The 142,714-nt window shown below is 39.1% G+C and overlaps 11 protein-coding genes across 17 annotated transcripts in view; 6 read left to right on the plus strand and 5 right to left on the minus strand.

The window, feature by feature from the left end:
• Positions 1–4,573: 4,573 nt before the first annotated feature.
• Positions 4,574–8,493, minus strand: gpat3 (glycerol-3-phosphate acyltransferase 3). Its single transcript, XM_033990297.2, has 13 exons — positions 8,400–8,493; positions 8,039–8,232; positions 7,906–7,972; positions 6,714–7,002; positions 6,548–6,622; positions 6,375–6,464; positions 6,191–6,284; positions 5,999–6,114; positions 5,812–5,867; positions 5,652–5,737; positions 5,448–5,576; positions 5,239–5,318; positions 4,574–5,164 (listed from the first exon to the last, which is right to left on the minus strand). The coding sequence occupies exons 2-13, from the start codon at positions 8,180–8,182 to the stop codon at positions 5,044–5,046; spliced, it is 1,347 nt and encodes a 448-aa protein (XP_033846188.1). The 5' UTR covers positions 8,183–8,232; positions 8,400–8,493; the 3' UTR covers positions 4,574–5,043.
• Positions 8,494–8,496: 3 nt separating this feature from the next.
• abraxas1 (abraxas 1, BRCA1 A complex subunit) lies at positions 8,497–10,617 on the plus strand. Of its 2 annotated transcripts, XM_033990300.2 has the most exons (9): positions 8,497–8,631; positions 8,829–8,919; positions 8,993–9,029; positions 9,118–9,184; positions 9,263–9,459; positions 9,529–9,648; positions 9,929–10,013; positions 10,082–10,193; positions 10,306–10,617. In XM_033990300.2, exons 1-9 carry the CDS (start codon positions 8,539–8,541, stop codon positions 10,599–10,601), a joined length of 1,098 nt encoding a protein of 365 aa, XP_033846191.1. In that variant the 5' UTR covers positions 8,497–8,538; the 3' UTR covers positions 10,602–10,617. The 2 variants fall into 2 exon arrangements, with proteins under 2 accessions (XP_033846191.1, XP_033846190.1); XM_033990299.2 differs by having other exon boundaries at positions 8,499–8,631; positions 9,118–9,459.
• A 37-nt stretch (positions 10,618–10,654) lies between these two features.
• On the minus strand, positions 10,655–11,567 carry mrps18c (mitochondrial ribosomal protein S18C). Its single transcript, XM_033990302.2, has 6 exons — positions 11,467–11,567; positions 11,296–11,345; positions 11,137–11,220; positions 11,001–11,058; positions 10,859–10,918; positions 10,655–10,787 (listed from the first exon to the last, which is right to left on the minus strand). Exons 1-6 carry the CDS (start codon positions 11,525–11,527, stop codon positions 10,711–10,713), a joined length of 390 nt encoding a protein of 129 aa, XP_033846193.1. The 5' UTR covers positions 11,528–11,567; the 3' UTR covers positions 10,655–10,710.
• Positions 11,568–12,114: 547 nt separating this feature from the next.
• helq (helicase, POLQ like) lies at positions 12,115–17,305 on the plus strand. 2 transcript variants are annotated; one of them, XM_033990013.2, is made up of 18 exons: positions 12,115–12,545; positions 12,624–13,299; positions 13,371–13,549; positions 13,623–13,823; positions 13,903–13,975; positions 14,048–14,145; positions 14,211–14,309; positions 14,626–14,771; positions 14,841–15,080; positions 15,327–15,468; positions 15,552–15,656; positions 15,734–15,941; positions 16,013–16,170; positions 16,253–16,351; positions 16,433–16,606; positions 16,683–16,796; positions 16,866–17,000; positions 17,108–17,305. In XM_033990013.2, exons 1-18 carry the CDS (start codon positions 12,399–12,401, stop codon positions 17,195–17,197), a joined length of 3,084 nt encoding a protein of 1,027 aa, XP_033845904.1. In that variant the 5' UTR covers positions 12,115–12,398; the 3' UTR covers positions 17,198–17,305. The 2 variants fall into 2 exon arrangements, with proteins under 2 accessions (XP_033845904.1, XP_055087900.1); XM_055231925.1 differs by having other exon boundaries at positions 12,128–12,545; positions 17,086–17,282.
• A 375-nt stretch (positions 17,306–17,680) lies between these two features.
• Positions 17,681–22,082, plus strand: hpse (heparanase). Its single transcript, XM_033990296.2, has 12 exons — positions 17,681–17,967; positions 18,442–18,563; positions 18,897–19,028; positions 19,113–19,286; positions 19,389–19,560; positions 20,045–20,092; positions 20,188–20,281; positions 20,345–20,451; positions 20,679–20,793; positions 20,870–20,997; positions 21,066–21,212; positions 21,330–22,082. Exons 1-12 carry the CDS (start codon positions 17,756–17,758, stop codon positions 21,493–21,495), a joined length of 1,617 nt encoding a protein of 538 aa, XP_033846187.1. The 5' UTR covers positions 17,681–17,755; the 3' UTR covers positions 21,496–22,082.
• A 660-nt stretch (positions 22,083–22,742) lies between these two features.
• Positions 22,743–24,994, minus strand: LOC117392259 (myosin light chain 5-like). 2 transcript variants are annotated; one of them, XM_055231926.1, is made up of 8 exons: positions 24,908–24,994; positions 23,862–23,908; positions 23,680–23,787; positions 23,541–23,616; positions 23,378–23,482; positions 23,087–23,165; positions 22,967–23,015; positions 22,753–22,901 (listed from the first exon to the last, which is right to left on the minus strand). In XM_055231926.1, exons 2-8 carry the CDS (start codon positions 23,862–23,864, stop codon positions 22,800–22,802), a joined length of 522 nt encoding a protein of 173 aa, XP_055087901.1. In that variant the 5' UTR covers positions 23,865–23,908; positions 24,908–24,994; the 3' UTR covers positions 22,753–22,799. The 2 variants fall into 2 exon arrangements, with proteins under 2 accessions (XP_033846192.1, XP_055087901.1); XM_033990301.2 differs by lacking the exon at positions 24,908–24,994 and having other exon boundaries at positions 22,743–22,901; positions 23,862–23,985.
• A 174-nt stretch (positions 24,995–25,168) lies between these two features.
• Positions 25,169–37,717, plus strand: ppp3ccb (protein phosphatase 3, catalytic subunit, gamma isozyme, b). Its single transcript, XM_033989108.2, has 14 exons — positions 25,169–25,736; positions 29,309–29,506; positions 29,728–29,852; positions 30,962–31,073; positions 31,145–31,290; positions 31,705–31,844; positions 32,361–32,438; positions 32,521–32,615; positions 32,734–32,859; positions 32,973–33,050; positions 33,379–33,463; positions 33,813–33,910; positions 34,476–34,502; positions 35,909–37,717. The coding sequence occupies exons 1-14, from the start codon at positions 25,685–25,687 to the stop codon at positions 36,091–36,093; spliced, it is 1,545 nt and encodes a 514-aa protein (XP_033844999.1). The 5' UTR covers positions 25,169–25,684; the 3' UTR covers positions 36,094–37,717.
• A 1,808-nt stretch (positions 37,718–39,525) lies between these two features.
• Positions 39,526–43,761, minus strand: dmtn (dematin actin binding protein). Its single transcript, XM_033989110.2, is given in 14 exon segments — positions 39,526–39,936; positions 40,169–40,249; positions 40,322–40,384; positions 41,004–41,011; positions 41,091–41,133; positions 41,398–41,453; positions 41,521–41,626; positions 41,708–41,799; positions 41,880–42,014; positions 42,080–42,124; positions 42,215–42,317; positions 43,306–43,350; positions 43,449–43,592; positions 43,672–43,761. Coding segments are annotated over 14 exon segments (1,125 nt in total). The 3' UTR covers positions 39,526–39,822.
• A 2,706-nt stretch (positions 43,762–46,467) lies between these two features.
• Positions 46,468–48,998, plus strand: pbdc1 (polysaccharide biosynthesis domain containing 1). The gene is made up of 6 exons (XM_033989778.2): positions 46,468–46,514; positions 46,833–46,898; positions 47,595–47,654; positions 48,380–48,520; positions 48,613–48,724; positions 48,798–48,998. The coding sequence occupies exons 1-6, from the start codon at positions 46,485–46,487 to the stop codon at positions 48,884–48,886; spliced, it is 498 nt and encodes a 165-aa protein (XP_033845669.1). The 5' UTR covers positions 46,468–46,484; the 3' UTR covers positions 48,887–48,998.
• Positions 48,999–49,272: 274 nt separating this feature from the next.
• xpo7 (exportin 7) lies at positions 49,273–64,186 on the minus strand. Of its 4 annotated transcripts, none has more exons than XM_033988991.2 (28): positions 64,107–64,186; positions 62,440–62,586; positions 61,827–61,920; positions 61,585–61,751; positions 61,441–61,506; positions 61,261–61,365; positions 60,973–61,138; positions 60,816–60,889; positions 60,615–60,734; positions 60,051–60,197; positions 59,692–59,864; positions 59,417–59,610; positions 59,220–59,325; positions 55,197–55,332; positions 53,514–53,587; positions 53,352–53,432; positions 53,183–53,246; positions 53,005–53,113; positions 52,822–52,928; positions 52,655–52,743; positions 52,452–52,559; positions 52,292–52,374; positions 51,990–52,204; positions 51,764–51,902; positions 51,531–51,688; positions 51,321–51,419; positions 51,114–51,241; positions 49,273–51,034 (listed from the first exon to the last, which is right to left on the minus strand). In XM_033988991.2, exons 1-28 carry the CDS (start codon positions 64,137–64,139, stop codon positions 50,941–50,943), a joined length of 3,276 nt encoding a protein of 1,091 aa, XP_033844882.1. In that variant the 5' UTR covers positions 64,140–64,186; the 3' UTR covers positions 49,273–50,940. The 4 variants fall into 4 exon arrangements, with proteins under 4 accessions (XP_033844882.1, XP_055087903.1, XP_055087905.1 ...); XM_055231928.1 differs by having other exon boundaries at positions 52,822–52,935; positions 53,003–53,113; XM_055231930.1 differs by having other exon boundaries at positions 52,822–52,935; positions 53,003–53,113; positions 53,183–53,242; positions 53,348–53,432.
• A 37,619-nt stretch (positions 64,187–101,805) lies between these two features.
• Positions 101,806–142,714, plus strand: part of gfra2b (GDNF family receptor alpha 2b) — a 45,520-nt gene continuing 4,611 nt past the window's right edge. The window contains exons 1-8 of the mRNA XM_055231943.1: positions 101,806–101,845; positions 102,915–103,214; positions 116,360–116,437; positions 126,537–126,736; positions 127,018–127,205; positions 140,129–140,238; positions 141,025–141,165; positions 141,916–142,100. Coding sequence (XP_055087918.1) covers positions 101,806–101,845; positions 102,915–103,214; positions 116,360–116,437; positions 126,537–126,736; positions 127,018–127,205; positions 140,129–140,238; positions 141,025–141,165; positions 141,916–142,100 — 1,242 coding nt within the window. The remainder of the gene's footprint in view (positions 101,846–102,914; positions 103,215–116,359; positions 116,438–126,536; positions 126,737–127,017; positions 127,206–140,128; positions 140,239–141,024; positions 141,166–141,915; positions 142,101–142,714) is intronic.

Here is a 142,714-nt window from a genome sequence, read left to right on the forward strand (position 1 = left end):
GCACAGAAATTAAAAGTATTCATTTTGCCTACAAGTTGTAAAGCTGTGCTGCTCCAATGAACTGGGTTTTTTCCACTGCATAGCTGCTGAGAATGAGATTGGAGCACTTTGCTGTAGCTTTCGCTGTGGTTGGGAGAAGAGGAGAGATGAACCTCTTTCTCTGGAGGTGCTGATCAAAAAAACACCATGATGGATGACATTCTGCATAGAGTTGCCAAAAATGAACTTGGAATAAAATCAATCAATGAAATTTGATTTGGAAGTCACTGTAATAAGGCTGAAGCATTTGGAAGAACAAAATACAAAATGTGACAGATCTGCAACAACAGCACAGCTATTCATGTCAGACAAACAATGTTTAATTTTATTTATTTTTTTCAAATACAAGGAAAACAATTTAAGGAAGAAAACAAAACAATAAAAGTCAAATAAATGTGCTCGTTCTGTGTAAAATATGGAATAATAATTTCATAATAAACAATGTAATTTCAAAGATTTTCTACTGTCCTTGTACATATACTTCTGTGCTCTTATGTGAGAGTCATAGTTAACCAAACTGCGTCAGTGTTTAGATAAAGTGTCATAATTGTTGGTATTAATGTTGTGAGTGGAGATCGACAGCCGTCTGCTTTGGTCTCACAGATGGCTGCATTATTTAGAATAGACACATGGAGCCAGGCCAGATGCAATCTTAATAGGATTTTAATAGTCTGTAACTTTGGCTATAGAGTATTAAAGAAAAGAAAGTATTTAGAAGACTGTGTTTTAGACGCCACTTCAACAAAAGGAAGACAGAAAGTTTATTAAATAAAGAGGTTATGTTCAGATGCTCTATAATTATTTTAAGTGTAGCTTTTTCTTAAATAAATCTTTCTTTGACGCAGGAGGTCAGGGGTTTGATTCCCCTTGGGAATCCACAGCAACAGTGTGCTTGCCCAAGGGAAGATAATGACTTAGGAAATGCATATGTTAAATTCAACCTTATGTATCTATGCTGGTGAATGAAGAGGCCACCCCTCGAACCCACTGCTACTGCCACTTTTATCTTCTTATTTAGCTGTAACAAATCACACCTAAACATTGATATATCCAACTAACTCTGATTGTACAAAAAGAAAACAATTAAATTAACAATTCATACATGTTATTATTATTATTATTATTATTATTATTATTTATTACTGTTTATAAGTACTAGAAAATAAGTCAGGGAGAGGACACGCACGTCTATTCTAAAACAAGTGTGCGGGATTCAAGCAGGAAATACAACATCTGAAAAAAGAAATAGGTCAGAAACATTACATCCTGGTGAAAGAAAGAAATAGTTTGCAACATATGTGAGTTTCGCTGACACATTTTATTTTCCAAATTAAACACTAGAAAATATTTACATTTTTAAGCATTTCAAGTCATTACAAAACAGTTTCAGTTATTTTATAATCTGCTATTAGATAAAGACTTTTTTAATGTCATATAGAACCAAACATATGTATTTGACAAAGTGCTATCAGAACAATTCAGGTCAGAGTCAACATTACGGCTGTGTGCTGCGATGATAAACCTGCACATGTATTGTTGGACGTGACATGCTCAATTTGTCATTAGTTGTGAGGGGAGAACGGATGAGTACACTTTCAATTTAGTTCCGCCGCTTCCTCCATTCATCATGGCTCTCTCATCATCGATCATTTCCCCAGCTCAGATTCAAACAAAACACACTCTCATAAGTTTAATGCAATTAATCTTCCAGGCGGGATAATTTTATATTAATGAACCGAGACATTGATTTGATTATTCCTTTGATGAACTTGTATTGGGGGCTGCCTCTCTATTGGTGATGACAGCATGTGTGTTGCCTACTAAGCATGACTGTGAGTAGATCTGAATTTGTGTTTCTTTCTTTTTCAAACATTTCCAGGCTTCATACAACAAGCCCCAGAGAAATTGAAAAAGTTGCTGCCATAGATAGGAGGTGACCTGGAAACAAAAGCAATCAAGGCTGGAGGAAGATTCGTACCACCACGACGGCATCAAGGTGAAAGCCAGCTACTGTGTCAATAAAGCAAGAAATATCATTTGAGGCACACAGCTCGGAGCCAAAGGTAGTCTGCAATTTCACACCTTCATGTACCCCATCCAAGGACATTTTTCATCTCACTCCACTATTACAATGCATTCTTTGGGCATTTGGACTTATTGTAGTGGACAGCACAAATTATTTCCTCATATAGAAAAGCCACGTGATTGGACAAGGAGGTCAGCACTGCTCCTCTGTTCTTCCAATTATAACACAACTTCATAATTATTTTCTAAACTAAATAAACTGGAATTTAACCACAAATCAATCAGTGCTCCACTTGAGGAACTTCAGACTCAATTGTAGCTCAATCAAAGCCGTGAAAAAAATCAATTGCGTCCAATTATAGCCTGTTTCATTAGAGTATGCAAATGAGCGGGATGCTGCAGAAGGCCCGGTCTCACATTTCCCCCTTCTGGCCACAGGCTCTTGGTGGAGAACACACACACCAAAGCATTACTTCAGAAAAATACAACATTGCAAGATGAAGTTATCTTCCTGGAACAAATCCCACTAATTTTTTCATTGCCTTTTTGTAAATAAGAAATATTTACATAGTTAAAATGATTTTCCCTTTTTTTCCTTACTTTTCTCATTCTGCATTTGTGAGATTGTTGTTTCAAAAGCAATACATTACACATGATAGTATTGTCTCAGAAATGTAATCCGCTATTCAACAAATGGCATAAATATATGATTTAGGTTCATGTATTTTATTAGTAATAATTAAATGTTGTTATAATTTGACTTACACACACATGAATTCAAACTGACAAAATAATGCCAGTTATTATTTTGGCACACAAACAATAATACATTTAATAATTTAATTTTCAAAACACAACAAAAATTATATATATTGTAGAGCCACATTCCACACATTAAACCTGACAACTTTAGATCTAAGAATAACATAAATGCTCAAATGAATGTCTGTGACAGAGTATAGACAGTGGGATTCAGACTGTGCCACAGCTCTCTCTGTGAGTATTGATTTTCTGTTGGAGCTGCATTGTATCTCCTCAGCATCACATGCATTACAGCAGTGGTCCAAATAGATGTCTGAACAATGTATTTTAGAGACATTACCCTCCAACTAATGGCAAGTCTGCGAAAAAGCCCCAGTCATTTACCCTTGTGAGTGGTCAAACCTCTCAGTTCCCAGCAGAGCCACCATTTCTAATGATGTCCTCTGTATAAGACTACGTTCTCCTCAAACAATGATTTAATTTGGAAGCATATTCATATTAACTTTGCCTTTACCTGCATTGCATTTGTATAGATCACTCTGTGGTAAAAGTAAAGTGAGCAAATCAAATCAACATATTAAGATATAGTGCGGGGAGTTGTAGTGAGTGTACAAGCATCCAGACCAGGCCGGGGTCACTCCAATGCCTTTTATGATGTTCCTTTGAAATCTATCTGAATCACATTAAATTGGATATAAAGATGTGCAGACACATACATCACAGTAAATGGTGTGGCCCAGCATCTCTCGCCAAGAATCCCACCTCAACAATTGAGTTATAAAATCGGCTTTAGATCCTATTAATAATTGACAATCTTGTTAGGGGAGAACAAACATTTCTGTTCAAGCAATTTAAGTTGGAGGATTGTTATAATGGCGGGTTGCCTGAAGCCGTGTGCAAGATGGTTTCATCGTGAGAGACAGAAAGCCTGTGAAATGTAAGCCTGTTGTGTGTGGACGAATAACTCAATGCTATTTCACACTGTCTGCTTTCTTTATTATGGACCGTCACAGTAAACATGTTGCAGCCCCATACTCCAGTGTGCACGGCTTTAAGTGAGGACCCTGTTTTATCCACATGTGCTTTCTCACTGCCTCCTATTAAAAAGGACAAGCAAAGGATTTTTGTATACAAGGACAAAAAGTGCCCTTCAGTAACTACTATTATGTGGGATTACACCATGTTTTTACAAAAAATAATTATTAAATAAATAAGACTGATCAGAGAACATTTTTATAATAAGGGCCATAACAGAAAAACAAATAAACAAACAAAAGAACTGAACATTAATGTCTTGGCTGTACATAAATGTAATTAAGTTACAAACTACGATTTTTAGGATCACAGTACATATAATATATTCATCAGAGGATAGACAAATGAGTTATGTTTGGTAAAATGTCAATTACATTCACATTATGATCACTAATTTTCTAATTTGAGTTTTACAGTAATAATAGTACTGTATTGTAGATCTTCTATACAATATGCCTTGAAGGTTTGTACAAATAAATGAAATAATTGGGAAATAATGGCGACACAGTATTTCAAATATTTAGTGAATGGAAGAAGGATTGAAGGATTCAGAACAGCAGCGCCAAGAGATGATCTATTCAAATGTGTGAAAATATTGCCCCCCAGTGGTATATCTTAAGTCCTACAATTTTATTTATTTATTTATTTTTTTTGGTATTGCTTTACTATCCATAGTATTTACATTCATCATACAAATGTAAAACAAGAGAAATAAATACTTAGATGTAATTTATTTCCTTATAAATGGTCAGATAATGCTCAAAGATAATATACAATGAATCCATAACAGAAAGGGTTTGGATTTGTATTTGCTATACAGGATTGAGAAGCTTCTCAAAGTGCAGCAGTAGGCCAAAATTATTTATTGATTCCCCACACCTGGCACCAGAGGTCTATGTAACGACCATCAACCATTCATTTACGCAATGGGGATAAAGTGTTCTGCTCAAGGACACAGCAGGGTGAGCTGGTAGGAGCTGCATTCATACCTAGAACTGCCCAAAAGTCACCCAGTAATTACACTGATTTATACAGAATTTGATATGTTGTTGTGAAGTATCCACCACAGTTAAAATTAAATTGTCAACAGAGCATTTGATGATGTTCACGTAAAGGCACTCCAGGTGATTCATTTGGTAGTCCATAAAAAACATATAAAAAACAGCATAACACATTTGATCTTTATGAATGGATATCATCGCATGAGCTTATGTCGTTTTGTCCTACGATAATACTGCTGTACATCTTCTGCTGCTCCTCTTTAAAAGAGTCCTTCACCTTCCCTCTTTTCAGACCTCCATCCCTGTCAGAGGAATATGTTCATGTTTACTTATAGTTAAAGCAAGTTTTTGTTGGAAATTCATTTCAGTTCCTCACCAGGCAAGGTCAAGCAGTCCTCCTTGACTGGCTATGGCAGATTTCACTCTGTTAGCAAAGCTTGCAGCATCTTCCCCATCCTGGTCAAAACACAACACAATCTGAGTGAATTATGATGTATAAGGTGTAGAAATACTAATTAAAACACAAAGAACCTGTGTCTATGTGCTTCTTTCTAATTTCATGACAGTTCTCCATTATATTTTTACCTCTATGGTCATTGGAGGGAGATACCACACATTGACCACTATTGCCCAACTTGTCATAGTCCGGAGAAGATAGCTGAGCATGTTGTACTTGCTACTGTTCCAGAAAGCGTCACCAAAACGAGGATCATACTATGACAAAAAGCAAAGTTCATTATAGAGTTATAATATAAATGGCTAAAATAATTTACCTTTTCAGCTTTTTACCTTGATTGCAACTGGATTTATTGTTCCTCCAATTTCAAAGCTTCCTTTTTTAAACATCATAACTGAAGTATTATTGATGCATGTTCCTTTAAAGCCAAAATTACAATGATAACCATAACATTGTCAACACATTTAACGAGCTGAACAATTTCAAACCAACCTTCAGGAAATATTAGAATGGGAAGTTTAGTCTTTGCTGCAACGTGTGCTCTTAACCTGTGAATTCATTTATAAAATAAGAGACATCTTAAATTGTTATGTGTAAAATGTAAAATTACCCATCTTTTTTCACAAGGAACTGATTATATATTTGGTTTAGTTGTTTTGAATTGACAGCATTGCCTCACCTACTGGTCACTGCATGGCGGTCCTTCATCTCAGACCTCTCAAACCAGACGTGGGGGCAAGACCTCACCATGGCCCTCTGTATGATCCCCATCAACCCGCCGTGAATCTGGCCCACCTGCACATGAGCCAAAAACAGCATTGTCACACCTTTACTGCAGGTGCTTTGATGGGATATTTCTGATCTAACTCACCATAGCATAGCAACCATCATTGGCCAGAATGACAATGTCAATGGGTGTAGTGTGATTTGCCACACATATGCCTCCTCTTTGTGGCTTGTTCTCTCTATTAAAATATATATAAAGCATAGAACTAAATAGAGCACTTCCTTGTGGAGAGGAAGTGCTCTATTTAGTGGATGTGGATGAAACTGACTTGTTGTGATAATGGATAGTAGCTGACAATGCCCTGGCACAAATCCTGTAACATGTCAGATGGACCAGTTCACTTAGCCAACCTCTCAGGCTGCAAAAGACCATTAAATGGTTAAAATAAAGGTAATACAATATTATATAGTTTTAAAAGAGCTGATTTATGATGTTGAATACCTGGAATCTGGTAGCAATCCGATTATAGTTAAACCAACAACAAGCCACGACAGACCGATGAGTGCCAGAGTTAGTCTAAAAAAAAAAGCAAGTGGGTAAGGTAAACTTGCGCAAATGACTCCCAACTTCTCTATGATTCACAGAAGCATATTAAAGTGAGACGGACCTGAGCGGAAACAGTATGCAGTAGCGTACAAAGACGCCCAGCCCCCAGATGATGGTGAGGCGCAGGCTGATGTATTGGAAGTTCAGGTTGGTGCGTGTGAGCAGGTTCCAGGATGCCAGCTCCTCTGAGGAGAATCTCTGGGTCACTTCGTCATCTGCAATGCTCTCTAGTCCTTTCTTAAAGAAGTAAAGGGCATCACTCAAGGCAAATTCACCTCCCTCTATGGCACGAGAGCGGCGCAGCTCACATAACTCCTGCTCCATAGAGCCACCTTCTCGTTTAATGATACCTGAAATACAAAAATAGGCAATTATGAGGTGTTTAGTATCTGACAGTGCACCCAATGCAACTGTACTGGGGCTACAGGTTTGTGATGATCCTTGTCCTATCGATATACTGTTTGAAGATAACTATATTATCACAAAATAATAAAACACCATGATATCCAACATGGAGGCGTGGGCATGTCCTTTAGAATGGAGGGGATCCCCTGAGGTCCCCAGAGGTCTGCAACAATGTTACTTCAAAATTATAATTCCTCCCACTAAAATAGAAAAGGGATATGTCAACACAAATCTACTGCAACAGCAGTTTATCTTTCTAAAATGAAATAAATATTGCAAGTAATTTTGTTCCAGTAATGTGTATGTGAGGACCAAGGCTTTCAGCAAAGAGGAGGGCCACGGCTTGTCTTAAGTCCAAAAACAGTATTGAGAAATTATTTTGAAACCTGTGGTTGTTGAGGTCTGATCATAAGGACCCTGATCTCATGAGTTGGAGAGTTTGGAGAGCATGTGTTATACACACTACACTTTGGGCTGACCACACATGCTGTCTGTTTGGTCAATATTATGCAACATTCAGTTACATCATCATTCTGAGACAGGCAGTGTTTTGGGAGTGCTCCATGGCATCTCAGCACTGAAACCCAGCCAATAGAAAAGCCCCACACTCCTATGCTGTCACATGATCCTATACAGAGCTAAGACAAATCCTCTATACAGCAGAACACAATGTTCAGATACCAAAACACAGATCTGCTCCTGGCTCTTTCCTGAGCCCCATGTTAGTCACACTCAGTCACCAGTCTAATTACCAAAGAATAAATGAGGATTCTCAGAAAAATGTTCAGGTTTTTCTACAGATTCAATGTTATTGTGTACTAACTGTGTATAGTGCATTTACTACTTACCATTGGGCATAGGGATAGGCACGTTGGGCTGCTCTAGACGTCCTCTTTGTATACGAATTGTAGCCCACTGCATACAAACAGACATGAGTATGCTTTGTAACTCAGAGTTTAGTAAATAAGTACTTTTGTTTACCTCTAAGATTTTAACTAAAATCTGTATGTAGACCCCAGTTACCCCCAAGGACAGTCCAAACATGGCAGGAAGCATGATAAAGAACACCACCACAAACATCCACAGCTGTAGAAGTCCTACAGCCACACTCCACAGGTCCTCCATCACTGCGGCTCGGATTCCTCTGTATGTAACTGGATCAGGTCATCCCTTGTCTTAATGAAAGAGGAAAACCGCAAGAATAGTCAGTCTGCCTTTGTCATACCTGGGAACAGACATTAGCTATTGGCTGATACCGTTAGTTGAGGGGGACTACCTCAGATAGAAACAAGATCAACGCAAAACACTTGGGTAAAATGTTGTATTTTCTAATAAAGAGTACCTGACAGGGCTGATACTATCCACAGAAAAAAAAAAGATTCTTGTTTTGGTTCCAAGTCATAAGCTAAAATCCTTGGTAAACTCCACGCTCATGGGCTGCGCAGGACTGACGCGACTCGCATCTGAACCAATAAACAAACATGGCGGCGACGGGAGCAGAATCAACTGTCCGTCTGCCCGGGATAGTTCTGTCTTCACTGATGTTTGAGCATCTCAACACCGATTCCGATGTGGTAACGCATATTGTTGACTGATAAACCTTACTGTGTCGTTTTATTTAATATACGGCTCAAAGAAAGGAAATCGTGAAGTGAATGCTAATAGCTAGCATCAAGTTTGTTTGTAACGTTAGCAAATAAGTAACTACATTTACACATTTATCTTTAACAAGCCACTAAAGTTTATTCTACTGCTCTTTATGTCACTGAAGGAAGGTCTCATTCTTGGGGAAAGCCTTTTTGAGGAGCAGGTCACCATAAATGACAGTCAGGCTGATCAAATTCACATAGAGGAAATATACAGTGAGTTTCAAGTAACTTTTTGTGGTCAAATTTTATGATAATTCTTGAACACCATTGGATATGTATTTTGCAGATATCCAGAAGCATATACCATGTAAAAAGCTCCAAAGGTAAGGTCACTATAAGCTTATAATAGTTTTGCAATACTTAATATGAAAGGCTTACAGCAACGTTACTCATTTTCAATATATCTGCAAGTTTCTACACCAATACAGGAGAAGTTGATCTTGATGCTCTGAAAAAACATTTGGGGGATTGTAAACCTGTAAGACAAGATGTTTTATCTAATAACGTGTTATTACTAACATCAGCAATGAATTTACCTTTCTCTCCATTTTTAAAGGAAAGTGTGATTGGATGGTACAAGCAGAGGAGGAACACGGACCAACAAATGACACTGAGAGAAAAGACCATTCACAAGAACCTTAAGAATACTTTGTCCAATCCTCATATGATATTTCTGCTGCTAACACCAAGTTACTTTCCCCTGTCAGGATCTACTCACAAAACAGAATATGCTGCATACATCTTGCGTTGCAGGTATCATTCTCTCCAAGATAAAGTTAATGCTAGTGCTGTCTTTATATTCATGTTTATACTTTATTTCAGGCAGGTGATTAATGTTCCAGTGCTGGTAAATAACTTGGGCTTGCTTGAGCCAGGATCATATTCCAAGGTACCTGCTCTGTGCTCTGCAGTGGGTTACCATCGAACCATGAAAAAACACAGGTATGTTGCTATGGACTATTTTGAATTCACATTTAAGCGTTACTGGCTATGTTTACAAGCACAAATAAATCCGATTATTATCTGATTAGAGAACCTTAAAGATTATTTAAATGACATGCAAATTGCAAAATCTGGTGCAAGTAATCAGAGGGACCAGGAAAGAAATCAAATGATTTTGCTCTTTACATATTATTTTAATAGTCTTACAACTCAAAAAATCTGATTATAACCAGATTTAGAGTGTGCATGCAACCACAGCCAGTGTTTTGCTTTATTCCAGGTCGAAGTTCTTTTCATCCAATGGACTTTTAAATGAAGTGGAGGAGATTAACAGTATGAATGATTCTCTACAGTCAGAGTTATATGTAAGCTTAAAATCACAGTTTACTTGTTGTGTCGCTTTTGTAGTTTACGTATGTTAATTTCTGGACAGAACATATGCAAAGATGTCGAGAGCACTGAGAAGCAGCTTGAAGTGCTACGGGCAGAGGTTTCAGCTCTTCGAAGAAAAGTTATTGAAGAAAAACAAAACAGGCTACAAAATGGTATGGTTTTTCTGCTAATTTTTAACCAGTTACCTTCAGGATATCCAAATACCCTATGCTGTTTGTACAAAGATAGATCAGAATGCTTATGTGTGTTCATTATTTTTATCAGAACCCAATGATCCTCCTGAGCCAAAGAAGAACGTGTTGCTCCACAGCGCTGTCCAAGCTCTGTTTGCCTGCTCCCCTTTATTTCAGTCACAAACTTTAACCACCTCAGGTTTCCCAATACTTGACTTCTGCTGTAGTCTTCAAAATGACGAGGAAACTCTTGGAGATCAATCAGACAGGCCATCGGAAGAAAATATGGTTTCAGAGGTGCTTCAAAGAAAATTGGTTTCCCGTAAACGACCCACAGAATTATCACTGCAGGACAATGACCATAAACATAAAAGACCTAAATACTAAATAAAATAAAAATAAGTAAAACATGACACAGTCTGAAGACAATTATTTTATAGTATACAACAAAACAATAGATATACACAGCGTACTTAATACATTAATTCATAATTAACTATCCCAAGTGTTTGGTGCTGCAGATGTTAGGGTCTCGCATAAACTGTGGATGCTTGTGTGTCACTGGCATGAAACCTGTGAAAAAAGAGATCATTACAATAAAAGTAATTTTTATAAAGAAATTCAAATATCAATAAATTACACACCCATAGACTGGGCTTTCTTAATGGCTTTTGACACTTCTTTTTGTTTCTTTCCACATAAACCTGTTAAACATGGATGAAGATAAAGATTTTGATGAAACAGCACAACATAAGCATCTCTAAATATCTACTGATTGCTGCTTACCTGTTAAGTGTCGGCCATAAATTCTCCCTGTGTGCGGTGAAATAAACTGGGAAAGAAGCTGAAAAACAATAATTGTGTGTATATTACTACATATTTAATCCATACAATATATGTAACAGAAACTCCCTCTGCTCACCTGTATGTTTTTGTAGTCAACATTTACACTGCAAAGGATGCATCCCTTCTGTGGCTCTTTATAGGGGTTCTCCATTTGCACAAGCTTGGAATATAGATACAACATGAGTTAAGAAACAATTGTACATTTGAGCGAAGGGTCTACAATTTGAAAGCTCACCATATCCTTTTGCTGAATAACACTAGAGGATGTAGATATACATTTCAAACCTGTAACGCATAAGAGTGACATTTTATAGGTGCTATAAAATATCAACAAACGTTGTGAACAATATTTCACACTACCATCACATCGTATGACCGTTGCTATTTATTTATTTTTTTTACTTACTTGAATTCTGAAGTATTTTATAAAGAGGATTTAGCCTCCAGAAACCTTTCACAGCGAGCATGATGACCGGACAGAGGACAGGAAGTAGTCCTTTGTTTTTTCCGGTCCGACCTGAGATTTGTGTTGTCTTAATGTAATTAATTGTGTTTTGTAGGTAGTACTTCATAGAGTTGCACATTATATTCTGCATGTATAATTATAAAAAAAACATACCTATGTGTTTAGATATAAGAAATAATTCCCATCGATGTGTTTCTCCGGGACGGAACTGTGTACGGACCTCCACCAAAGAGTTTAAATGCATGTCAAGAGAACTAAATCCCTATCGAGCAAAGAGACTTTAGTTTAAAGACGTTTTGTATATGTGATACATTCAAAGTGTTTTCATGCATTGTTTTCCTTTTTCCTTTCTTAGACAAATATGAAAAATTATCCTAGAGCAATGCTCAAAGCAAACAAAATAATCATCAATATTAATATCGTACAATTACCAATTTAAACTTCAAGTTGTGTGCAAATTAAATATACTAGGAGGAATTAATACTCTTCTCTGTATATTGCGTTGTTTTGTGGCATTCAACTACAGACTTATTTTTACATTAAGTTAAACGATTAAACAAAACCGGAAATAGTAAATTCATCTCTCTTGATAACCAACGATCTACTTTTCAAATTGGAATGTCGTGAGATTTGGTTTGTTGCATGACCCTTCAAACCTGAACGTTTGGAGAATTTGGTTGTTTTGACAAATATTGAAGATGTGTTTCTGTAACCTTACATATTTTGCTCCTTAACTGCATTTTATTCTTTTTTGTGTCTTAAAAGAAAAGCGAAAAAGCAATTGTAACGAGCTGGATTAGCTTGTTCAGATCATATATTGCCCAAAAGCTGTTTACAAGAAGGCGTTTCAGTAGAGCTACAGGCATGCAACAATGGATGTCAATCAGAATATTAGCATAAAAAGGGTGTCTACAGGGAAGAGATCCAGAGAAAGACTTAAAACGTTTTTGACCCCTGCCAAAAAGAGGGGGAGTAATTCTACAGACAGTACACCCATGGCGGATGTTCAACATGCAGAGGTAGGCTATATTTTCTTCTTTTGTTACCACTGTAATTATAAAAAATGTTAAACGTGTCGTATTAATTTCTTCTAACAGTACTGCAGTGATAATGAGGACTTATTTGGGGGATATGATAGCATTCTGGAGGACAGCTCTATCTTGGCAAAGTTGGACTCCCTAGAAACACAAAAGGTGCAACATGATGACTACAGCTCTTCTGACAACAAACCTGAAGATCACCAAAGTGCTGGCTTCACTTCTGTTAGATCCCCAAGGACCACAACTGGAAACCAAGTGCGCAAAGATTGTTTCACAGACTCTACTTTAAATGGTCTAGAAGAGGAACATTTTGCAGACTTGCCAGCCTCGCAGCTTGCATTTCAAGAAATATTTAAAAACACGAAAGAACAAAATGTAAATGCAACTGTTGATAAAACTTCTACTCCTCTTAAGGACTTTCCCAAAAGGATGGAAAGTGAAATTAAACAAGATGGGACCGTGAATAAAGACAACAGACAAGCACATAAACCCAAAGTGAGGAAAAGTATTAGTGACCATCTGAAAAGGACTATGCTCTTAAATGCTGTAGCTCCTATCACTGTTTCACGCAGTGTGGAACAGAAAGAAGCAGTAGTTTCTGAGGAGATAAATGTTGCTCTACAGACTATGCAGACAGTATCCTCACAGACCACTGATCTAGGACCTTTCTTTGGGCTACCCACTAAAGTCAAAGATATTTTACTCAAACTTAAAGGAATTAAGAGCCTTTATGGTAGTGTTTTGTTTCAGAGTTCATTTATTTACATTGATTTTGTGAGAAACATTAACTTTTTGTTTCATCAGATTGGCAGGAGACATGTCTAAACCTGGATTGTGTTCAGCGAAGAAAGAATCTTATATATTCCTTGCCTACCAGTGGTGGAAAAACACTAGTTGCAGAAATCTTGATTCTCAAAGAACTGCTCTGTCGAAAGAAAGACTGCCTGTTCATATTGCCATATGTCTCACTAGTGCAAGAGAAGGTATGGCATTTAGAAGTGACAGAAAATGTAATGCTTTTGTATGTCCATTGAACTGTTTTTGCACTTGCTGTAGGTGCGTGGACTCGCCAGCTTGGGCCTAGAACTAAACTTCATGGTAGAGGAGTATGCTGGCAGCAAGGGCAAGTTTCCACCAGTGAAGAGAAGAACAAGCAAATCTTTATTCATAGCCACTATTGAAAAGGCTCATAGCCTGGTCAACTCTTTGATAGAGACTAATAGACTAGACAACCTTGGGCTGGTGGTTGTAGATGAGGTAATTATTAGACATTCCATTTCGAATGAAAACATTAACCAAATTTTCCGGTCTTTTAATTGTCATTCTTTAAATGCAGCTTCATATGTTAGGTGATGGCGCTAGAGGAGCAATTATTGAAATGACACTAGCCAAGCTTCTCTACATGAGTAGTAAGTTGTGACCTGCCAGTATAATGCCTCTGTGGCAGCTTTTTCTTATTGTAAGTATTCTTTAATTTTCAGAAGCAACTCATATTATCGGAATGAGTGCCACTCTGGGAAATATTAAAGACATCCAAACATTTCTAAATGCAGAAAATTATACCAATGACTTCAGACCTGTATGTGAGTGATTATTACAATTTTCATGTTGTATTTTTGTATTTTAACCAACATGTGTGTTTAGGTTCAACTTAAGGAGTATGTCAAACTCAAGGACACAATTTATGACGTGGACCCAAAAGAAGAAGAATGTTTCAAGCTCTCTCGTCCTCTAAATTATAAGGTAAAACATTTTGGTGTATTTTTATAATACTACTACTACTACTAATAATAATACATTTTATTTATAATGCACTTTACATTTGACACCAAATCCCAAAGTGCTACAGTGCAAAAACACTTTAAAAACAGAAGACAATTAAAAAAATCAATATAAAAACAATAAGACAATAGCCAGTATTTAGCTGTAGGCCAGGGTAAAAAGTTGAGTCTTTAGTCCTCTTTTGAAAGCATCCACCGTTTGTGGAGCCCTTATGATATAAATTACAGTAGTAATATGAGCAATAATTAAATATGTATGCATTTTTTTTCTTTCACAGTACTCCAGTGGGATGCAGAAAATTGACCCAGATCATATAATCGCCTTGGTTACGGAGGTCATTCCTACACATTCCTGTCTCATTTTTTGTCCCACCAAAAAGAACTGTGAAAATGTAGCGTCAATGATTTGCAGATATCTGAAAGAGTAAGTCAAATAAATGGCCGGTATTTGTATTTTTTTGGGTTTGTCTGTTAATGATTTAGTATTGTTCAGGGATTTTCTAAGACATAGAGAGGCAGAGAAATCAATACTCCTAAAAGAGCTGCGAGACAGCGGGAATGGGAATATGTGTCCTGTGCTCAGAAGGACTGTTCCTTTTGGGATTGCTTACCATCACAGTGGCCTTACAACTGAAGAAAGAAAACTGGTCGAGGAGGCCTATTCCAGTGGTGTCCTCTGCCTCCTAACTTGCACCTCCACACTGGCCGCTGGGGTTAACCTTCCAGCTCGCAGGTGAGTGGTCAAGAAAATTTAAGAGAATTTCCCAATAATCACGTTAACCTCCTTGACCACTCCTTTGGTCGGTTTTACTCATATTATGGATTACCGTGTGAAGTGGTTTTCACGTCTACTCATGCATTGTGATGATTAATGTAAGCTTTTTCATTTTGTTTTGACTGCTCCTGTTTATCACTCTTTGGATCATTTGCTGTATCCTTCCATTAGCTTTAAAATAATTCCTTTTTTGTGTTCCCATAGAGTTATTCTGCGCTCACCATTTGTTGCCACTGAGTTTCTAAAGAGAAGCCAGTACAAACAGATGGTGGGTAGAGCTGGTCGAGCGGGGATTGACACAGAGGGAGAGAGCATTCTTATTCTGCAGGAAAAAGAGAAAATGATGGTACTTTTACATGCTATGACATCATTATAATTATAATCTGCTGTTAGAATGAAGGTTGATTTTATTTTGTTTTTTTTTTTCAGGCTAAGTCACTTGTCTGTGCCCCAGTTGAGAACTGTTACAGCAACTTGATGTATGATGATGGAAAAGGAATTCTGAGTCTCATCCTGTCACTTATTGGATTAAATGTACCTTGTGTATTTAAATTAATAAATGGGTTGGGCACATGTTGCCTCTGTCTTATCATCTCATTATATTGCTATAGATCACCACATCGTTGGAGCAGTTGAAGGACTTTCTCTCTGGCACACTTCTTTCTGTTCAAGAGAAGCAGCTGTGTGTAAAGAAGTCTCTGTGGGACTCTGCCCTGGAGTGTGTTGAAGTACTCAAAGAGAAAGGACTCATCACTGTCAAAGGTGATGCTCAAGACGTAACACTGCAAGTCACTCGGCTGGGAAAAGCCACGTACAAAGGTACATTTAGAATTCCAGTTAATAATTTTGATGTTTTTATACCAAATATAATGTGTTACCCAATCACTCAGGTTCAGTGGATCTGACTTACAGTGGCATGCTGTACAGTGACCTCTCTAGAGGTCTGGAGGGGCTGCTGCTCAACAGTTACCTCCACTTGGTATATCTGGTCACACCTTATGATTTGATCTCCCATTGTAAGCCTCAGTGGATGGTTTATCTCAGACAGGTAGAGTGTCATCATTGCAATGGAATCTGCTTTAATATGGTATTACTGTGTTATTGATACTTATTGTGGTGTTGTGTTGTAGTTTACCTTGTTGTCAGCATCAGAGCAGAAAATGTCTGCAGCAGTTGGTGTCACAGAGAGTTTTGTTGCCCGAAAAGCTGCAGGTCAAACCGTCAAACAGGTAACAGAAACTTTGTAGCATAAATATTAATAAACAGATACTTTGATCATGGAACATGAACACCCCTGTCTTTTACTTTAGAAGATTGATATGCTGGTAGTGAACCGCATGTACCTTGCCATGGTGCTTTTCTCCTTACTCAAGGAAACAAATCTGTGGAGTGTGGCTGAAAAGTTTCAACTAAGTAGAGGTTTTATCCAAACAGTGCTGAGTTCAGCTTCTGCTTTTTGTTCCTGCGTTCTGCATTTTACAGAGGTATTCACAATGAAATAATGAAAGGGACACTGCTTGAGTTTCTGTAATTTGTTTTACAAAACTGCTTGTTTTCTAGGAACTTGAGGAGTTTTGGCCATATAAAGCTCTATTGTCAGAGTTGACACGTCGACTGACCTATTGTGTCCAAGCTGAGCTCATCCCTCTGATGGAAGTGGCTGGTGTCATGGAGGTCTGTTAGAAGTTGTACAACATTCAGTTACTCAACAATCATAGCACTTACATTTTTATTCTAATTTAGTCCAGAGCAAAGCAGCTTTATAATGCTGGCTATAAGACACTGGCTCACCTTGCCAATGCGGACCCCAGTGTTTTGTCAAAGGCAATTGAAAACCTTTATAAGAAGCAGGCCAGTCAGATAGTGGCCTCTGCCAAAGTGAGTGCATTCACCTCTACTCAAATGGTCACTTTTACTAGACATTTATATTAACAATATTATTGTTTGTGCTTTTGTCTATTAGATGACACATCTTTGTTTTTCAGATGCTTCTTAATGAAAAAGCATCAGCCCTGCAGGAAGCAGTAGATGACTTGCTTATGATGCCTTCAAGTACCACAGTGGAGTTAACTTGAGAAACCAGTAATTTCTATATTTTTTTGTAAATGCAAAATACCTTATTTAACCTTTTTAATAAATTATTATACATTTGTATCCTATTAAAAATAATGCCTGTCCCCTGTTTTATAATAGTTGTCTGGAATTTGTCTAAATGACATGTTTTCTGTGTGTGCATATTGAAATACAGTGTGGTGCAGTAAGTTATAGTATAACAAGTGATGTGATCCATGTCTTTGATTGTCACAAACTGTCTCACAGGGCCAGCCCCTTGTCAGATTTTTTCTCTTCCCTGCACTGACAACACAACAGACATCAAAATAAAACCTTCATACAGTCAAATAAATAAATAAATAAATAAATTAACCCTTCACCCTCTGACCAGAGGCTGCCTGGTTCAAACCACTTCACCCTTCGGCCTAACCGGGTTCCTATAGCGATCCCTGGCGGTGTAGTTTTATGTTGTGAAAAGAGTTGAATGCAACAGGAGCAATGATCATTCAGGAAGTGCGCTCTTTTATGTCACGTTTGTAGCGCGCAGGCACCATGTACTTGTACTGGACTCAAGTGAAATCATGAAGGCTGTCATTGCGATCGTTTTTGCGCTTGTTTTGTGCCCGTCTGAAGAACTGGACTTTATCAAACAAACACACTTTTTAACCAATTCAGAAAATGTAGGAATCACGACTGATTTATCCCGAGCGGTGCAGCGAGTGGATCCGCGCTTTCTGTCTCTCACCATAGACGCCAGTCTGGCTTCAGATGAGAAGTTCATGAATCTTTTGGGGTAGGTGGCTCAGGTAGAGCAGTGTCTTTGGAGGTAGGTGACACAAAGCAGTGTTTTGGGGGTAGGTGACACAAAGCAGTGTCTCTGGGGTAGGTGCATCAGGCACAGCAGTGTTTTGGGGGTAGGTGACTCAGGTAGAGCAGTGTGGTCTTTAGTGTTAATCCTGTAACCTGCACTAAACCTTTAATTTTCCCGTTCGTGTGACACTCTTAAGCAGCTTATGTCCTCCAATTTCCTCTCTGCAGATTGACATTCTGCTCAAATATGCCACAAACACCATGATCCTTTTTGTAGTGTTAATACTCTACAGGGAAGGCTCATTTTTACTGAGTCAATTAAATTAACCATAACGTACTGATGGAAGCCATGCAGATTTATTTTGTATATGGAGTACCATACAACAGCTTTTGCTGTAACTCATTTTTGTGCTGTTACACTTTTACACACTAACAACTAGTTTATTATGTAATCCAGATCTCCAAAGATAAGAGCACTGGCCAGTGCTTTAACTCCAGCCTTTCTGAGATTTGGTGGGACAAGGCAGGACTTCATGGTCTTCACTCCTCAGGATGTTTGGTTCTCTAAGGTTCCTCCAGGTAGATGCATCTTGTTTTGCTTCCCGAGCAGCAGATTGTCTGACATTGACTTGGAAGGATTAACATGCTTACCAAAATCATATTATTATCTGATTTCTGGACCTTTTAAGATTAGTTAAATGAAATAAAATGCAAAATCTGATGTGAGTAATCAGAGCGACCTTGATCAGAAAGAAAACAAGATTTAGATGTTTACACGTCATTCACAGTTGGATTGAGCCTGTTTCAGTTCTTAGGATTTGGTTTGGGCGTGTATGTGCAACTTGTGTGAATCAAAAGTGTGAATGCCTCCTGAAAAAGGGTTATACTTGTTTTGTATATTCTGTGTTGCAGCTGCAAATTTATGTGACAACATTGCGCTACCCTCTTGGCTGGAAGACAAGCTGAAAAAGGAATGGGTCCAGCAACAAATACTCCTAAAGAGAGAGGATCTGCAAAGAAAGTATAAAAGAGTTCAGTTCACAGGTCCATCTCACTACACTATCTAAATGTTGTTTTTGGCTTTATCAAAGCAAATGTAACTCACTCAATTATAAATATTTGTTGTAGAAGCTACAGTGGACCAGTTGTACTCTTTCAGTAACTGCTCTGGGGTGGAGCTGATTTTTGGGCTCAATGCTCTGCTCAGGACAGCTGACAACCACTGGAACAGCTCCAACGCACAGACACTCATGCACTACTGTGCATCCAGACAGTACAGGATGTCATGGGAGCTGGGCAATGGTAGGTAACATCACTCAAAGACAATTCACAATTAGGTTTACCAGCTCTCACATGAGTAGACATTTTAGAGGCATGAGCATGGCCTTGTTTTTGCTTTTACAGAACCAAACAGCTATGAGAAGAAAGCAGGCATTCGAATCAATGGCTTCCAGCTGGGAGAGGATTTTGTCCACCTCAGAAAGATCATGTCAGAATCTAGATTCTATCAAAATTCTGGACTGTATGGCCCAGATGTTGGGCAACCCCGGAACCATAGGATAGACATATTGGAAGGGTGAGTTTGAAATATGTGTTTATAAAGAAGTAGTGCCTGTCAAACAATTGATCGTGCTAAATAAACCAATATTAACCCCAAAACACCAAGTGCATTATCCAATTAATGAAACGATTAAAGGTGCGTAAGTTTTCTGGTATGTTTATCTCCACAAAGACAAGCAGATGTGGCCTCTAGGCCAAGTATTATATAGAAATAGAATTCACTGTAGTTGAATAAATGCATAACTGTGTAGTTTATACCAAACTGTTCCAGGTACACCAAAAAAACTGCACCTTTAACTTTCAGTCTGCATACTTATTACAAAGAGGCTATTCTAAAAGTGCTGAGACTGTAGTTCATAATTGCATTTTATGTCACATGGGAGTTGATTTAAAGTAATTCCTTAACTTGCACACCCTTAACTTGGTTCACATGAGTTCAAATTGCAGTTGTGCGGATTGGAGAATTGCGAGTCCTCACACTGTTGTAATTTCTGCTCTAGGTTTTTACACAGTGGATCTGAGGCAATTGATGCTTGTACGTGGCACCAGTGAGTTTGAATTAGCTTTGCCAATCCAAAATAAAACACATAGCAGGTAAACATCAAACATGTACATACTATGTTTCTGAGCTGTTTTTGTGTAGTTATTATGTGAATGGAAGAGATACATCTTTGGAGGATTTTCTGGACCCTAAAGTTCTGGACACTCTGACCTTAAAGACTGAGGAGGTCTTGCAGGTAATAACATGGTGCTCACAGGTAATGCCACATTTCACAATCACTAAACATGTTTTGGTTTAGAAAGTGAAACAGGCATCTCCTCATAAGAAAGTATGGCTTGGAGAGACAAGTTCTGCGTACGGAGGAGGAGCTTTGGGCCTCTCTGACACATTTGTTGCTGGTTTCATGTAAGTCTGCATTATGCATAAAAATATAAGACATAACATTATATATTATGTTAATGATAATGATGGAACTAACTGTAAGAAGTAATTTGGGTTCACTAACTGCACCTCTGGTCATGCCTTGTGACAGTTAAATGGCATGGGCTCCACTGTAATTGTAATACTGTATTTTAGTTTTGCATAATGAACATTTTGTGAGGTATTGATTTCTACTTTCTTATTTTGCAAAGGTGGCTGGATAAGTTGGGCCTTGGGGCCAAACTGGGCTTGAATGTAGTCATGAGGCAGGTGTTCATTGGTTCTGGGAGTTACCATCTTGTTGATGACAACCTCGACCCCCTTCCTGTGATTTTACTTTTATATTTTACAGTTAACCAAATGAATTCCTATTGAAGATGATAATAATATGTGTCCATTGTAGGATTACTGGTTGTCTGTCCTTTATAAGAGGCTTGTTGGCCAACAAGTGTTGTCAGTGAAAGCATTTGGTAACTACACACTTTTTCACAAAAGAGTGCGGCTTTATTTGCACTGCACAGACAAAAAAAGGTACTTTACTTCTATAACCTAGATGATTTGAAGTTGTGTCCTTTGCTGACATATTTGAAATCCCCTAGTTTCACTAATGGAGCAGTCACACTAATAGCGATGAACTTGAATCACAAGGCAGTGAGGGTCTCAGTGCCTGCACACATGGCATCCAGCACAGTGGTGGCTTTTGTCCTGGAGTCTGACCAGAGCGGAGAGGAGGGACTCTACTCCAGGTGCCAGTGGATTTCCTCAATACCTTTTTTTTTTATCTCCCAGTTTTAAAGTTTTTTTTATGAAATAATCTTTTATATGTAACATCTAATCACTATGGTCTGTCTGTTTGTTTATAGATCTGTTAAGCTAAATGGAGAAGTGCTGAAGATGGTGGATGACACAACTCTCCCGGATCTTAAAGGAGTTGCTCTGCCTCCCTCAGAGCATGTCCAGCTCCCTGCCTATAGTTTATCCTTCTTTGTGTTCAGTGATGTCATGGCACAAGCATGCCTGTCACCCTAACAGACAACATGCAGTTGATCACTACATCTGTGCACTGGGTAATGTTTTTCATCACTGTAGTACTAATACTTGAAGTCCACTTCTTCATTTTGGAGAGCTCATGTACTGTATTGTATTTAGTGAATTGTTATTATATATGTAACATATTTGTATTTGTACAATTTTGAGAAAAATGGCAAAAAATCAAGCATTAAACAACAATAATGTATATACAATTAAATGGTATGAAAATTAGAGTTTATTGAGTTCTAATCCTCCTCAAAAATCAATTTACGTTGCCCCAATGGGAGTCCGGCTCAGAAAATGTTATCATAGATAAATGAAACTTAGCACCAAAAATAGGTCATGTCAGGACATATACATATGGCCCCGCCCTAAACCCTACAGGAAGTCGGCCATATTGAATCAAACCTGGCATTGGCAAAATCTCTCCAACAGTTTTCATCAAAAGCACTTCAAACTTGACCAAAAGACACTAAACCCATGTGCAATAAAAGGTTGTTAATTACATTTTAACAAAAATGTTGGATGTGATCATGGTGATTTTTAAGCAAAATGTACATTTTTGGAACAATAAAAAAATCTGTTTCACAAACGCAGTTTGATGTGAATGGAGCCAATGAAGTGCCTGTGAACATATCTGATCTGGACGTAATGACATGCAAATTAGGGCTCTATCTTTTAAGATGGTTCTATATCGGCCTCTTCAAATTCAATTAAAAAAAAAAAAAAAGTATAAAAGCCAATCTATTTGTCATAGACTTGTGAAAGAATTTACAGAGAGGCTCTTGTGACAAAGTCATATCATTCTAACTATTGTTGTTTGAGTTGAGTTTGAATTTATTTAAGTCTTAGGGTGTGGTCATAACATGCTCTTAATGAAGTAGCCATTTTGAAAGTATAAAGTCCATGTAACTTTTGCTAACATCGTCATATTTAAACAAACCCAATGTAGCATTTGTGTATTTCGATGACCGTGGCATAATGATGTTTGAATTGAACTTCTGTCTTTAAACATGACCCTCCAGCGCCTTTGGCAAAGTTAAAATGGCAGTGGCAATTTTGAATCAAATGTCAAGCTAGGGTTGATATGTGGCCCTCCCACTGAAGCGTGCTTTTCTGTGGCTGCCGGGGTTACAAGGGCCCTTTGTCACTGCTTGCAGTTTTAATTAATTAATGTATTTATTTATTTTATCTTGCTGACAATTAAACTGTTACACACACACACACAAATAAGTTCAATTATACTGGGTCTATATTTTTATTGAGTATTTGTCAGAAATAATAACTTTTTCATTACATGTCTATTCTTCTTTCTCCTCCCCATGTGTGATAATGTAGCACAGAGATTTGTAGTCCAGGTTGCCAGCAGGGTCTATATCTGATGACTGAAACATTTGATTGACCTGCAATTCAATAGGCTTTATTACTACACAAGTAAAATAAGCTAAAATGGCCAATCTTTTTTTACCTCCTCCAATGAAAACTTGTCTGCCTGGGTCATCAGTAAACTCTGCAGTCTTTAGCAAAAATATCTGTCTTTAGTATGAAGTGCATCACACTGAATAAACAACATGCAATTTCAACTCACTCATCTTTATGTATGAAACCCTTGGCATCTGAATCAAATAACTTAAAAGCATTTAGGATGGTTTCTTCAGCATCAGTCCCTGCACAAACACAAAATTGATACATACATACATTTTATATATATATATATATATATATATATATATATATATATATATATATATATATATATATATATATATATATATATATATATATATATATATATATATATATATATAAAATGTATGTATGTATGTACTTATATATACATATACACACGCACATTTCACTAGGCACTGGATGATCTTACCATGCAGCTTTTCTCCAAATAGATTAAGAAACATTGTGAAGTTGATGGGTCCAGTTGCTTCCTTTAACATGTCTTCAAGTTCATTATCCTTCACATTAAGCTTACCTTTAAAACAGGGTTAATAGGTAACACATTCTTAAACTATTACAATACAATTACATACCTAAAGATGCATATGTGTCCTTCAGGTCTTCTTTATCAATGAATCCATCTCGATTTTGGTCAATTAAAGTGAAAGCCTGTAAAAAATGTACATTTTTGTCGATGTATCTTGTATATATAAAATAAAACTAAGATCTTACCTCTTTAAACTCTTGGATTTGGGTTTGTTCGAACATGGAGAAAACGTTGGACGATGCTCTCTGGGCTCTTTTGGCACCTCCTTCCTTCTTCTTTGTCTTCCTGCTGGCCTATAGTAGAACATTTAACATCCAAATGAATAGCCTATTTAAACGCAAACAAATGCAATGATCTGGAGTCATACCATCCTGAAAGTGTTACTTCTGGTTCAATAGACTGATGCAAAAGGATCTGAGAAAACAGAGTTTAAATACAACAGCTGTCTGGGATTGGGACAGGACATGTGCTGCACATTTGAATGAAGCTCTGTCTTAGGGGAGAATCTGTAATCTAAATGGGACCCCCCAAACGGGCCAAGATCACCATACATGGCCTCACAACTGCTGTTCTTAAACCAGTTAAAAGGTTTCTATTTACAGTGTTATACATTCATTAGGTGTGGGCAGAGATATCTTAGATTCTTTTCATTAAAGACACCCCCTACCTTACAGTTATATAGGCCTATATATATATATATTTTATTTTCTGAAGCTGTATAGCTAAATGTTTTCTTTCATAGGCGAAGGACCTAAAGAAAGGTCCCCCAGGGGCATTTGTCACAGGTTTCTGATAGCTGGGTGAAGTGTGAGTAACAGCATTGCTTTTGGTAACCTTGTAGTCTACTGCACTTTTGAAATTGTCTTTTAAATTAAACCTGATGTCCACAACTAATTGTAAATTGCCTACTCAAATTTATAATATGGCATGGACTGTTAAGCCAAAATAGGCTTAACAAATAGTAAAATAGTAAAGTAGTCCTATATAGTAATTTTAATTCAAACATATTGCACAGCTGTACAGACTTCCATTCATAGCCTATTGAGCAGAATAGACAAGTTCTGTTAATAAAAACCTTCTATGATAGAACATAATACAATAACAACAATAGATCTGTATATCTGATAGAATTGCAACAATACATATGTAGCGTTTATATCTTTGTAACTTTAACTCCAGGTTTTGTACTTAATATACCCCTGAGGTTACTTACATGTATTGATAACATTGAGAACATAATCTAATAATAAAAGGAATCTAAAAAACAATCAAACAAAAAGAACCACGTCTCCATTTAAAGCCACAGCTAATATAAACAAATATTATCTCCCAATTTAAAAGAAAGTTAAGAAATATAAGGACATAACATAGAAGTATAAAATATCCGCATCTCAACATTGTCATGAATACTACATGCCACAAGGAGGTGCTATACTATTGTTAACGTGGATGTGCTGTGGACAGTCTATGGTTGTGGCGTCTTTTTCAGAGTCCCATCCCATTTACTCTTTTATGTTGAAATTACAACAATAATGTAGTAGTATAAGTAATAATAAATATATATTTATCATAATTTACTACTCCATAGTGACCCATGGCCTTTTATATGAGGAGACCATGGATGGAGCAGACCTGTACAGTAAAGTAGTTTTACCGTAAATACTACACTACCCACAAACCCATGATCTGAGCCATGTTGTAGGAAATCCGCTTGCGGCGGATTATTGTAATCCGTCAGGGGTCTGAACGACACATCGGATCACGACATAAAGCAAAACCCGGCGGCCTGTGACAGATGCACCTCGTCCAAGAGTAAAAGGATAAACTTGAGTTATGATCTGACGCACTGCTCAGTACTTCTTGAATCGGTCATCCGCGCTCCTGGGACTGTTTCCTGGACCCGTTCACTTCTCCCTCGTCAAGTGACAGCGATTTAGCATCACTGCACAGTACTGCAGCGAGCACAGGGAACGCTTTAATTTGTTAGTTAAAGAGATTTCCCCTGTCCCTTCCCTCGTCAGTCTGAAGTGCAGCCTGAACGGCTCGTCTGTGGCACACTGCGGCGGGCGCTGCACAAACTCCGCTAGCTACCGCGGCTAGCGCACTCTAGCTAGCGCGGCTAGCTAGAAGGAATTTATCAAGTTTAGTTAGGAATTCAGCTAATTTACCACCAACTGTCCCGAGCAGAGAATGTCGACGAAAGACCAAAACAAGCTCTCCACCACTGAACGACCCATCAAAGGTTTGTATCAAATGTGTTCAATAATTTAAGGTTGACCATTTCTGTTGGTGCAGGAAGTTCACCCACTTTGCTAAATATTACAGTGAGTTGAAAGCTCTGCGAAATGACAAACCCAGCATCATCAATCAAATGTGATTATGTGTGGCTGAAAACCGATGGATGCGTTTATTTTATTATCTACACACGGTATTTTCAACTACATTGTCATTCCTGTTATAGTCACTATAATAGCAATACTAAAGTGTATTTAACCTCACGTCTTACTGATTATCACTTACATGACGGACCCTTTCCGTGTTATAGAGGGCGTCAATTATGCCATTTAGAAGTTTTAAATGCATATTTTTACTTTGCATTTTTGGATTTCTACTTTGCATTTTTGGGCCATGTTTCAGTGATGGTCGATGTACTTCATTCAGTCACTGGATTAAGAAGACCTAATAGAGCAAATTAGACTTAGACTGACAAAGCCAATCAAGAGTTTACACCGACCCGGTATGAGTGACAAGGCGTTTAGCGGATTTACTTTAGCACTTAAAACTGTCTTCCAAAGCCTCCTGACGCATTTTAAAGATCTTCTTGTTGGATCAGCTCCATCTAATTGATCAAACCTGTCCAACGCCAATTTATCCCTTTTACAATTGTTCAGTTGTGTGTTATAGAATCTAGACTGATTGTCATCTGCTTGGTGGAAACTGGAAACCATATACTGAACCAAATTTAGAAGTTTCATTGTCCATATTGTTCAGAAATACGTTTTCTATTGGTAATAACAGAGTTATGCATTTACTCACTCAAATTACAGCATCAGCATTAAAATCCAACTTGATTAGGGGACAGACTGACTTTTTTGTGTATTGGCTATTGGCCTTAAATCTCCAGCACAGGCCAATATTTTGTTTTGGTTGATTTGCTGTCTAGAACATACACACAAAGCTTTATTTTAACATTTTAATACGAAAAGACAACTGCATTAAATATGATACACAGCTTCTTAAAGGTTTGTAATAAAAGAGTGGTGGGTCAGTTTGTAGTAAATTTCAATTAAAAAATTTGAGGAAAATAATCAAAATTGACCCTATATATCAGCCCAAAAATATCTGAGCTTATCAGCCATCGGTTTCTCTGTATTCTAAACAATCGGTATTATCACCGGTGAAGAAAGAACACATATCGGTCAGTCTCTAATAATTATAGATAAATGAGAGATTACTTCTGCAGTAAACAATCAACAAATAAAGCCCTCAGTTAAAGAGTGCATCTTGTCAGCATCTGTTGTATCTGACCTGTTGGTGAGAGAGAGTTGTATAGACATATATTTATAGGTGGTTCCCAATCTTTTTCAATCACCGACCCCTATTTTACCCATGGATACGTTGGCAACCCTAACATCCTCCTCCTCCTACTTGAGAAGCTACTGTCTTATAAGGAAACCTATTTGTTTTCTGTTTAATAAATATGTTATAGAACAGTGATGGTAGTGTGGGTCAGTTTGTAGTAAATTTAAATTACATGATTTGAGGAAAATAATGAAAATCGGCCCTATATATCAGCCCAAAAATATCCGAGCTTATCAGCCATTGTTTGCTCTGTATTCTAAACAATTGGTATCGGCACCGGTGAAGAAAAAACACATATCGGTCAATCTCTAATAATAGAAGAATGAGAGATTACTTCTGCAGTAAACAATCAACAAATAAAGCCCTCAGTTAAAGAGAGCATCTTGTCAGCATCTGCTGTGTCTGGCCTGTTCGTGAGAGAGAGTTGTATAGACATTTATTTCTTGTGTCATGCTGTGGTTTTTTGTCTTAACCTGACTTTTTGAGTCCTACATGCTGCTGAGATTTTGTGATGTGCATGTCTTCTCTTTAATTGAATCATTTTGTCCGTTTGCGATGGCTGACATTGTAGTTCTCTCTTTATTCATGATTGATTGACCACAACACCACACAACGCTCTTGCCTTTATTTGATAAACAAAGGTGGATGGGGCTAATTAAGTAAGAATTGCTAGTACTAATAAAACTCTTTTATACAGTTAGATTTAAAATTGTGACTTTCTTTCATTCCATTGAAGCTGCACAAAATAACAACATAATCTTTTATTCATTCATTTACAGGATTAAGATTGTGTTTTGCATAGTTTTGGGAAAATAGTATTGTGCGGTGTATCTATAATCGAAACATACATTCCATGTTTTGCTTATATTTGACTGGCTTGTGGCTTTATGACATTTGACCAGTCAGGGCCAAAGCTCTGAATAAGAAAAGAAAGTTGCTTGCTCTCCATGTATACATACGTTTATATGCTTTGGCATCCTAGAAGAGTATTTATCTGTCATCATATGCACATTTAACTGTGTACTCTGCAGGTGGAAATATTGGGCCTAGTTAGCAGCCTGAGTTTACTTAAGCTGATTACACTGGAAGCTGATGCAATGGAGTGTTTTAGTATAACTCTGAAGAAAGTTTTCCTAGCTCCATACACTCAATAGAGAAAACAATGATCTCTTTCATCAATCACTTAAATACCGCAACCTATACAGTGTTTTAACAGGCCTTTGTTTTTTTCTTGAGTAATCGTTTCCTCAAGATGGCATGACTACACGTCTTTATAAAATGCCTTTGCATAAATTGTCATTGCCATTTAGGGTAGCCTCGCTCAACACACACTTATTTCACTTAAGAAAAAAATAAACAAAACTTGTGTACAAGTTTTGTACAAGTTGTTTCTTCAGAAGCTTTGTGAAAGAAGAATAATTTTGTTTAGAAATGTGGCTTATTTTGGCATTTTGCCTCAGGCCTGATTCAAGTGTATCTCATTGTCTTATGTTCCAGCCTTGACATGCCAAGTCTTGTTAAACCTTTGGAAAGCATTCTCATAATTTAAGATCATGAAAATACTCGACAACTCATTTTTTTCTGGTGACGTCTGACTAATGCAAAAAGGGCAGGCTTATTGGGATACTCTGTGGTGTAGGTGGTTCCCAATCTTTTTCGACCACTCACCCCTATTTTACCCATGAATATGTTGGCAACCCTAACATCCTCTTTCTCTTACTTGAGAAACTATTGTCTTATAAGGAAAACTATTTGTTTTCTGGTTAGTAAATATGTTATAGAATAGTGATGGTTATAAAATACCTTATAGAAGCCATTAACATGCCACCCCTTTTTAAAATTTACAGTATAGTTAGTACCTCTTTTTTTCAGAGAGCATATTACGTCCCTTATCCAGGAGTGAGTGGAAGTGTCCAGTCTCTAGAGACGGAGAGATAACTACTCCTGAGCGCACAGTGACATGTGAGCACTGATCAGGTTCATAGTGACAGGGCTCAGGACAAAAACTCTTTAATTAAAATATGTGTTCTCAGGCTGCTCAAGATCATCCCATCTTTGAACCAATATCAATGTGTGTCACCCTCATGCATGCAAATTATCATGTTGAAATGAAGGCTATGGACAGCTGTAGACGATGAATGATGATGCTGGTGATTTGTGAAGATGCCATTGAATTGTCTCCAATTCCTATGTTCTCCTTATACTTTCAATCTCATTGTATTGTGTGTTTAGCGGTGCCATATCCTCCTGGTAACCGCCTGACAGTCAAAGACCTGTACGTCGATGGAAGGCCCAGCGTAGAAACGCTAAAGGCCCATTTGGTGAAAGAAGGTCGACTGGAGGAGGAGGCAGCTCTGCGAATCATCAATGAAGGAGCCAGCATCCTGCGCCAGGAGAAGTGCATGCTGGAAGTCGAAGCTCCCATCACAGGTGACACTGACAACACCTCAGAGACACAACTGAAAGGCCTGTTAGTGCAGCTGTCAAACTGACATTTTTAAGACAAATCCACTCTTTTTTTTCAGTAGCACTAGACTATTCTACAGGAACCTTTTCTGACTTTTCCTATTGACTCTTGCTTGCCAATTATATTTTGTACATTATATTAATGGTAAATGGTCAGTGAGGGTAATATTTGTCTTCCATGTTAGTGTGTGGAGATGTCCATGGACAGTTCTTTGACCTGATGAAACTCTTTGAAGTGGGTGGCTCCCCCAGCACCACCCGGTACTTGTTTCTGGGAGACTACGTTGATCGAGGGTACTTCAGTATTGAGGTAGGAGCCACAGCCTGTGTTTGTATTTGTGCATGTGCCATTTCATTTGACATTTGGTAGATATCTGGTGTTGAGCGCAAGCTGCTTCTGAGCCCATCTTTAAATAGTGGTCCACATACACTCCCACTGACACAGTGTGCAAGCAGGCACTTGTCTTGAATATTGCCTGCAGGCCTAGTCTGTTCCATTTCCAAAACAATCAAAAGGGAGGACTGTTTCTGCCCGTGAGTTCTCTAAAAAGGGGGTCTTCTTGGCTATAGATGAATGGCATTGAATTGTACTGGTTGCTCTCTTGCTTCCATGTTGGGATTTGTGGAAAACCTGTGGTACCTCATACACTGCAAGGAATCTCAATAACATTTGCAAATGAAACCCAATATACAGTGCCCTCAAGAACTATTTGCACTCCTGGTAAATGAGAAAAAAATACATTTTGTTATCTGATACTTTAAAAAAATCAAAAATGTAAATTTATTTACATAATTGATATGATAACTGATTTCAATGTTGAGATGCACAGAATGGGGAATTATAAATAAAATGACATTTCTCTGATGATGGACTGATGATGGGATTTTTATCATAATTAAGTTAAGTTCCAGACAAATGAAAATATAGTTATTCAACCTAGACAAGGACATATCTAACGGGCCTTACCATGCTGTCAGGAGGATGGTACAAGTGATGGGGCTAGAGTCTGAAATTACAGCACAAAGCAACCTACATAAATCACCAATATATATTTGTAACTTTTTGGCAGCAAACACCACAAGTGTTTTTTGTTTTTTTTAAAGAAACAAAGCTTAAGTTTTGCCTTAAATGCATTACGTATGTTTTGGTGCAGGAGGACCTCATATAAGATTATAAGCTTATTGCTTATTGCTTTTTGTAAGAGAGAAATTTCTAGACATCTTGTAAAATAAATGGTGTTATTAAAAGAACATCTGGTCCCTCTGCCAAAAAAGAGAAGGGTTAAATTGGGCTGAAGTTGGATCTTCCAAGAGGATAATAATTTGAAATATACTTAAAATCTACTCAACTTGCTTGTTACATGTTAGGGTCACCTGTTAAGTGTCTTTATTGTCGTGTGATGAATGTGTCTCTTCCAGTGTGTGCTGTACCTGTGGGCCCTGAAGATTAACCATCCCAACACACTGTTCCTCCTCAGAGGCAACCACGAGTGCAGACATCTCACAGAGTACTTCACCTTCAAACAGGAGTGTAAGTCTCTTTGGTTCAGAGGATGTTTGCAATGGGGCAGAGGCATGTTTCTGACCTTTTGTCTTCCTTAGGTAAAATAAAATACTCAGAGTGTGTATATGATGCATGTATGGATGCATTTGACTGCTTGCCTCTGGCTGCACTCCTCAACCAGCAGTTCCTTTGTGTGCATGGAGGTCTGAGCCCTGAAATCACCTGCCTAGGTGACATACAAAAGGTACCTCTTCAGTACACATTATATTGTTTAGCCAAATATAACACAGCATAGCGTTTGCAAAAGCATCTTTATTATCTCTTGTGCAATGTGCTGATGTTTTGAGCACATGTCCTGATGCCAGGGTCAATGTTGAAATCGTTGTTCATTTAAATATAATCTACTCTGAATGTACGTTACAGCCCTTACATGGCAAACATGCACTTAAGTGTGGTATCAGGACATTATTTCTATGTTGTGTTGTTTTGCGTAATAGTATGTATCTAATATGTTGGCTACACAAGTGTGCATGGGTAATAGAAGCAAAAATGAGAAATGTAGTTAGAAAAACACTCATTGTCTTCCCTTTACATTTTTTAAAGGCCAGCTTGTCTTCTTGCTGCATGGTTAATACCTTTGTATGTGTTTTGTGCTCAGCTGGACCGCTTTAAAGAACCACCCGCGTTTGGGCCCATGTGTGACTTGCTCTGGTCTGATCCCGGAGAGGACTATGGCTCAGAAAAAACCCAGGAACATTTTTGCCATAACAGTGTCAGAGGCTGCTCCTATTTCTACAGGTGCCAGTCAGCTTCACAATTCTCTCACTTTATGTGCTCTTGTATGTATGTTATGGCTTTGTTTTTTTTTGTTATTATTAAGTCAAGACATGGTGTCCATTGTTTCATGCTTTAGCGTGAGCAACAGAAGACTGAAGTAATTAGGCAATTACCACATAGCAGCATTTCCTAATGCCCATTTCCTCCACTGCTGATTACCAGTTAGTTTAGATTTTTTTTTTCATTTGGCTCTTTGCTGGCAGATGTCTCCTTTGGGGCAGGGGTCAGGCTTGTCCTCTGCTAATGGCCAGTACTATGCCAAATCTGGCACCACATCGTTCCCCTATTCTAGTGTATTTTGAAATGCAGTCTATCCAAACTCCAAATAAGGATTTTTAAATGTCACTCTTAATAAAAAACAAACAAACTGGCTTTTGCTCAGCTTTATTGAAAATGTGCTACATACAGGATACAAGTACTGCATATTTTGTTGCATAGAAGTAACATGATCAATAAATTGGATTTTATTTTCTCCAGTTACCCAGCAGTATGTGACTTCCTGATGAACAATAATCTTTTGTCTGTAATACGAGCACATGAAGCGCAGGATGCAGGGTGAGTGGGAGTGATGACCACACAAATACTTAACAGTTGTTTATCCAAAATATGGAATTGACTGTGCCATTTGTGTTGCCAGGTATCGAATGTATAGGAAAAGCCAAACAACAGGCTTCCCCTCTTTAATTACCATCTTTTCTGCTCCTAACTACCTGGATGTATACAATAACAAAGGTACAACTCTGAGGGACTGAAACCATGGAAACGCTTTGGGAAACCTTGGCAACAGAGTCTATTGGCATGTGTTTTGAAAGGGAGATGTGAACGATTCTTTGTTCTTGTTTGTCCGTAGCTGCGGTTCTCAAATATGAGAATAATGTCATGAACATAAGGCAGTTTAACTGTTCCCCTCATCCATACTGGCTGCCCAACTTTATGGATGTTTTCACCTGGTCTCTACCCTTTGTGGGGGAAAAGGGTAAGCAATGTAATCGACATCTGAATCTGTTTACCTAAAACGTATGGTCATAACTAATACAACCATTCAGTATGTGTCTGATACAGTGTTGTTGTCATGTATTTGTGCTTCAGTGACAGAGATGCTGGTGAATGTTCTGAATATCTGCTCGGATGATGAGCTCATGTCAGAAGGAGACGACACGTGTGAGGGTAAGACAACATTCACATTTACATTAATTTTCTTGACTGCAAGCGTTTCGACTGTCTCTTAAGATTGAAGTAATAGATGTAATTCTGTATATATATATATATATATATATATATATATATATATATATATATATATATATATATATATATATATATATATATATATATATATATATATATATATATATATATATATATGGCTAATGTGCACTTTTATTGATGGCTGGTTAATTTTTTGCCTTTGTGTATAAACTGTATGTTTAAGTAGGAAAGTACAAAACCCTAGTTATATTTGTTTACACTATATTCCCCCAAATTCTGTTCTCAGGCGGTGCTCCAGCTGTGCGGAAGGAGGTGATCAGAAATAAGATCAGGGCCATTGGGAAGATGGCTAGAGTCTTCTCTGTCCTCAGGTGTGTTATGTGTCATAAGAGCTTGGTCATAAAATGATGTATTTGTAAACACAAATAATGGGAGCATAGTTTTATTTAATTCGGTATTAATAATGTAGCTTATCAATGATTCAGTTTTGTTTGAGTTGATTCCTTATTGGCTGTTTCCATTGGTGTCTTGCTCTACTTTTTTATAAGGTTAATGACTTTTTCTTGAATAACACTTGCCCCACTTTATTTTTGTAACTGTGTCAGGAAAAAACTCCTCCTTTTGAAAATGTAAAAGCCTTAAAAATGGCATTGCCAAATCTTTAGCTCTCTCTGTGACCGCCCCTGTAGATGACTCCTAATCTGTTGTATGTTTTCCCAGAGAGGAGAATGAGAGCGTGTTGCAGCTCAAAGGGCTGACCCCCACCGGGACGCTGCCTCTGGGAGTTTTGTCTGGAGGTCGGCGGACTCTGCAGAGCGGTGAGTCCAAATGGAGCCAATCAGCTTGTCTACTTATAGTTTACTCTCATCTCCAGTGTCTGCACGTGCACTGAACACTAACTACTGAACTGAACAACTCATTAACACAACAAAATGTAAAGGCGTATCTTGTCCATGAAACCCTCGTCTCTACCACGCTGCCCTAGGTAATGGTGCGAATTTAAATTGATATACATACATATCCTAATATAATTCTGATGAATGTTTATCCATATGTGTGTATCTTAATCTTGGAAACAAAAAAAAACCAAAACACTAATGCTTCTCTCCTTAATCCTCCTAGTGCAGCGTGACTTACACTTTATTGCATTTTATTGCTTTAACGTTTGTTTTAAAGTGCATTTTAAATTTTTGATACCAGTTTGCAGACTTTGCACCTTCTAACCTGTGATGTTGTCTTTTACTAGTGTTAAATCAGAGAAGAGGGTTGTATTATAATTATCTTAAAGTGTTAACATTGACTTAACTGACTGCATTGATAATTAATGTTGCCACTCTCTCTCCATTGGTTTTGGGCATGGCACTTCTACTCACGCTTACACAGCCACCGTAGAGGCAGAGGAAGCACGAGGTATGCAAGTCTCCTTCTTTCCCTTTTCTTTGTCTGTGTATGTCATTTAACCAAATTAACTATATGACTACTCAATGTACCTTACATTAATGCAAAAATATGTTTAACAATCCCTTTGTTGCTGTCTTTGATCTTGCGTGTTCTTCTATCATTATAATTTCAGTGATAAAGATATGTAAAATATATGATTTAAAGCTTATTTATTCTATTTATTGTAATTAATTTAGTGGAACATTAATTACATTGTTTCTGACTATAAGCAAACTAAACAAATTTCTCATGTTTTACCTTACACGCTGTCCGCATTCTCTTTCAAAGTAAGTTCAGTCACAAATACACCTCTTCTGTTGTAATGTTGGAGAGTATGTTAACTCATTGAGGCCATGGGGGCTCCACTGTAGGTCTAGTTATTATATTATAGCAACAATTAGTCATGGTTGCGGTTGGCTGTGATCTCTGGGTCAATTCTAATAGGGCAGTTTCTGAAATGATAATAGCCTCTTGACTGCATGTGAAAATAAAGAAATATAGTAGTGAGCATTTAGATCTGATTCTGTCTAATCTTGACACAACCCTGTGGTCAACTGAATATAGGGCTGCAAAAAACAAAGTCATACGGGCAAATGCAGCTCAAACTGCATCTTCTATTGGCCAGCGTCTACTATACTTTGAGTGTGTGACAGCTGGATTTAATCAGTCATAGTTCATAGTTATTAGCTTCTTGTAACAGTTGGCACTTCAGTTTATGTATTCTGATTCAAGCGTTAAGAAAATTAAAACGTGAATCTTTGCCACGTTGCCCATCACTATTTAAGTGTGCATCTGGTAATAAATACTAAAATACTATATCAGCTTATTGTTCAGTACATGATGGATGGAACAGTCATTTTTGGGGGTCCTTATTTATCATGGGTACATTGTGTTTTGTTTTTTTGGTTTTTTTTCTGTTTTACAATGAGATTAGAGCTTTTGAGAGAGAAATTTTGAACTTCTATGACTCATTATTTATACAAAATTACTTTAAGTGTTGCATTCTGTTGATTATTGATTACAGCTCATATTTTTTTAAACAAAATTGTACATTTTGAATACTTTTTGGGAGATATTTCTGCTTTATGGTTTGGTTTCAACATTATCGTTTATCGCCATATTTACTTCAGCAAGATATCGCATTTCAAAATATGTTTATCGTGACTTCTGTTCTATTGCAAATAATGGGGACACATTTTATTTGGGATCTAATAGTCCTACTAATGCATTTTAATTGGCAAGTACACGGCCTTCTTTCAATAGAAGGCAGTTAAACCGAAACGGCTTCTTATCTTTATAGCCATTGAGATAACGGCAATTATTTCTCTATGCAAATACAGTTGGACATTATTTGACAGTTGTTTTTGTTTCTGCAGCTATTCAAGGCTTTAAGCCCCAGCACAAGATCCAGAGCTTTGAAGAGGCCAGAGGTCTGGACCTGATCAATGAAAGGATGCCTCCACGACGTGACGCAAAGCAAAACGAGGGTGCTCCATCTCTTAACAACCTGCCGGCCACTGCTGGACTCCCAGACAAGAACGGCACCAATGCACAGGCCTAAAACCTTTAGCCCTCCCCAATCTATCCCTTTGCTTCCCCTCTCTGCTTCTTCTCAATCATCCCTCCTTCCTACTTACTCTCCCCCTATGCTTCCCATCTCTAACAAGAACAGGACACACAATGCAGAAACTTTTTGGTCCAAGTAATTTTCACCCTGCTTAATTTATTTAATCATCTCTAGGAAGTTTATCATCATAGAGACTGAACCAGGGCAAACACGCGGGTGGCCCACGCGGCTGGGTGAGGGCTAGTTGCTCCACTTCATCTTGTGTTTTTGGGGACAACATTATTCATCCTCTCTGTTGAGTGTTCTTAGTGAGGCAGAGAAGCGGGCTGTGTGCTTATTCAAATGTGCTTATGCTGAGATCATGCCCACGTAAAAGAGCAGTGAAAGCACTTGATTCAAAACGAGAGCATCAATTGAAACCTCCACTGCATAAAACCATCCTTTCTTATGCCAATGATAGTGTGAATGAGCTCTCAGGAGCAAGTATTGACATTTATATGTATATTTTAATGATTTCCTCTTTTCAATGTGATGTTTTTTACAACACAGATTTAGGCATAATTATTTACAGAAAGAAAAGGGACAAAAGAAGGAACAAAATGGAAAATGGGAAGTGTGATCCATGGATTATTCCTAATAAATATTTAATAAAGAATAAAGAACGCTTCTGCACAAAAAATAAAATGTCCAACTGAAAACTTGCCCATAAGTTAAATAAATCAGTCTTGTGGTTGGTGGCTTATTGGAAGCCACAAAAACTATTCATGCTCAAGCTTGTTCTAAAATAATGTGATAATGCGGTTTATGGACCTTTTCCAAGCATTTCTATTTCATATTTTTTCGCCAGGTATTATGGTCGCATTGTATTTCTCTTTTTCCGGTGGAAGATCTGGAAAGGTGATGCATTGAAATGCAAGCTTTTAAATCTTATGCTAGTGTAATTTGGGCAAAATAAACTGTTAATCTTGTCTAAAATGTATGTACTCATGATGGCGTTCACTTTGATGGGAATAGCCCAAGGAGCTAGTGGGTTCAAGGCTTGATTGTTTGCTGCCTTTTAAAAGTTCAGCTGCCTTAGTCATGTTTCCATGACAACATACCTGACGTCACCTGTCCGTCCGACGAAGCTGCATGAAGTTTGGGAACAGAGAGCTTGGTTTTGTATCTGGGCAATAGATGCTTGCATTTCACTCGTGGTGTTTCCAGATCTGCAAATCAAATACACTCATTTTGACAGTAAGAAAAGTTCAGATGATGCTTAATTAGTCCTCCTGAATCAGAGGCGTCTTTTGAGTGCTCTGAAAATGAAAATCTTGAGGTGCATTTCAGGTGTTTGTAACTGGGGCCTGGATATACTCTTTAAGGTGTTGGGTGATAAAGACTTGGGGATTTGGGTGGGAGTGGCAAGTCCACTCTTTTTTTTCTGAAAAAATAAAAAAAATCAACAAAACAAAAAAAAAACATATCTCACAGAATGTACAGTAATGAAATGAATGAAATTCTTTAAAGCTGTGTTTGGAGAGGAAAAGTTTTGTTTTTTGTTGAGAACATGTATGACAAGGCCTCCCAAGGCTTGTAGATGTTTCACTCCATTCAAATAAAGAGGCGATTTAGTGCGGCTCACGTGTGTTGAATAAGTGCTTGTGCTTTTGGTGCTCAAGGACGGTGGGACTGTCAATCAAAGGACAGCGTAGGAGGTGTTGCTTTGTGTTACTTCATCCAGGGAGAGGGAGCAACACTGAAAAATCACTAGCTACCTTGCTTTTATGTGTAGAGCCATATGTTTCTTAGCAACAGAAACCCTACTCATGATTCAGCTGCAGTCAGTGTAGTTCCTTGACTGCACGAGAAATAAATGTTGAATCAAACTATATTATCATTAACAAAGTCGAACACAAACACATCAACCTAAAACAAATGGTGAAAAGGGGCTACGCAGGATGGTACCTGTAAGTCCAATGTGTCATTTGAGAACAGAAAACAAGGCAGCACTATTTATTTTAGTTGCATTTAAAGATCTTATAATTTTCATGTTTTTTCTGATGAGATATCTGGTAAATATGTATCATAGTTTTACATCAGTTAAGTGGCAGTTTGTGGGTAAAAAGTGAAAAAAAAAAAGCATGAAATTTACAGGAAGTACAGCTGAAGAAATAGTCCATCTATGGCCTCACAATTCCACACAAATTGCAGTGACAATTTAAGCACAAGAAAGACTGTATTCTGTTAGTTTTAAACAGTCATATCAAAATGTCATATATTTGTATTAGTCAAATCATAATTATTGTGTTGAGAAGCTTTGGCCCTTGTTTACACTATGGTTGCTAGGTGACAGTTGTAAAATTACCTCTAGATATTTCACATCTGCTGCATGTCCAAACCAGGAAGTAAAATTATCATCACAACTTTACCAACTAAGTGTACTGGACTTTTACATTTTGTATAATACATACTTCAACTAAGAACGCACACTTACTTTGACAGAGTTGAAACATTAGAACTGTTTTCAATGGTTTATTTGAATCCTCTACATTGTACAACAGAAATATGGACTGAATGGCATGTGATACTAAAAGAAATATGGAGGAAGGCTACAGATGAGCATGAGTAACTAATTACTAATGTTAATTTTGACACAGAACTACAATGCCAGTGTTGCTCATAAAATGCTGTACAAAAATAATATATACTGTAGGAACATAAATGAACATGAATGCACTGTGTCTCTGAGTGTACCAATGACAGTCAAATAAATAGTTATACATTATAAATAAGAGCTAGATTTACATCATAGATACATTGATTAAATGTGATTAAGGCTGTGACACTTTGGAACTGAGGCTGCATATTGTCAAAGTAGAACATTGTGGAAATGTCACTGTTCATCTTTCTTTCAATAGTTCTATCCAAATTAAAATGAGCGGACCTACAACCAATTATTTTTGAATAAGGAATGATTAAAGTTTATGTTTTAGTATATGCTTCTTAAAATCGAGTTGATCAAAACCCATAATCTATTCAAAATCATAAAATATTAAATAATGTTTACATTTGTTTACATTCATTTTTACATTCAGCTTCTCTAACTGGCCAATAGTTCATTTTGCCTGAAGCCTGTAGTAGCTGGAAAGTGTCCAGCCACCCTTAATTCCAGCACAGAAAAAAGCTGAAGACAACTGAAAAAACTCAACTCATGAGTTTCAGAATAAAAAAAAAAAGTAGGAGTAGGACAGTTGCTATAACAACCAACAAATTAACAATGATCTGTCCTCAAAATGTTTCCTGTAATAGGTGACTGAAACCCATAAATAATTCTCACAATTACATGAGTACATCTTTGAAACATTTCACCCGGTAGGTCCTAGACCGCTCTCTATAGTGCAGTAATATTTTCGGTAACTTAATGTACTTTGACTTTTCCACAATATTTTAAATTTAGTGTGTGTCTTAACTATTAAACCAAAACTATGAGTGAGTGGCTGCAGGTGGGGCAGCTGATAGCAAGCATTAGTGAGCAGAGTGCAGGAGGTGAACATTTGATCCGTGCATCTTCACTCAGGGTTAGTAGGGCCAGCGTCAGTGCTCAGTCTGATCCTGTCTCCATCCAGGCCTCTGATTGGTTAGTTACACGATGGACACTATGGGCCTGAAAAGATTATTACTGGCTCTTTTTGACAACTCTATGCATGTTTTGTCAAGTATTGATAAACTCAGGTCACTTCATCAGAACAGGGAAGCTTTCTTCTTCAGTTCATTGCGTTTCCATAGTGACAGGCGGTCAAACTCCACCATCGGCATCCCAAAGACCTGCTCAAACTCGTCTGGAGCCAGGTGCCGCTGAGGATAGACACGGTGCACCATTTAACACACATGATTTCTATCTTATTAGACATCATTTGTTCTTTTATGTAATTGTTTTCAACTTTATATTGATGACTTGTAAAATGTACAGGCTATAATTTTTAGTAGTAGTGGAAATACTTGTATTTATTTTTGATTCTACATCCTTATGTAGCTTTACTGGCAATTGTTTTCATATTTTACATTCATATTTCCTTCTCATACACACCTCTAGTCGTGTGCGGTCAACCCCAGGAGGTACCTTACAGCGCCCTCTATGGGTCACAATCAGTGCTTCATAGGGATATATCTGACGAGAACACAGGGTTTTAATATGTGACATTTGACCTTATATACTTCTTTAAAACATAAACTATCTCACCTTCTGCTCCAAAATACTTGGCAGTGAGGTTCCTCTGTCCATCCTCTCCTTACGATCTCCATTCTACAGAGCAACACACAATGTCACAGCAAAAGTGTGAGAATGTGGTACAGACGCACACTGATGTGCTCATAGAGTACGGGGATAATAAAAACATAAGTAAAAAATGTAAGTGAAACAGGACTTTGTTTCAAATTCATTAATGCAGAAGATTTACTTGCATTTGCAATGCTCTAGGATCAAATAATGGGTCACATTACAATAGTTCAATATTAAGTGGGCTGGCCTGTTCCTTATTTTATTTATTTATTTTTAGAACAATTGAGAATTAGATGTCAGTGTGAAGTTTTTGAAAATATATCCATATATACCTATTGTGTAACAGCTGTAATGATTTAATGCATAGTTAAATTAATTTTCAATGATGTCACTACTCCTTTGAGAAAGTTTTTTAGGACTTCAGCCCATGGTCATATTATGAACACTAATGCTACTGATCATATATCACATAGATATATTTTTCATTTGACATTGCCTAATTTCTATGGCGATGCTCTCGATAAAAGTTAAATCTCATAGTATATAGAACACACAATGAAGCAAAATGGTGCATCAAAAGCACAGGGCAGTGAATGTCATGCACATGCCACACATACACACATTGTTAGTACAACACTCTTACCTGACCAGCTGTAAAACACGAAGAGAGAAAGAATGAGCTCTAGAAACTCAACTTTTCAGACTAAATAAAACAAAACGAGAGGCATACCTGGTTGTCCTTTGTCTCCATTGGAAAACTCTGCAGACTGCATCTATTAATACATGATTAGATAGATTATATATATATATATATATATATATATATATATATATATATATATATATATATATATATATATATATATATATATATATAAATAGATGAGTATAGTAAAAATGACTGTATTGGTTAATATGTGATGTGCTGTTTATTATGTTATTAGCTTTAGTAATGCAGCTATTATCTGCAGATATTTTTACAGTGTATATTATACACGATATATATTATATTATTGTTTATATTACAATGCACTTACTCTGGTCAGACCTGTCCCTGTCCGGGATGGAGACTTCGAGGTATTTGTAGACAAACCTGCAGACAGTAAACATTTATTAAGACGTTTATTATTATCTGAGAGCTCTGAACACATAAATCTTACTGCCGTGCATGTGGGTTCTGTCGGGCAGTGACTGTGTCTTCCTCCGAAACTGAATGGCTTTCTCCTTCTCTTCCTTCAAAATGAGACGTCCAAGATTGGACTTGATCTGAAGCTGTCAAAGCAAAAAGGAGCATTTCATATCTTCAGACTTATGTGTATGTGACTACATTAAATAGTTAAGTCTCACCTTTTCAAGCTCTTGCTCTTGTACAGTCTTCACTTCATCTGTGTCCTCAAACTCGTCTTCCTCAAGCAGTTTTTTCTTCTTCCACTCAATCTCTAAAAAGAGCAGGTATATATTATGTACAGCTGTGTGTCCAAAAAACACATGTAGTGTAAATGGAGTGTGTATACGTTACCCATGGCAGCTAATGAGGGGGGACAGGGCCAGTATTCTGTTTCAATCTTGGAGGGTTCATTGGGGTCCGGCCGCTGCGCAGCAGGGAACTTGGCCGACTGAATAACTCCACTGCCCTCTGTATGTTTACCTATATCTGTACAGATGCAACCCACATAAGAATACTTAAAACTCAGCAGTTTATAATTAACAAGTGCTCACCTTGTTTATAGATGGGAGGCTTTCTGTAAATGTTTGCTCCATTATCTATAACAAAGAACATATTTAATCCAGACATGCTTTTCTGTTCTACTTTGAATAATATCTGTGACTCTGATTTATTTGTAACAGATATACCTGGTCTGTGAAAATGCTGTAGGCTGATCTTGCGTTCAGCCTGTAGTTGCAGCGATGAACCTCCAGGAGACCCACTGTCACTCTCGGCTCTTTCTAGTTTCACCTGGATAGTAATATGGAGCAGATGATATGTTGCAGAACTGAGACTGGAATAGCTTTTATTTAATATGTAAAACAATGTTTCTTGTTCAAATTCATATTTGTATAGTAAGTGTTTTGCTAATTCATTAGGCTGGTGATAAAAAAAAAAGCTTTTGATAAAAAAAAGAAAAGAACAGAAAACTATAATTTACACATTTTCTGTGTCATTTTGAGTCTTAAATATTCTCTCTGCTCATGGCTCATGGTTTTGAAGTTTGTGTACAGACCAGGTAACAATTACTCGACTACTGCATAATTTTATTATTTCAGTAGTCGATCAATTATTATTAAATTCTGCACAAGACACATGTAAAACAATCATCAATTATAATTTTTGATTCTACTTTTATTTTATTGTGTTAAAAACAAATAAACTTAACTTTAAATTTGAACTGCCTGAAAATAAACAATACAGACTTTTAATCAAAAGAATGAATACACAACATTGTCTTAACTCTGTTCCAAACCACATGCTTCACTGAGAATTGGATGTAGACATCTCAAATACAAAAACATGCTGATCATTGACGATTGCAAATAACTGAATCTTGATAAAATTCGATTAATTGAAAACTGAACCCATGCTGAGGCAATGACAGACAGATGAAATGCAAAAAAAAAAAAAAAAAATTCTTTGAAAGAGACAAAGCATTGGTTGTGACTTACAGAATAGTCAGGAATACGGGAACAGACAACTCATTGTTGCGTTGGTGTTATGACCTTCTGTCCATTAATAAAAAGCCAATTTCCAATGTGTCATGTTGGGTTCACGTAAAATGCGTAATTTTGAATTCAAGAATCCAAATAGTGTGATGGCACAAATGATAGACATATACATTTATACTGTAATTTCCTCCTTCCTCATTTCTACATAGTGGGACAAATAAATGTTCTCATACATACTTTTAATATTCTGTTTGGATTTGGAAACATAAGTAACATATTTTTACCTCATGGGATCTTGTAGGAGATGTAGCAGCAGGAGACTGAGATCGCTGTTGAAAACACACAATATGCTTTTATTGTGCAACTAAAACATTTGCACATTATTAGAACTATGCTCATGTGACCCATATGGTAAGTATACCCCTACCTCTCTGCGTGGGGCGTCCAGCGAGGAGAAGCTGAGGTGAGGCTGGTAAGTCATCATATCAGGCCTCTCCACCTGCAGTATGGCTTTGTCTCTGGGCAACGCTGCCAAATCTCTGTAGCCCACCACCTGGTCATCCACACGCGCCTACACACACACACAAGCAATCAAGAGCTTCATCAGTAATGATCTAACTAAGGGATGTAATATAACAAGTGGATCTTACTGTTATGCCTGTGGCTGGGGACCCTGGGGTGCTGGCGGCCCTGGAGGAGGGCAGGTTAACTGGGGTGACCCGTCCCTCCACCTATGACATCATCGCACACATTTAGGAAAACGTATCGTTTAATTACAAACACTAGTGCAACAATATTTATTTTCTTTTAAAACAAATTTCTATAATTTATAAATCTGCTGCAGAGACTGAATTTTTTCCTGTGTGAAACCCTTTATTTTCAATTTAACATTTCTGGAGTTTGTAACAGGCCAATAAAAATATATTACTTTTACAGCTGAACTGATCATTTGGGATAGGAATTATTTTATGGATTTCTATCTATAATCATGGTGTAAAGAATGATGCAACCATTACCTTCTGCATGACTGGAGAAAACCTTTCCTCTCACTGTGGTTTTAGTTGGCTGAGAAAAGAAAACACATAAAAAGGAGATAATCAGCATTCATAATATCCATTAGACTCACACTGAATTTGAGGAGAACTGAAGCTCTATACTTTATGCACCAGACATAGATAACTTAATTGACGAGGCTACTTTTCTGAGTTTAGTCTTGTAATTGCCAGATTATGCTGCTAAATATGCAATTTGATTAATTATGTCATTCATATATTTTTTCTGGATGCTAAAACACTTTTGGTATGATTTTATAGGACTAATGGATTGTCTTGGATATTTTACTGCTGCTCTGAGCACAAATCATTCCTTTCAAACAGATGCACCACTTCCCCTGGGATTTAGCGAGAGCGGTGGGGACAAGGAGACTGTGTGTAAACCTACACTGATCAGATTGAGGCAGGCTGTTATGGAGCCTCCTCCGGGGACAGTGGCTGGGAGTGGTGGCCTGCCAACTGGAGAGGCACCTAATGTTTAAATGTCCCAGTCTCCACAAATGTTTCTGCTCAGAGGGGAGAACATCCTCTGTTTGAAGATCACCACTTCCTGGAAAGACACAGTGCACCTCTGAGAGGACTTCTTTGTGGACCTCTCACTATACATTGTCTTTCATCTGCTCCGATCATCTCCATCCCAGGCATGCTCTTCCTCGTCCACACACCACCCCTTTCAACCTCTCTCCACTCTTCAGTGTGGCACTTTATCAGCAAACCCAGTCAGGCCAACGCCCAGGCCGTCCTTAACAGTTACTGCTAGGGTTATACACTCCTCCCTTTACAGAATCAAAAGTACACTGCTGTGAGTTGTACCTCACTTTTGCTAAACTTAAAACATACAATTTCTAAAGTCCTGATACATAGGGCCTAGGGAATGATGCACAACAAAACAGTAGATATTCTGTGTATGCACTTACATTGGAAGCAACTTCAGTCACCTATGTGTTAGTAATACCTTGCTCATTTACCAAGGCTGTTTAATCTGTAACCTCACATGATTAAAAAGTACAAATTTGCATATTCACATTCATTTTCACCAAAAATAACTAGGCCATACAAACTAAATAAATCAGTGAGAATTGTGATTGCTTTTCAATAGGAACGTTTAGACATTTGCCGTTTTTATTTAGCCTTGTGATCAAACACTGAGCACAAGGACAGAGCATCAGAATAGTGTTAAGATGAGATTTGTTGAGATGTTACATGCCTATTGGAGGAACCATTTTGACCCAAAGTAAGAGAGTGCTGCACTGAAATGCGCCTTAACAATATTTTCAATTACCCTGACCAAACCAAACACGAGTGACAGTCCTTGTCCCGCGGCCTAGTCAGTTGCCGTTCATATGGCCTGTCTGGTGCGTAATTACGCGGATGAAAAGAGGAGGGAGGCTAGGAAGCAAGTGGTCCCTCCGTGCGATCTGTCATCTGTCTGTGTATCCAGTCAAAACTCTGATTTACATAACAATAATACTAACACATAAAAATATATATTCTTACCCCCAAACAATAACGAAAAAGGACGATGCGTGTTGGAGCTTTAGGTGAACGCATCCGGACGAGCCTCTCAGCGGCTAAGGACGGAGGAGGAGGAGGAGGAGGAGGAGGAGGAGGAGGAGATGGAGGAGGAGGAAGGGCAGGAGGTTGTGGCTGTGTTTCTGATATGATGTGCCCATATGAGCTAAAACTAAGCTAAGACGTGTCTCTGTGGCTTCAGGCCTAGATCACCACTCTTTTTCGTGACGAGAGAACAAGCTGTTAACGTATGTAAACCTGATGTCTGCTTTAATAAATTCGACCAAGCAATTCGCAAGCATTTGGTAATAAACAAGACTAAGCATGTAGACAGTGACATTTATTTCCCTTAGCCAATGGCATTAACAAACTCCCTTAGAATAAAAGATTGGTCTGTCTTTATAGGAAAATGTACAATTATCTAGTTGACCACAAGATGGTAGCATTTAACTAAACAACGTTGGCAATTATTTTTTGTGCAATATTTTAAGTCACAATTGAGCCTCGTTGTGAACGCAAAATATTATGTCCTATGTACGAAAAACTACTAAATGCATGAATAATCGAGGTTTAGATCTATGCTCTCTTACCAAAACATACTTGGTGGTGATCTGGCGTTTTAAAATATGTGACGTCACTCTAAATGGACAAAGAGTAGTAATAGTCAAGAGAGTGTTGTTTTACGCGTGGACTTTGCGTTTAGGGAGTAGGCTGATACGTAGAAGTATTATATATCTATGGGTCGTGCGAATTTCGACAATAGTTTATTCTCATTAGAAATATGCCGTAAATAATATCTTTTTAGGTGAGAATATTTCAGAGTAGTCTAAACAATTCATAGTGAATTTTTTCGGTATTGAGTGACTCTCTTGTTGCTTTCACATCTTTGGGAAACAAACATGGCGTCAGACAGTGCGTTGGCTGCTCTGGTAAATTCTATAAATGTACAGTTTATTGGAATGTACTTTCGGAAAGGCTTTTTGGCTTGAAACTATGGCAAACTAAAACTGAAATTCTGGCATATTCTGTGGTCCAGTTGCGACTGTAGACGTGATAAAATATTCAATACTTGGTTCACAGAAAACACGTGTTTTTATTACACTAACAGTTTGGCTAGGCTCGAATATTATGGGTCCCAAATACAATGTATTTGGTGTACAAAGCTAGTGTTATCGTTATATCTGAATTTGTTGACTGACACAATTGAATAATGAGACTGATAAGCATTTTGTCCTTTTCTCCCTCAGGGGCCAGAGGGAGCGTCGGCTGCAGCACACGCTCTCTCTCTTCCAGCAGAGGCATACGGGAATGACGTGAGCCTGCCCTTTCTCCACACATGTTTTTTACATACTTAAAGTTCTTATAACTTTAGTAATATAATTTATCATAGGAGTATACAGTCAACGTTGCATCTGATTTCATGGGGTTGCTGACGTTCCAGGAACTAAGTTTATTCTAACTCTAGTCCAGGTCAAATCAGATGAGCCCAGGTCATTATTGTCACTCCAGTGCGTCCCATAGAGTTATGCCAATGGGACATGCCTGGAACAGTAGGAGTGAGAGGCCGCCCACAAATCGAGAACAGGAGGGTGTCCAGGAGAGGTTCCTGACCCATCTCAGCTGGTTCTTCTTGATGTGGAGGAGCGATGGCTCTACTGAGCTGCACTTGGGAGCTTTACACACTATATCTTGAGGCCTCCCCTGTCATCCAGCTGAGGAAACAAATTTTTGACCATGAGCTGTGTTGCCTGGGACAAATAACGGACCTGATTAAAATAGTATATTTATGGATTGTTACACAACAAGGGAGACTGCACCCTTCCACCCAAATGGATGTCGTGGAGTAAGTTGCAAAGAGTATCAGGTGAAGGTGTTCATGGAACAGTTCAGAATGACAATACAGGTCCGATGTAGCTGATTAAAAACCCAATTCAATGTATTTTCACTGTATACCTTTAAACTATTGTGATATTGTGTATTGCAATTTAAATCAATTTGATTTATTGCAGCCACGACTTGAAGCCATGTGGGCGATAAAGGCGTCCGACCATGCAGAAGTTTACTTTAATGTAAGCATTTTATAATTGTTGTTTATAATACATAGGACAAATTATACTAACCATTTGATTAAAACATAGTTAACATACATGGATATGTCATCTGCATGGACATTTTGAACATTCTTTATGGAGAGACTTATGTTTTATGGAAATTTGTGGAACATTCTTTTACTTGGTAACTTAGACAGTGTGGTTTTAAGATTTGGCTCAAAATCTGGCCTAATTTTCCCATTTGAAAATGTTTATAATTTTACTTCCTGCTTGGACATGAGCTGCAAATATCACTCAAGCTGCAACCACACTGTAAACACCTGCTAAAACTCACCTACTTTACAAATTAGTTGCAAACAAAGTTATGATTAGAAAAACATGAAAATATGTCAAATACATTTTCAGTGCTGTCAGTCATGTTTGAAACTGCAGATGGTTGTTATAATCACAAACAGAAAAAGAAACGCCAACCACAAATACATTAAAGAGAGCGCTGATTAAATGATAGATTATGTGAAAAGATTTAAATATTAACAAACTGGTACATTTAAGTGAAAAATAAAAAATTACTTTTGTTGTGCATAAATTACACTCTTAAAAGAAATCTGGATGTCGGTAATATCTCTGGATCTTTTTTACCTTTATGACATCGATTGTCATCTTTCACTGTGTGCTGGGATAAGACTTTTTCCTCCTGATTTCAATGCCTTGTATATCACTGATGTTTAACAATTTGTCTTTAGCTCATATCATCTGTGGACCCAAAATTCCTAAAACTTACCAAGGTGGATGACAAACTCTACACATTATTCAGAGAATCTTTCAAAGATCTTGATATAAAGCTGCTGAAAACAGAAGACCTTAAATCAGATGAAGCCAAAGGGGTGGGTTTGATTGGTAATCATTGTCTTATTTTATGTGCTCATTTATTAAACGCATTAATTTAATTTTAATGTTTTAATTTAATGTTTTGCAGAGATGGCGACCTTTCTGCAATCAGTTTGAAGGAATTGTTGAAGATTTTAACTATGGCACCCTTCTTCGTTTGGACACTGAGAAAGAGTACACAGAGGAGAACACAATATTTGGTTTGTCAAGACTACAAAGGATGTGAGTAAGACTAATTAAAGGTTATTCTAATATATTCTCTCTTGATTGCAGCTACACGAGTGCAGTTTTATGCTATAGAGATCGCCCGCAACAGAGAAGGCCTCAATGACAAGGTGTTTAAATCCAAAAGTAACAGATAAGCTGGAAATGCAGGTCTTCTTCCCAATGTAAAATCAGTCTTTAGACTTCTGTTGATGACAAATATAGGACTGCCTGATTCTTTTTATACAGCCTTTTCTTGCAACTTGATCTATACATACTGTTTTGTTTGAAAGTGCCAAACACTTGTTTAATTGTGAAAACATAATAAAGTATACTCCATTGTACATTACTAAGAGCACTGTAATGACACTTTTTTAATTTAAATTCATGTTTTATTTAGTGCATGATCACTGGAAAGCTTAAGAGTAGAAATGGGTAAGGCTAATTTTTTTTAGCCTCCTTTGGAAATTGTAAAATGTTTTAACACCACAATTAATAGAGTATAGGGGTTCTAAGTCTTTCGAAGGCTAAAAACAGACAACAGTAACTGTAAAAATCAGTGAGGTTTATTTGCAGTCACAATGCTTACACTATATATGTAGCAGACATCCAAACAATTCAAAACAGCTATTCACTCTATGGACCCAACACATTCACATCAGGGACACAAACCAAAAAAATAGGAACTCAATAAACATCCATGAGTGCTGACATGGTAAGAAATGAGCTAGTTGTCACAAAAAGTTAGCAGCAACATCATAGAGAGAAACACAAGTTGCTAATATATCCATTTTATCCTGCTCTGAACGTCTACGAAAGGTTTGACGCAATATTCTTCAGATATTTAAATCAAAACTGGATTCCTTCAAGGGAGCTTAGATGACATTACATTTACTGCTGGCAACCCATTAAACCTGGGAACTTTGAATTTCCTATGGCGGAAAAGGCCTTGGTTATTGAGCCCAAAGTCATTCTGGGTCCTCGCTGTGGCAGCACCATGGGATTCTACACACTCACTAGGCAAGAGAGCCACTTCACCCCACACAGACAACACATATCTGCAAACACACATACATCGCAGGACTATCTCATTATGGGGCAGTCCCAAAACCTGGTCCAAGGAATCCAGAGTGTAAACAAAATGGTTGAAACTGCACCCAGCCTACCAGAGGAAAACATGTAGCCATTACCATGTTGCTTACACATTAGCCATTACAACTTCTTTTAGGGAACAAGCAAGTGTCTGCACATAGGATCTTACGGGGGATCAGGCCTAACGTTTTGCGCTTGCTTTGAGCAGAAAGGCAGAGCTGTAACAGGCCAGAAAGTGGACTGTGCCAAGTCTGTTTTTGCAGGAGGGAAGTGGCTATTTACATCACTTCAACATGACACTCAAATGTACAACATGGATGCTCCGAATCTCCCTTTTCTGTTAGTGTATGTACCTCTTTTTCTTCAGTTAAAAAAAAAGAAAAAAAAAAGAAAAAAAACACTTGCCACTTCAGTGCTCGCATGGCTGCAGTTTGATTCACAACCTGGCAACCCACTCTCCGCACCCCCACCTTCTGTGGAGAGCTTGTTCCGCACGCAGACAGATATTTGCACTAACTCACTACACTGTAAAAAGCTCAATCACACTCAACTGTGTCTTAAATTTCAATCATTATAAACATTGTTCAAAATGTTACGAAAAGAAATGTACACTTGGATTGTGTTTTCTATACAAGGCAGGCAGAAGCGGATTACATTTACCAGTTGTTCCCCCAAACACTCCAACTGGAGTGCAGATGCGTACATGCGAAATCCCCCTCCCTTTAACCTACAATGTGTCCCTCCATCTTCAGCAATGACCAGATGAATGGTCTTTCAGACCAATGCAGACTGGCTTTAAAATAGATCTGTATATATTTATATATGCTTTTTATCAAAAAGAGAGGGGAGGGCCTGTCAGAGGGAATGGGGAAGTGAAAACATACAAGCAAAGTGGTTTATTGGCTAAATTTAGCTCAGGTCCCCGAAAAATTGCTGTAGACGCAGCAGTTCAAGTTGGGGCAAGTTTGGAATCCCTGGGCATCCTGGCCCAAGGAAGGAGAGAGGCTGATGCAGCGGAGAAACAGGGTGCTGGCGAGGGGCAGAAAGGCTGTAGCAAAGGAGAGCTGAGAGCTGGGAGGAACTCTGGATGTGTCTGGATAAGATTCTGCAGTGTGGAATGTCAGCTCATCATGTCGTTGCTGTTGACGCCATATGTAGAGTTCTTCATGCTATCATTCACTTCCCTCCTGAATACGGACAGGTTCTGCGTAAATCTAAACACAAGTGAAACAACAAGTGCATTAATTTCTGTAAATTGTTTTACTTTTGACACTTGATCATCTGTGAAGTTACCTGTCCCGATTCTTTGTTAAAAGATTGCGTTCTATGCCTTCCATCAAGTTCTCAAAGCACAAGTGCATGGCTTGCTGCTTCTCTGGGGGTTGACTGTTCACAATGCTGTTTCGCAAGTCGGCAAAATACTGAAACACATCATCAGAATAATCTGCATTAATATCAACACTGTTCAAAACAAACTTGTACTGTGCATGTGGTCTGTACCTTCTCATTAAGCAGAATAAGACCCAAGAGTGGACGCGACATTGACCACTGATTTCGACAGTCTTCAAATATAATAATGTTTAACACAGTCGACAGCATCTGAAATTGGTCATATATTCTTTTAATACACAGAAAAAGACTTGTACATGTAGTTATTGGTTTAATACAGTAACACATTCTGTATAGGTCCATGTTTGTGTATGTCATAACCTGCTGAATCATCTCTGGATGTTGCTGCATGATGTGTAGAAATCTGTCATCTGTTGCCATTGGGGTGGGCCTCTTCTTTGTGGACCGTGATAGCTGCTTAAACAAATATGTCACAATGTGGTCTAGACTGGAGCAGCAGCCTGTGCACACCATTGTATCTGAAATACAAACGCACTGTATTAGTAAACATAGGTCTGCAGCTGCACTTTAATGGCCTACAAACAGCCCCTTACCAAGCGCAGTGAGCCCTTCTGAGATCGAAGACAAGATGTACATGACCACATGTGGTTCCAAACTGGCAATAAAATTCATGTGGTCTTGCGTCAGCACTTCCAGCAAAGAGTAGAAAGACTGACTAAGTTTAGGGTAATCCTGAAAAAGAAAAAGTTGCATTTAGTATAGCGTACATACGATTAAATATTATTGAGAAATGCCAATTCAAATGTGTTCTGTATTTACTAGCAAGTCACTGTGTGGGATGGACAGCAGTAGTTTAATGAAGGTTTGTAGGGCATTGTCCAGCGCATCGTCCCCATATAACCGGAAGACCCCAAAGTTGACGTAGTTGCCACTTAACACGGCTTTGAGCATGGCGAAACATACACTGACCCCCTTCAACTTCACACTGTACACTTGGTCTTTAGGAACTTCTCCTAGTGTCAGGATTCGGTTTCCTTTTCAGGAAAACAAAACACGACAGCGGTTAGGTTTCAGTTGACACTGAAGCGGTGAACCTTCAACCTTCAAGTGGTTGTCAGTACCATAAGTAGTGATCATTTTGCTAGTTTCTCTGAATAGCAGAATGCCATTTGGTGATGACACATCAAACTGCAGCCTCTGAGATCTATGCCAAATAAAAAACATGTGCTTAATTTTAAATTATTTTGCATTTTGGGCTGTACATAAGTAAGTATCCTTTACCGATTGTGAACAAGTTCAGCCATAAGCTTGAGAACAGGTGTGGTGCATGCTGGATCATGATACCAAAGCTCTATGGCTCGCTGTAAAATAGGCATATAGGCTGGATATCTACAGGCACATGTTAAAGTTGGTAACATGTCAAAATTCAAAATGGCTCATATAGCACATTTCCCAATTTCCAGTTAAACATAAAAGAAGGATACATCCAGTCAAAAAGCATCATGAAGCTGGTTTTGGCATTAAAGGCAAAAGCAATTCCCCTCAGATCTCTGACCAAACCCACTAAGGTCCGCTGAAAAAAGAAAAAAGAAAAACATTACAAATGCTTTATTTTTCTTGTCCATTGTTAATGTGTGTTTGTGACTGTTACCTTGGCCTCCTGTTCATTGAATGTATTTGTACTCAACATCTGAGCTACAGTTTCAAATGCCGCTGTTAAGGGTAGCATGAATTGTTCAAACTGGTCTTCATCTTCACCTGTAGGACATGTAGAAGAAAAACACTTCTAAGATTTGTCAAAAATAACAATATCCAGGACCTGAACTGTAGGTACCTAGATCAACCATTAGCAGGCGTCCTAGTGCTGTATAGAAGGTGGTCCTACATCGCATGTCACTGAGATTAGACTGGTTGTTGACTCCCAGAAAAGAGAAGTGCTCGCTCTGATAAGACAAAACACATTTCAAAGTAACAAGTAACAATAGAAATAATGATTGTTATCATGCACTTACTGTATGGTTATTCAGCATAAACTGCACTGCACTAAGCTTAACCAGCTTCCGTACACTGCTATACGTGCACCACAGTCAAGGAAAAAGTGAGGCTTGTTAATGTGAGCTGCAACTATTAGATTTGTATGTTGATTTTAGGGACATTTTGTAAACAGAAATAAAAGGATATCCTAAAGAAAGGTCATTCAGAAGCTGAAGAGTCTTTGAGGTAATTGGTTCACATTGGCCCCAGTACTTCAAATTGGTAATGCTGGGAAGAAAAAAAAGCAGTTGTTAAACACACTGTTTCAAAAAGTACAAAGAGATATAATGTAAATTCAGTTATACTCACATTTTTCCAATAAAGACACTGAGTACCATGGTTTCATCATTCAACCCCAAAACCTCTGATAGTCGTCTATAAAGCTACAATGACAAAAGAAATATATTAAAGATGCCTTCTTCACATAAAATAAGGAGCATTTATGATCATATACACATGGTAATGCATGCTCTGAGTTTGCAGATGGGCAGCTGCAGAGTGCTTAAAATTAAATATTGATATAACATTTTAGAGCCAAAATATAAAACTAAAGGGGCACACATGATAACGACATGTAATCGCTCACTAAAAACAACTGTGACCTGTTGCAACAAGAGCAACATCTGCATCATACACCCAGTCCTCCTTGTAATAATGCACTTCAAAAATACATTAGTAAAATATCCTACTCTAATATTTCTAAAAGGCTAAACATTTCACTAAACTCTTAAAAAGGTTAAGGACGCTAATGTCACACCAGACTAGGCCTGTCACGATAAATACTATATAGACTTATTGTTCAATACATGACAGATGGAATTATCCTTTATGTGGGTCAGTATTTATCATGGGGACTTTTTCCTTGCACTAGTGGGAAAAGTTTGGTTATTTTTCTGTACTATGATTAGATTTGAGCTTTTAGTTTAAACTGTGGACCATGACTCATTCTATAAACTAACTACTTAAGTGTTGCTTTCTTTTATTTATTGAAGTTCATGTTTTTATCAATATTGTACATTAGGAATACTTTTTGGGAGGCAATTCTGCTTTATGTTTTGGTTTCAACATTATTGTTTATCATCTGTATTTACTTCTGCAATATATCGCACTTCAAAATGTGTTATCGTGACAGGCCTGCACCAGACAGTCACAAGGTTTTTGTTTCACTACTTATCTGAAGGTGACATAACGCAGTTTCTGTCCAGAACAAAAACAAAACACTCTTGTCAGTCTACTGGTACGTGGGTAATGTCGTGTTAAGGTGTTTTCACTGCTACTAGCTAGATTAACGCAATTGAGCTTCCAATCCGAGAGGTGCACTTGGGCCATCGTGTACATGATAACTGTTTGTGCGGCTAACGGCCACTCCGAGAATGCCCTAAACAGGTGGTCTCAAAACAGTGTCTGCTGCACTCCATTATATCTTTCAATTGAATGGAAATTGAACTGGTGTGTAAGCAGTCAACCTCAGGCTGATGTACTTCTATACCAACTGCTGACTGCACACACCGCGGTCAGGGTGTAAAGGTGCTTTTTCTCTTCTCCTATCGGCCCGCATTGCCCTAAAGGTATATTTAACCACATGTGAAAGAAAAAAACACTGAGTGTAGCTCCAGAAAAGTGAGCATGTGTGTGTCCACGGGACTTGAAGCCCGTTGTCATGGAAATAAGTTTGGCAGTCAGCTGATGGCCTCTTGTGCAGCTCATGGTGTGTTGAATAATGACTTGTGCATGGGAACAAGGACTGAACCTAAAGCTGAAGTAAATAGAACTAATCTAGTGCACATTGGGGCTGCATTACTGAGTGAATTAACATGTGTGAAAACACCCTTAGACTGACAAATGCTTAAGCATAAGCTATCCATGGCAAAGGCTTTGGTCAGCATTAAGCTGATTGGTTAAATCAACATAGACTCATGTGACCCACAGTTACTTAGTAGCAATCATTCAGGTTTGTAATAATTTGGTAAAAAATACACCCAACAGACTCACCTTTGAAGATTTTTGCACCTGGTCCCCGATGTAAATCTTTCGGAACTGCTCAAAGAAGCTGAGCATAGCCAGCTCCAGTCTCTCGTTACCAGCCTGGGCAAGACGCGAGTCTGTCAGATTCATCAGCTGGAGCACCCTAAAAGAAGGATTTAAAAAGTGAGATGAAAGAGGTGCTGCAGTCTAATAACAAATATAAATTACAATTCTGCTCAATTTAAATGTCATCAGCCAAGAAAAGTAGTAAAAATTAGGCTATAAGCACATTTAGTACTGATACCAACTTTGGGACCTTTGGAGCAAACTTCAAATGACAACATGGAAACCTAATAAATTTGAGCAAAGCAGTAAGTTCACACACAGCTTCACAGAAACGAATGAGGCACAAACAAGCACATTTCATCATGTTTCAACAATTTGGCCGTTTTCAACCTGCTTTAGGGTTTTGTACACTGGCATCTTAAAACAATTTGTGTACTTTTGGATTTCAGTCTGGAAATAGTACTACACTCACTGATTTTTCCCCTCCCCGAACCGCCACCTTAACGTGGTGGAGGGGTTTGAGCACCCGAATGATCCTGGGAGCTATGTTGTCGGGGGCTTCATGCCCCTGGTAGGGTCACCCATGGCAAACAGGTCCTCGGAGACGGGTCTGACTAAGAGCGGTTCAGAAGCCCTTCATGAAGAAAAATACAACAAGGCAGTTTACGTCGCCCGGACTGGCGTTACCGGGGCCCCACCCTGGAGCCAGGCCTGGGGTGGGTGCTCGGCAGCGAGCGCCTGGTGGCCGGGCCTTTCCCCACGGGGCCCGGTCGGGCCCAGCCCGAAGAAACGACGTGGGGCCGTCCTCCCGTGGACCCACCACCTGCGGGAGGAGCCATGAGGGGCGGGTGCGGAGAGATCCGGGTAGCAGTCGAAGGCGGGGACCTCGACGACCGGATCTCCGGACATGGAGACTAGCTCTGGGGACATGGAATGTCACCTCGCTGGGGGGGAAGGAGCCTGAGCTTGTGCGGGAGGTTGAGCATTACCGGCTAGATATAGTCGGCCTCACCTCCACGCACAGCTTGGGCTCTGGAACCCATCTTCTTGAGAGGGGTTGGACTCTCCATTTCTCTGGCGTTGCCCGCGGGGAGCGGCGGCGAGCTGGTGTGGGCTTGCTCATTGCCCCACAGCTCAGCCACTGCGTGTTGGGGTTCACTCCGGTGAACGAGAGGGTCGCGTCCCTGCGCCTTCGGGTCGGGGACAGGTCTCTCACTGTTGTGTTGGCCTACGGGCCAAACAGCAGTGCAGAGTACCCGGCCTTCTTGGAGTCCCTGGGAGGGGTACTAGACAGTGCACCAACCGGGGACTCCGTTGTTCTCCTGGGGGACTTCAACGCCCATGTGGGTAACGACAGTGACACTTGGAGGGGCGTGATTGGGAGGAACGGCCTCCCCGATCTGAACCCGAGCGGTGTTTTGTTATTGGACTTCTGTGCTAGTCACAGCTTGTCCATAACAAACACCATGTTCGAGCACAAGGGTGTCCATCGGTGCACATGGCACCAGGACACTCTAGGTCGGAGGTCGATGATCGACTTTGTTGTCGTGTCATCTGACGTCCGACCGCGTGTCTTGGACACTCGGGTGAAGAGAGGGGCTGAGCTGTCAACTGATCACCACCTGGTGGTGAGTTGGATCCGCTGGCGGAGGAGGAAGCCGGACAGACCTGGCAGGCCCAAGCGTATTGTGAGGGTCTGCTGGGATCGTCTGGCGGAGCCCTCTGTCAGGGGGGTCTTCAACTCCCGCCTCCGGGAGAGCTTCTCCCTGATCCCGGGGGAGGTTGGAGACATGGACTCCGAGTGGGCCATGTTCTCCACCTCTATTGTTGATGCGGCTGCTCGTAGCTGTGGTCGTAAGGTCTGTGGTGCTTGTCGCGGCGGCAATCCCCGAACCCGGTGGTGGACACCGGAAGTAAGGGATGCCGTCAAGCTGAAGAAGGAGTCCTATCGAGCCTTGTTGGCTCGTGGGACTCCTGAGGCAGCTGATGAGTACCGGCAGGCCAAGCGTGCCGCGGCTCGGGCAGTCACAGAGGCAAAAACTCGGGGTTGGGAGGAGTTCGGGGAGGCCATGGAGGAGGACTATCGGACGGCCTCAAAGAGATTCTGGCAAACCGTCCGACGCCTCAGGAGGGGAAAGCAGTGCTTCACCAACACTGTTTACAGTGCGGGTGGAGAGCTGCTGACCTCGACTGGGGATGTTGTCGGGCGGTGGAAGGAATACTTTGAGGATCTCCTCAATCCCACTGTCACGTCTTCCGAGGAGGAAGCAGAAACTGGGGACCCAGAGGCGGACTCGTCCATCACCCTGGCTGAAGTCACTGAGGTGGTTGGCAAGCTCCTCGGTGGCAAGGCTCCGGGGGTGGATGAGATCCGTCCTGAGTACCTCAAGTCTCTGGATGTTGTGGGACTGTCTTGGCTGACACGTCTCTGCAACATCGCGTGGCGGTCGGGGACAGTACCTGTGGAATGGCAGACCGGGGTGGTGGTCCCTCTGTATAAAAAGGGGGACCGGAGGGTGTGTTCCAATTACAGGGGAATCACACTCCTCAGCCTTCCCGGTAAGGTCTATTCCAGGGTGCTGGAGAGGAGAATCCAACCGATAGTCGAACCTCGGATTCAGGAAGAGCAGTGTGGTTTTCGTCCTGGTCGTGGAACACTGGACCAGCTCTATACTCTCCATCGGGTCCTCGAGGGCTCATGGGAGTATGCCCAACCAGTCCACATGTGTTTTGTGGATCTGGAGAAGGCATTCGACCGTGTCCCTCGTGGTGTCCTTTGGGGGGTGCTCTGGGAGTATGGGGTCCGGGGCTCTTTGCTAAGGGCTGTCCGGTCCCTGTATGACCGGAGCAGGAGCTGTGTTCGCATTGCCGGCAGTAAGTCAGACCTGTTCCCAGTGCATGTTGGACTCCGCCAGGGCTGCCCTTTGTCACCGGTTCTGTTCATTATATTTATGGACAGAATTTCTAGGCGCAGTCAGGGGCCGGAGGGGGCCTGGTTTGGGAACCACAGGATTTCATCTCTGCTGTTTGCAGATGATGTTGTCCTGATGGCTTCTTCGAGCCAGGACCTGCAGCAGGCACTGGGGCGGTTTGCAGCGGCTGGGATGAGAATCAGCTCCTCCAAATCCGAGGCCATGGTTCTCGACCGGAAAAAGGTGGTTTGCTCTCTCCGGGTGGGTGGTGAGTCTCTGCCCCAAGTGGAGGAGTTCAAGTATCTCGGGGTCTTGTTCACGAGTGAGGGAAGGATGGAGCGTGAGATTGACAGGCGGATCGGTGCAGCGTCTGCAGTGATGCGGTCGCTGTATCGGTCCGTTGTGGTAAAGAAGGAGCTGAGCCGGAAGGCGAAGCTCTCGATTTACCGGTCAATCTACGTTCCTACCCTCACCTATGGTCATGAGCTTTGGGTAATGACCGAAAGGACAAGATCGCGGATACAAGCGGCTGAAATGGGCTTCCTCCGCAGAGTGGCCGGGCGCACCCTTAGGGATAGGGTGAGGAGCTCGGTCACACGGGAGGAGCTCGGAGTAGAGCCGCTGCTCCTACACGTTGAGAGGAACCAGCTGAGGTGGCTCGGGCATCTGCTCAGGATGCCTCCTGGACGCCTCCCTAGGGAGGTGTTCTGGGCATGTCCCACCGGGAGGAGGCCCCGGGGAAGACCCAGGACACGCTGGAGGGACTATGTCTCTCGGCTGGCCTGGGAACGCCTTGGGGTCCCACCGGAGGAGCTGGAGGACGTGTCCGGGGTGAGGGAAGTCTGGGAGTCCCTGCTTAGACTGCTGCCCCCGCGACCCGGCCCCGGATGAGCGGAAGAAAATGGATGGATGGATGGACTCACTGATTTTTGTTAATTGTGAAACTGTTTCAGTCCTGTGATGCAGTCTGTATTTTATGTCGTTTGTCTGTGATGATTCCACACTTAAAACTGGTCAGACTAAATGAACAACCATAATGAATTCATGTGCTTAATGCAATTTACAATCTTACCGACAAACTAGCTCTCCATCCATGGCATCCTGCTCATCTGTACTAGCAAATGACACCCGTCCACCGATTACTGCCCCAATAATGTACACCAACCATGTCAATCGACCTACGTAGAGGCACAGGATTTAAGGCATTTAGCATCTAATGTTATTTTCTAATATGGTCAGTTAGATTATAAGAGCTGATGTGGCACTCACCCTCCTGTACTGTGATGTCCACAGCACTGGAATTTGTGGACTGTAGCAGCTCCTGGTACGACTGAGCTGCCTGGTCAAACAGCTGGACCAATAGAGCACACGTTTTCTCATACTCACACCTCCCAATGGTTGACAACTGGTCCAACTGCTGCTGAACAAGTCCTGCATCATCTAAAGGGTCTTCTAAACCATCTCTGAAGAGCAAAGGAGGGGCAAATAAAACCCTGAAAATGTGTATTCACATTTTGTTAACAGTGACCAGTGGTTTGGATTACCTAAGGATGACATGGACGGATTCTAGCCGCGACGTGATGTAGGCCTTTGTTACTTCTGGAGTGTATGTCTCCAACAGATGAGGCTCTGTGGCTTTAACATAAGGAACAGACGCTGCCAAGCGCTGCCACAGACTCAAAAGGTAGTGGACACTGTTGGGGGCAAACTCCCAGTGCTAGAAATGGAGTAAAAGCGAATGCATGAAACATGTGCAATGGACAATTTTATTTTTGAGTTTGAATTGTATTTTATTTTTCCAAACAATAAAAAAGGTACAAACTGAGCTGCAGTTACAATTACATTTAAAACAATTGTATCTACAAATAATTTATGAAAAATCATTCAAACCTGGAACACCCACCTGGAGGCTAGTGACTGTGAAGTTTGCTATTAGGCGAATGACTTCTGGGTAGTTTTCGACTTTGACTAGCTCCCCTAACTGGTAGTTGCTCTTGAGCCTCGCCAGCAGGCGACAAAATTCATGATAGTTATTGGGATCTGGTAAACACTGTAGAACATATGAAAATCAGGAGGGGTTCAAACATACAAAAGGAAGCAGAAGGTCTAGAATGCACTCCTGCCGACTAAGCATAAATTAATATGCCAAATCCCACCTAACATATAATGATGATTAAATGTAGAGATCATTAATATACATGATTCAAGTGTTTGTGCAAACTTGTAGAATGCAGAAAAGTGACTTGGCCCATTGTTGGACACTTTCACACGACACTTGCTCAGCACCATCTGATTTAAGCGGTCTCGGAGAGGCCACTAAATATGCACCAGAGTGCGTTTATGATCACATTTAACTTTTTTTACGTTGATATTGTAAAATCATTATTTGATTTGAACAAGTTTACTTCATGTTTACAGACATTAAAATAATTTAAAAGTAGAAAATACCTATCAGAGTCAAACTAACCTGTGGGTTTGCCAAAATCCTCTTAACACCATCCACCAAATGTGAAAGAAACTTTGCACGTTCTGCATTGTTGAACAAGGACCTCCGAACAGATGCAATCTGGACTAGACATGACAGCACCTGCAACACACACACACAAAATTAGGTCAAACCAGTGCAACTCTAAGATAATAATGATCAAGCAATAAAATCCTAACTCACCAATGGAGAAAGGGACGGAGGGATGGAATGATATAGATTGAAAAATAGTTGCAGTGTGGAGGAATCAAGAAAAGCTGCAAAAGAAAATACAAGGTTAACAATGTTTTGTAGTAGTCAGTGTCACCAGCATGGGTTGTAGTTTTATAATGAAAACTACCTGATCTCCATGATGTGGGAATCTGTACGGTGCACAGGTCATCTGAAGATTCATCTGTTGAGGTTCCTATGAAATCATAGTTGAGACAGTTATAGCTAAGTTTGAGCAACTGCATCAGCAGGCCATGTTGAGATTCATCGTTCAAGTTGAGATTCTTTGCTGAAGCCTGTGAAGAAAAACAATTATAATATGAAACAGAGGAGATTACACAGGGAACAGATTCTAACAAGAGGTAAAACCATGATATTTTAGTCAGAATGAGCAGTCTCATTTGTTTTTAACATGTACCTGTTTTAAAAGGTTACACGAAAGGGTAAAGATGTCAAAAAGAGAAGAATCCCTGAAGGACGATGCAATTTTTCTATGCTTTGTTAAAGGATGTGTTGTGTCAGCCTTAAAAAGAGTAAGCAGAGGGGTTAACTTTTAAATTTAATTCTTAAAAAATAATAGCATTTATCCTCATAGTACCTGATTGATCTCATTGGTTAACTGTGATAAAATAGTAACTCCAATGATGCAGTGTTCAACACTATCCTGGAAATATAAATGCAAATAGTTAACATCTATTAAGTTCACTTTTATAAAAAGAAAAGTTAATTTGCATGAACTTACTTGAAGAAAGCGTGTCACATCAGCTATGACATTTCGAAAGACATAGTCATCTTTCTGACAATCAAACCAACCCAATTTTGTGATTCTAGCATAGAGTTGAATCAGGGCTTGAGTCACAAAAGCTGCCAACTTTGGCCGTGTCGCCAGGTAATTCAGCACATAGTTTCCTGTTAAAGAAATATTTGTGTTTTCGATCTAAACAAAAAGGTATAATTTGTGTGCGTCATGTATGGAAGACTTACGAATATCGACCCTTTGCTCCAGTGGCAGGGGGTTACTTGTCCTTGAAACAAGCTTAGACAAACAGGTTGCAGCTAACAACTGCGAGTATGATGACTGGAAAGAGACAAGAGCAGATTTTTACATCAATAGTGGTTGCTAAATAGGGGGTAATTTACATGTTCAAAGTATTTCTATTGTAAGACAAGCAAAATATATTTAGAACATTAATTTACTTAATACAGTCCCTACTCAATCCATGGGTTTCAGAATGTCTAAAAATTAGGACGGCTGTCATTGCAATTAACTATTTATAGCAACATGTATCTTTTAATGGTGAAAAGTCATCAAAATGTCACAAATAACAGGAAGTTGAAATCCATGAATAAAAATATGTTAATGTGGAGCTGCCAATTAGATAAATGAGGAACCATATCTCAAAAAACAAACAGATGACATATTAAGAATTGTCGATGGATTTAAAAACAAAGTAGGACGCACTGGCCGAGCAACAAAAAGGGGGCATTTCATTGAAATAAAAAACAAAATACAAACCAAAACAGGGGGACATTGCTTGATTGTACAGCAGGATGTTACCACACCCACTGGGTCCATGTGATGCTATTGAGTACTTACACTGCCACGCTCAAGAAGCAGCTGGCATTTGCTAAGACAGTCAGGGCTGTTGGTAAACTCCACCAGTGCTTTTTCTGCCTGGTGTCGAACTGCAGTGTCGGTCGTCTCATACAACTGCTTACACAGGATCTCCAGCTGGGCAAGGCCCTTGACAAAGATAGAGACACACAGTGGAGTATCAGCATCAAACAGATCCATACAGTGGACATATGAGTCACCTACATGACTTTAGAACAATAAGATAACGTGCAACAACTGTCTGCTTGCAGACTATATGTGTTCTGACATTGTGTGACTAAAATAGCACTTTCATCTTTATTGAATGATGAAAGTTCCTAAAGTTTGGATTATTTTATTAACAGAAACTAACTCAAAGTCAAAGTTTGCATACATAAATTGTATTAAATCAATTGACCGCAAATTAAATGAACTGAAGAGAGTATGACATCCCATCTCCCTGCATGTTGCCAATAGATAACAGACCAAACCCTGTTATTACTGCTCAGAATCAAGGCTCACCATCAATAGAACAAGTGAGATGCGTTATATACATTCATTTATAATCAAATATAAACTGTATACCTAATTTAAATGTAATATGTCCTCAAGCACTTAATAAAGTTGGTCTTCCATCGGTATAGGTTGTAGACAGTAACCATCACAAAATATGTTGACAGTTTTCGGCTGAAATTGGTAAGTAAATTCAAAGTTTTGGTAATATAAATTAGAGTAAAAATTATGCTGGCGTAACCTAGCTACAACTAGCAGTTCAACATCACACACTTCTCTTGCTGCTATCCCTGAACATGTGTCCTATCCAAACTCAGGAGCGGCTAGCCTTTAGCCATCCAAGCTAAACATAACAGTACAGCTTAATTCAACAAACGTGCAACTGAAATAGGTCACCACAGTGCGGTCTTATTTCAATTGTTAGATATGGATTGTAGTAAGGGACATAAAAAACAAGAATGTTTTAGTCTGAAGGTGTGTAAAGTAAATCATATTTTCAAATGAGCTCGGGCGGGAGAAATACAACTACAGCCTGATGCTAGCATTAGCTTAGCGGGTAAAAGTCGGCTTTTTACAACAATCGGCAAACTCGTATATGAAGCACTCCCACACACATGAAGCCTCCCAAAAGAGTAAGTAAACACATACATGATATAGAGCTGTACACGTGACAGAGTGCCATTGTAAATAAATAAATAAATCATATTTTGTTTTGTTTTTGCTAGCTGGCACCTTTTCGTCCTCAACATAACCCATTTGTGTGTAATTGTTTACGTGAATGAAAAGAGCGTTACGGAAACGCACCGTATCCTCACGATAATGTACAATTAAATAATAATAACGACCGAAATGTTATTGCACCAAAGATAACGGCGCGGAGGCTTTTGTTTACGTTTTGGGAGCCAATTTGAAGCACACAGCTAGCATTAGCTCACAGTGTTTTGAGCCAAGTCTGAGCAATGACAGCAGGCCACAAGTCAACACAAGCACTCCATCATCCTTTCTTTAAGCTTCACACACAAAACACGGCATATTTGTGCACATCCCGAAGTCACAGCAGCTCTCGGCTCCAAACACACCACCCGGAAATAGCAGGCCCACTTTAATTTAGGCGTTTTAAAATGTAATATTGATAAAAACATGAAACCTCTTCTTACCTGCACATGATCCGCCATTTTTCTCCATTTCATGCACCTCACACTCCGCTTATGGCTATAGACAGTGACAACAGCGCCCCCTCAGGCCGCCACTCAGAACCACATCTAAAGAGGCCAACTGTGTTTATGAGGGTTTCTTTCCCCAAATAATCAAAACAACTCTAATCATTCAAGGAACATGACGTAATTTAGTGACCCCAAAATTCATGAAAAATAAATTCTACGATTAGACACAGTTATTAAATCACGGATGTTGACGTTTTGTTTTGTAATTATAAGATTCATTAACAGAAATGTTGTTGCCTTCCACGGAGCAATATTATGTAATATAAAACCTCTTTGTACTTAAATACTTCTATCCCATATGGGGAAAAAAAAATGTTCACCAACATTTTGCTTTTTCCTCAAGAGGGCAGTATGGGATAAGATTTTATTCTAATCGACAGCCAAATCAATCCCTAAACATGTTTTGAATTATTTTCTGCAGCCTATATACAGTCATTAGTTATCTAATTATATTAATCATTTGGTTTTGATCTGTTTGAGGCATTCAAATATGGATATAGGGAGAGATTTGACACCAAAGAATGGAGGAAGCAATGATTGAATATACAGTTAGATTGGTCAAGTAGCCTAGACAACATTACACATCAGGAACAGAAAATACTATAGGCTGTCAAGCCAAAATGTTGTAAACTTAGAACTAAACTTGATGCATCCACCAAACTGATAAATATGAACAAGTGAATTGGGCAAAGGGGCCACAGGTGGCTGGCTTCCTATGGTTCAATCAGACAGCACAGATTGATGGAACTGTCAGACCGATGGGATGAGGATTGATGGATAAGATAGAGACAAAGCAAATATCTGAAATACTTAAACTATATACTCCACATGATGCATCTTTTTGTCAGTCACTAAGACATTTACTCCTCTCAGCTCTGACATTTTTAATCTGAAAAGTCATAGAGGGCAACATTGTGAATGCCTAAACTACAGCACAAAGATGAAATTATGTAGACCCATAGTCTACCTATTTATGAAAAAAAGAAAAGAAAAAGAAACATTGACTGAACATAAACATGTGGTGACACATCACTTCTAGCATGTTTTCTACTTGCACTTGGCTTGTGAAGGGTGCCCAGACTGCAGCAGCATCCTACTGAGTCAACAAACAGCATGCTAATAGAAACAACATTAGCTCCCTGATGTTGTGTTGATGTGGTTTTAAACTTGCGTGCATCGCAGTGGATAGGCGCACACTAGGAAATGGACAGTGTCCAGGGTATATCAGGCTACTTATGCAATTATGTTAAAGTGTAATCGGGCAGAGTTAGTTTTGGATCCATATGTATAAGCACAAAGCAGCAATATGGTTTTAGTAGTTGATATCTGAATAATAACCATGCTCATCTCCATAGTGCATATACATTTCAAACCCATTTACAAAATCTGAACAGGAGGATGACTGGAATCATCCTGTCACGAGAAATATGATGATTTAGTGGTGTTTTGTGGTGATATGGTAATATGAAGATGATAGTGCATTATAGTTTCCACAATAGAGTTCAGACTTAGTGCTCAGTAAAAGGGGGTTTCAGACAGACTTTATTGTCATTCAGATACACAAGTGTACACAGAACCCAAGTCAACATATTACATACCACGATTTGTCTGCATATATATTTTAAAAAAAAATAACTGCATGAGAGATGGGTCATAAGAACCTTTAATGGTCCATTAGGGTATAGATGCTACTATTTGAGCTCAGAGCTTGTTACATTGAGAAGATAATTACATCTGCCGAGCATATAATGATCTGAGAGTTAAAACTGATTCATCCCAGATAGTTCCATTTTATACAAAAGTCTTTCCTTGTATCTTAAACTAGATGTTAGATTTGTAGCAAATGCTAACTCAGTGGCCTCATTGTGACATTCAAGATAATAACAAAAATAAGACATGCGCATGTCTATTTTCAAATAAGTATAGATATATCACCTAGTGGACTGATGCACAATAGAGAGAAGAGTTTGTTGTGAGGTGATTTATCAGCTGCAGCACATACAACAGATGCTGAGACAAAAGAATGCAGCCTGCTGTGTATTTTGTGTAGTAGGCACCATGCAGTATATCATTGGACGGTTTTGTGTCTTTTGCCTGTTCCTTATCCAGATCCATTTTAAAAGACACTGACTCCCCACCACTATAATAGTTCTTCAGAATCAGGCTCGTTGTCCTTCACTCAGATATTTCAGCTTTTTCTTCTTCTGAAATTTACACTTCCCTTTGTTTATCTCAACCATCAAAAGATACAATGATGAGATAATCTATTTTCCAGCACCATTTCTAACAAGCCAGTTCTCTCATGTACCCTGTGCTGAGGTTATAATTCATGCGTGTACCTTTGCTCTTTGCAGCAGTTTAATAGCATGTACTGTGCTCTGGAACAGCAGCTGGTGTGAAATGGTTTTACAGCTATAAGGTTCCAGCACAATGAAAACTTCTTTTTCATAGAAACAGGGCTAACAACAGTCACCATGTTCATAAAAAGCTGGAGCATAATTTTATAACTTGATGACTACAGTCTTGTTAAAGATGTTCTAGTTATAAATTATTTCTGTCTTTCATGAATGTAGTCAAGTTAGTGAAATGCATAACAATAACCTGACTTTGGAAGTTTGTAACCATGTTGTGCTACACAGAACATCAGGTCTTGAGAAATGGCATGAACGAATAAATGAGTCCGTTGGCTGGTGCTGTATGCTTCTTCCATTAGCAGCTGGACGGTTTTGTGTCTTATTAGTCTCTCGATGCACTTCAATTCTCATTAAGCTGTCAAGGGTCAATGTAAGAACGGAAGCACAAGAACACCCAATATGTGGCCTAACATGGCCTAAAAGAGTATATTTGTTGGTAAATGTGAGCGTGCATGTATATAGGGTTAGGCCTGTTACTACTTGTTTCCTGGTTTTGCTTAGAGTGCAACTGTGGTTATTGTCTTGTGTGTCTAAATCAGGTACAAATGTAGAAATTAGGTATGAATCTGTTTTTTGTTTTCATCAGTAGATAACCAAGCTCCCTTTTTAAAAATCTCTTTAAGGTTATTATTTTCATCTGATCTGCACTGCACGTGCACAACCCTGATTGGCATTTTTATGTTCAGTATTTGGCTAAGCTTTTTGTTTAATCTGAATGAAATAAAGAGGCAAAGCCCGAAGGTTAGGCAGTTACTCAACCAGGACACAGAAACCCAAATCAATTGCATTATCTGACTGATGGGTCAATCAGACCCAAAAGAAAAAGATAAGATATGCCTTTATTAGTCCCACAGTGGGAAAATTCCAGTATTGCACCACACATTTCAAAAACAGCAGGAAAATGGTAACAGGCAATAAAACAAGATAATAGATAATAGCTTAAAATAATTTAAAAATAAACTTAAAAATAAACTAAAAATAGACTCTTCTGTAACACACTGTTTCTTATTATGTACAAAAGAGTAACAGTGCAGCATATAAATCTCAGTAAAGTGACTTCAGTAGATTTACATGGTATTCAATATTGCACAGGGGTATAGTTGAATGACACATGTTCAGTGTTAACAGTGTTCATTGTACAGTCCGACAGCAGCAGGAAGGAAAGACCTGAAACCTCTCCTTCACACAGCGAGGGTGAATCAGTCTGTCACTGAAGCTGCTCTCCAGGGCAGACAAAGCGTCCTGCAGGGGGTGAGACTCATGGCCCAGCATAGAAATGACCTTAGCCAGGACCCTCCTGTCCCCCACCTCCTGCACCTGTCCAGAGGACAGCCCAGGACGGAGCTGGACTTCTTGATGACCTTGTCCAGCTTCTTCCTCTCCCTCTCTGTGATGCTGCTGCTCCAGCAGATCACACCGTACAGGATGGCTGATGCCACCACAGAGCCATAGAAGGTCTTTAGGAGTGGCCCTCTCACTCCAAAAGACCTGAGTCTCCTCAGGAGATAGAGCCTGCTCTGGCCCTTCCTGTACAGTGTGTCTGTGTTGTGAGTCCAGTCCAGTTTGTTGTTCAGATGAACACCCAGGTACGTATCTGTATCCTCTTTTAATAGACATAGAACATATGAGTTTAACGTATAACCTTTGGTCATATTACTGACTCTCTCTGATCTCAGACCTAATAGAATGGTGACTATATACCTTTTTTCACCTGTTCTTGAGCTGAAATATATATATATATATATATATATATATATATATATATATATATATATATATATATATATATATATATATATATATATATATATATATATATATATATATATATATATATATATATAATATTGTAAATACCTAACAATAATATATTCAATTCACAGCCTACAGTAGCTCTTGTCTTCAGAAAATAAAGAACAACAAGCTTTGGTACCTCTTTGGTACAGTTTCAGTTAAGGTAACCTCGACTTTGCTGACATACATTGTGCAGGTGAATACGACAAGGCGTAGCTGTCAAGGACCTCTGAGCTGAGTGAGTTTATTCAACTGGTGTATGCTGTCACATTAGAGAAGAAACAATGACCCAGGCCATGATGTCAGCTGATCTGGTGGAGCTATGGACAGCCAAGACACATGTGCACACAGTGCAGGGAAATCAGCCGGGCACTGCATAGACAGGACGATGCGGGGCCAGAGCACAGTTGTTGTGGTGGGCCACACAGGTATAGCTTCTGCAAACTCGTAAGCGGGCTCCCATAGTCTGTGAGACTACAGTGATTTTATGGTTGGGAAATGACTCAGTTTGCTGTCCGGTGTGGGTTGCACACACATCTACTGGGAATGTGGGGGACTACCGCCACCGTGTTGACCAATGCACAGGTCTCATGCCCTCCTCAAGCAGATTCTGGCTGGTTGGCCCATGGAAAGGGTAGGGATTGTCAGGATGTTCTTGATCCTTTTCCTTTGATGGAGGGTAACAACTATGTCTTCACTGCAAATTTTATTAAGCGGCCTGAAGTGTACAGCTTTCCAGATCAGGAAGCAGAGACTGTAGTGAATGCTTTAGTGGAGGCATGTTCTGTAGGTTTGGGGTCCCTCAAGCATTTTTGCAGCTATATGTGAAAAGCTAGGCTTCAACAAGCTCCATACAACCCATCTACACACATGAAGTGATGGACTTATTGAAAGATTCAACTGCACTACCAGCTTGCTCTTGTCACAGCCAAACAACAGTAAGACTGTTACACACATCTGCCATTTATCCTCATGGCTTATAGATCTGCTGCTCAGGACTCTAACGCTTGTTCCCTATTCTCCTCATGTGTACAGGGTGCAGTTGCCATCTAGAAGACGCAAAGTGGTGCTGTACTGTGATAGACTAACCCTTACAAGCATGTGAGAACAACACAGGGTCAGGGTCAAGAACAGGGTCTGTAGACCCCCCAGTTTTCGGAGAGTTGACTTTTGTGTGCCCCTCGTGGGTGAGGGACTTTGAGAGTGAGAATGCCTCTACAGAAAAGGTTTATTCGAGGAAATAAACAGACATCATACCACTATGTCCCTTATCGGCAGAATACAAATGGATTCCTTTTGATGGAGATGAGCTGCATGCTCAGACAATCTTACACATATTTAGCATGGTTTGCACATAGTGAGTCTGGCTAATGGCCTTGCATGGTGTCCCAGTAGCAGCACCCACAACAGAACCTGGAATATGTCTACACCTTTATTTATTGTGAGTCTGGGCCAGACCAAGGACAAGACAATTATAATTTCTTATTAGGGGACTCAATCTATGACTGGAATGTTCCTACGAAAAGAAAAAAAAAAGCTAGAATATTTAGAACAGACACCATATTCTTTTCGATGGGTCTAGTTCAACATCTCTGTCTTTCAGCAATCCATTCAGCAGATGTGCTAGCTTGAGTTAGTCCAGTATATTTAGTATCTCATTTTGCAGTTAGCAGAGTGGTTTCTGGGGGGAGTTTGTTTGTGCTCCCAGCTGCACTGTGCTCACACAGGGAGCTCCCCATGGGGACAAGAACCTGCACAACCAAATATAACTGGAGTTGAGCAATAAACGCTTCACATTTTATGAAACTTATGTCTCACACCCTACAGCAAGGCACAAAAGAAAGAGTACACACAAGCTGAGGAGAATACAAACAGCTGAATGAAACCAAGGCAGGCAATAAAAGTGCTAACTATACAGAGTGAATGGCTAAAGGGATGGACTGACTGTAAACAAGTAAATTTGTTAACTTATTTGAACATAGCTCAAGAATATATTTTATTGTAATAGATACATTTTGCAAGCCAAGGTTTACTTTGTTTTCATACCTGACAGTTTCGACTGCTCACTAGCACTCTTCCCAGAGTGGTCACGTGATGTTACTGTGAAAACAAACTAAAGCTTGGTTTGGAAAAATAATCTATTTAAATAAATTAATGGAAGATCAGATGCATCTCATTGGACTATAACTCAAGAATTCAGTGGGGTCAACAGACATGCACAGGAAAATGGTGTTTACTGAATCAGTAATGATAATTGCTGATGACAATATTAAATTACATTGTCTAGACTGACAGAGAAAACACTGATGGCAGACTCACAGTAAACATGCATTGTATCCTACCACCAGACCATTGTCAGAGTCAGAAAATATCTGGTTTACTCTGCGCTGTTTTAGATCATGTAAACTCTACTCTTTGATATGATTTTACCATTCCCCTTTCATCACTCTCTGCTCCATGGTCACGCTGTCATAGACACTACAGCAGCACCTCCTACCCCAAAACTCCAACCTTTAGTGGTGCTGTCCTGCAGATCGTCCAATGTGTTTTTGTTATTTCTATTTTTTTTATAGTCAATACCATTATTATTATTTTTTACCTGGGAATAACTGATAGATTATCAGCTCTATTTTTACATAAATAGATTAGCCTATAGAGTCACAGCTGAAGAAGAAGTCAAAGCGATAAGTAGTTTTATTCAATTACACATCATGGCTCTGCAGGAAAAAAATATAATAAGAAATAATATTGTAAATAACAATAATGCTCAATAAAGAGCATTGTTTTAGCTTAGCCCATAAGGGAGCAGTGTAACCACATCAAACATGGCTCCTTTAAGAAGGCACAAACAAAATATTGTCCGATGCAGAAGATGTAATGCTACTATCTATAAGTGTATTAGATTTTTTGTTACCAGTAGATGTCAGATGTGAAACCTATTCCCCCTCCCTCCTCCCTAACCTGGCTTTTGTTCAGGCTCACCTGTGTTCTCTGGTTTTCTTCTGTCTGGCCAAAGCTGGCACATCATCAGACAGAAGTAATGTAGATAGCATCTAGTGGCGGTATGTGAGAATACATCAGGGCTTGGTGCCACAAAGTATAAACATGCTGTCTTCTCTGCTTGTTTTGGCCACCACTCAGATGTTCAGGTGGGCCTATAACCTCTCAGTCCTATAGTTTTGTTGTGTACTTATGAATCCTGGTTTGAAATGTGTGTGGAAAGCTGAGGTTGTGTAGGTTGCTGAGGTTGTGTTTGAACGTGTGGTATCATATAGTTCATCAGAGTCAGAGGGTGATTGGATATAGGCCCAAGGACAGGAAAGTTATAACTGGGAATGCTGCAGAGATCTTCTCTCATCAGATCCTTGGAGCTGGTTGTATTTCTGCAACAGATCTCTGATAGGCCACACAAGCCACTTTCTGCAAGAGTGCCTATGGTAGCCTACAATTCAGAATTTTTAAAACCTCAAACTATTTTAATCTAGGAAATAAAGCTTTTGATCAGAAAAAAAAAGAATAACATGGAGGTTACAAGTCACATTGTATCACCAGTCATATATCTATCCCTACACCCAACTTAAAACCATTAACAGTTCATTTTTTAATCTTTATGTGCATCTTATTTATGTAAATATTTGAGCTACACTGCCAGATACAACATATTTATACTTCTATTTTGAATTTACATTCTGAGTAATGCTTGATATATAGATGGAAAATTTAAAATCATGAAAACCTAATCTAATACATTGTCATTAGTCACTCTCCTTTAGGTTCAGATAGCTCATCCTCATTATTGCAGCCACAGGAACCAGGTAAATATACTAAACAGAATGATATATGCATGTTTTTTAGCCTTTGTTTAAAAAATAAAACTCAGAAAGTTTCATCAGTTTCGCCTGGATGACTAGTTTAGTTATGTTAGCCCTGTTTTAGTCCTGATCTAGTCAAGTTTTGATTAGTATTTTTGGGAACCAGTAACAAGTTCACTCTAGCCATTACCAAACCATAACAGATATTATGAAATGGCCATTAATGAGACAAACATGCAAGTCCACCAGAATTATGAAAATTACATTACAGATTGAGCACAGAGCCCTACAGACAAGGCCCTGTTACCACTAAAAAAGTCTCGACACTGCTCTCTGAAATGAGTCCCACTTTGAAACAAAATTTTATTTGCAAACCCTAAACGCTAATGTGTGTTTGGCAAACTTCATTTATAGCACAAGCTAAAAAATAAAAGTAAAACATTTGGGAAGTGCTTAGTGGAAGGTTTTGTGCAGACGTAATGATGATGTGCTACAATGGAATCTTTTGCATGCAAACATCCACTCAAATGAGCCCTCTCTCAACTGTATGCTCACTTCTAAAATGAGTGTCTAGGCACATAGGCACAGTCTTGTGTCTCTTGGGACTCAGAAACATTTCAACATAAAAAAACATTTAGGATTATCTAAGAAACTGTTTCCATTGTATCCTGGGCTTCTGCTTGTGGAAGATGTGCTAAAAACATCTCCATGTTTCCAAAACATAAAAAAGGCTGTATAGGAATAACATCCACTGATTCATGCAGAGCTGCAATAGATCAGTACATTTCATACTGTTTCTGAAATAAAATGTTAATAATGGCAGGTTATTTCTAATGCTATACAGCTTTCCTGTTATTCAACTCTCTTACTTTTTCAGGTCTTAAGAACTGTGCTTTCTGGGTTCTGTAATAAAGTACAAAAAGCAAAAGTTTACAGACTGTAAAAAACGTGAGGTGTTCACACAAGAGCAAAATAATGGCTCTTCTCTTGTCTTCACCTCAGAGTAAAGCTCAAGAACCTATTGGGGAGAGCAGCGGGAGAGCACACTTCATGTGGTGTACTGGACTGAAGACAGTAAGGAGCTGCTCAGATCACTGCATGTCTCTGTGATGGTGCGCTAATGACCTCCTCTCCCTCCAGTCCACCTATAGGGCTGTTGCTTCCACAGATCTGCCCCTGTGCTACTGATGCTACCAGGCACTTAGCAAGACATACTTAGCATCTACACTCACATGTCGGACACCCCCTATTCAATTTATACTATGAATACAGAATAACATTAAGACTCACATTATCAAGTGAAGAAAGTATGTATACTTACATTTGGGATAAAAGGCACTGCTGTTGCTAGTCTGTTTGCTACAGTTTCTCATTTAGTTGCCTAATTCAAATTAGAAAATATATTTGCACAGTTTTCCACTCTTTTGTAATTGCACTATAGTGTAAAGGAGCACACACAACACACACCTTAACAATCTCATGTGTGCCGACTTGGGAGCACTGTTGTAACAGTCTGGTAAAGAAAGGCTGTAAGTGAGCTTACCTTACAACGTCTTACACTGGTGAGGCGCCATGACTTTTAATCCCCTTAATCTTAGCACATCCCTCTGGAGTCATTTCAAACTGTGTTTTGATCTTGTGGGCACACCGCAGATGTATAGATGTCTGTATGTGTGAAAGATCTGTCTGCAATATGCATGCAAATCTGACTAATTTGAGTCAGAATGAAAAGAAATGAATAATAACATAGGGCTTAAATGTTTACCTGAATCTAATCAGTAGTTTGGCAAATGAAAGTATAGTTACATCTTTACTCCGTACTGTTTGAGCTGCCTTTGGGGCTGTAGCCAGAGATGAGACATAAGCCAAACTTCCACAGATGAGACGTGGAGCAGAAAGAGGAACTTTCCACAAAGACAAGTCTCTCACAATAGAGAACTGAGTTTATGTTTTGTGGGTGTGTTCTTAAGCTGAGCCTAAACTATAGGAGATACTATTCAGAACTATTCAGAACTGAAGAAGCAGCTTGGATGAGCAGCAAAACGTCTTCACTCTTCCAACGATTTGTCCAGTTGACAGATGTAAACTTCTTCTTTTGCTATGGATCAGACCTGTATGACTGAGAGATTACACAGACATAGACACACACCTCAGATGCTTCCATGTAACACAAATGTTGTTGTGCCCTTGTCTACAATCTGTGAAAACCTCTTATCATTCTTTAGGGATAAAGCCTCTGCTCTTAGACACTTTACTTAATCTAAATCTGATTTTAAATCCCAGTAGAATACCCAAACAGCTTTTTAAAAAGTTTTTAATGACCTGTGTTTAACTATTGATTCTGAGAAATATGTAGTTCTTTTGCTTTTAGACTTATCAGTTGTCTTCGACACAGTGTATCACAACATCCTTCTGTCCCACCTGGAGACGCATGTGGACTTTAAGGGTACAGCGCTCTGTTGGTGAAGCTACGAATGGTGTGCTCCATGGTTCTACATTAATGACAGCCCTCTTCACTTTGTACATGCTTCCCCTGGGTGATGTTTTTAGAAAGCACAATGTTGCATTTCATTGTTTTGCAGATGACATTTAAATATATCTGCCAGTGACCGCCCATGACAGCCAGACCACAGTCACAGCTCTGCAGGAATGTCTCAGGGGTGTGCAGACTTGGCTGAGCACAAACTTCCTGAATTTAAATAAAAATAAAACTGAGATTGTGGTGTTTGGCCAACCTAACCCACTGCTTGGGCATGCCAGTGTGATTGGTCCTCTGTCCTCTTACTGTTGTCCTGCAGTGAGGACAGGGTGATTGTGGACTATATTCAAACTGGACAAGCACATTAGCTCTGTCATAAAGTCCAGCTTCTTTCAGTTGAGGCTCCTTGCTAAGGTAAAGTGCTACTTTCCACAGAGAGTAGGGTTTAAAAAGTAATCCAAACGCCACATGTGGATTATTATAATTCTTTGCATATAGGGCTGGACTGGACCAGGAACGCCTGTGCTGAGCAACTTGCACTGACTCCCTATTTCATATTAGGTGCAATTCAAAATGTTATTGATTGTGTTTAAATGTCTGCACTCTATGGGTCCACTTTATTTGAGAGAGTTACTGCAGCTCTATACTCCAGAGACCAGAGGTGACAGAGCCTTTTACGTGGCAGCGCCCAGACTATGGACCAGCCTCCCTCTGCCTGTCTGATCCTCTCAGTCTTTAACGCAGTTTAAGACTAGACTGAAACCTTTTTACCCTGGCATTTAACACTAGCTAGACAGGATATCTTAGAGTTCTGTTATATTTTTCCTATGCATTCTGAGCAGCTGAAGTTGTTTTAATATGTTATATAAACAACTTGAATTGAATTGAGTAGCTTCACTGGGGGGAGGGTGTTGCATCATGAAAACTGAATTTATTTTCCACTGTTTACCCCACAGACAGGCTTACTGTCATATTTATGTGTGATTATCTTGCAGAACCCTGTCTTTTATGCCTGTATTAACACTTTTCCTTTGCATATTTGTTGTAAGCTCCATTTTAGGCGACATAAGCAAGGACCGGAACAACAGCATGCCTCTTGGTTTATGTGGTTCATGCTCATTAGATAGTGTCTGATGGCTTTGACTGATCATCTTTTGTCCTCTGTCTCTCTCCTTTAGCCCTCCCCCAGTCCCACACATACAAACAGATGTGCGTGGATACAGTGTGTGCAATGTGGAGCAGCAGGTAGGTGTTGATTCAATAAGAAAGCTATTTTCTCTCCTTCTGCATCTGGTCTGGAAACAATCAGTCTTCAGGGTGATGTTCCTCTTACCTCTATTGATTTTATGAGAGCTTGTGTTTGTGTACTAGTGTGTTGGGGTGCACACAACCACCAAATAATCCTCATCCATCCCGTGATTCCTGCTGCTCTGCTCCAGCTGCGTTAACCTATACAATTGCGAAAGGGGAATCAATGGGCATCCTCAGCCCCACTCTCTCTGTCTTTCTCTCTCACACGTGCTTACAGTCTAAACTATTGGGGCAATAAACTAGGCCTTGTAATAGCTGCACACAACGGTCTGAGTGGGTCTATGCTGCTGTCTGTCAGAGGCTAAAGATTTATGGCTGCGTTCTCCACTTACTTACTCACTTTTGTAGTTTTTGCAGATACACAAATGTGCTCCAGCTCTGTGGGGAACCCACATGAGATTCAAATGGACTCATCAAGTATGTGTGAATAGATTATATGAGTAATTGTGTGGAGAATATTAGCTCTAACATCCTGCTGAGAAGCCACTCTGTGAGAAGCAAATTTAAAATTAAATTACAGCTTTTTGCAATCTGCTGCTTTAATGACAACAAAAATATATGTAGATATTATTTGTCTTAAAATATATGGTGACCATATAATGACCAAAAATGTATTATATCAAGTAAAATAACCTTTAAACTAAAAAGGCACAGGCTACTTCACACACTGTATAAAACTTGTATTTATTTTTATTAGTGGACTAATCATTGTTGTTTTATGGGGCAACAGCAGAAAGGAGCAATTAGTGAGTGAGTTATCTGACGATTTGGATATCTTTGGTATTTATATGTATAATTTGAATCTGTTTTTATAATACATTGTTTCCTAGTCCTTTTTTTTCTGAATAAACAGTCGTTTGCATGAACCCGCATGACCCCCACCTTGCAGGTGTAGTCTTGAAGTTGCAGTTTGGGTCAGATACGACATAGAGATATATAATAGTTTTGAGAGCTTTTGCCCACCCCTTTTTTAGTCGACTAATGAATCGGCCGGACATCATTTTAGTTGACCAAGAATTTCTTTAGTCAACTACAGCCCTAGAAGGCAGAGCAATGAGGCTTGACAGGTGTCTGCTTGATGTAATTTGGCCCGTTCAGGTCTGCCAGGGTCAACTGGGTGTAGGGTGCCAGCCCCTTGAGGGCGGCCATATGCTCACCAAGAGAATCATTTGGCTACAAGAAATCACAGCTTACCCCTCGATATGACAGTGGTAAGTGGGGGTGCTGCAAACTGTTGTGCATAAACTTCTTCATTGATGACATGGTGAAACCACAGTTTGTTCAGGCCTTAAAAAGCCAATACAAATGAGATTGCTGACGATGTTAGGTGGTGACTTTCTTGACAAGGTATCAGGGAAATCCGTCCTTTGTGGATTTGAGTGAGCCCTGTTACCTTTTAAACCAACAGTGTGGTAATGTTGGAGAGATGTGATTTACCGTTCAAGACCAGATTTGCATCAAATGCCTTATGCTAAATTCTGCAGTTGGCTGATTTGTGAGTAGGAAACCTTAATCTAACTCAACTTGACATCTGTTCACTCACTGTTGAGCTAAGTAGTGGTAGTGGGACAGTCCTCTTTGTGCCTAAAGCTCTGATTCTCCTTAATTCAGTGTTAATCAGCCCATCATCTGTGATCCCAGTCATACAGGTAGGCCCTAATGTGCTCATCCATATTCAGCTGCTGTGTGCTACATTTGTTTACATGCTCTTGACTCCTTCAGGAGCAGCGTATTACAGGCAGACTAATAAAGCGGGTAATTGTCTAATCGTTGGGGTGGGATTGATTTGTCTGTTTCAACACTGATAACAAAGGCAATCACCCGCCTGTGTGGCACTCCAGCGCAGTGGCTGACTTCTGACAGCTGTATCCAGTCTGTTTGAGATTGATTGAGGAAGAGAAAGATGACTCCACTCACAAGGTTATGGTAAAGGACAGGCGAGGATTGTGCATTACCATCACAAGATCCGGACAAAGGACAACACTGCGAACACAAACTACTATAAATAAACATGTTTTGACCAGTCCAATCTCATCACACAAGAAGAAGACGACAGAAAGAAGAAGAAGCATATCACCACTGCACTGAAAAACCATAAGTACTGTATCCAAAATAGACTATAAACAAAGGGAAATAGCAGGCAGAGCAAAACAGGAGAAAAGCGGCAAGAAAACACACACGAATACAGAATACAGCAAAAAAGGGCCATGGTTACACTCCTATATGACAGAGGCATAACGGAAAAAAATACAACAAGCCATGAACAAACATAACACACTACTCCAGTCAAACCTCACACAAAAATAGATCAAGACCACAAATGCAATATAATATATAAAATACCTTGTTTGTCGTGCAACATACATACTGTAAATTTTGGACTATTGAGTGTATCTGAATATAAGCCGCACCAGCTAAATTTTACAAGAAAATACATTCTGTACATATATAAGCCCCACTTGAATATAAGCAGCATGTTACAAATATGTTGTAACATAAGATATTTACACAGAAAGACGATACACAGATGTTTTCTTGAATTTTAATGTAAGACGCTTAATAAAACGGCACCAGCACGGGCCATCTACTTTTATTTCCTCTGAAAGCTCATCTTTTTACATTGACTAAGTTCTTCCTACTGCTGCCTCCAATGCCACACCATTGATTCATTAATGCCAAACTTACAGGCAGTGGCTCTGTTTTGTTCTTTGATGTTAGATCCATTGCCTTTAACTTAAAATCTGCACCATTTGCATTTCTTTGTGTGTTTTCCATGATGAGGGTGAGTGCATGATGTGCAAATGACAGTTCAAAGTAAAAAACTACAATTCTTCAGTGAATAATCTTTCCCTACGGCTGTTTCACTTTTGCGTTTACAGCTAGAGAGTGCCCTCGGTGGTCATTAGCCAATAAAAATCTGTAAATTAACCACACCATAGTAGGCCGCAGGGTTCAAAGTATGGGGTAGTGGTAGTGGCTTTAGTCAGAAATGTACGATATATAAGCGAAACAGACAGAGCCTTTAACACATGGAAAAAGAACACAAAAGAAATTGTGAAAAGGAAGCAACCAAAACATGCATCTAAGGTACTAAGCAACAAGACCAACAAGAACAACCTAAGTCTGCAATATCACACCACTGCAAAAGAGAAAACCATCTCATGGATTAGGACAATGCTAAGGTCAGAGAGCAACAAGTACCATTGTTGGATCACAAAGGCCATCGACCCGGAAATGTACCTGCCAGACTGTAAACCAGGATGAAGGGGTGTACCAACTCTCTCACATCTAGGATACAGTTCTGAAGAAGTCTGACTGCTTCTTCAGAACTGTATCCCTGTATCCAGTAGGATGACGCTGTCATCCTATTGTTCCAAGTAGTAAGAAAGTCTAACATTTTTTTTAATCAGCTGAGCAGACATGTCACAGCAACATCAAGTGTCACTTCTGAGGAAGGCAACAGAATGCAGCTGAAACTGTCATGGTATCAAACAAATAGAGGTATGTTAATAAGAATCTAAAGTATTATCAATACAGAAGACCTAACAAATAATTGAACTACTATTACTACTGTATTAGGTATATGGATTATGTTTGGTATTGTCATGAAAACAACACCTGATTTAATCAAGTATTGGATTTGTCCTTCTTAATTATTATTATAATATTACTCATAGTATTCTTCACATTGTTAGATCTCTGTAATACTACAACAGTGATGTTGGTCGGCACAATGTAGCAATCTTGTACTCTTCCCACCTTCACATCTCGCACTGAGCACTGGGCATGCGATCTATGGGAGGTGTATATCCCCAGGATGCTCCACTAATATCTTCTGACTGACAGGAAAGGTCAATTCTGAACAGATTGGTTTGTGGAAACTCTACCTGCTTTTTGCTTTTCAGATTTTCTGCAATGCACAAATCAAAACAAAATGTATCCATTGTAACCCGAGTGGCAGATCCAGTTAGATCCTCTTATGTCGGCCACTGGTCACAATTCATGTCCAATCATCTCTGAGGTTGAGACCTGGAGACAGTGAAAGAGCCTTTATCACATGACTATACCCACCAATCTAATCTCATTACATCACCGGGATGCACTCAAACAGATGGCTGCATTAGTGACTCATTACCTTTTCTACCAAAGAATTGAAATCCAATTTTGATATAACAGCCTTATTATTGGAAGAAATGGTCCACCATTCTGTGGCCAATTATTGAAAGGGGACTGAAAAATAGGTCCTGTTGATACAAAATTACCTTCCAACATGGAAAACAAAGGGGCAGATTTAATGACTCAAGGGACATAGAGAACAACTGGTGGTTAGTTGGCACATTAGCAACAAGGTCCCAGGTTGGCTGAGTACACCAGACTAAGCTCTTAGTTCAGTAAGAAGAAGGATCCGGGCATAGCTCAAAGTTTGCTCAAAGTACCTAACAATTTTCCAATGCTATATAGATTTATCATACATTTGTTTCTCTTTTGCAATTGACTAAGCAAACACATTTACACAGGGCTAAGTGTTTAGCCCAACTGTCCAAGAACAGTGTATGCACTTAATGCTTTGAGCAGAGTTGATCTGCCCCTTTGTTCAACCCTCTGGACTCAACCCCTAATTGTCAAATACAAAGACAATTTCTTATTGATTGATTTCTGCCATCAATAAGAAATTGTCTTTGTATTTGGCCTGATGGCACATTCCATTGTAAAACTGGAAACTTTGCATCAGCTCTGAGTTGAATGTGTGGGTGTAAGCAATCTGAAAGCTTGTGTGCACTCATTGAGCTGCTCACTGCGCTGCCTGCCCACTTAGATTTGTCTTGTTCTAAGTAGCGCCTGCATAAGTGGCCCAAATCTATTATTTTGCTGCCATCTATAAAAGCAAGTCCTTGTAATAATTAGCCCTTGGGCATCTTCATCTTTTTTTCTCACATTGGCCAGTCTTACTTTCTTTCTCATTTCTATTTACCAACTTGGTAGGCGCTTAACTCCGTGTGGAGCAGCCCAGATCTCAGTAATTACATCGGTAAGGCTAATATTTATTGAGTGGCTCATTTTCAAAAGTGAATCACAATCCATGAAAACATTTAATAAAAACTTCCTGTGACACCCTATAAGACTTACACAGTTCATTCTGATTACAGTGAGCCAAATGTTTAAAGCAACAGATACAAGTGTTGAGCTCATGATAGAGGTTCATTTAATTGAACTCTTATATTTCCTTATTGAATATAGGAGATCTGTCACTGGCTCCTCATACCACAGACAGGTGTTTGATTCACAGTTAAGTTTAGTGCTTTGGGTGTCATAAGGGGCTATATATACAATGCATTATTATTATTAGTTCAGTCCAGGTAAAAATGCTGTGTTTGTTTTGCTGCTTTCAGATGAGTAAAAAGACCCTTGCCGTGCAAAATCTCAGTGTACTAGACCTAGATTATTTACTTATTCCCTTTGATCAACAGCCAAAAACGTCTATCGGAGTATTAAACTCATTTGGCCTCCGTCATGGTGGCCATAGCTATTTACTCTAGTTTTTAGCTATTTAGAGGAGCATTGCGCACGTTACAGAGTTTTTGTACTAGTTTTCCACATTTCGTGTGAAGGGAAACTGCAGCTGCAGTGTTGTGTGTGTTTTCACAGGCTCGTAAAAGCACGAACCAAACCACTCCCAAAGATGCATCTTCTGCCTTCTTCTCCAGAAACAACTTGATCAACTATTTTGATTACATTATCCAGGTAAATTTGTGAGTTACTAATAATGATTAGATGTCTCTTACTTGATGATGCAGAATCCATCTTCCAACTCTGCTATGATCATCAAAAACCCGGCTCTGTGTAGATATTCCAGCGTATCAGGAAGTCAGATGCAACAAACTGAGGACATGCATTGCATCACTTCTGCTGAGACAGTGCGGGTTTTTCGAACCCAAATTGCTGTGTGACTGTGTGAACTTATAGAGGCATCCAGAGGCAGAGGGGAAACAGAAAAACTCATTCTGGGCATCAAGCAATTGTTTAAGTATAAGAGTGAAGCATAGTCAGTTTGAGCATTTTAACTTGCGCGGTACACCTTTAATCAAAGCTGCAAATTGTAATACAAAAAAATATTTGTTTGCAATGTGGGTAAAAGGCACTGAAAAGCTGAAAAATAGTGGGGGACAATGTTGTGTTTTTTGCAAACTCTTATCACTTCCATTCTTCTATTTTCTGATGGTATAAACATGTCCCCACCTACATAGAAACAGTTTTATCAGCTGCCAACAAACAGCTTGACTCATTAAACTGCAAGAATGCTTTTAAGTTGTGGCCTTTTCATATGTGTTTTTATTATTACAGGGAAATACTGAAGTCATTCCAATTGAAGCTTGTAGCTGAATCCAAACACAATAGACACATCTCACAAAAGGTCTGCAGGTCACAGCCAGTGAATTCATTTATTCATACAGTTTTATAGTACAGTGATAAATTATAGATAAGACTGAGTTGCTTGTGATAAGGATTGAATTGCATTATGTGAATGTAAATCTAAGGGAAATCAAATTATAGAGACATGTTTTTGGTTTACACCATTTCAATTGAAATTAAATATGCAGGTATACTTAAGTCAGTCACTGGCCATTGCCGTATGTAGTATCATGTATATTATCTGAGCTATGTCCAGGTTAGTGGGGAATCATAATCTTTCTAAAGCGTAAAAAAATGGTTGTTAAACATGAAAAGTGCAAAAGTTATCATTACATTAGTTCTCTCCATACAGCAACTGCTACTATCAATTTATGTACCAAGCATTTGTAGTTAGTGCAAGAGAATAACATGAGAACAAATAAAGAACAAGATAACTGATATGCCCTTCATGATGTGCCATAAAGGCTGTTGTTTTGTAAACTGAGGAAGAGGAACTGAGGAATAGTCTCAACAGTGAGTGCAGTAAATGGCTGTAGTTTATTTTCAGTGCTATTTTCACCATCTCCAGTCGACAGTTCACTGTCCAATCCCAGGTCGTTGCATACATACATATTATCACCTTGGCTCCAATCAGAGCATGGACGTGAGTACTTTTTTGAATATGAAAAGGAGTCTGTTCCTTGACGCAAAGCTCACCGGGGGCCACTAGTGGTTTAAAAATGCAACAGTTAAACATTTCACCTCTGCAGATGAACTTCAGCTGATCAATTCATGAAACAAGATCTTGTTCTATGGAATGTGTTTATCGTGATGAAAAGTCTTAAAAAAGCATATTATCTGCTTCCTACATATTTCATTGGTTTTAAATGATAAGCCCTTCGTTCTCTGTGACTTTAATCTGAAAACAACAAAAACAGTTCCATTTGGCTCCAAGTCCTTTTAGTTTGTGCTGAGTTGCAAGTGGCAAAAGGGAACTATTCTTTCTTCCTTTTCTTCTTTGTCTGCTGCCTGTCGCCTGTGGTTACATTTTTTGCAGCACAACTAGCACCATATTCCCACACCTCTGTTTTATAACGAGTGCTTTGATGTATGCAGGCACATTATCCATTAACACGAGAGGAGTGCTTTTAATGCCTGCCTTAAATAGACAACCACAAATGCTAAGATGGTCAGATCTCAGCGATATGCCGTATACAGTACAGATGTAGGATATGCATCAGAACAGAACGAGGCTCATCCAGGGCTTAAGGAAACCTGCTACTGAGGGAACGTACTCACATTGTTGGCGTTCTGTCTGTCTGTGAGTGTCACTACGTTCCTAATTTGAGTCAGTGGGGAGGTAGAGAGATGAAAGCAAAGTGCTGCTTCCAATTTCCTCCTCCCGCCGAGATCGCAACATGACAAAACACAAAGTGCACGCTCGCCGAGGCACTAGCTCACTTGAAAGCATCCCTGACATTCCACAGTCACTTTATGTCACCACTGTTATTTTCACATTTGTTTGGAAGCTGAGGGCCAGTCATATGCAAAATGAACATGGAAATGTGATCAGAGTTGCCATGAGTCACTGTGGTTAAAATATAAACAGACAAAAATGAAGTAAAGGGTTTGAATGTGCTGCAGCGGCTCTTGGTAAGCCCATCACTATAGTAGCAGTAATAGTAATAGTAATAGTAATAACAAGCAAACGTCAGATGTTTAATTATCCCCATAGACTGTATAGACTGTGCCGCTGCGTCCCAAACAGGAAGTGACCATGGGCTGCGCTTTCGGTTCCATCGACTCTGGCCCCAATTCACTTTACTCTGGAAAACTGTGGCTCCTCTGTCCGTAACTGCTGCCGTCAGACTTGTCATTTTGGTCATGTTTGTATTAACCCGCTCTACATGATACTGGTATTTTAATTTCACTATTGTGTTCGTAAGTCAAGATATGACCATTAATAAAAGACAAATCGCTTTCTTTCCCCAAGGTCGCTCCCATTAGCATTAGCTCCCCAAACATACAGACACACTACACACACACAAAACACAGCTATCTTCTTGCCATGTTGTGAGAAGAACATAATTTCAGCAGGAATCAAAACAAAAAGAACAAACAAATCTCTAAGACAATTTGCAGCTATTTACTTGTCAGGCTGAGCTTTTAAAGATGCCAGACTGATCAAAACGACACAGGCAGCGGCTGACATTCACAGATGCAAACAAACTATAAATGGACATTTAAAGTCATTCCAGACAGTAACCTGCTGCATTATCAACACACTTTAATGCAGCACTTTTCTCTGGGAACAATTCCACACTGATGCATTCACATAACTATTGTAATTTTGTAAATATTCTTCACATGTTTTCTCTATGCTCTAGATTTTCCCCACAGAGGGACAAATAAACACCTGCATACATGTTTTCCTCATTGATTGGCACAGAACTACTGAATCAAGTAAAGAGGTTTAATTAAAAAAAAAAAAAAAAAAAAAAAAAAAAAAAACCAACACAAGAAAACAAATTGCAAGAGCTAAAGAGGGATAATACAATACGAAACATGAGAATTCCCCTGTGAAAACTTGTAGAGCTCAGGATTGAATATAACAACTTAAATGTTACAGGCCAGACGCAGAAAGTAACTTAGTTACATTACTTTGGGATTACTTTATTTGTAATGTATAAAAACATCAAATGTGTCCTTTTGTTTCATTAAACACATTTAAATGCAGGTAAATGACAATTGTTGCTTAAACTGTCTCAAATGGCATCACACCAACAACAGAAATGAGTAATATCTGCATGACACTGCCACAAGCTGCTCATCTCTGCCTCTGAAGTGGGTATAACAGAAGTCACGTCTGTGGGTAACTATGTAACTGTCTAGTAGTGTGCGTATGGACAGGTACTGCAAATTGAACACTTGGTGGCATCAATCCTAAAACTATAAAAGCCTGTATGAACTGGAGTGGCTGTGACATGTAAGTGCATCTTGAGTAATGCGCCCCCAGTTTTCACTCTTCTCGTATAACTTCAAATTCTCAAATGCTCTGCCTGCAATAGTGGAGCTGTGGCTCTGATGCGGGTGCAACTGTTTTGCCTTCTGACTTGTTTGTTTTATGAACTCTGTCACAAAGACGCAGACCTTGATTGTTGCTGGGTGCATAAAAGTTGTCAATGAGCAGCGTGGACTGCCCGTCAAGGGAACGGGTCCAGAGTTTTTATGAAAGGAACGGAGCAATGAAATAATAATATTGGTCTAATGTATTTTATTTCACCCACATGTTATGAAGTAAACTTAAATGTATGCCATTTCTTCAACTTGTTAATTAAACCCAATGCTAAATGATATGGCACCTGCTCTACTCGCCTTTAGAGATGGGTTAACTGAATTGGTGTTGTTGCTAAAAATGTAGGATTCTTATGTATTGTTTGTAATGTATTTTATTAGTAACTGTAATTTAATTACAAGTATTTTCACAGTAATGTGTTGCACTGTTAAATAAATAAATAAATACATATAATAAATTTAGGTAACAAAGTTACACCCAACACTGATGCTGGGTCATGACTGGTAAAAACATGTTATACTAAAGTGTCAGAATACTTATACTTTGGGTTACTTTGGGTTGACTTTAGACTAAATGAAAAACTGACTGATGACCTAGTCCTGATTTCTGAACTAATAAGTACAGGGCTATCTGTTGGGTAAATCAAGAATACCTCATTTAAAGCCACAGACTGTACAAAGACGTGGACTAAATGAGTGTGACATCACCCACAGCGCTCAGCTCCAGTCAAATGAAGCTCATCGAGGCGAGTGGTTATGGGGCTAATCTGGAGCCAGGCTCCATATTTGGAATTCTGACTGCGAGTATCATACCAACCAAAGAGTGAAGCTGTTGAAGGTAATGCCCTTCCCGCTCGCACCGCTGGTTTAGCAATGATGTCAGTCAAACCTGTTGCTAACGCTAGCGGGATTGACCTTGGTGAAAGAGGGCAGCTGATTGGTCTCTTATTCATGTTCATATCTTCATATCTATTTCACACAGTTGTGAAATAAAAATAGAGCGGGTCATACAAACATTTTAATACCAAAATGATGAGCCTGACAGCAGCATATACAGAGAGAAGGTGACAGTTTTCTAATGTAAAGTGAATTGGAGCCAGAGTCTTTGGAGCCAGAGATGATGGAGGGTGGCCCATGATTTGGAACGCGGCGGCTGGCAGGTTAACTATGTCCATTGACATATGTAGTTTATGCTTAAAGCCTAAACTGGGATACACTCCAGTTCCCATAGCAACATCGGGGAATGCATTTAAGAAAACTGAAGGATTAAAAAATTCAAATTACATTTCCCACAACAATAGGAAAAAAAATAGGAAAATATTAACAAAATAAATTGGTTTGGTACCAGTTGGTGATGGACACTGTCAAGCATTCACACTTGTCTTTGTTTGGTTCTGGCTTAAACCCTGTGTATTTCTGATGTACTGTAGACTTGGTCTAGTCCTGTTCTAGTCCAGCTTTAGTCCTCGTCTAGTCCATCTTAAATTCCAGGATTAGTTTCACTTAAGTCCCAGTTTTGATGCAGTGTTTGTGTGAGTGTGAACGTACCTGAAGAGTCAAACTGGGTGATTGAGTGTGTTTTCCTCTTGGCTAATGAGCAGAGAACAGTGATTAGACTGGGAGGTGATCTGCCTTGTTAATCAATGGACTCACATGTCGAATGATCTATACTCGTCTCTATTAGCCACACAAGAGGACACAAATCACAAAAACCCACACATGCAGTTCTTTTATTTCTCAAACAAACAACAATCAAATAGTCCAGATGTATCTTTTGAGAAAGTAAGATTAAGTAAAGTTGCTATGCAGTTACATTTATTTCAATTTGCCGCAAAATAGGCTAAATTTCAATTTGAGATGGCACATTTTGTGTCTTAAATCTTAAATATATAATGCTATACACCCACATATGTTGGAGCATAAATACAAGTGTGTTTTAGTACAGCTGCACACATTTTGTTCATACATGACAATATAACTCTGAATGTATATTCTTTTTATATTATATTATTATGTGCTATGGTCTGTTTAGCAGCAAGTTTTCACAGTGGAAATATATTTTAGACAAACACCATATATCTCCAGTATAGTGAGCTCTTAGCTGGAGAAAAGCCTCATATGTTGCGTGTCAAACTGTAAGTTAGCGTTAAATGTGCACCTGATAAGAGGATGAGCACAGCTGAGTGTGTGCATACAGCCCCCAGCCCTGCCTCTTCATTCACTGCTCTGTATTGTTTGAGAGTAGTGTTCTGCTCAGGATGTGTGCCTCTGGTCCTGCCTGAGAGGTGTGAGGCAGCTGGAGGTGTGGGGATTGCAGTTGCAGCCCCTCTCCAGTCTGTGTCCCGCTGCGAGGCTATTAGAGTGCTTACTGTTCCCTCCAGCACACTTTCCTCTGTTGTGCATCACTGCCTGTACACTTGCCTTATTCCCCCTCTGTATTTTCTGTTTTGTATCCTCCTGTCTGTGATTATCTCCTCTCCGGTAACACTGAGCATGTGAGGAGCAGGGCAGTGGTGCAGCATGGACCCAGGACTGGCCCTGTGTTTAGACACACTTGGAGCAGCTCTTTGGTTTGGCAGACACGCTGTGGCTTTAGAAGTTTGGCTGGTGGACTGGATGTGCTTGTCATTTCAGTTTGGTCACTTGGGTGCTATCTTCCACACAGCAGCACCCCTCGCTGAACTAACGGGGTGACACGGCTGACTTGTATTAAATTTGTATGGATAGTGTGTGCAAACGCATGCTAAACATATAGAGGTTTAAATAGATGATTGTGTATGCAGCCATCAGTGAGGTATGTTTATGCACCATGGGAGGCAGAGAGGCAGGCAGTGCCATGTATGTGTGTGTTATGACATTGGCTGTCACTAAAGATGAATTTGGATAGCAATCTCTGGAATATAAAAAGAAAAGTAATTTGTAAAAGCATAATTTATTATATAATGTGACTGTGGATCAAGGATTGGTATGTTCCACAAAATGATATAAAATTTAGCAATCTCCCTGGAGCAGATGACTCCACCATAAAAAATACCTGTAACTTAGCAAAACTGTGGAACATTCCAGGCAAAGCAATAACATTTTCACAAACCAAGTGTGACCTGGTGAAGGCAGGTATAATGTAAAAATGATTCATTCATAAAAATTGAAATTAACTATCACCAAATTAACAGCTACCCCATCCCAGAAAACCCCAGGAAAATGAATTTACCCCATTCTGAAAAGGCAAAACAGGTTGTTTGGCTGAGAGAAAGAACAATTATTTCAACGTTTGACTTATTTAACAAATTTGATAAAGTTTCACATTTACATTGACAAAATTTCTAGCTGCTGGGCTTGATGCCTTTACACAAGGGCTCCTTTCACTGGTGATTAGACTTTGGTCTTGCGTCTTAGGGTCGGGCGTGGACTGAAGGTGGTAAAGCTAAAGTGGTGCCCTTTTATAGCACACAAGTGAGACCATCAACCAACACCACTACACGAGCAGATAACAGCTTTAACTGTCCTCTTCATGGTGCACTCCAGCCCCAAAGTGACTCTTAGTGACCACAAACATTCAAGATAAAGACAAGCTTATGTATCATTGACTCAAATCAACTATCACTGTTGTGTTGGAAAATGACGTGCATAGTTTATTTATTATTTATTTATTATGTATTCATTTTTTTGTCTTGTCTACAAACTGTCCTGTTATGCCTTCTGTCTTGTTATTTGAATCAGTATGTCTTGTCATTAATGTGTTGGACCTACAATCTTGTATTTAAAAATGCTTAAATTGTATGTCTGTCTAGCTTTAAATAAATAACAATCAATTAACTAATTAATAAAAAAAAAGAAAAAGTTAATGACTTCCCAACACCAGGAGTTCCATGACTAAACAAAATAACACACCTGAAGTTTGTATAGCAGCTAGTTCACATTAACAGGCACCAAAATATCTTTTTTCAGCATCTGTGCTATTATGTCATGATCAAAATTTCCCACTGGGAGATTAAGTTAGAATATAAAATTAAAGCTTTTTTAATTAAATAGTTTGACTCTAATTTGTTCTTTGCACATTTATTTTCCAGCTTCCACAGTTGTCTTGAAAAGCGCTTTTGAAATAATTTTTTCCTTTGTCTATGAATATTAATTGTAATGTCAATGTTTAATTCAATAATCTTCTGATCAGTTTATACTATTTTTTCAAATAAATGTCTCTCCTGTAAAAGTCAAAGGCATATTTTAAAGATGCTTTGCCTTATTTGTGAAACTTAAGTTCTGATTTACTTGCATGTACTTTTCAGAACATTATGAACCGGTTACTACACAATATTTACTTAAAGGACTTTGACCTTTGAGTCTCTGTCATTTAATGCACTCTCGCAGGTCCTGTTGTTTCGGGAGATCTGAGATGGCTCTGAAGTGTCCAGGAAAAGTCAGAGCACGCCTATTGCTTTTATTCCCTCTCAGCACCAGCATATGCCTCTCACTGTCATCTCTAATTATATGGCAGTAATAGCATCAGTCCTGAGCGCTCCAAAACACATTTAAAAGCTGGACTGTATCCATAACTACCAGCATGGACAGGGAACGTGCGTGTGTGTGGCTGTGTGTGGCTGTGTGCACCGTTGTTGGAGGGAAATAGCTTCTGTCAGGATGCTGGGTTGAGATAAAGGTGAAAAATAAGGTGCATTTGAGCAAGAGGCTGATAGATAGCTGAAAAGACTATCAATCATACCCATAGACAGACAGTTTGATAGAAACAGATAGATTGAGAGACAACAGAAACTTGAGGGTGTGGTGAAGAGAAAACCCAATTAATGTTATCTGAAATCCACTGGGGAGCATAGTTTATATTAACTAAAGTTAAATGCACCTGTCTGCTGCCCAGGCTTTCTGTGAAAGGTGGTCAAAGCATATGGTGGTCCCTCTTGAAAATGAGACATTAAGTCTCAGGGGGCTAACCTGTATAAATAAAGCATTAACAAAAATAATTAAAATTATTTGCCAATAACATACTTGGGGATTATTGCTTACAAAGGGTTGATTGTAGAAATAATTCTGCCCATTGTTACACATGTATAATTAGAACAATATTATTACATTTAAATTCATACTGCTTTTCCTAACAGTTCTAATATTGCCTCTATATTCCTTTAACAGGAGATGACTAACCACTGTGTTCTTTCTTCTTCCCCAATGGATCTGTCAATGCTTATCGACAGCACTGATTACCAAAGCACCCTGAGGTGTTCAAGTCTTGACTTTCCTAACCTCTAACCCACCCGCTGAGGTCACAGCACCCTTGGGCCATGAAGGGCAGAAGACGATAAGACTAAGCAGACAAAGTGTTTCCATCTAACTGTCAGAATAAAGTTATGATAAATTCACTTAAGCTGTTTGACTGAGAGTGTGGATGTAATTATGGGCATAATTCAATCACACTGAAGCCTTCTTTCTCCTGCAATAGTCAGTGCACGATGCTGCTGCTCTGCAGTTGAAAAGCACAATTACTCCACAGTCCTCCACACAACTGCTGCTCAGTCTGCTTTGTATCGCTGCCAGCTCAAGTGTAATTGGCAATATGGTTGAGGCAGGTAAAGCAGAGTGGTTTATCCAGAGACAGTGAAAATTAATGGACTGGTACTCCAGTGTCACGTGAACTTACTGTGAAACCCAGGCAAGAAAAGTTAAGAAAAAAGTCATTTATTTTTGTTCACTTCAATTTTATTCCAGACTCATGGTGTGTTTTGGTCGTTTTAACAAACAGCCAGAGCCTCATTAGTGTCCCCACATCACTAAAAGTGTGTATTTACATTTTATTCAGTCTACAGATAAAATCACCCAGAGGTTATAGCGAGCTTAACTGTTCACTTTTGCTACAGGCTTTGCATACTGGTTTCATCATTGTTTAATGCATGAAATTTGACATGACCATGTAAATACTATATATTTTCACACCATGTACATACTATATATCATGACTGATAACGCATTAAAATCCTTAAAGTTTTACTTTTCTGCACAGACCTCAAAAATGTCCCCCCAATGAATCAGCCATCATTATTTCAGAATAATCATTTCAGTCTAAAACATTCAATTTCTAATAAGTGTAGTCTGCACTAGTGTTGACTACACTTAAAACAGGGACATATTCATATACATATACATATGACAAAGGTAACATGTCTGCAATTGTTTTAATAGATTCTTTTTTCAGACCAAGGTTTGTTTATTTCCATACCTGACAGTTTGAACTGCTCACTAGTGCTCTTCCTCAGAGTGGTCATGTGATGTTGCAGTGACTTTCTGATTAGCTGATTTAAACAAGTTTTGGTGCTGTCTTCCTACTGGTGGAGACAGGATGACACCGCCATCTGCAGTGTGTCTTCTTCAGGACAGTATCCCAGGTGTGTGAGAGTAAAAAGCCCCCCTTGTCCCGATTTCTGCATTTTGATTTCCTCTTTAATCCAGCGACGATGTTTGTTGTCCTCTGTCCCAGTGATGTTTGCTCCATCCCCATCCATAATGTGGTTCACCTATGGTCAGAAATGGCCGATTTGAGTTGTTTCTGAGGTACAGGTCAAAGTGAGATGGTTTTCTGTGTATTTTTATTTTGATGCTGCCAACTTCCCTGTGTGTTATTTTCATGTCCAGAAAACATATTGTTTGCTTCTTCTTCACGTGTGAATTGGATGCTCCCTGTGCTGTCTATTGTGTTGAGGTGGTCTGTTAGTTCCTGTGTGTGTTGCGTTTTGATCTCTTCCAGCATGTCGTCTCCATACTTTTTCCACATAGTGAGGCCACATTTTGTCAGTGCCGTGTTTATGGCCATCTCCTCCAGGTCCTCCATGAAGAACCCACTCATGACGGCTGATAAGGGGTCCCCCGTGGCGACGCCTTCTTTCTGCCTGTATATCTTTCCTTTGTATTTGGATGTGGATAGAAGATGTAGGAGCCGGGGCCTTTTTACTCTCACAAACCTAAGATACTATCCTGAAGAAGCTGGACTGCCCGTCTGTTTAATTAAGCTGACCGGACACATCACAGCAACATCACGTGACCACTCTGAGGCGCTAGTGAGCAGTCCAATCTGTCAAGTATGAAAACTAACTAAACCATGGTCTGAAAAAAAAAAATCTATTAAAATAAATTATTAGAAGAGCTGATGAATTTCATTGGACTAAGTCTGCAAGTAATAAAACAAAGGAGTGAAGAACTAGAAATTTGATTCCATTTTCTACATCCAGATTAAAGTAGAATTAATTTAGATGAAATATGATTGAATGCGCCAGAGGGGTTCCAGTGCAGTTGAACCTGCAGAGAACTCCCAAGCAGACGTCTGTATCTTCGGCTGTAATTACATTATTCTTATAGAGCAGAGCAGTGCAGCAAATGGAAGTGACATTTATTGAAGAGAAGTGAGGTTTTAAAGGACTGGGATGTGTCATCTGGATTCACACTGGCATTTACAGAGGCGTGTGTACATCATACAACACACGTCAGTTTATTACTGTCATCATGTCCATGATAAGAAACAATGGCCCTTTTAGTATTACAACTAAACCTGGGCAGATAGTGGATAATAAGATCCAATTCAGGAAAAGAAAAACATCTTAGGTGCCATGCTTTCCAACTGTGCCATTTCCCTCTTCTTATATGCCATGACTTAAACCAATATTCTTCACTTTTTCCTTTTGGTCTGTTGTAAAATTTCTCTGTTCTTCCTCAGTTAATTTTGCCTGTTGTAAAAACCTGATACATCCCTGGAGGAAGGAAAAGTAATATTCTAGCTCTTTGAGTGGGTCAGTCCTGATAGATTCAGTTTTACTCCAATCCACTTTTAATTGATTCTATAATCATTATGAGGTCTTCTCTGAGGGGATATAATCACCTTTACAGTTGATTTGAAATAGAAAAAATACAATGCCGCTCCAGTTTGAGTTGTGTTACTGTTCCCATAGGAATATTTGTCCTGTGCATTTTGTCAGGCCTTGGCTGGAGGATTTTGCAGATTATAGTAGATTGTGTGATTTACATGTGATAAACAATAAGGATGCCACAATTTTGCTGACAGTGGTTGGTTTGGTCACTGTAGAAAGATAACATGGATGTGACTGTTTGAAGGGGAAACTGAAGAAATATGGTCAATCACAGGTGTCACAATCAGGTGTCAGGAAAAGATCAAATGAGTTGAATAGGTTTTACTTTTGAAGCCAAATTCCTGCTTGCTTCATAACTTGACCAGTGCTTTGCTGAATGCCTTCTCTTTCAGAATGCTTCAAGTTAATTTTCCTCAAACATGCACGTTGGCAGTCTCCTCTGGTGTAGTCAGAGGGTAGACCTGCTTTTGACAAAGGTAATTCCAGGCCTACAGTATTTTTCTGAGCCCTGATTCCTCCTGTAATGACTGTGATTCATTTCATTGCACTGCCTTGTAATTGTCCCTCCAAATGTCCAATCACTCAATCGCCGTGTATCCGCAGACCTCACCTCCTTAATCAGTGTTAATTAAAATAGCCTGTACCGGTGCTTGTGCTAATTGAATTATCACCCAGAGACCAAGGTAACAGAGGTCAGTCATTTGGAAAGTTCAAGTCTGAGCAAAAGAAAGAGAGGCAGAGCAGGTGGAAGAGGTGTGCAATCACCAAACGATAAAGGTGAACCAAAGAGTGGCTGTGCGGAGGCCAGTAACAGGAGGATGATGAGAGCACAAATCATGACATACTAATCCAGAGCTGTCTCACACACTGCACTTCATTGTGTTATTTTGCAGGAGGCTGCATCGGTATTAGCCTGACAGTCTTTACACTTCATTTTTAGAGAAATTCTACAAATGTTTCTATTTGCATCAGCCTCCAATGCTCATAATGGTCACAGCACACACCATATTTTGCACACTAATATATATATATATATATATATATATATATATATATATATATATATATATATATATATATATATATATATATATATATATATATATATATATATATATATATATATATATATATATATATATATATATATATATATATATATATATATATATATATATATATATATATATATATATATATATATATATATATATATAATTATGACACATAATTACAAAGAGCTTTATTTTTGCCACACTGTTCATTTTCATTTATGTCTAATTAGAAACAAAAAAATAAATAAAAAAAATCACACATGCACACACTGAAAGAACTGTGTTTTCAAAGGCAAAACTGCAGGTTGTACCATCATGTATTACTTTTAATTTAGGAAAGTGACAACATTTTGAGTACTATCAAATGAAAAAGTAACTGTACAGTTACTGTTATTCAAAATTAGTATTCAGAATGCATATTTTCAGTACACATATTCAGTTACTTACCAACACTGTATATGTGCTTCACAAATACATTGTGTTTTACTATGTACTACAGTTTATCACTTTCAGATTCTTACTCTGCATTAGACCTCAGCTCAGAATACAATGATCTCAATCACTGATCAAACAAGATTTCTCCAGGTATGTGATTCTCATGTAAACCTACCTCTTCCTTGTTTATTGATTTTGAATGGAAATTCCAGTCACATATTTTTAACAATATCCTGTAAGGATTTGACAAGGCAAAATTTGACTGTAGATGTAAAACGCATTATACAATCAAAAAAATAAATTTTAAGTATTAAAAATGTTGTTATTTCCACCACATAAATGTCCGTGACTTTACTTAAAAGTAAAAGTATAGTTACAATCTCCGAACAAAAGAAAATTAAAAGGGGACCCATCTTTTGATGTCAGTTTGACTGCTCCATTGCACCTACACCATATCAATATTTTGAGTTAAAAATCTGGCACAAGGAGATGCTCGTCTGCAGGAGGCCATTTTAAGCTGATCTCGGCAGTATTATGAGCAGCAAACTATAACAGAGCCCCACCATCCTCTGAATTATAATGAAGTCATGATGGAGCCAACTGGATGCTTTAGGTGCAGCTTGTAATTTAACAGTGTGTGCAGAGCATGGAGAATATGAAAATGCTCCCTATGACATGCAGCAAAATACAAATGATATAAATGTGGTCTGTCACAGGCTGTACGGCTCGGATTGAATTAACAGTGGAATGCTATACGATCATGCATGACTGTCTCCAAATATATGCTGCAAGACATGACACCGGTGATAACAGGCACTGCAGTATGGCCATGCAGGCCCTGTGCACCATGAAATGCATTAGATAATACATACATGGCTGCAAGAGGTAACCACGATTTGTTTGCATTTATATCATTTAAATTGCGGAGCCAAACATTCAATTTATGAGGTCCAAACATGAATGCAGCTGGACTTGCAAAGTCATTATGCCATAAAACAGTTAGGCTCTCAGGTTGGTTTGTGAGGTGCACTAGGCTAAAGTCCACCATGTTGAAAATCATGTGGTCAGAATCTATGAAGCTGAAAAGAGTGGTCAAATGGAAAGTGCTGCTGCTAAGAAAACAAAAACAAAAAACAATGTCCTTTTCATGTTTCAAGTTTGACTGGGTAGGTAGCTGGAGGATTGTTCCACAGCATGGCATTGAACTTACCTATTTCCATGGAGACCAGTAGGTGAAACCACCATGGCAAGTTACAGGTCAGATCTGCAGGAGGAGATAACAGTAAGGACACATTTTCCAAGGTGTCTTTGAGCAATAAAAACCCCCATAATGAAATAAATGAAAGGTAGATTAGTTTGATGACTTTCTGTGGAACATTCCAGCAAAGCAAAGCAATAACATTTCCATGGAGACAAGAAGGTGGCATACCTTCTATCAGAGAGGTTACACAGTGCACCTTTAAACTTACAACTTTGTTAATATGGAGCATAACTGAGGGAATACATTCTTAAAATTATAAAACTCTCTTCTAATATATGTTGTAAATTGCCCGCACAGAAACACGTTACTTGTCATTTATTTGGGAGTTATATTTGCATGTCTCTAACTGTGATAATAATCACACTCCCACTGGGTTTGAAGTACTTGACCAGAGTTCATTGTGGCATGGCATCATTACCACCATCAGTAGAGTCACTGCTAAATGCAGAGCTGCACTGGCTGTATGCTTTAGGAAAAAAAGTCCTCATTTTGTTAAATGACCATCAAAATAAAACACGTCCAACCTGTCGTTTGATCAAGGCCCTTTTGACAAAATAAACTAGAGCTAGATCGATATATTGGTTGGCCAATATATCAGGCCGATATTTGGATTTTTTTTTTTGTTGTAATTATTATTATTTTTTGCATATCGGCTATTGGCCATAAATCTCCAGCACAGGCCGATATTTTGTTGTGGTTGATCAGCTGCCTAAAAAATCCACACAAACCTTTATATTAACACTAAATATGACTTATATAGGGCTTGGGGGAAGTTTGTGGTACATTTAAATGACATCATTTGAAACAAATTGGCCATTGGTTGCTCTGGATTCTAAACAATCGGTATCAGCATTGTCCATGAAAAAAACCCCAAACAAAACATATTGGTTGAAAATAAACATACTAGACTAAAACTGAATAAAGCCATTGATTATTAAATGTTTTGTGTTTGTCTGCAGTAGCTACGACCAGCGGCTGTCACAACAGTCATTTAAAAGCAGAACAAACTTGACAAACAAATGGATTTGAGAGTAGCACTCCTCCTTCCAGCATTTTCACCCAAATGACTTGGTGTTTTCTGATTAACCTTAAGCTTCAATCCAGGACAAGTGTTTTCTGGTGCTGTGTGAGTCTTCCCTGGTAGAGTTATAAGAGAATGTGAGGAGCATATTCACCCAAAACAAATCCAACCACACAACATCTAAGAATAAGATTGTAATGGTATTATCCTTGATACTTAGCAGTAGTTATAAGGAAGTGGCTTTGTCCAATCTCAACAGTTCTGTAGTTCAAACACTTGTCTTATTGTTTTTGTAGTTTAGTTTTTTTTCCTGACAATTCAAAACATATTTTGAAACAAGCTGGTGTCTGTTTGTGTGGATTGAATTAATCATAGTAATTATCCCTCAAGTAAAAACAAAGCAATCATTCTTGCTAAAGATTCTCTGTGTTCATCTGATCAGCTCCTTCATTACCATTCTGTATTTTAAAATGATGGTGGCTATAGCTAATATGAAGCCCTTCTTTATGTAGATACATGTTGATATTGATCATTTACCCTTTTCTGGTCTACATGAGGGTTTTTTTTTATTTTTATTTTTTACTGTGGCTGATGCAGCTCTGAGAGAGCCTGGTTCAACTCCTTTCATCTTTGGTGGCAAATTTGACATAATGAGGGGGCAGTGTAGAGCCCTTTGTTGCAATCCACTGGTTGGATGAGCACATCTCAAATTGAATACATCATTCAGTTTAGTAGATGGAAAAGGACATGCAGGTTCAGGAGTCTATTTTGGGTCCAACTTCAGTAGTCTGTAGTCTGTAGTATGTAGTATGTAGTATGTAGTATGTAGTATGTAGTATGTAGTATATATATATATATATATATATATATATATATATATATATATATATATATATATATATATATATATATATATATATATATATATATATATATATATATTTTCTCATTAATGTGCACACAGCATCCCATATTGGGAGAGACACATTGCAGAGTTAAAAGAAATAAAATAAAAATAAAACTGAAATATCACCCTTTGCTGTGACCCTCGGGTGCTGTCCATTTCTTCTGATCATCCATGGGACGGTTCTACACCTTTATTGGAGTCAGCTGTGTTTGATTAAACTGATTGGACTTGATTAGGAAGGCCACACACCTGTCTATATAAGACCTTACAGCTCACAGTGCAGGTCAGAGCAAATAAGAATCATGAGGTCAAAGGAACTTCCTGAAGAGCTCAAAGACAGAATTGTGGCAAGGCACAGATCTGGCCAAGGTTATAGAAAAATGTCTGCCGCACTTAAGGTTCCCAAGAGCACAGTGGCCTCCATAATCCTTAAATGGAAGATGTTTGGGACGATCAAAACCCTTCCTAGAGCTAGCCCTCTGGCCAAACTGAGCAATCAGGGAAGAAGAGCCTTGGTGAGCCCAAAGATCACTGTGGCTGAGCTCCAGAAATGCAGTCGGAAGATGGGAGAAACTTCTAGAAAGTCAACCATCACTGCAGCCCTCCACCAGTCGGGGCTTTATGGAAGAGTGGCCCAACGGAAGCCTCTCGTCAGTGCAAGACACATGAAAGCCCCCATGGCGTTTGCCAAAAAACACCTGAAGGACTCCAGGATGGTGAGCAATAAGATTCTCTGGTCTAATGAGACCAAGATAGAATTGTAACCTCAATTCTAAGCAGTATGTGTGGTGAAAACCAGGCACTGCTCATCACCTGTCCAATACAGTCCCAACAGTGAAGCATGGTGGTGGCAGCATCATGCTGTGGGGGTGTTTTTCAGCTGCATGGACAGGACGACTGGTTGCAATCAAATGAAAGATGAATGCTGCCAAGTACAGAGATATCCTGAATTGACCCTAAGCACACAGCTAAAATAATGAAGGAGTGGCTTCAGGCCCAGCCAAAGCCCTGAATTAAACCCAATTGAGCAGCTCTGGAGAGACTTGAAAATGGCTGTCCACCAACGTTCACCATCCAGTCTGACAGGACTAGAGAGGATCTGTAAGGAGGAATGGCAGAGGATCCCAAAATCCAGGTCCCAAAAAGACTCATGGCTGTATTAGCTCAAAAGGTGCTTCTGCTAAATACTGAACAAAGGGTCTGAACACTTATGGCCATGTCATATTTCAGTTTTTCTTTTTTAATAATTCTGCAAAAAAATAAAAAAAATAAATTATTATTAGTTTGATGACTTTCTCATAAATTATTTGTAATTTTGTGTTTCTATGTCATTATGGGTGATGGGATGCTGTGTGTAATGAGGAAAAAATCTACGTAAATGGTTTTAGCAAATGGCTGCAATATAACAAAATGTGAAAAATTTAATACTTTCCATACCCACTGTGTGTGTGTATCCATATATTTTACATGCATATGAGAGAAAGATGTTTTAAACTATTTTTCAAGTTTACTCACAGTAAGATACTATGCCTTTAAACAGATGATGACGTCATATATTTGGAAGCTTCTGATATGTTGACAACATTTGAATTAATTAGAGACACACATGTGGATGTATTTGAAGGTTCGGCTGAAACAGACTGCTTCTTTGTGCAACATCATGGGGAAGTCAAAGGAAATCTGCCAAGATATCAGGAAGAGAATTGTACTGTACCAACATGGACTGAAAGGCCACTCTGCCAAGAAGAAGCCATTATTTCATTTATTTCATAAAAATGAAAGAAATCTGATTGCAGTTTGCAAATACACACAAGGAGAAATACCTTTCGGAGACATGTCCTGTGGTCTGGCAAAACAAAAATTGAAGTGTTTGGCCATAATGAGCATCATGTAAACATCTGACTTGAAGAAAGCAATTTTAAAAAATCCTTCTCTCATTATTCTGGCATTTAGCAAATAGAAAAAAGTTTGGTAATCCCAATGGACCTAAAACAGGAAAGGTTTAGTCTGAGTGTATATGTCTTTTTAATAAAGTGTATGCAAACTCCTGGTTTCAGCTCTACATGAGCAAAGCTGCTGTGGTGGACTTTGCAGTACCATCAGGAAAAAGAAAAAGGGAAGACAGAAAACTAGAAAAATACCAGGGGCTCAAAGAAGAGCTGGAGAAGGCTGGAAAGTGGAGGCATCAGTGATGCCCGTGGTAATCGGAGCACTCGGGGCAGTGACCCCCCAAACTGGAGGAGTGGCTACAGCAGGTCCCAGAAAAAACTTCAAAGAATAAGGAGGGACAACACCAATACTGAAAATATTAAAACAGAAGCCACACATGATCAGCTCACACAAGTATTATAGACTACGTTTGTAACGTGCCATGTGAGTTAATTATGGATAGACATCTTCAGTCAATATCTTAGTCAGAGTCAGGAATTATTTTGACAATTTCAAGCTTCATTGATTGTGGTGTGCAGTGAGTGACACGTCGTTTATGAAGACACACATCTATTTTGCCCTAAGCTACACAGACAGATTTGAAGAGGGTCGTTTTGTTCTCCATGACTAAATAAACTGGTCAATTTGTCTGAAATCTTTAAACCAATTATATACATTTTTGCCTTTGGGAGTATTGCTCAATTGATAGTTTTGAGGGGATACAATAATGCCTCCAATACAACAGGATACATTGCTGTTTGCAACACTTCACAACTGCAATAGCAATAGCAAAAAATCAATTTTCATTACCTCTCCACTGATTTAACTGTTGGGTAATATTGGCTAATGTGAGCATAATGAAACCAATGCCTAGAGTACATTTTGTATTCTGCATACTTATTAAGAGTGCTTATTTGTTTAGCATGCTTTCACTTGCTTCACATAGTCAGTATTTTCAGCCCTTTCCCCAGACACACTTATAGGTAAAATGTATTGGTGACCACTTACTCTGTGGGGTAAAATCATTATCTATGCTATTTAGCTCATATTATAGCGTTATTAAATCGACAGACATTATTGAAGACATTGACCTACAGCAAGACACCTTTTAAAATGTACGTATTTCAAATGTTCGGGGTCACACAGAAGGCAAGACGCACGTGACTTTTAGATACCTGGAGAGAAGAGGAGCAGCAGAGGAGGAGGAGGGGGCTGAGGGGGCTGAGGGGGCTGGAGAGACTGCGACGGGACCGGACTCTCGGCTCTCTTCACTGTGAGCTCACGTTTCAGCGGTGGGAGAGAGCGCGCGAGGCATTTGGAGACGGTTACGAAGCACGCGCGGGTCCTTTACGCAGTTTCAGCCGCACGGAGTTATTGTGTAATTATGGAATATACTGTATAAAGACTAAAGACTGCTTTTGGACAATTTTAGCGCGCGCTAACGGATGGAGTACGTAACGTAAGTGATGTGCTCCTTGGCTCACTTGGCTCCAATTCAGATGAACACAAGCCTCGACCGGAATCACAAAAGTTATTGCTGAAACTGAAGGACGTTTCAAGGAGCAAACCTGAGTGCCAAACGTCTCCTAAACCCCAAAGAATGGAATTTCTTTTCTCTTATTGGATAAAGTAAGATCTAGGAGAATACAGATCTCTTTACGGGCGACGAGCGTCTCTCGGCGTAGCTCTGAGTGGGGTCACTGTTTCACGGAGAGCTTCGGCTGTGACTTCCCCAGAGGCACATGGTCGCTCCAGCATGCCGCTGACAATTTTACTCTCTTGTGTCTTAGCACTAAACCCTGGAAAAAACAACTGAAGAACGAGGAAAGAAAATAATCCACTTTACTCATTGCCTATGACTGCTGGGACTACGGATATACGCAAAATGATCGCGCTTAATCTCATCACTCTGGTGATTCTTTTTGGTAAGTAACCCACAACCACCTGCGGCACAGTCACGGGACTGGACCCTCTGATATTCACACTTAATCATTATGCTTTTAATAATAATTTTCTGTATTACAAACTTTGACACAGTTCTCTATAGAGCCCAGCGTTCTTCGTAAATTCGTTAGTGTTGCATTGTTTTCCTCATTCACGCCACTAAACGTCGTCAGTATTCACTGGGTTGTGCGGTAGAGAGAGTTCTGGATGTGGGCAGTGGCGCTGTCCTTGGTGCTGAAGCAGCCGCATCCTGTGTCTCCTGCTTCTACTAGCGCTGCTCTGTTTTGCGCTTCATTGTCAGACAGATAAACACTCACATAGTTACCTGCCTTGACAGAACAGGCTCTTGTCTTTTATTACGCTTAGTTAATTCCACCCTCATGGCTTTGTCCTGCCAAAAACAATCTGTTGAACCACAAAAGGCCACCTGTACACACTTTCATTTAGCCCTACCTTTCCTGGCTTTCTTTCTCACTACTTTTTCAGTTTTTCATTCTTGTTGCCTGTTATTACTTATGAATCACAATAAAGCAGAAATTATTTTAAACTATAAAAATAGCCTAGTTCTAGTAGGTCCAGACCTCCTCCAGTTTCAATAACAGAAACTTTGTTGCTAAGGTAACAAATGAAAAAGAATCATCTCAATCAATTTTAATTACACATGTCATTAAATAATTTGGCCTAATTTAGCATTGAAACATGTAGGCCACTGAAATGTCATCATGAATTGAATATGATTTAGACTTGCACTAAAGATATTATTTTGACAGTGGCCACCACTTATTGCTTCCTTATGTAAATCTCTGATGCAGCTCCATATAATTGGTTTTGGCTCTAAGCTGAAAGGAGCCTGGCAATGATGACCGCTTTTAGAGCCCAAGAAACCTTTAAAATACAAAATAAAAGCTTTTTCTTTTGACAAGGAAATCCCAGTTGATACTGTAGTGTGAAAAGGCTCTGTATAAATACTAAATAAGACTATAGCTGAAGCATAAGGAGCAAACCCTTCCTGAGAGTGTGTTGTCATGTGTGCCTTTGGTCTCCATGCAGAAGTGCTGGTGTGTGACTCAGAGCTGGTCCCACCGGGCTGGAGAGAACCTCTGGACTGTGTGAGAGCATCCGAAATGTGCAACCAGAACAGCCAGTGCAGCTCCCGCTACCGGATCATGCGCCAATGCCTATCTGGAGGGGACAAGGAGCGCAGTGCCATGCTCGCCTCCAAGGAGTGCCAGGGGGCACTAGAGGTACTGCAGGACTCTACACTGTATGACTGCCGCTGTAAGAGAGGCATGAAGAAAGAGCTGCAGTGCCTCCAGAACTACTGGAGCATCCACATGGGTCTAACTGAAGGTAAGGCCAAGCACTCAGCTGTTTTAAGAGGGGATTAAGCATCCTGTGTTCAGGGTTGCCATACATACAGATAAAACAAAAACAAAAAAACAAAGTGTTGAGAGAGGTTCATATGATGGGATTTAGAATAACTAAGCACCCAATCCCCTATATGAGGGACAAACTGGGCTCAAGTCCCACTCAAGTTGTGTTGTATTTTGCATTTTAGCAGTTTAGTTAAATTAGCAGAAAGACTCCTCTGTGTGAATCCCTGTTTGTGCAGTAAAATCCTGCACACATGGGTACCATTCCTGATCAGTGTGGAGAAAGACAGGCCACAGTGCATTAACTGAAACATTGCTCAGGGATCGAAGGGACCCCAGACACCTGGCTAACGGCTGGGCTTGGTCCTAGTCCCTGCTCTGCCTCATGTCTGTGTCAGCAGGTCTGCACACTGCTCTGCTCTGGCCTCTCTCTGCTGCTGCTGGCCTAGTTTAGGTCTCATTAGGAGGCTTGCACTTTGTTCTCAGCTCCACTCAGATGTGGCTTAGCAATGCTCACAAAGCCTGGCCTTACACAAACAAGGCAGACTCAGTTAGAGCAAAATAAGTTAGAAGTGACGTTGTCCTCAAACATCATATGAAGCACACTGTTGTAAATACAAGTTATCACACAGACGGTTTACATAAAATGAGCACGTGGTGAAGATGAAGTATGGTTCACTTTGCTTCAGAGCAGCACTGCCTCTTAAAAAAATATTATGTCATTGAAGTAAAATGTAATGATATTCTTTTTCTACTTTCTTATTCAAACGAATAACAATTTTCCTTTGAACTATTTTCTTTACAGTTTGTTTAAATAAATCCTCCAGTGTATTTATCCAGCCCTATAATCTCGTGATCACTAGATTTTTGAAAATATCTAGAGAGGAAGAGAAGAAAGGTGCTTTATAAGTTAAGATACTGTAGGTCTTGTGTGCTACTAAATAATTCAGGGTGATATTATCTGGAAACTTGAGAAATACAGTATATCAGACAAATCAGCCATTATTGACTGAAACTTGAGAAAATCATATAAAGCTTGCTGCAACGCAATGTAAGGAGCTCAAAGTATGTTACTTTTCTTACAGATGTTGAAACCTTTGTTCATTAAACTCTACAAATAGCGGTCAGACATGATTACATTAATAAAGAGGGTGTTTCAGACCACTGCTCCTGTGTGCTGGATACACTTAAACATGCCTTATGCTATGGATGGCTGATAGAAGTCCTGTCTGTTTCGAAAGTCTCATGTTGTTGAAGTATTAAAGTACACTGAAGAGTTCTACTATTGTTTGTCTCTTGGTGTGTGTGTGTATTTAATGGGACACAGAGCATTTGCCAGCTATTTGACGTAAAAGTTCTACTCGATTGGAGAATAAGGAGCAGGTGGAAATAATTCACAGCTACCTTTTCTTGAAAACAGAGGGTGGATTTACAAGTAGGATTACGAAGTGCGAAGAATAAAGCAAATTATCTATAACTAATGTCTTTAAGAATGGCGTCTAAGTCAATATAAATGTGCGCCACTGCGTCTTGTTATAAAGGGTCCTTTGTGTCTCTTTAATCATAATCATAAATATTGTTACTATTGTGGGTAAAAAATTGTTTGCGTGAGCCATGATACTATTGAAAAACAATTGTTATCTCCTGCCTTGGTAAATCAACATGAAATATTGAATTAGTTGGGTCTGACAGAGTTGGGACACTCAGCACTGGGGGAAGTGTGATTAGTGGGTATTCCTCTGACACTTGTAGAATCCAGTTTGCAGATGAGTAATGACTTTCAGGTGACGAGGGCACTATAGTTGGATGCAGGGGCCTCGGGACATACAATTACAACTAACAGTTCACTAGCTTGATTAATGTGCTCACAAACAGGGACAGGGACATCAAGAAGTGGTGACATTATTCTTATTTTTTGCTTCAGGCGCTGCATTTTGTACAGTTAATATATAATTTTCTATAATTCTACTTGTTTTGCCTGTGGGCTTCACCTTCTTCCCTACTATGTTTAGGTCTAAGTCATTGTGGCCTATAAAAACATGAACAGGAAAGTTGTTTAGACTGTTTACCGTGTGTTTCAGTTATTTGGCAGTGCTGTTTTGGTTTCCATCTTAAAGTTTGTTTAAAATCTTCTCATTTGAAACTCATCATTAGGGACAGACTATTCAAAATTAAGATGTTTTTATCCCCTTCTGTTTTGTTTTCGCCTTTTACCTTAGAGACAATTCAGGGTTTTACCTGTAAACTGCAACCTCTTCCTTTCAGCCTTCAACCATTATTCACTCGTGTGTTCTAGAGATACTAACTAACACTCAAGTATAATATTATGTATGACTTTGCAATGTGGCTTCACATCACTTCTCAAATACACTATCTAAAGCTATTTTTATTGATCTATTTATTTTCAAATTCACTTCCCCAAGCTACTTTCTCTAAACACTGGAGACTTCGGCAAAACCAAAACTCAGCACATAACATCAACATGCCACTGTAGCTTTTATAAGGGAATTACATTATCATTAGTTCTGCTTCTACATAAACGCATATAACACAGTTGCCATTAATGTTAAGTGTTTTAAAGTAGAGCTGTTACTTCTCACTAAGAGTCAACGGCAGAGGTGTGAGGTTTATTAATGGAAGCTAATGCTTTATAGTTCCCTCTGTAATAAAGAAACATTTAATCAAGCGCTGGTCTCAAATATAGTATCTGTACATTTCTCCTTAAAAGAGCCACTAATTGCTTATTGGCTGACTTACTTACATGTCTTTCCCACATTTAAGATCTGAAATAGTTGCAGTGCTCTCATTATTTAAATATACCTCTTCTGGTAAGTAGTTCATGATTTTCTATACTTCTTGAGTCATAACCCTGTACCCAACATATTTTGTGCCTTTGTGCCATACATACTGGAACCATTCGACTTCATTTGGATAAAGGTAAACAGGCTGAATCTATGACATCTCAGTGCTCTCTATGGTTATAGTTAATGCTTCAGCTGGTAAGATGGGCTCATATTAAAGCTTGTTTAACCTCACCATATTATAATGCTGTTATATGATTCAGCGGACAGTGGATTGATACAGAGAATCACTCCTCTACTGTAAGTGAATTTCAATCTATCATTCTCTTCTTGTAAATTTTACATTTTACACTATACAGTTCTATTAATTTATTTTAATCTGAATTACTTATACGAGTAAACCTTAAATGATAAATGAGAGCTCAAGACACAAACTCGCAAATCCAAAAGCATCAACATTTTTTTTTTTTTTTTTTTTTTTTTACAACAAATATATCATGAAAGAAAAATTCTAATCTGTCAAGTGGACAAAAAGTTGTAGGAGTGAAGTCGTTTCACTGCTCATCCAAGCCGCTTCTTCAGTTCTGGTCAGATTACTGCTGGACACTGCCTTATATTTATCTTTATTATGGATCATATTTGGACGTCATAAAAATGACACAAACATACAACAAATAGATCAGTGTAAAAACACCAGTCTTGAATGTTTTTCCACCTATTGATGAAGAAGAAAAATGGGTTTCTTGACCTACTTAACAGATGACTGTGGTTTTAAATAGGTGAGCAGAATGCCTGTACTGTCTGTGAAATTCTAGTTAGCATGAGTAACCCTCACTGCTCACCTCAAATCTTGCACATGTTCACAAAGTGAGTGCTACTTTTCTCTGTCTCAAAAGTTCAAGTTAGTGTGTTGGGAAACTGTAATCTCCAGCAGAGGCTTATGCTGAAACACTGCTGCTGTTTGGTTATGACTATAGTTTGTGTAGACGTGTGTAGAAATAACACTCCGACTCCAGCGCAGTTGCATCTTGGCTTATTAAACATTGTTGTTTATGTGAATTAGAGTTGACAAAGGATGCGCAAACAACATGGAAGGATCAGTGGAGATAAAAGAATGATATCCAGGGAATTAGATCAAAGTGTGATGACAGCATATGACGGAGAAAGGGGGAGGCAATTTCAGACTGGGAGCACAAAAATGGAAAATGGAGTTCAGAGGGACAGGATCAGAAAGCACAGATCAGACAAGCATCAAACCTGCACTTATCTGAACGCTCCTCCGTACTTTCCATCCATTAAAGCACAATGCTCAGGCTCTGCCATAGACTGAGGTCAAACGGCTGTATTCACTTCAGCGGGCCTCTCTCAAATTATTGTCACATATTTGAGAGTCCTGATGGCTCAAACACGAACAATACCCGCCTCTGATGCTTCATTATAATTACACTATGGTGCTGTCAAACAAATCAGAATGCATTTCACCACATTCACAGAGCATCACTGTGTTATTGATGTGTTTATGTTTGCAGTTTGTCGCCCCATTAAACCTGAGAGCAGAGTTCATTGACCTATCAGCATATATGGTGTCTGTGTGTGTTTATCTTTTAGACCAGTAAGTAAGTAAGTTAGTAGTAAATTTTACATCTTTTCGAAGGTTTTGGAGGCTTTTTCACATCAACATCATTAAAACGAGAAAATCTAATTGCAATATTTATAGTAATAATTCAATAGCAACCATTTCTTTGCCTGGTATTTGAGTTAGGGGGAACTCAGAGTGTGAGAGAAAGCTTAGGGGAGACTTGATCTAAAAAATCATAGCAGACAACATACTATTTCCTCAACCAACAGAAGCGTATTTGCCGTGCACTTCCTGTTTGCATTCAGCGGCAGACTTTAGCATTCTTTGGTCCTCTTCCATGTTATGATTTTGTATTCAGTCATTTCGCTCTGAGGGGAATGTCTGCTCCTTTATCTGATTGGCGCTGCATCGTCTTTACCACAGGTGCCAATGTTGGATCAGTTTGGGATGAAATCTCAGCATTAAAGCCGCAGGGGCAAACGTGACTTCAGTGTTGTTTGTTATTGAGGAAGGTTGTATTGACTCAACGCCAGAACAGTGCTGTGACCATAAACGCTGGGTAGATGTGGCTGCCTGACCTTGACAAGTGACCTCTGATTAACCAAATGTAATCAGTGTGCCCATGGGCCCAATTGGAAAGCCATTTAATTAATTTCAAGGTTCACAATTAAACTTTTTCCCCTAATGAAAATTACTGTGTCGGTGTCTTTAAGCTTTCTTTTATTTCTCCCCAAAGGTGTGAAACATCAAAAATGAACATAATAAAACAGTGGGAGTTAAAAAGAAAATCCAATTTTATCCTTGTTCAGAGATCCAGTCTACTGAACTCAGTTGATTACAATTTTCTTTACAAATTCTTTGATTGCAGAAATTTCAAAAAGGATTTGTCAAAACAGTTCATAAAATAAGTTTATATACTGCAAGTTATTTGATGTTCAAAACCCTGTAAACACAGTATCAAGTGCATACAAACACAAACCATTACTCTGTGATTGAAATAGTATTATAAATCCTTTCATATTCTTTCACAAGGTTCTGATAAAAATGGCCAAAGGAACACACAGGCTTGAGACCTTTTAAAGCTTAAGAACTGAGGCTAAGGAGGCAAAAGATGTTAATGATGTGATACGGGGATGTAGCTTTAGGGATCCCTGTCTGTGCAGATTCCAACTCTACAGACTTCTTCGCTGTCCCTGAGGAGGACACTCATACAAGAGGGCAGGCCTACGGCTACAGCATTAGTCAGTTTCCTCTCTGCAAGGCCAGCTGAATTGTTAACCGCTGCAGTGAGCTCCTGGTGGGACTAAAGCGCAGTGAAAAACCTCTCCCATAAAATGAGTCTGCTGCCTGGTACTTTCACAGAATCCAGGAACATTGGCCAGGAAAGGGATTTCTATTACTATGATTGTATTTCAATGACTTTAAGGATTTGAACAATGTATTATAAGGTCTAAATATTATGTGGGTTCTTTTGTTGTGGCAAATGGAGTGGCCATGTCGTGAGTGGAGCAAGAGCAAAATGTAAAACCAGAGCCAGATAATTATTTGATTAAAGTGTAAAAGTGTTTAAATGGACATGTAATGGTGTATTTGTGGTTCTAATAATGCAGAATGTAAAAAAACAAAAAACAAAACCCTAACACTGTACTCATCTATATGTTATGCAACACACCATCTGGACACAGTTACTCTGTTTACTTCGTATTCCTAATATATAACTATAAAAGAATAATTTACTACCTAAAATGGAAAAGATATTTTTCAATATTTGCTCACATTAGTTTGAACCAGTCAATAACGTGCACATACACACACACACACACACACACACACACACACACACACACACACACACACACACACACACACACACACACACACACACACCTCACTATCTTCGCCCGATCGCTCCATCACTGCCGCTGCTACCCAGAGTTACATCAATCCGAATGCTCCTTCACGCACAAATGAATAGTGAAGCCAATCCCCATGTTAAATATACAAAAAGTTATTTCATGATATTTATGTCATTTATCTGATCTCCCCACCAGTCACCTGTAAAAGAGCATGTTCAGTCGTCACTAGATGTTTACCAGCTGCAAACAAGTTTAGTTGGTTAGGTGTTAGCTCAGATGCCATTTTTACAAGCTAATTATTATCTAAAATAAAACATCACAAGGTTTACACACTTAACAATGATGAAGGAGAAAGAGAGAGAATCTTTCCGCCCACATGTCTCTTGTGAGGTATACCAGTCTAGAATGAAGAAAGAGTGGATTAGGCGATGATATATTAAAGGTAATGTTAGTGTTGTATTTATAACTATATGGTCCAGCCCTAAAGGCGAGTGAAACTTGTAGCATGTGATTTATCTGTGTGTTATTAGAGGACCAGTTGCAAATGTGGTTTGTAATTAGGCATGCTCACAGCGTAATGGAGCTGAACTGCTAAATGTGCCTGTGGGGAGCAGTGTGACCAGCTCGGCTCTGTATGTCTGTAGTATTTGTGTTTGTCTGGGTCACAACACATCACGTCCTTGTGCTGTTCACTTCATCACTGGGAGACGTTCTGACCTGCTGCTCATAGCAACTAAGTTTACATCAAAATGTAATTATGTTGTCATTAAGACGATAATGGCTCTATACTAAAATAAACATCTGAATCAACACCAAGGACACATGTTTTTTTTTACTCTATTATTAGATTATACCCATATACTATCTATGACTGAACCGCAACAGCAGCTGGGACTATTACTTAAGGGCTAACTCTCAAACTTGCAAACAATAACAAAATTCTATGGTATCACAGAATATTCTCAAGGACAAATTGATTTCCCACAAATTAACTGATTGCCACGTCACCATGGAATTAGAGTTTCATATGTAAGCCCAAGATGAGCCAGTATCTCCAGTGGATCACCTGCGATAACAGACAAAATACCCCATACCCACAAAAATCCAACTTAACTTTGATAGATTTGTTCAAAGTGGGGCATGGCCAAAACCAGACCTAGCAGAAAATAACTTCCCTTAACCATAGACTTTGAACAGTATGTGACAGTGTATTATATTTTATTCCAACTTTTTACGCAAACGACAAGTCTTTTTAGACAATACGCCTTATATTTGTAAGATATGATGGTGTAACATAAATTTAAAGCACCATCAGTGTAATTGTGAGACATGATGAGTGGCCTAATTCTGTTACAGTTCAGGCAAAACAAAAACAAAAAATCCTTCCTGATTTGACGGGTTTTGAACAATGATGTATTATAAGGCTTAGATAGAGTGTGGGTTCTGTTGCTGTGGCAAATGCAGTGGTCATGTTGTGAGTGGAGCAAAAGCAAAAGTCTGATTGAAAATAATGTAATAACAAAGCCAGATAATGATTTGATGAAAGTGTTTAAATGGACATATAATGGTGTATTTGTGGTGCTAATAATGGAACTAAACCTGTAAGATATGGTCGGTGTAACATCAGTGTAATTGTGAGACAGTGGTTTTCTATTACAGTTCAAAGAGGTTTGGGAGCCTGAGACCAACTGGGGCCGAATTAAAGCAAAACACCCTGAACTTCTTATGACTGAGGTGTACAATCATGAAAAATCATAGTAAGAAAAATTACAAAATAATCACAGTGGAGGGGTTTGGCTCCCGGACTACAATATTAAATAGTGAAATCTCTAGTAGTCTGTCTTTGAGGTTTAACATTTTTAGCCACACAGAACTGAATAAGAAAATAATACAACTTTGTATTCATAAGATCTGGTGTAAAATGTACTGGAAAATGGACAGTGTCTGGCCAGCTCCACGGTCCCACTCTGTCCTATTCAGTGCACAGTGGCTGGAGTCCATATTACCTCAGGTGAAAGTCATTGAGTCTCATTGAAGATGCTCTTGTGGTTCTCAGCCTGTGCTCTGAGCTGTGGAGCAGGTCCAGCTGTGTGTGAGTTAACACACCTGCCTCACTGTGGAGTCTGGAGCAGTCCAACATTAGACAGACGTCCACCATAAACCAGTGTCCTCAGGTCTTATCTCTATAAGGCTGGCTCTTTTCTCGGTGTTGAGGACACACAGTCACTCACTTATTGGCACTGAGACCTACCTAGGGGCAGCTGCTGAAAGGCAAAACCTACGGTCCCCACAGCTATGAATGATTCTGTTAAGTATTTTAAGCCTCTTTAACATGCACGCTAATATTTCAACTATATTTTGTCTGTTAACTGGTCCGTGCAAGCACCTAATCACAGAGGGGCTTAGAGTTCATCCTGCTAAATTGCACAGTTAACATCGACATTGGCATTTAGCATACAGTGAAATAAATGACTAATTTACCAATGTGACTAATGACCGATGTGTTTAGCATGCAAGCTAATGAGCAAGGTAAGTGTTTAGCATGCAAGCTAATGAGTGAGCTGCAGGCTGATTAGTATTGCTCCACAGAGAGACAGCAGTGTTCACTGTTTACCCATCTCATTCTCAGCTCTGTTCTCACATAGACGAGCACACAGCCGTGGCTGTGGACAGCATGTGTTTTCACACAGCAGAATACATTGTGCCACAGTCTTTGGTTTAATAACTGATGCTATGGGTGTTCGTTTAGGTGAATGCATAAAGAATGATGATGAACCAATGGAGAATACCAGTATAATATAGTTCATTTGATTTGGATGTTTTTACTTTCTGTTGAACATAACATTGACGCTGTCACTTGAACCATGCTGGCATTTTGTGTAATGAGAGAAGATATTATAATAAATCACTATAATACATACACCTGTAATGCAGATGGCTTCAGGTGCAAAATTGATCAAAAGCAGATGAATGGCTTATAAATCAGATGCAAATCATGAAAAAGACGTTTGTATGGCAGGGTTTGGATCAGCTGTGCTGCTCCACTGCAGTGGCACAAGTGTTGGACAAGCACAGAAAGCCTCTGATCAGAATTCATTAGCTGTGTTTCAAACTAAGACAAGCTCAGTTTACGCACACAGAGATAATGCCATAATGACAAGATTATTGGTAACCAGACTTTTGGCTAATGGGTTTGTTTGGCATTACAGTGCATAACTATTGCAACTAATGAAGATGCAAAATGAACAATTTTAGCCAAAAGGTGGCATTGCAAGTCCTTTAGTCGTGTTTGTGTGTCAAGTTCACGCATGTTAAAGGCCCGATTTACGGTTCTTTCCACCTCATGACCACATCCATTTTATTGATTAGCTGTGAGCAAAGGCACTTAAGTGGTCAGATTTCTGTCTTTATCGGCTCATTCTGTATCCTGCTGACGGTACACTACCAGCCTCACACCACTCTGTGAATGTGGCTGCAAATGGTCCTCTATACTCCACTGCTTTGTTTCAGATAGAAGGTGTGACATTGAACACATTTGATAATATGTGTTTTTTCCTTGTAAAATAAATCTAGTTGTACTTGTATTACTAGATTTTGCTTTTAAAATTATTCAATAATGTTGTTATACCCAGTGTATATAGTAATATAACTGCTCAGTTACAGAAGTAAAAGTACATTTTATTCAAATTTGACATCAGTTTTCTTTATTGTAGCTTAAACCTAATGCTTCTTTAGTAGCTCTATAAGCTCTCAAATACATGTGTGTAGAAAACTGGTATGAATACACAATGCTGATAGATAATCCCAGTCCAGCATAGACTAAAGCATCAAAGCCTGTGTGTATGTGGGTGTGCTGCAGGGCTGATCCATTGTCATTGATAATTAAATAAAAACAGTGAAAGAAGGATGCAACTAGGCACTTTCCGGCGCTTCCCAAGCAGCATTACACACATGTATGCACACAAAAGCCGGCACACACAGCTCATACACAGTACATATTTAAACAGTGCTTGTTATAAAATGCAGTTCTCATGGCTAGACTTACATTTACATAAAGAGCTGCCATGCCACTTTAGTCCATCAGTGTCCACATAGTCTCCTTCTCTCTTGTAATTACACAGATGTGAGCCCCAAAAAAGATTTGAATCAAAATCATGTAATGTAATCAGCACAAGTTAGATGACACTTGACAATTGTGCCACAGTTGTTTTGATTGAAAACATGTGCTGTCTGTGCAGGCCCTTGTCAGACAGGACTATTATTACTCGCATGTGTCATTGTGATGTGTCGTGCAGCGTGCAGTCAAATCAGCTTGGTGAGATTCTGCACCATATTGAAAGTCTGTTTTGTGAAATGAAGCCTAAATGCTTACATCTGCAGTTAAAACAAAGGATTGTAGTATCACTCTAAAAATAACGTGTGGAGAAGACAGTAAACAGCAAATCCTAGTTTGCTCATAGATCGCAATAGATTTATAACTGCAGCATCAACTATGGCAGACCTGGGGGCCATTATGGGGACAAGTTGATAATGTATTCAGAGTCACAGCCGCTGTAATAATGTGTTGTGGATCAGCTTCTCCATTCAGATCCAGACACACAAGTACTATCTGATCACAGCTCATTCTTCACACTTGTGCACAAAGACTCCTTCTGGAAGCTGGCTATCACAGGTACTTACAAACTGCAAGCACTAGTAAAATGAATGGGCTGACAGGGAAGAATAAGATTTTTCATATATTTTCACTGTGTGGTGTAGAGCACATGTACAGCTTCAGGTAAATTCCCTTGACTACCCTCCCTGCACATCCTCCATTTACATACTCTGCTGTCATTCATATGGTTTTATGGAGGCTCATAATCTAAGAACATGATAGTAATAATTAACCTTGTGGTGATACAGCAAACTGTGAAATGATTTTGTACGGTTTACAAAGCTGCTGCAGTCCTGGGGCTGCATTTAAAATGGCTTCCAATCACAAATCTCGTACCTTTCATCCGATAGAATGTGAACACGACAAAGAAGGGTAACCTTGATTACCAGTAACAGATTATTTGCCACTTGAACACCTCGCCTCTGTATGAACAAGGGATTGATGATAGGACCATGGGCGCAGATTTGCAGCCACACTTCACATCTATCCATCATTAACATAGTGTTTGTATTATATTATCTAAGCACCCAGCAAAGTCACTGTGTACTGATCGCTTCATGCCACATATTTGCTCTCTGTAGACAGTGCACACCACGATAAATACTACAGTATAAGTGGGTTGGTACTGGCCAGGACTCAGTGCTCTCCACTCGAGTCAGTGAGCAGTGGGAGGTCCCGTCACTGCTGAGTGCACACAAATGCTCTGAAGTGGCCTATGATTATACTCAATTTTAGGCCATTCTCCATCCACAGTATTGGCATAATGTGTGGTGCAAAGATGAGAGACAAACAGAAGTCGCTGATAGGCCATACTTGGCTCAGCACGCACTGTTCCAGTCGACGCCAATAAAAGTGTCACGTTGGTGAATGGAAGCGGGAATAAACCACTTTTTAGCGTGTTTACCTGGGAGATAAAAGAGCTGGCTGTTGTGAGCTATAATCCTGTGTCCATTTGTGCTAAAAGTACAAAGAAAACAACCTCTTTGATCAAGTGCTTTTAGGTGGAAGTTAAGCCGAGGCGTCAATGCAACAGAGGCATTTCTGGAGTCACTTTGAGACTTTCAAATACATGCAGAAACTTTAGAGAGCCCATTTTAAAATACAGTCAAAAGTATGTGTGGCTGAGGATATTAAAGATTCAACAGTCACATCTTCTCCAGTTCACTCAATAAAACAGCACTGGTTTTGAGTCTCCCCAGCATTTCTAATTACAATATTCAACAGGGCCAATTTCCCCAACAAACCGACTGACAAAACCAATAATGTATTTACGAGGAAGTGCTTCATTAAATCTGTCGCAGCTGCCCTGGTGTCTTCTCACGGAAGTATGGCAGCCAATATGTGTCACTGGTCCTCCATCCACCACTATTCACTATTCACAACCACTTATATAAGCATATCGGTTAGAGTGTCTTGCCCAAAGATACAAAACAGTTTGAAGCTAGGATAGCACCGATGACGAGGACACTTCATAACAATTTACGAGATTTTTCACTCCACTTGTTCATTATGAATATGGAGATAGGCCATGCTTTATTAAGGAAATGTTCTATTTTATGGACTGGTTTATTAAATGGAGGGGTTTATAAATAAAATAAAAGCCAAACAATGTTTTTAATGCAAGCTTCAAACAATTATAACTGGTCATTATCGGCCATTGTTATGTGCATTTTAATCAGACTGCCCTGTTATTTGTATGCTAGTTACTCTGAGCGTTTATTGCTCCATTACATTATGAAGAGCACAGTGAAGCATGTCCGTCCTGTCCAACATGGGGGAGGCTCGTTCCTGCTTCACTATATACTATATACTGTTGGACCATTTCACTGTTCAGGTCACCGTGGTACATGGGGAGCCACAATGCTATTTAACAGCTATGGTTTCTGAATATACATCAATAATAAAAAAACAACAAAACAAAACAGTGGGATTTTGTCTTTGTGTCTGTTCTTGATGTATTACAGAGAAGAGCAGACTGTGATTACTGTCAAACTTTTTTCTGTAAGATACCTGAAACACACACCGAACCTTTCCTTTCTGATCGTTGCAGTGTGAGATGGATTTGAAAGAGGAACTTTTTTTCACTTCTTATAAACAAAGTACTTTTTTGCGCATCTGAAATATTCCCTGGCTCATGGCTTCAGAGTGGACTTTGAAGCCTGGTTCCATGTAAAAAGCAGATGGCTGTGAGCGAATGTTGGCATTGACTTTCTCTGTTCTCTTTTGCCACAGGAGAAGAGTTTTATGAGACGTCTCCCTATGAGCCCTTCCATTTCTCAGAGGAATTCCAGCTCGCCTCCATCATCTCAGGTATGTATCAGATACTTAAATGTGCAGTGTGTGTGCCAGGAGAGGATGAAGATTTCAAGATTTAATTTTACTGCACTATAGAGTCTTTATGTCTACTGTATTTTTAAAAAGTGTCCAGGTTAGCTTTCCCTAGTTTTGCAATTTTGGTAATGTTTAGAATTTTACTTGCTGGTTGGACACTTCCAGTCAAAAGTTTGGACACACGCTCTGTTTTTTTTTTCTGCATTTTAGATACATACAGAAGAAGTCAAACATATAATGCAAGATTTATGGAATTACGTAGCAATGACAAAAAAGTGAAAGTTAATTTTATATTCAAATCCTCAAAGTAGCCAACCTTTGCTTTGTCGACAGTACTGCAAACCCTTGGCCTTCTCTCAATGAGCTTCTTGATGAAGTCTCCTAGTTTTCACTTCACAGCTGTGCCGCGTCAGGGTCCAGAAATGCCAAGAGTGCAAACTAGGGTCCAAAGCAAAGGGTGGCCATTTTAATCTATAACAATATTTTGAGTTTTTTTGTTTTGTTTACTACATTCCATATGTGTTCATGCATACTTTTTATGCCTTTAATGAGAATCTACAATGGGAATAATCATGGAAATAAAGAAAGAACAAGTGAAAAAAGTGAAAAAGTGTGTCCCAACTTTTGAGTGGTAATGTATCTGTTACTTAGCAACCTTTAAACAAGTTTTATTAAACGAGGGCCAAAGCTCGTCTGATTTAAATAATAGCTATGATTGATGATTAAAATTATGACAACAGCTTTATTTTCTTAAACTGCAAGACAATTGTGTTTCTTGCACGTCCCTGCTGTTTGGATTGAATCTCGTGCACTGATGACGTAGAATTTGAAAGTGTACAATTATGATAAATATTTACCGCAGGTACTATCCCAACAAAAAAGTAATAATTATAAAAACCTAATTATGAAAACCTGCTTTATATACAACCTGTTCCAAAAGCTCGACTGGCTCTTTATGTAAACGCCCATGAGGTCAGCTATTTTTAAGCGTAACATCTCCACAGAGTCTGGTAAATCAGACATAGGACCTGGACTTGCTGTGAGGCATGCATGCTAACAACTGTGCCACTGTCGACTATGGAAAACAGAAAAGAGGAGGTACTTGGTTTTCACCTTAAATTGGCTCATGTGCATGACTGAAAGTAAAATGGCATTACAGGACTGCGATTTTCTGTCTGAAAACACATCTTACAGTTGTTAAAACAGCTCTGCACCAGTTCCTTACGTTGATATTTGTAAATAGTATGTATACATGTTTCGCATTACATGGCTTGCTCCTGGGTTTCCTCCTGTCTGTTGAAATGCCATATGCTCAGACCAGTGCATTGTGATTTAAACTGTGTGCATCAGTATGGGGACGCAGAGGTGTGAGGGAAATAGCCGCGCAAATTGGTTCCTGCTCTTTCAGATTAACACAACACAAGCACAAACGTGGTCAAGGCGAGGGAGCTGTGACCAATGCTACTTCAAACACACTCCCTCTTCCTGCCTATCTCTGTGTCTCATACAAGCAGCCCACACGAGCAGCAGCCGCCCTGATGGAGCAGAAGTCCTTGGTTATTCCATATATCTAACCTCATGCACGGGGCTTATGGCATTTGCTGCTTTTGGTGAAGATCTAGTGGATACGTTAGTGGAATACTTTTATATAACACACTTATTACATTCAAATGATTGAGTCATTGGCATCTTTATCTGTCCACATGATTTTCAGAGTTCTGAAAAATTGAGACTGTAGTCCTCAAAAGGACATGTAGGCTTCATTTTGATCTTGTAGTGCTGATAGTGATGATAATTGCCAATGCCTACATTCATTTATGGGTAATAGTGGAGTTTGTAAGAGGTGTGATTTGAGACGCACAAGAAGAAACATTTGTGTAGATAAGTGTATACTGTATTCTTCACTTTATCACTGAGATCTGGGGACCTTTTGCATTGTGGGGACAAAGGTAAATTCTTCAATATTATGTTGATGAGATGCTTTATAGTTAGAGGTAGTTTAATGAAGTGAATGTAAAATCAATACAACGTTCTCAAAAATATTGAAAACCCAATACATTTGTCACATTGTGAGGACTAAAATCTGTTTACACTTATGGGCATCTGCTGCTCTTATAGGGACAAAAATCACCTCCCCATGACATAAATCCTTTATTATTAGATCAGCAATATGATTTAAAGTTCAGATACAGGTTAAAAAAGGTTAAGATTAGAAAAGTGGTAACTAAACTTAGGATCAGTCTCCAGGAAATGAATGTCCCCACAAAGTATGTAAACCTATAACGCGTGTGTGTGTGTGTGAAGTGAAGATAAAGATAAGGGGATAATATAAACTGCTAAATGACAGTGGCACAAGAAAGAGCAGCAGAACATTCAAGTATGTTGGAGACAGCAATGGCTCAAATTGATTGGGAGAGAAGCGACGCGTGACCGACCGTTTGAATCCAGTGTGTGTGTGTGTAAAAGAGACTCACCGCACATCAACCAAACAAGTGTGGGCTGACATAACTTACACAGAGAAACTGGTACATGTCAAACACTAAAACACTGAGTGTCAAAACTATAACCTTTTATTTTATATGACATGTATCAACACGTTAGCTTTGTCCCTCCTTAACGACGGCACAGTGCCTCTGCTGTTTGTCACTGTTAATAATAACTTATGCAAAAATGTGCAAGTGGCAGAAATGAACTGAATACATGGAAGATGTATAGTTCAAACACTTCTTGTAGCATTAAAAGAACAACAAGTTGTATTATCTTTAAAGATAAAAGATGCCTCCACAGGGATTGCCACAGCAGATTGTTGCATGGTGATTTGTGCAAATTTATCCTGTAAGACCTATCCTTGGGTTTTAGAATGATGAAAAATTAGGACCGTTGCCATAGCAATTAATTTGAATAGTGAAAAGTCCTCAAAATGTTGTCTATAGAAACTGAAACCCATGATTACAACTGTAGTTTCTAAATAAGAGAGCACTGATGTGGATTGTTTCACCATTTTGATAATTTGTGTACTGCAAAACTATAATTTTTGCTAATACTAACCTGCAATTATACTCACCAAGTCACCAAGTCACTTAGACCACTCAAAGTCTCTCTTTTACCACGGTATGATTTAAAAAAAAGCATTTGTACACTCAGTCAACTCTTTGACTTCAAAAGTAAAAGCGACTCCTATCTTTCCATTAGTGTCTCCACATAGAGTGAAAAAGAAGTTAAATCATGTTGTTTGTTTTGCCCATGTTGTTGGCTGGCCATCACAGTGTTATTGTGTGTGCTCACTTAGCTCTGACAGATCACTTTAGCTCATGATGAGGCTCATCACTCCAGACAAATGCCTCTCCTCTCCATTCCTCATCTGCTGATGTTTATCTGTGCAAGGCTTCATCACATCTGCATTCATTAGACCACTGTGGGTGTCAGCTGCAGCCATGTCCCTCAATATCCACTGTCCAAGCAGCCACTCAGAGCCTGTCTGTAGCTGTTCCAAGCACCATCCATCTACATACACGGCACCGTTCTGCAATTCTTCTTATTCCTGGCAGATAAGATAAAATGAGTATTTGTAAGATCACAGTCACAGGAAGACAAGGGCACTGAGGAGGAGAATATGGAAGAGAATTGAAGAAAGACAAAAGGAAATGTGAGATGCTGCAGGCAGGGACAGTGTGTGTGTGTGTGTGTGTGTGCATGCTTATGTGTGTGTGTATATGTGTGTTTGCGCGAGAGCAGATAAGCTAACCACAGGGGAACACACACTACCCACACAGCCGCATCTTTGTATCTTTGTGATAGTACGGTCACTTCTACTTTTTTACCATAGGGGAACATGATATTAGATACATTATATATTCTGTTAGTTGTATATAAGGTCTACCAGAAGGTGTTTTGCTCATATTTTAGTGTACATGGTGCCTGCTTCTCAGTGTATGACAGGTGAAGGTGAAATGGAGAGCAGTGATTATTGTGTTACCATAGCACCCAGCTGAGATTGGCATATGCCGTTTTTTTTTGTTTTTTTTTTTTTTTTCCTCTGTGGACAGTTTGTGAGGTTCTGGAGATACAAGCATCTTTGAAATAATGATGTATCAAAGAATATAATATTTGTAGCACGATTTCACCACAGGTTGTCTCAAATAACTGAAAAAAGCAAAAAACAAACAGACAGTACATAAAATATCACATCCAGAACATCCAGAAAAGTGTAATTTTCTCAGCTGTATCTCAAAATGTAAAAGAAAAAATGTATTCCATGGGTTCAGTAAAGCATAAAGTAGATCAGCTTATACTACCACAATCACATTTTATCATTGTATCATGAACATTTCAAATACATAATAATAAATGTTGGTATATTAGAGTGACATAAAACAACAAATATAAAAATTATGCATATTTAGTTGTGAAAATGTGTTGTGAGAAAGTTTGTCGATGTGTGGTGCGTCTACAGGGAGTCTAGTGTGAGTAAGGGGCAAATATCTCCCACTGCTGCCCCCTGTGGTTCAGTTCAGTGATGAGGTGAATAACAGTATTATAAGAAGTTCGACTGCAGGATCTGAGCTCCGGCAGAACTCCTGATGTAGCACACATGAGTCATTAAACTGGATGTGAGACGTATTCAGCGTGTCACCTCAATGTCAAACCCACTGAGCACTCCACCGCCTGTTCCCTGTCACCAAACTCTCCTGCATAATTGCACTCCATGTGAAAGTGGTATGTCAGAGGAAGTACAGGAGAACACCATTTTACATTCTGAGTCAAATTAGCTACCGATCTGCAGTACAAAAAGTAAGAATTGTACTTTTTGGGCAATGGATGTGCAGGTGTTGGTGAAAGCGTTATTCCAAATGTGTTATATGAAATAAACTAACATTTTGGTCAATATGGTGATAAAAATCCAACTGTGATCTGATCCCTGTAACAGTATGTTCATATTGTGATTCACTATTCTTCTACTCAATGCAGCTGCTCAAACACACTTTTCCCACCCACTCCTATTATTTAATCGCTGTGAGTGAGAACTTAATTTAACCGATCACAGTGAAGTGTGAATGCTCAAAAGAAGTATCTGTCTTTATTTACCCTTAAAGGCAATAGTGTAGATGAATCGTTATAAGATTTAAATTGCAATCTGGCTCCGAGAAGATCGTGATATTATTTTTTTGCTCTCCCCAAGCTCCAAGCCCACACTGAGAAGAGGCATCTGAAACTAAATCTGCCCATCATTGCTCCATAAACCCTTTTGTGTTCTTTTGTATGAAAAGAAAAATACAAAATCTGTCAACTGGACAAAAAAGTTATGGGAGTGAAGACGTTTCACTGCTTCTTCAGTTCTGGTCAGAGGAGCTAACTTCAGTTGAAGGGAGGAGATAACTACACTGAAACTAAAAACACATATTATTTACAGCTCCTGTTTGGAGGCTAGGTATATTGAGCTTAGATGAGCAACAAAACGTCTTCACTCCTACAACTTTTTTGTCCAGTTGACAGATTTTGTATTTTTCTGTTACTATGAATCACACCTGGACGATTGAGACATTACACACACACATGTTCTTTTATATGTTTTTTTTTGCATTCCTAATTTCTAAAGTGCTCATAGGTACACCACTGAGTCCACTGATTGCTCTTATACCTCTCCCCTTCCAACTACAGGCTTCAAATAAAGAGTTTGTGATGCTGTAGTACAAATATTAGTTTTTGTTTGTCAGCAGTGTGGAGCAGAGTTGAGATTTCTACAGCTCTCTAACCAGTACGAGCGTCTGGCCCCTGTTCAGTGCCTATGATTCTTTTTCCTTCATTCAGCTCGTTTCCTCTTCCCTCTGTCACATCCCACTCCGCATCTCATCCCACTCCGCAACCCCCCCGCCCCTCCTTTCTCTCTCTCTCTTCCTCTCTCCTGCCTTTGACCTTGTTAGATCATGTCTCTCTGATGTGTGTGTGTGTGTATTGACAGTGGACACTGGAGCTGCGTGTGTGTTAATAAAACATTATATGAGCCAATAGTGTGTGTGTGTGTGTGTGTGTGTGGGGGGGTGTGTGCGCGAGTGTGTGTGTGCGCGAGTGTGTGTGCGCCGAGTGCACAGAGCCCACGGCAGCGCTTTGTGTGTGCATCCAGTTGAGGCTGTGTGTGAGGAAGATAACACGACAACCTGGGGCATCTCTCTAATTGGCCCACACTTCTGCCCTGGATACTTGCTCTCTTTTTTCCCTGTGTACATATATATTTCTGTTCCTTTTCAAAAAGCATACTCCTACTAGCACTACCACTGTGCATGTGTGGGAGAGACAGGGAGGAGAAGGAGGGAGGAAGATGAGAGAAGGGGCCTCAGGTTTGAAGGGTTAAACTGTGAGTTTGGCTACTATTAAGCTGATTTATCTGTATCTAAAGGTGCATTTGCAGAGCTTTGAAAATGTGTTGCAGCTACAGAGCTGCGTGTATTACAGTATTATAATAAACTTGTCATGGTATGAATCTGAGTATATAGTTTCAGTATCGATTAGCATTTGGATATAAATATATTTTCAAGTATTTCAGGCAGAACAAAATACTATCTGTGTAATGGTAATGTTTTATTGAGTATTGTTTTTTACGAGTCACATTTAATCAGATATATTCATTAATTTATTATTTAGGTAAGTCGAGAGAAGTGAAGCCAGAGATGTTAAGAATAAACAGATCATATCTCATATCCCTCATTTCTCGGAGGTACAGCCAAAACAAGTTAAACTCAAAGTGTCAAAATATGGTGCAAACCTTCAGATTACGTTCACAGTCAGTTATATTTCATTCAATCGTTGTAACATCAATACATCAGGTGTGTTTCACGTGGCTCATGTCATGGATCATGGTTTGTTTCAGTGTTTCCCATGTTTTCCCATCTTATTTTGATAGTTCATGTGTTTTAATTTGACATGTGTCCTGTGTGCTTGTGTTTTTGAGTTGTACTTCCTGTCTGTTGTTCGTCATGTGTTTCACCTGTTCCTCATTTTCTTGTGTATTGTGTGTGTGCGTGTACGTTTCCCCTTGTCCTTTGTTGATGCATTGTCATTGTCTTGTCCTTCTGTCAGTTCATTTTTTGTTATTGCTTGAGTTTGGGCCATTTTGGTGCTTTTTCCGTTCATTGAAGTATTATTATTTAGTAGTTTTGCATTTTGCTGTCTTATTTTGACCTCCATGTGACACAAACTATTTTTGTTGTTTAAAAAACCCCCACTAACTTGCAGAATCAAAGGACTTCCCAAGTTTCCTTCCATAAATAAACATAAATCAATATAAATTCAATTCAAAATAAATCATTGTTGTGTTTTCATAAAGTCTGTCAATCATTGTGACTAAGTAGGTTTATGTGTCACAGTTTTACTTTGGATCCAAAAGCAGCACGCAGTAGTTTAGCTGTTAATTGTCCAGGCTAGTAATCAGGTAAATGTGGTAAGTATCAGGCTGCACGTAGAGGATAGGTAGGGGACAGGGTGGGGACAGGGTGGGGACAGGCAGGCAGCTTCCAAAAATAATGACAGAGGCCCCGGAGTAGTATCAACAACAAACTGGCAATGAGCGGATGAAAAAAACAGACTTCTTCTTACTGCCGGTAATGAGGGAAAGTGGATCCAGGTGTGCCAGCTGTCAAATCACGTAGACCGACGCCCAGGTGAGAGGAGAGACAGACAACACGGGAAAGGAGGGTTAGACAGGAGGGAAAACAGCAGCAGGAAGGATCCTTACATGACGGTCACTTTGCCACTTATTTATTTGCCATTCATTCTCCAACAGACATGCAATCCCAGGTTCTGTTTTATACTACAGTTAAATTATCACACAACACATTGTTCAGTTAAATATTCTTGATTTGCTACAGTGGTTTAAAGTAAATACAGCATACACTTATACTTAGCTGGTTCACAATGTGGTCCACTCCAAACAAAGAGTCATTTTTACATGTTTATATTGTTTGGTTGAGGTCATGGGCCCGACGATGTTTGGAGTTATTTGAGTTTTCTGTGTATTCCATTCTCTATTTTGATTTATGTTTACTTGTGTTCATAGTTTTATATCAAACACTATTTATCGGGACTTTAAACATGTAATTACCTTACCTTTCAACACTTTCGAGTGATTAAGTATAAAAAGGGCCTGTTTGAGCTCATTGCGGGAGAACCTTCAGTGCAGACGTGTGCGTATGGTTGTTTTTCCTGTTTTGTTATGTTGAACTTAATTTTATTTTGTGATTACAACCAAAGTCATCTCTTTTTTTTAAAATAAATTCAGTCTTGTGAGACACTTGTTTTAAGTCTGCCTCTTACTCTGACCACTTTGTATCACCTTCTGCACTACAGTTTTACATTTGAATGAAATCATTATAACAAAGATGAACTGAAAGTTATGACGGTATGATGAAATTTACAAAGAAAATGTGAAATTTCCTCCAGGCAACTTTAAAGTTTGTATTCAGGTTCTGTATCACTCTCTCTCACATCTTACATGTTTAAAAAAAATCTATTTAAATTCATTATGGGTATTTTACTGATTGCATTTGTTTTACTATAGTCTTAATGTGCCATCAGTGCTTGCTCTGAGGTGGCCTGCAGTGCTTTCATTTGACAGGAGTTTAGTTCAGACAATATTCATTTGTTTGTGTGTATAATGTTGTGTCGTTATCACATGAAGATAGGTACATTATAGTTATCAAAATATCATGTTAACACTAATGAACCATGAACAACTTGGCTCTGCGTATTTCAGATATGCATTTTGCTTGAGTCTCACTGTCAGGTTCACATTAAAGCAAATGGTGTCAAACAGTGTACACGTATTAGCATGTACTCTTGGGAGTTCATCTGAAGTACAACAGTTTGAGGCAAATCTTTGTGTTTTAAAAGACAAGTTTAGTTTAAGATCTTTTATCCTAGCAGCATTGTTTAATGTTTTTGGAAAGGGTTTGGGTAAAGTCTGAGTTTTTTCGTACTTTGTTATGTTTAGTTATTTTTGTGATCTAAAATAAAGGAAAAAATTGTAAAATATATCCAGACATGAAGACCACATTGTTGTGGTCACACAGCCTGTAGTGTAGACAATCCTTTTCCCTTATTGAACACATGCCCCTTCAGTGGGTGCTCTGCTCTGAACTGTTTTGTCCTGTTTGCAGCCTCTGTTGTTAAGGTACAATCATGGCAGTGAAATGCATTATGGGGAGTAAGCTTGACTGAAGTCCACATCGCTCTATAGAAGTGGTTGGTGAATGCTAATACTGGACAGGGTTTTATCATCTATCTTTACCATAATGTTGCTAAGAAATATAAAAGATTATTGCTCCTCTCAAAATGAACTGGCACAAGCGGCTGTATGCTGTTGCTGCAATATTCACTCTCTATTGGCCAGAAAATAACTGTATAGCACTTTATATGGGGCATGGTAGAGGCACAAGGGCTGTAGTGGCTGTAGTTGCTCTCTCCTCCAAATAGGTTTGCTAAATAGGTAATGTCATTTTTCCCAGAGTAGGAACTTGCTTCGGGGGTATGGTGCAACAGGTACAGAGCCTTAAGAGATGGAAGGTCATCTTCTCAGCAGAGCACACAATGCACTGTAGTGTCTTCAGGGCGTAAAGCTCCAGGTTGTTTTATCCTTTAGGCGGACTCTTTGCCGATGGCTTGAGGTGTTGGCTAGAGGCGTACTCTTTCTCCTGCTCAAGGAGAAGAGCAGGGGAGAGAGTACACAGCCCTGTGGAGATCCTGTGCTCATAGTCCAAGTGTCTGAGACATTCTTTTCCAAATGCACACGCTGACTCTGGTTCATCAGGAAGTTGGTGATCCATATGTAGGTGGAGTTGGGCACATTCATAGCTTGTCCTGGAGCAGAGCAGAAAGAATCCTGTAGAATGCAAAATTGAAGTCCACAAATAGGATCCTGGTATAGGTTTGTGTTCATTAGTGATGTAAAGGTAGATTTTACCACATTTATGAATTAAACTAAATGTCATGGCTTGGAGTGCTGTAACTTTAAGGCACACACATTTTGTGTCTCATAATAAGTGTTAAATTGATTTTCTCTTTTCTCATTTCTGTCTCTTTTCACCAGACTCATCTTTGCAAAAGGCAAGCCCCTGCTCTGAAGCGGGGAAACCCTGTAACCCCTGTCTGGATGCTGCTAAAGCCTGCAATCTCAATGACACCTGTAAACGACTACGGTCCAGTTACACCACGATCTGCTCTAAAGCCACACCCCCTCAGCCTTCTCTGGCCAATCAGGAGCCCTGCAGCCGGAAACGCTGCCAAAAGGTATGAACATGTTTATAATGTCCATCCACAGGTTTCAGAGCAATGCAAAATGGTGACTATTGCCATAGTGATCAACAATTCAAATGAAAATTTTATACCTTTCATTTAAAGGTATTCATTTATAATTGTTTGAATCTGTGTTTTTAATTCTATAATTATTATTATTTTTAATAATAATAATAATTTTTAATTTATAATTATTATGATTATTCAATCTGTGTGTCTAATGTTATGACAGTATTACATCTTATGGCCTTGAAATGATTGTCCTCTGCTTGCAGGCCCTGCGTCAGTTTTTTGAGCGGGTGTCATGGGAGCTGAGCTATCCCCTGCTGTTCTGCTCCTGCCGGGACCAGGCCTGTGCTGAGAGGCGCAGACGCACCATCATCCCCGACTGCTCGCACCAGGAGAGACACAAGCCCAGCTGTCTGGACCTGCAGCAGCTCTGCCGCTCTGATGCTCTTTGCAGGTCAGCACTGCTCGCTCTGTCTGTCACACACACTACGCTCACACTACACTCACACAGGACTCCTGTTTCACTATTGATCATCCACTGAGAGAACTAATCAAATGTTATAGAACAAAGGACAAAATGTCACAACACTGGGTTTGATCTCCTTTAAGTATCAGTCTAATACCACCACCTTCTTTATGATCAGATGCAGTTTATGTGGGTTTTGTGACAAAGATATATATATATATATATATATATATATATATATATATATATATATATATATATATATATATATATATATATATATATATATATATATATATATATATATATATATATATATATATATATATATATGCTGTAATAATATACGCTGATCAATTCAGTGTATTCCATCCTATGGGTTGGGCTTGATGTCACAGCTCGCCAGTTGTCTTGGTTCATAGTATTTCTGATCCACATAGTTCAATCATGACTAGCTATCCATCCTCTCCTAGGTGGCTGGCCGTAATGTTTGTTTCTTACCAGGATGTGCCTTGGTGTAGCACACACCTTGCTGTCATAGCATTGGAGCCATTGTCTTTTATATGATTTTTTCTGCCTCTCCTGCTGTTCTAGACTTTGAGCACTTAAGGAGTGGTTAGCCATTGCTGACACCCTGACAGGCAGGGCTGCCCTAGGTCTCTAGAGTACACAGTTGTCATATTTGGTGTGGACATAACATTAGTATTTAGGTTTAAATGAAAAAAATGACATAAGTGTTGACTTCATAATTTTTTTTTTAATAGGTAAGCAAACTAATTAACTTTTCTACACTGTACATTCAAATTTGTACCTTGTACCACTGTTCATTTAAAAATCCCTAATCCCAGCTATTTTAATGTCAGCCCATCACTGAAAATGTGATATGGTATTTGACTTTTAGTTGGCTCCATTCCAGGACATCATGATGATGAGAGAGCATTTTAAAGGGTCTATATGAAATTACACTATCTGAGAACCATCCATCCATTTTCTGACACTTATCCGGGGCTAGATCTCAGGGGCAGCAGGAACTCGCAGATTTCCCCACCCCAGACACTTCCTCCAGCTCCTCTGGTGGGACCCCAAGGCGTTCCCAGGCCAGCTGAGAGACGCAGTCCCTCCAGCGAGTCTACCCCAGGGTCTCTTCGGTCATTACCCAAAGCCCATGACCACAGGTGAGGGTAGGAATGTAGATTCCAGTCAATAAATCACGAGCCTTACCTTTAAGCTTTACCACAACAGTCCAATACAGCGACTGCATCACTGCAGATGCTGCACAAATCTTCCTGTCAATCTCACAATCTATCCATCCTTCACTCGTGAATAAAACCCCGACATACTTGAACGCCTCCACTATCTGAGAACATATTGTAAAACTGATTTCATACTAACTTTCCCATAAAACATGTAGTTTTGCAGTTGAACACTGCCTGACTCCCACTGCTCTAGTTCATTATAAATTGATTTGTATTATTTGGAGTGTGGCCATGCAAATGCAAATTAGTGAAGATGCAATGCAGTAGTGTGCGGCAGCTTTTATGGGTAAGCAAGCCCGGGTGGACATCAATATTTAGTCGATAACAATTTAATAACGGCACTTTCTATGCCAACTACATAGCAAATTAGTATATTTATTTATACTGACATATTAAATGCATCTATTCTGAGCCATTTTGGAGTCAAATCAGAGAATCTTCCACCTACATAATTTATTTATATTTGTATATTTTAGACAGTATTGGACACCCTATTTGTACAAACAGGGCTGGTCAATGGGCATATTCTGCCCCAGTCGCTGTCACTCCACAGCTCTGTCCGGATCCTCCATTTCACACAAATTAGTCCTGAAACTATCTTACTGGTTTATTACACGACTGCCTGTTTTTAACTAAGATCTTATCATTAAAAACGCAAAGCTACAAACAATGACTTGCCGCTAAAAGCAAGTTAATTTTAGGCACATGCACACTTATTAGAAATCTCCTCAATTGTTCAGTTTCTCTGTGGGTTTATCGTGGGTTTATTCAGCAGTGTTTGTGCCTGCCGTGGTTCTCTATACGCATGTCCAAGCCTCTAAAATAACCTGCTGGCCCCTCTGGTTGTAAAAGCACAGGACGACAACACAAGTTAATAAGAAACTGACCCGCTCAGTGACCATTCGGGTGTACTAAAGGACACTGTGCTTCAAACAGGCAGAAGTGAAGGGAAGATGGGATTATTTGGATAAAATTTGTAACTATTTAATTATACTTTTGACACACAATGATTTTAAATTTCATTGGCTTGATTGCTCTGACTGCACACCACTGATGCAATACTTAAGATGTCTTTGCTATTCCTCTAAGCTTTATATTTAAGAACCTTACTCCAGTGATGTTTCAGTGTTTTTATTGGTGTTTGTTTGAAAAATAGTTTTCAATTCCAAAGATACTCCAGAAATAAGGCTGTATTCATTGGAAATCTATTCAGATTTTGTAGTTTGCTTGTAGAAAGGACTTTGAATTACCAAGCAAATGTAACAGTTTTACATTTTGCACTTGAAATCAGTATGTAAATGCAGGAAGAACAGGTGACGATGATTAAATGGTGTGTTGATGGAAGATGGAACAGATGTAGGGGCTGTCCTGCTTCATGACAAATCTAGTTAAATGTCATCCGTGGATTAAGCTGTGAAATAGAGCGATAGTCATGCCTTTTGTCTCAAACCTGCAGTTTATCTGGAACTGTCTTCTGTTGTCTGTGCTGCATTTTCACTTTGAGTAAGGCCCTTTTTTAAGTTTGATGCTGTTCGAGTACTTTTAGCTTTTGGATGTTTGTGTTTGTACTCACTCACTGTATGTGTTCATTTTCTTTAATGTATAGGCTATAGGTTTGTGGTTAAATTTTGAGAAAGTTAGCTTAAAATTCAAAATTTTAAGGGGGCTGGGCACCAAATCTCGATTCCAAGTAGGAACCCACCAAAAAGGTCTGGTATGAACTGGCACCAAAAAACACTGTGCTGGTTTATCATACTGGTAAAACAGAAGAGGTAAAGAAACTCATTAGGTCTTCAGTGTGCTGCTGCAGTCTGCAGTATCTGCGTAAAGTTGAAGTCAAACAAATATTATGAACCAAACTTCACCAAAATCCTCCTTGTAAATTTCCAAGTATATGTATACATTTCCATTGTGCCGTGTGTGTGTGTAAAGATGCTGCCAAAGAGTGTGCATAAAGGTTGTCACAATCATCCTCCATGTGGAGAAAGCAAAAGTGAAGCTTCAGCGTGTGTAAGTCAGATGTACAGGGACGTGCACAGATGTTTTGAGGGGCAGGTGCTCCAAGAAAAAAGGGCCTTTTTCCATATTTCCATATCACTTAAAATTAACCTATCCACAGCTTTTAAAAGTAAACAAAAATTATTTTGCTTTGAGATTACTTTTAGGTGTGTGCCTGCTGAGATTTAGCTGCAAAGCTTTGTACGTAGATGTATGAGCCAAGGGACCAACAAGAATATTTTTAAAATGAGAGCAATAAAGCAAAAAAAGAAACATCTGATGGGGCCTGGGGTCCCTTCCCCAGGAGCTTTTGATAAAAATCAGTGTAATTTCCTGTAATCTGGGGTGTTTTAGGTGAAGAAATCCTATTTTTTAGCAGTCTGATGCAGAATAATGGGATATAAGTTCACTACTTTTCTCCAAGAATCAAAACATGCAGTTGTTTCTTAGACTATAACATCTGGCCTACTTTTATACCATACTTGTCATTAACTCCTATTTTAGAAAGACTGATCATTTGGTTCTCTGTGGTTCCCTGTGCTTCCTCCCTGTGCTCCGCCCCTGCTCTCCAGCGCACTGAGCACAGCTACTGTCTGAACAGCAGCTTGAGTCTGGACTGTGGACAAACGCTCCAGAGAATAGTCACAGTCACAGTCCAGTCTAAAATGTCTTTATGTTCCTACAGTCTTTGATTTGGCGCCATGTGCTGTTAAGACACACGTGGAGTCTGAAGCTGCGACAGGCAGATGCACATGAGGAGAAGCAGGACAGAGTGGAGCGAAGTGACATGACATTCTTTTATTGCTGAGTGTTTAAAACAACTTTTACACATTTGCTGTCTTCATGAGGTAAATGTTAAACCTAAAAATGTGTTGACTACAAGGGCATTTTAGGCAAAGGGGCAGGTGCCTGAGCACCACCTGGGCCCTATCTGTGCATGTCCCTGCAGCTGTGGTTCTGGTTCATGTGTTTGCACATTTGTTTTGAGTTTTATGTAAACGGTCATACAGTACTATGTTTTAAAAATTAGGAATTAACATGGGTATAATGTAATACAAAGATTTAAACACGGAAAGCAAAGGGAGGAGAGACTCGTAACATGTTAATATGTTTCAGGAAAATATAGCATTTTCAAAACAATAAAAGGAAACATGGTGATCTAAATATGTTATGTATTAGCAATTAATACCCCATAGAAATAAAATACCCCCTCTTTAAGATTCTAAATTTAAAGAAAAAGCCATATACAAAATAATACAGCCAATTTAGAGAAACAACACCTACGCCTATTTAGTTGTTGTGCTGAGGTGACCTGTGCCGTGTAGAGAAGCCCTTCAGTCTGTGCTTTAGATGTTAAATTGGGAACAAGTTTGCCTGGTCTCTCCTGTGGATACACTGTGTGTAATGTGGCCCCATATACTGCCGTTTAAACAAAGAAAATGACACGTGTAAGAGGAGAGTAGAATATTATTAGGTGAATATATGCATCTACAAGACACAGAGAAGCAAATGGAATAAATCAATACACACTACCAAGAAAGGAACAGCAACTTCTATTACTGAAAAAACAACACATACACACACAAAAAACATGAACTCAAGTTCGACAACAACCTGTTTGGGCAGTGGGCTGGCGGGCAGTCACGTTTTATTGGGTATCAAAAGAATTCAAAGGATGTTCACAAGGATTTAGCCTCCATTAACCTCCAGTGGAGACTCCTCCAGGTCCGGAGGGTCTGCATAGCCTCAGAGGGCAGCTCATCCCTGACTGTGCAGAAGCAGGACCTGCGCTCAGGGGGCCATAATGACTGACACACAGTGTAATTAAATGTTCTCTTTGCCACAAGTAATGTATAATAACCCACTGAGAAGTCTGAAAGGTTTGTGACTGAAGCTCTTTTATGTGAAGCTGAAGTCATAATGAGTGCAGTCTCACCTAGTGCCCCAGAGTTTCATGTGTGAGGGACACACTCTTTAAGGGTTGAAAGCACTATGGAACAGCATTCATTGACTGTTTGTGTAACCATCGTATTGTCTATAGTCTGACTGTAGCCTCCCTCAGCCTGTCAGATCCTCTTAGTCTGTACAGCAGTTTAAAAACCCACCTCTTCTCTGTGGCATTTGGTTCTAGCTGGGCTGGAAATCTTGGTGTTTTATTGTTTTATTGCCTATGTGTCTTTTTTATGTATATCTGTTTTTGTTTGTAGTTGTTTGTGTGAAGCACTTTGGACAGGTTAAATTGTACTTTAAATGTGCTATATAAATAAAATTGAATTGAATTGACTTTGGCCACACATGTTGTCCTATGCATTTCTGATTATTTGTAGTTGTGGCTTTGGATTTATGGGTTGAACCAAAAGACCAAAGATTTAGTCTCACATTTATTCCTTCGTTTTAGTTATTTTAGATTATAGCATAGTGTTATAGTCAAAATGTCTCAGCCAGTATATTCACTTTTGAACTCAGCTCAAACAGAAGATGGGATCAGAAAAGATGTAAGCCAGTATACAAGAAACCTCAATTAAAATATCTGAAATCCAAATGTCCATTTAGTAAACCTCAGTGTCTTTGTGCATGTGTTAAGCTGCACCTTTTAGCTTTATAATACGCCCAGGCACTTTATGCAACTGTCATTTAACTGCAGTTACAAGGCTTAATGCTTTTTCTTTTATGACTGATACTAAAAAGGGTTAAATATACTTGAAAGATTACTCATTTTGAAAATATCAGTCTTGTGTGTGCACCAAAGGGAGAAGCAGGTTGAAAGGCAGTAGTGAAATTCCCAGAGCTACATACCAGCTCCGCTCTGTTCCTTTCAGATTGTCTCACATATCTAATGGCGTGAATAGTTTTGTCAGGCTGTCTCTCCTTGAAACCGTGTCAGTGAGGAGCCGTGCACCATCATGAAAGTGCTTGTCGGAGGTTTGAGAGACTAGACTTCCTCGGTGAAAAAGCACAAATTCCGTCCAGTCTCCCAGCTGTCAAGACCAACTATCTTTTCTGACAAAGACTGAGTTTCAAACTGACTGTGGCTCTCTCACATCATAAAGACTGGAAATAGTGCATCTCTTTTCATCAGTGCAGAAATCATCTTTTTGTTACATTTCTCAAGAAGGGAGACACTGCTATTTTTAGGAAAACAGAGAGAGTGAGCAAAAAGCGTTTATTTGAATACATCTGTGTGCGTTTTGAAAAGTACAAAACAACTTTCAATCCGTTATATTGACTTTTAACAGACTAATTTCAGTGATCATAAATTATAACCAGTGAATATTTATAACCAGCATTTGCAATTTTAGTTCATTTATCTATATTTGGATGAAATGAGATTCTAACTGAGTGTTTAGCAGAGCATTGAGCTTTTAATCACCAAATGAATGCATACCAACATTTAGCATTCTAAATATTTTCATAATTACATGTGTGTATATTTATATTTCAGAACATTTCTTTTTCAAATAAAGAGTCTGTGCAAATATTTACAATCAGTTCCTACCCGTTTTCTCTATGCACTGTCTCAAGAAGCTAAATATCCATCAGTGAGACAAACAACAAACAGAACATAAATAAAAGGTGGTCCAATGCTAAAAAAAAAAAGGTGCTGCGTAAGTGTGCAAGTCCTTTAGGAAAAGCTAGAGCTAGAGTGTAAACTGTTGTAGCTGTTTGCGTGCACTCATTTGGCACAGTCTATTAAAGCCATTACGTTGATATGTAACTGGTCTGACCCCGGTGTCATCAGCTGTTTCTGGTGACGGTGGAATGCGCAAAAGGGAATGATTTAATTAGCGTGCATTTATTAAACTCTAAGTACAAACAAACATTCAAAAACTCGTGCTTTTCACTGGAATCGTCTGAATGAGCCTCTTTTCCGTAAACATTGGAACAAGAATTACATCTGATTTGAATTCATGCGAAGATTCATTTTACGGGCTGGTTAATAGGAGCCTGAAAAGATGAAAGAAGGAAGTGCAGTGGAAATAGTTGACATTAAAAACGACAGATGCTCGGCTGTAATTCTTATGACCTCATCTCCTGGTGTAAACCCTTCTCCCCAGCATTTACCAACTCTTTGAAGGACACACTTCCAACTATAAATGGAAGGAGTTGGAAGGAAGTCATTTTTATTAATATATTGAAATGTGGTGTGCTGTCTGCTTCACTTGATGTTCCCAGGCGTAATTTGTCTCTTCATTTCACGTAAATAGATGTGTGTGTGTTTCTTTCTTATTTCTGGTTGTGGCTCAGTCTAATGTAACTTGAGCAAATATTTTTATGTGCGAGTTGAGTGTCTGGTAAAAGCAGCAATAACTGTGGCAATAGAAAGTTGTCGATGTTGTCATAATATGTTTTATACAAACATTGGCTTTTCTCATTCCTTTATGTTCATAGTTTATAATCTGTGCGATCTAACCTCAGAGTCAGTTTGAGAAAAACACTAATGTAACTTGCATTTCTGATGCTTTGTCATATTTTATTATTTCCTGAAAAATATTGAGATTCACTATGAAAAGAGAGTCAACACTAACAAATGGGAGCTTTTATTCTTATGGATAATAGTATATTCAATATGCAGAATAACCGAATATTTGACTTATGCCTACGATGAAATAAACTTTACATTTATATAAGTATTTACTGTATGTAAATGATCAAAATTCTTCTAAATTCACTCTAATCAGTGGCCCACGGTGTGTTCCCCTGTGTACTGAAGCTGCCCTGTTTAATCAAACTTGGAGCTGGATATCAGTGTATATTATCAATTTAAATCAAATTAAAAAATTTTGAAATGAATGAATTGTTTGAAATCAGTGATAAATTGGGGTTAGCCAGTCCTGTGGCAGTAAAAGCATGTTGTTTGGAGCAGAAGTTTTAACTTTTAGGAGATTAATTTTCAAACCTCTTTTTATTAAAAATACTGCAACTATTAATTATACTACAATTGTGGATGATGGATTAGGCTACTACCCTCGCCAGCAACATAAATTCTCATGATTTCCATCTAGTTGAGCTCCAGCTGAAGCGTTTGCATGTGATAGGTCCAATCACAGGGCAACACAGTGATCTGGGAGAAAGCCAACACTGAACGAACCAAAACAAACATGGTGATGCAGACAGATGTACTTTAGCCTTTTATTGTGGAAATACAAATGATTTTGTTTGTGAAAATGGTAAGACACATGTGCTTTTCTCTCAACTGGATTTAAATCAAGTTTGATTTTTTCGGCTTGTTTCTCTGTTGTGACGCTTTGACCAATCAGTGTGACCAGTCAGTGTGAAGTATTTGTTTGAATGTTTCATTCTAGAAAATGAATGCCCGAATCTGAATCAAAACTGTTCTATATGTATGACACTGTAGAAGAGTGTTCAAATCCTGATCAGATTCACAGAGAGAAAACGATGTAAAGTATGTGTAATGTATGTGTGGAGGGAAACATCTTACAGAATCCATATGAGAGAATGTATATGAGTTCTTCTTATTACCTCCATCATCATCATGCAAGCTAGCGTGCTAATGACAGTGTATGCATGCACACATAAACCTGTGCAGTGGCGTGTGCTAAGCTAAACTGCCTTCTCCCAAAGCTGGCAGCGAGCGGCAGCATCTGAGTGGTGTTTTAAAGCAAAGGAAGCCAATCTAGCCACGGCATCGCTCCATTACACGGTCAGTGAGGTGAGCGGGAGCCATGATGGAAATAGCGTGCCTCTATTCTGTAGGTCACAGAGGACAGAGCAATGCAACAGGGCCCTTCACGTCTGCTTTGTGTTTGGGTGTTTACTGTGGAGCATCCCACATCCAACTCATTTCCTCTGCCAAGTAAACAGGAAGTGAGCAATCAAGAGCCCACAACAGCAAGTCAACCAAAAGTTATGAACGTAGAGATTTAAACCAAGGGCGGTCTGCACAATGATGGTAATTGGAAGCGGCACCATAAGCTATGTAAATATGTAAACATGCAGATGAAGCATCACACTCAGGGAATGTTAATTAGAGAGAACACCAAGACAAAAGCAGCTAATCACCAACATACTGCAGACTTAACACAGGCTCAACAATGGGCAGCAGGAATCCAGACGCACACATTAGGGTTGAACATGTCAAAAGAAATAAAACACAATTAAACTTTTACACAGCTCACCAAGCAAACAAATGATATTTGGGTGACATATCAAATTTCTATATACGGTATTTGCACAACATAATTAGTCCTAAACCAAAAGAGAGGGCGGTTTGTTTTCCTCTCTACTCTTCATATTGTTCTTTTACAGACTGTTTTGTGTGGTAAACTGGATAAAAGTCGTTCAGTCATTCATCCCTTAAGCCTTAATAAAAAAGATGTTGTAAATGTATCTTTTTGAATCTCTAACAGTCATCAGACTTGGAGTTGTATTTTGTGTCATTCTCAAAGGTTTGAATGATCCAGTTTATTAGCTCCTTTCATTCTCACTACTCACAAAATACTTTCCTAGTGCACAATATATTTATAAAGTGCACAAACGATCAGTTAAGTTCATAAACCATCACTGGATTCTTCTGAAGATGTGTTCTGCAGTCAAATTCCCAATGAAAACATGGATGTTGTAGCCTGAAAGCCCTGCTGCTAAATACCTGGAAATACTAGTTTGTCTTCTTTTTAAGTGTGTTTACCAAATACATTGTAACTCACAAGGTGTCGCAAAGCTGGCAAAAGCAATAATAATCCAAATGTCCACTATAATACTAGTCATTCGTTCCTTTCCTAGTCCCACTTGTGTCTCGGCTCAGTATTATTTTGAAAGAACATCGAATCCGCAGCTGTAACTTCAACTGACCAACATATCAAACCCTCTTCTCACATGATGTAATACATTTGAACATGTTTGGATCTGGTGTAATTGTTTATGGTCATTTTGTTATATCCAACTTGTGTTCTCTTACTCTGGTAATAGACGTGTGATATGAGAGAGAATGCGCTTTCAATACGCACAGCTGATAAATGAAATGCTCCCGAGGCCGGCTCACAGTTTGTTAAAGAGTGACTGACACCTCAGGGTCAGACACAGTGAAGCATCATTGACAGCACCCTCTCCATCTACACATGAGAGCCATTACCCAGCATGCATTGAGCCCTATATGATTTCAGTGTTTGTAAATACACCAGAGATAATTTCATTTAGTGTTCACTATATGGCCATGTCTGCAGTCATCACAGTGGAGTGTGTGGAGGCCGCCAGTCGGTAATAAGACCATTTGTGTTCACTCAGACTCTGTATAATTTGATTGTATATTTTCTTCACCTTCTCTTGATATAATTGAGCACATTGCATGCTGCTAAGAGACTTTACGGCGACACACGGGACCATTTAATAGACTGTGAAATCTCTTAGCAACTGTTAACTATGTTTTAAGGCAAGAAGACAAAACAAATACACTGAACGAAATATAAATTAGATGTCTATAGTCTAGCAGCAGGTTGCAGTAGTAGTACTTTGTAGGTTTAGGTCATAGGTAGGTAGTAGTTGTTGCAATTATTCATTTTAATATAGTTTATATGAATACCACAGTGTTTGTTTTACATATAGAGTCCAAGTTAATGCATGTTTTAAGAGTGTGTGCATAGTATTACAATGAGCTAAGAGTAAGGTGAACAGAATAAAACTATTTGTGCAAATGAGGTGCAAATGTGCAGTCTAATGTTCCTTTCTGCCCTGATTCCTCCACAAGTTTCATTAAAGATTCATCTAAACTAATCATGCTCTAAGTATAACAAAGAAAATCTGACCTAACCTGAGGACAAGGCTGTAGAGCAAGTGGGTCACAAACTTGAACAAAGAAATATACTTTCAGATGTTCAGGCGAACAAGGATGTAAGGCCACTGCAGAGCTGAACTCATCAAAGGTAGTGTGTTCTAAATGATCTGCCCATCCACCAGATAAATATTGAATTGAAAGTGTTGATAAGGATGTTAAAATATATGCTGACACAATAAACAAATGATTTACATTGTCAGAACTGGGAATGACAAGTTCAGTCTCATTCAAATTCAGTTGAATTCAAAGCAGTTCATGTTGTAGATTATTCCATTTATCAGCTCGACAAATGAACTCCTTAAAATATTATTCTAACTTTAAATGACAACAAGATGCTTTGAAGGTTCCTACCTTAAAATAGAGATGATATAAAAGTGAAGTTTCTGACACTATGACTTAAGCCTGGTTTAAGACAAATAAGAATTGATTCTCAATTGACCTACGTGGACAAATAAAGTTATAAAAATAAACTTCTGTCATTCTGAATATAAAAGAATATAATGCACTTTGGTCTTTGTTGTTGCAAATCACAACTTTGAGTAATTGAGTGTTTGGAAATGTGTAATTGGCCATCCTTATAACTCCTCAAGTTACCTTTTTGCCCTTGTCTTGTGCATGTGGGGCCCAGGTGCCAGTGGCCTTGTCCTCTCTTCTGAAAAGCCTGTGTTTCTTTAAATAAGCGGCTGCCAAACACTAAGTGGACTCCACAGGGGCGTGTGAGTCAGAGTGTCCCAGAGCGAGAGGGGCGCACAGACCTCATGAGGGCGGTGTGTGTGTGTTTGACCTAAAGTGACAGAGACAGGACAAGAGCTGGCCGTGGGACAGGACAGTTGTTGCTGTTGTCTCAACATTGTAGAATTACTGAAAGAACAAAACCACTTGTCGGGCATGGGGCCCAATGCAGGTACATTTTGTTAACACAGTGACTTCTCTGAACAATTCAGACTGGGTCCTGAGCCAGAATGTGGTCTTGTGTGGTGTATCCACTTCATTACGGCTCACACACATGTCTGGACTCACACACAGGTCTTGACTCACACACAGGTCTTGACTCACACAATCAAACTGAACTTGTATCATATGTGAAGAAAACACTGGGTATATCACCTGTGATGATGAAGAGCATCCTCTGAGCAGAACTTAGGGGAAGATGTACCTTTGGCATAATTAAAGCCGTCAGTGATATTTAGTAAAAATTGAAAACTATGGTAAAAGTTAAATTTATTCTAAATAATAATAAAACTATAAGAATGTGACAAATGCATCATTTTCAGTTAAAATGATTTTTACAACACTACCACAAACCAGTTGAATTTTGTGAGATTTTGCATAGATATGTGGTTGTCAAGGGGGAAGAGACCCTTTTACCTGTTACCATGGCCACTGTGACTGGGCTCGTTATTGAGAACTTTTTTTTTTTTTTTTCTGTGATTTTTTTTTGTGTGATTTTTGCTCACATGTAGTTTTAGAGTTCTTCTTGTCCCTCTGACATTCACAAACCCACACCGGGTGGCTGCGACTCAGGGTTCTCTCCATGGGCTAGGTTTCACACTATCGCTCCGTGACTGATGTGGCCATATGACAGTCTTTAGCTGGCTTCCATACCATTACCGTCACTCTCAAACCTGCTTCTCCTGTGTTAATCTGTGAAGAATAATGACACAGAGCAAGAAGACAGCAAACAGAAAAGACCAAACTAGGCCAGACGCTAGATTAAGCTAAGCACTCTCACATGTATTGCCTCAGACAGTGTGAATATGCATGAAGTGTTGCATATTGCAGGACATGTACTCTGAAAATGGGAAAGACTATCTCAAAGTACCGCATGCTGCACTCTGGTAATCACACATGTTTCTGTTGTACTGTAGGTCTCGACTTGCGGACTATCACACAAACTGCCAGATGACGCCTCACACTATCACCAGCTGTCCACATGACAACTACTATGGCTGCCTCATGTCCTATGTCGGCCTCATAGGTAAGTGTTAAACATAATGTATGAAGGAATAATATATACACTGATAACTGATCTAAACAGACTCATAATAAATGTTTAATATTTAGTCATTAATTTATTTGATCTGTTCCATTCATGAAACTGCACGCCATATGAAAATATAAATGAGTTCATACATACATAATGTCTCTTATATGGCAGATTAAATATGTCAGTGGTGTCTGTGGAGGTTGTATTGCTCTAAACTCATCAAGGCTGTATTTATTTAGTGCTTCTGTTCTAGTTTAATAAAAAGAAAATGCTATTTTCTTGCAGGTAAATAGGATTTAAATACATGCCATACCTATACCGACCCATTACAATTGCTATAAATGGAAACAGCAAATGAGATATGATTATTTGTATGCTTAACTGTTTTGAATCTTTCAGTTTGACAAAAATATATAGGCTAGGATTATTCAAAAGTAAACAAGCGTATTCAGCCGCCATACATGCAGGCCAAAATACAGCTAAAATCATGGAGTTTATGGTAGAGTGGGAGAATCTATTCATATTCCCCCTCACGATTATCAAAGCTTATTTAAGTATTTACAGTGAATTGCATTCCACTAAGCATGCGACTTCTGAAAAATACTTTGGAGGTGATTTTCTTCTTCACTGGAAATTATCCAGTGATTCAATTTTATGAATTTCAAAAATCCTCTTTACCTTTCTTCTTCACTAATCTTTGTCCTAATTCCTTTTCCTCGCTCCTCCTCCTCTCCTTCCTGTCTTCTTCTCTCTTCATCTGTTCTTTTTCGGGCTCAGGCTCAGATGTGACGCCTAACTACAGCGACAGCAGTCCCTCCAACATCACTATCAGCCTGTGGTGCACCTGCAGGGGCACTGGCAATCAGGAGCGAGTGTGTGAGGCGTTCCACCATGACTTCACTCACAACACCTGCCTCAGTGAGTGAGCGCAGAGGGGAGGGTCACACTCTACATGTAGGCACATACGAGGACCACTTTAAACAACAGCAGCTCTTCAACAGGACAAATAGCTTCAGATCACAGATACACAGATATCTAAACTTACAGATAAAAGAAAGATAGGCTGTAAGATTGAGCATGTTTAGGCATTACATACATACATTCCTATCTATTTAACTTCAATTGCAGCTGATAACGCTCTCAAAATGCACTGACACCTTACAAGAGAGGACCCTTTGTACTAAGATCATAAACATATATGTATTGTATTGTGTGCGTTTAGTATTTCACAGTATCTCATTTGATCCTTGTTCCAAAAATATCCTGTACTATTTTTACTGATTAAAAGAAACATCTGCGTTTTGTCACCTAAACACTTTGCCAATAAAAGCAGCTTGTTTAAAAACTATAATACCTAGTTAATGAGAATGCCCTGCGATAGTGTTCAGTATCATACTCAGTCCTGATAACACACATGCAACGTTTGGCAACAAAACTGAAGAAGGAGAAATTCTTAAACCCGCTGGTCTCAGTTTGTGTATGTTATTGGCTGCTGTCTGTTTGTGCTATCCACACTTTTGGACAGTTAGCGTGATATTCAGTGTTGTAGCTCTAAGCGGAGGTATTAAAAAGGATTATTAAGTTAACCTCATAGCCTGGATCCCCTACTGGCTGTTTTGCATTTCTTCCATGTTGATCCTCACCCCATCCTTTTATCTCGTGTTGCAGAAAATGCCATCCAAGCGTTTGGTTACGGCTCTGAGGGGGCGACACATCACTCCACCGAACTATCCTCCACATTTTTACCCCCTGCCCAGCCGCCAATCATCGCTAAGCCCGCCCCCTCTTTCCACGGCAATGCCATTAAACCTCTAGACAGCGCGTGTATGTTCTCCACGTGTGCCAACCTGCAGGTAAGCATAAAAAGATTGACTTTTATTGACTCACTTTGCTCCTCCAGCCACTTTTGTGCCTTCAGCTATAGCTATAATATACAGTGCTCAACATATGGCAACAACTGTGGAGGGCTCCGAGCAGAGAAAGGTTTATGTGCTTTGTACTTTTTAACCTTCACACATTAGTGCCATTCTGCCACTATCCACAGAGCGCACACACATCCATTATGTAGAGGGAGGAAGTGGAAGACTCAAGGTGAAAGGCCAATGAAAATTGCCATCCATTATGTAAAGGATTTGATGCATGAATTATAGAAAGCAATGGCATATAATAAAAGTACACTAGACACTTTGTATATTTTAACAAACTGACATAATATATTTATAAAAGTTAGGATGATAATGTGATAAGATATAGACCCACCCAGCAGTACAATTTAAAGCTAGCTGCATTATAATAGAAAAGTAAAACACACAATATGTAACAACTTTAGCATAACCAGCAGGACTTTTTTACCTCTAGGACAGCTGTACCAAGATGAATTTTGATTGGAAATGTGACTGTGGGACTGAACTAGTGTCAGAAGTTCAACAGAATGAGGACTGAAAGTTGATAGGTGACAAACAAAAAC

This window comes from Periophthalmus magnuspinnatus, chromosome 23 (assembly GCF_009829125.3).
Source record: "Periophthalmus magnuspinnatus isolate fPerMag1 chromosome 23, fPerMag1.2.pri, whole genome shotgun sequence".
Taxonomy (NCBI): domain Eukaryota; kingdom Metazoa; phylum Chordata; class Actinopteri; order Gobiiformes; family Gobiidae; genus Periophthalmus; species Periophthalmus magnuspinnatus.

Coding starts and splice junctions, on each gene's coding strand:
- gpat3 (XM_033990297.2), bottom strand. CDS start 8,182: ATGGAGGACCTGTGGAGTGTGGCTGTAGGACTTCTACAGCTGTGGATG. Junction 6,115..6,190: donor ATGATGGTTGCTATGCTATG/GTGAGTTAGATC, acceptor GCTCATGTGCAG/GTGGGCCAGATTCACGGCGG. Junction 5,319..5,447: donor TCCCTCCAATGACCATAGAG/GTAAAAATATAA, acceptor TGTTTTGACCAG/GATGGGGAAGATGCTGCAAG.
- abraxas1 (XM_033990299.2), top strand. CDS start 8,539: ATGGCGGCGACGGGAGCAGAATCAACTGTCCGTCTGCCCGGGATAGTT. Junction 8,920..8,992: donor TCACATAGAGGAAATATACA/GTGAGTTTCAAG, acceptor TGTATTTTGCAG/ATATCCAGAAGCATATACCA. Junction 9,649..9,928: donor CGAACCATGAAAAAACACAG/GTATGTTGCTAT, acceptor GCTTTATTCCAG/GTCGAAGTTCTTTTCATCCA.
- mrps18c (XM_033990302.2), bottom strand. CDS start 11,527: ATGCTCGCTGTGAAAGGTTTCTGGAGGCTAAATCCTCTTTATAAAATA. Junction 11,221..11,295: donor TTATTCAGCAAAAGGATATG/GTGAGCTTTCAA, acceptor CTATATTCCAAG/CTTGTGCAAATGGAGAACCC. Junction 10,919..11,000: donor TTATGGCCGACACTTAACAG/GTAAGCAGCAAT, acceptor CATGTTTAACAG/GTTTATGTGGAAAGAAACAA.
- helq (XM_033990013.2), top strand. CDS start 12,399: ATGGATGTCAATCAGAATATTAGCATAAAAAGGGTGTCTACAGGGAAG. Junction 15,469..15,551: donor AGGAAAAAGAGAAAATGATG/GTACTTTTACAT, acceptor TTTTTTTTTCAG/GCTAAGTCACTTGTCTGTGC. Junction 15,657..15,733: donor TGTCACTTATTGGATTAAAT/GTACCTTGTGTA, acceptor ATATTGCTATAG/ATCACCACATCGTTGGAGCA.
- hpse (XM_033990296.2), top strand. CDS start 17,756: ATGAAGGCTGTCATTGCGATCGTTTTTGCGCTTGTTTTGTGCCCGTCT. Junction 20,452..20,678: donor ACATTTGTTGCTGGTTTCAT/GTAAGTCTGCAT, acceptor TATTTTGCAAAG/GTGGCTGGATAAGTTGGGCC. Junction 20,794..20,869: donor ACAACCTCGACCCCCTTCCT/GTGATTTTACTT, acceptor TGTCCATTGTAG/GATTACTGGTTGTCTGTCCT.
- LOC117392259 (XM_033990301.2), bottom strand. Junction 23,617..23,679: donor AAATCCAAGAGTTTAAAGAG/GTAAGATCTTAG, acceptor CATTTTTTACAG/GCTTTCACTTTAATTGACCA. Junction 23,483..23,540: donor GGACACATATGCATCTTTAG/GTATGTAATTGT, acceptor CCTGTTTTAAAG/GTAAGCTTAATGTGAAGGAT.
- ppp3ccb (XM_033989108.2), top strand. CDS start 25,685: ATGTCGACGAAAGACCAAAACAAGCTCTCCACCACTGAACGACCCATC. Junction 29,853..30,961: donor GAGGGTACTTCAGTATTGAG/GTAGGAGCCACA, acceptor TGTCTCTTCCAG/TGTGTGCTGTACCTGTGGGC. Junction 33,911..34,475: donor TCGGCGGACTCTGCAGAGCG/GTGAGTCCAAAT, acceptor ACGCTTACACAG/CCACCGTAGAGGCAGAGGAA.
- pbdc1 (XM_033989778.2), top strand. CDS start 46,485: ATGGCGTCAGACAGTGCGTTGGCTGCTCTG. Junction 46,515..46,832: donor ACAGTGCGTTGGCTGCTCTG/GTAAATTCTATA, acceptor TTTCTCCCTCAG/GGGCCAGAGGGAGCGTCGGC. Junction 47,655..48,379: donor ATGCAGAAGTTTACTTTAAT/GTAAGCATTTTA, acceptor ATTTGTCTTTAG/CTCATATCATCTGTGGACCC.
- xpo7 (XM_055231928.1), bottom strand. CDS start 64,139: ATGAAATGGAGAAAAATGGCGGATCATGTGCAG. Junction 59,326..59,416: donor GGACATCACAGTACAGGAGG/GTGAGTGCCACA, acceptor GCCTCTACGTAG/GTCGATTGACATGGTTGGTG. Junction 53,588..55,196: donor AGGTGCAAAAATCTTCAAAG/GTGAGTCTGTTG, acceptor TTGTCATTGTAG/CTTTATAGACGACTATCAGA.